This window comes from Opisthocomus hoazin, chromosome 8 (genome assembly GCF_030867145.1).
Source record: "Opisthocomus hoazin isolate bOpiHoa1 chromosome 8, bOpiHoa1.hap1, whole genome shotgun sequence".
Classification (NCBI taxonomy): domain Eukaryota; kingdom Metazoa; phylum Chordata; class Aves; order Opisthocomiformes; family Opisthocomidae; genus Opisthocomus; species Opisthocomus hoazin.
This window is the reverse complement of record NC_134421.1, coordinates 6,226,653-6,363,725: the sequence shown is the minus strand read 5'-3', so window position 1 is coordinate 6,363,725 and position 137,073 is coordinate 6,226,653.

Genomic DNA, 137,073 nt, shown 5'->3' with positions numbered 1-137,073 from the left:
AATGGTGGTGTCCCTGCCAGGCTCCTTTCGCAGCCCTGCGCCGAAAGTGCGAACGTCTGCAGATAGGTGGCAGGCAGAAGGTGCTAGCCTGGAAAGCTGTTGCTCAGCCTCATCTGCCCATGGCACTGCTCGCACAGAGGCACAGAGAATGGGGCTGCTTATTTGTCTTGCACCTCGAACTTCAAACGTAGCCTGGGAAGGGGGGTACCTTGCCAGGCTCCGTTTGCAGCCCTGCTCTGAAAGTGCGAAGGTCTGCAGATAGCTGGCAGCCAGAAGGGGCTAGCCTGGAAAGCTGTTTGTCAGCCTCATCTGCCCATGGCACTGCTCGCACAGAGGCACAGAGACTGGGGCTTCTTGCTTGTATTGCCACCTCAAACTTCAAACGTAGCCTTGGAAGGGGGTACCCTGCCAGGCTCCTTTCGCAGCCCTGCTCCGAAAGTGCGAACTTCTGCAGATAGCTGGCAGGCAGAAGGGGCTAGCCTGGAAAGCTGTTGCTCAGCCTCATCTGCCCATGGCAGTGCTCGCACAGAGGCACAGAGCCTGCGGCTGCTTGCTTGTCTTGCCACCTGAAACTTCTAACGTAGCCTGGGAATGGTAGTGTCCCTGCCAGGCTCCTTTCGCAGCCCTGCTCCGAAAGTGCGAACGTCTGCAGATAGCTGGCAGGCAGAAGGGGCTAGCCTGGAAAGCTGTTGCTCAGCCTCATCTGCCCATGGCACTGCTCGCACAGAGGCACAGAGACTGGGGCTGCTTACTTGTCTTGCACCTCGAACTTCAAACGTAGCCTGGGAAGGGGGGTACCTTGCCAGGCTCCGTTTGCAGCCCTGCTCTGAAAGTGCGAACGTCTGCAGATAGCTGGCAGCCAGAAGTGGCTAGCCTGGAAAGCTGTTGCTCAGCCTCATCTGCCCATGGCACTGCTCGCACAGAGGCACAGAGCCTGCGGCTGCTTGCTTGTCTTGCCACCTGAAACTTCTAACGTAGCCTGGGAATGGTAGTGTCCCTGCCAGGCTCCTTTCGCAGCCCTGCTCCGAAAGTGCGAACGTCTGCAGATAGCTGGCAGCCAGAAGGGGCTAGCCTGGAAAGCTGTTGCTCAGCCTCATCTGCCCATGGCACTGCTCGCACAGAGGCACAGAGCCTGCGGCTGCTTGCTTGTCTTGCCACGTCAAACTTCAAACGTAGCTTGGGAATGGTGGTGTCCCTTCCAGGCTCCTTTCGCAGCCCTGCTCTGAAAGTGCGAACGTCTGCAGATAGGTGGCAGGCAGAAGGTGCTAGCCTGGAAAGCTGTTGCTCAGCCTCATCTGCCCATGGCACTGCTCGCACAGAGGCACAGAGCCTGGGGCTGCCTGCTTGTCTTGCCACCTCAAACTTCTAACGTAGCCTGGGAATGGTGGTGCCACTGCCAGGCTCCTTTCGCAGCCCTGCTCCGAAAGTGCGAACGTCTGCAGATAGGTGGCAGCCAGAAGTGGCTAGCCTGGAAACTGTTGCGCAGCCTCATCTGCCCATGGCACTGCTCGCACAGAGGCACAGAGACTGGGGCTGCTTGCTTGTCTTGCCACCTCAAACTTCAAACGTAGCCTTGGAAGGGGGTACCCTGCCAGGCTCCTTTCGCAGCCCTGCTCCGAAAGTGCGAACTTCTGCAGATAGCTGGCAGGCAGAAGGGGCTAGCCTGGAAAGCTGTTGCTCAGCCTCATCTGCCCATGGCAGTGCTCGCACAGAGGCACAGAGCCTGCGGCTGCTTGCTTGTCTTGCCACCTGAAACTTCTAACGTAGCCTGGGAATGGTAGTGTCCCTGCCAGGCTCCTTTCGCAGCCCTGCTCCGAAAGTGCGAACGTCTGCAGATAGCTGACAGGAAGAAGGGTCTAGCCTGGAAAGCTGTTGCTCAGCCTCATCTGCCCATGGCAGTGCTCGCACAGAGGCACAGAGCCTGCGGCTGCTTGCTTGTCTTGCCACGTCAAACTTCAAACGTAGCTTGGGAATGGTGGTGTCCCTTCCAGGCTCCTTTCGCAGCCCTGCGCCGAAAGTGCGAACGTCTGCAGATAGCTGGCAGGCAGAAGGGGCTAGCCTGGAAAGCTGTTGCTCAGCCTCATCTGCCCATGGCACTGCTCGCACAGAGGCACAGAGACTGGGGCTGCTTACTTGTCTTGCACCTCGAACTTCAAACGTAGCCTGGGAAGGGGGGTACCTTGCCAGGCTCCGTTTGCAGCCCTGCTCTGAAAGTGCGAACGTCTGCAGATAGCTGGCAGCCAGAAGGGGCTAGCCTGGAAAGGTGTTTGTCAGCCTCATCTGCCCATGGCACTGCTCGCACAGGGGCACCGAGACTGGGGCTGCTTGCTTGTCTTGCCACCTCAAACTTCAAACGTAGCCTGGGAAGGGGGGACTTTGCCAGGCTCCTTTCGCAGCCCTGCTCCGAAAGTGCGAACGTCTGCAGATAGGTGGCAGGCAGAAGGGGCTAGCCTGGAAAGCTGTTGCTCAGCCTCATCTGCCCATGGCACTGCTTGCACAGAGGCACAGAGAGTGGGGCTGTTTGCTTGTCTTGCCACCTCAAACTTCAAACGTAGCCTGGGAAGGGGGGACCTTGCCAGGCTCCTTTCCCAGCCCTGCTCTGAAAGTGCGAACGTCTGCAGATAGCTGGCAGGCAGAAGGGGCTAGCCTGGAAAGCTGTTGCTCAGCCTCATCTGCCCATGGCACTGCTCGCACAGAGGCACAGAGCCTGGGGCTGCTTGCTTGTCTTGCCACCTCAAACTTCAAACGTAGCCTGGGAAAGTTGGAGTCCCTGCCTTGATCCTTTCGCAGCCCTGCTCTGAAAGTGCGAACGTCTGCAGATAGCTGGCAGCCAGAAGGGGCTAGCCTGGAAAGCTGTTGCTCAGCCTCATCTGCCCATGGCACTGCTCGCACAGAGGCACAGAGAGTGGGGCTGCTTGCTTGTCTTGCCACCTCAAACTTCAAACGTAGCTTGGGAATGGTGGTGTCCCTTCCAGGCTCCTTTCGCAGCCCTGCGCCGAAAGTGCGAACGTCTGCAGATAGCTGGCAGGCAGAAGGGGCTAGCCTGGAAAGCTGTTGCTCAGCCTCATCTGCCCATGGCACTGCTCGCACAGGGGCACCGAGACTGGGGCTGCTTGCTTGTCTTGCCACCTCAAACTTCAAACGTAGCCTGGGAAGGGGGGACTTTGCCAGGCTCCTTTCGCAGCCCTGCTCCGAAACTGCGAACGTCTGCAGATAGGTGGCAGGCAGAAGGGGCTAGCCTGGAAAGCGGTTGCTCAACCTCATCTGCCCATGGCAGTGCTCGCACAGAGGCACAGAGCCTGCGGCTGCTTGCTTGTCTTGCCACCTGAAACTTCTAACGTAGCCTGGGAATGGTAGTGTCCCTGCCAGGCTCCTTTCGCAGCCCTGCTCCGAAAGTGCGAACGTGTGCAGATAGCTGGCAGCCAGAAGGGGCTAGCCTGGAAAGCTGTTGCTCAGCCTCATCTGCCCATGGCACTGCTCGCACAGAGGCACAGAGCCTGCGGCTGCTTGCTTGTCTTGCCACGTCAAACTTCAAACGTAGCTTGGGAATGGTGGTGTCCCTTCCAGGCTCCTTTCGCAGCCCTGCTCTGAAAGTGCGAACGTCTGCAGATAGGTGGCAGGCAGAAGGTGCTAGCCTGGAAAGCTGTTGCTCAGCCTCATCTGCCCATGGCACTGCTCGCACAGAGGCACAGAGCCTGGGTCTGCCTGCTTGTCTTGCCACCTCAAACTTCTAACGTAGCCTGGGAATGGTGGTGCCACTGCCAGGCTCCTTTCGCAGCCCTGCTCCGAAAGTGCGAACGTCTGCAGATAGGTGGCAGCCAGAAGTGGCTAGCCTGGAAACTGTTGCTCAGCCTCATCTGCCCATGGCACTGCTCGCACAGAGGCACAGAGACTGGGGCTGCTTGCTTGTCTTGCCACCTCAAACTTCAAACGTAGCCTTGGAAGGGGGTACCCTGCCAGGCTCCTTTCGCAGCCCTGCTCCGAAAGTGCGAACTTCTGCAGATAGCTGGCAGGCAGAAGGGGCTAGCCTGGAAAGCTGTTGCTCAGCCTCATCTGCCCATGGCAGTGCTCGCACAGAGGCACAGAGCCTGCGGCTGCTTGCTTGTCTTGCCACCTGAAACTTCTAACGTAGCCTGGGAATGGTAGTGTCCCTGCCAGGCTCCTTTCGCAGCCCTGCTCCGAAAGTGCGAACGTCTGCAGATAGCTGGCAGGCAGAAGGGTCTAGCCTGGAAAGCTGTTGCTCAGCCTCATCTGCCCATGGCACTGCTCGCACAGAGGCACAGAGCCTGCGGCTGCTTGCTTGTCTTGCCACGTCAAACTTCAAACGTAGCTTGGGAATGGTGGTGTCCCTTCCAGGCTCCTTTCGCAGCCCTGCGCCGAAAGTGCGAACGTCTGCAGATAGCTGGCAGGCAGAAGGGGCTAGCCTGGAAAGGTGTTTGTCAGCCTCATCTGCCCATGGCACTGCTCGCACAGAGGCACCGAGACTGGGGCTGCTTGCTTGTCTTGCCACCTCAAACTTCAAACGTAGCCTGGGAAGGGGGGACTTTGCCAGGCTCCTTTCGCAGCCCTGCTCCGAAAGTGCGAACGTCTGCAGATAGCTGGCAGGCAGAAGGGGCTAGCCTGGAAAGCTGTTGCTCAGCCTCATCTGCCCATGGCACTGCTTGCACAGAGGCACAGAGAGTGGGGCTGTTTGCTTGTCTTGCCACCTCAAACTTCAAACGTAGCCTGGGAAGGGGGGACCTTGCCAGGCTCCTTTCCCAGCCCTGCTCTGAAAGTGCGAACGTCTGCAGATAGGTGGCAGGCAGAAGGGGCTAGCCTGGAAAGCTGTTGCTCAGCCTCATCTGCCCATGGCACTGCTCGCACAGAGGCACAGAGCCTGGGGCTGCTTGCTTGTCTTGCCACCTCAAACTTCAAACGTAGCCTGGGAAAGTTGGAGTCCCTGTCTTGATCCTTTCGCAGCCCTGCTCTGAAAGTGCGAACGTCTGCAGATAGCTGGCAGCCAGAAGGGGCTAGCCTGGAAAGCTGTTGCTCAGCCTCATCTGCCCATGGCACTGCTCGCACAGAGGCACAGAGAGTGGGGCTGCTTGCTTGTCTTGCCACCTCAAACTTCAAACGTAGCTTGGGAATGGTGGTGTCCCTTCCAGGCTCCTTTCGCAGCCCTGCGCCGAAAGTGCGAACGTCTGCAGATAGCTGGCAGGCAGAAGGGGCTAGCCTGGAAAGCTGTTGCTCAGCCTCATCTGCCCATGGCACTGCTCGCACAGGGGCACCGAGACTGGGGCTGCTTGCTTGTCTTGCCACCTCAAACTTCAAACGTAGCCTGGGAAGAGGGGACTTTGCCAGGCTCCTTTCGCAGCCCTGCTCCGAAACTGCGAACGTCTGCAGATAGGTGGCAGGCAGAAGGGGCTAGCCTGGAAAGCTGTTTGTCAGCCTCATCTGCCCATGGCAGTGCTCGCACAGAGGCACAGAGCCTGCGGCTGCTTGCTTGTCTTGCCACCTGAAACTTCTAACGTAGCCTGGGAATGGTAGTGTCCCTGCCAGGCTCCTTTCGCAGCCCTGCTCCGAAAGTGCGAACGTCTGCAGATAGCTGGCAGGCAGAAGGGGCTAGCCTGGAAAGCTGTTGCTCAGCCTCATCTGCCCATGGCACTGCTCGCACAGAGGCACAGAGCCTGCGGCTGCTTGCTTGTCTTGCCACGTCAAACTTCAAACGTAGCTTGGGAATGGTGGTGTCCCTTCCAGGCTCCTTTCGCAGCCCTGCTCTGAAAGTGCGAACGTCTGCAGATAGGTGGCAGGCAGAAGGTGCTAGCCTGGAAAGCTGTTGCTCAGCCTCATCTGCCCATGGCACTGCTCGCACAGAGGCACAGAGCCTGGGTCTGCCTGCTTGTCTTGCCACCTCAAACTTCTAACGTAGCCTGGGAATGGAGGTGCCACTGCCAGGCTCCTTTCGCAGCCCTGCTCCGAAAGTGCGAACGTCTGCAGATAGGTGGCAGCCAGAAGTGGCTAGCCTGGAAACTGTTGCTCAGCCTCATCTGCCCATGGCACTGCTCGCACAGAGGCACAGAGAGTGGGGCTGCTTGCTTGTCTTGCCACCTCAAACTTCAAACGTAGCCTTGGAAGGGGGTACCCTGCCAGGCTCCTTTCGCAGCCCTGCTCCGAAAGTGCGAACTTCTGCAGATAGCTGGCAGGCAGAAGGGGCTAGCCTGGAAAGCTGTTGCTCAGCCTCATCTGCCCATGGCACTGCTCGCACAGAGGCACAGAGCCTGCGGCTGCTTGCTTGTCTTGCCACCTCAAACTTCAAACGTAGCTTGGGAATGGTGGTGTCCCTTCCAGGCTCCTTTCGCAGCCCTGCGCCGAAAGTGCGAACGTCTGCAGATAGGTGGCAGGCAGAAGGGGCTAGCCTGGAAAGCTGTTGCTCAGCCTCATCTGCCCATGGCACTGCTTGCACAGAGGCACAGAGAGTGGGGCTGTTTGCTTGTCTTGCCACCTCAAACTTCAAACGTAGCCTGGGAAGGGGGGACCTTGCCAGGCTCCTTTCCCAGCCCTGCTCTGAAAGTGCGAACGTCTGCAGATAGGTGGCAGGCAGAAGGGGCTAGCCTGGAAAGCTGTTGCTCAGCCTCATCTGCCCATGGCACTGCTCGCACAGAGGCACAGAGCCTGGGGCTGAATGCTTGTCTTGCCACCTCAAACTTCAAACGTAGCCTGGGAATGGTGGTGTCCCTGCCAGGCTCCTTTCGCAGCCCTGCGCCGAAAGTGCGAACGTCTGCAGATAGCTGGCAGCCAGAAGGGGCTAGCCTGGAAAGCTGTTGCTCAGCCTCATCTGCCCATGGCACTGCTCGCACAGAGGCACAGAGAATGGGGCTGCTTACTTGTCTTGCACCTCGTACTTCAAACGTAGCCTGGGAAGGGGGGTACCTTGCCAGGCTCCGTTTGCAGCCCTGCTCTGAAAGTGCGAAGGTCTGCAGATAGCTGGCAGCCAGAAGGGGCTAGCCTGGAAAGCTGTTTGTCAGCCTCATCTGCCCATGGCACTGCTCGCACAGGGGCACCGAGACTGGGGCTGCTTGCTTGTCTTGCCACCTCAAACTTCAAACGTAGCCTGGGAAGGGGGGACTTTGCCAGGCTCCTTTCGCAGCCCTGCTCCGAAACTGCGAACGTCTGCAGATGTGGCAGGCAGAAGGGGCTCGCCTGGAAAGCTGTTGCTCAGCCTCATCTGCCCATGGCACTGCTTGCACAGAGGCACAGAGAGTGGGGCTGTTTGCTTGTCTTGCCACCTCAAACTTCAAACGTAGCCTGGGAAGGGGGGACCTTGCCAGGCTCCTTTCCCAGCCCTGCTCTGAAAGTGCGAACGTCTGCAGATAGGTGGCAGGCAGAAGGGGCTAGCCTGGAAAGCTGTTGCTCAGCCTCATCTGCCCATGGCACTGCTCGCACAGAGGCACAGAGCCTGGGGCTGAATGCTTGTCTTGCCACCTCAAACTTCTAACGTAGCCTGGGAATGGTGGTGCCCCTGCCAGGCTCCTTTCGCAGCCCTGCTCCGAAAGTGCGAACGTCTGCAGATAGCTGGCAGGCAGAAGGGGCTAGCCTGGAAAGCTGTTGCTCAGCCTCATCTGCACATGGCAGTGCTCGCACAGAGGCACAGAGCCTGCGGCTTCTTACTTGTCCTGCCACCTCAAACTTCAAACGTAGCCTGGGAAAGTTGGTGTCCCTGCCTTGCTCCTTTCGCAGCCCTGCTCTGAAAGTGCGAACGTCTGCAGATAGCTGGCAGCCAGAAGTGGCTAGCCTGGAAAGCTGTTGCTCAGCCTCATCTGCCCATGGCACTGCTCGCACAGAGGCACAGAGAGTGGGGCTGCTTGCTTGTCTTGCCACCTCAAACTTCAAACGTAGCCTGGGAATGGTGGTGTCCCTGCCAGGCTCCTTTCGCAGCCCTGCGCCGAAAGTGCGAACGTCTGCAGATAGCTGGCAGGCAGAAGGGGCTAGCCTGGAAAGCTGTTGCTCAGCCTCATCTGCCCATGGCACTGCTCGCACAGAGGCACAGAGAATGGGGCTGCTTACTTGTCTTGCACCTCGAACTTCAAACGTAGCCTGGGAAGGGGGGTACCTTGCCAGGCTCCGTTTGCAGCCCTGCTCTGAAAGTGCGAAGGTCTGCAGATAGCTGGCAGGCAGAAGGGGCTAGCCTGGAAAGCTGTTTGTCAGCCTCATCTGCCCATGGCACTGCTCGCACAGAGGCACAGAGACTGGGGCTGCTTGCTTGTCTTGCCACCTCAAACTTCAAACGTAGCCTTGGAAGGGGGTACCCTGCCAGGCTCCTTTCGCAGCCCTGCTCCGAAAGTGCGAACTTCTGCAGATAGCTGGCAGGCAGAAGGGGCTAGCCTGGAAAGCTGTTGCTCAGCCTCATCTGCCCATGGCAGTGCTCGCACAGAGGCACAGAGCCTGCGGCTGCTTGCTTGTCTTGCCACCTGAAACTTCTAACGTAGCCTGGGAATGGTAGTGTCCCTGCCAGGCTCCTTTCGCAGCCCTGCTCCGAAAGTGCGAACGTCTGCAGATAGCTGGCAGGCAGAAGGGTCTAGCCTGGAAAGCTGTTGCTCAGCCTCATCTGCCCATGGCAGTGCTCGCACAGAGGCACAGAGCCTGCGGCTGCTTGCTTGTCTTGCCACGTCAAACTTCAAACGTATTTTGGGAATGGTGGTGTCCCTTCCAGGCTCCTTTCGCAGCCCTGCGCCGAAAGTGCGAACGTCTGCAGATAGCTGGCAGGCAGAAGGGGCTAGCCTGGAAAGCTGTTGCTCAGCCTCATCTGCCCATGGCACTGCTCGCACAGAGGCACAGAGACTGGGGCTGCTTACTTGTCTTGCACCTCGAACTTCAAACGTAGCCTGGGAAGGGGGTTACCTTGCCAGGCTCCGTTTGCAGCCCTGCTCTGAAAGTGCGAACGTCTGCAGATAGCTGGCAGCCAGAAGGGGCTAGCCTGGAAAGGTGTTTGTCAGCCTCATCTGCCCATGGCACTGCTCGCACAGGGGCACCGAGACTGGGGCTGCTTGCTTGTCTTGCCACCTCAAACTTCAAACGTAGCCTGGGAAGGGGGGACTTTGCCAGGCTCCTTTCGCAGCCCTGCTCCGAAAGTGCGAACGTCTGCAGATAGCTGGCAGGCAGAAGGGGCTAGCCTGGAAAGCTGTTGCTCAGCCTCATCTGCCCATGGCACTGCTTGCACAGAGGCACAGAGACTGGGGCTGTTTGCTTGTCTTGCCACCTCAAACTTCAAACGTAGCCTGGGAAGGGGGGACCTTGCCAGGCTCCTTTCCCAGCCCTGCTCTGAAAGTGCGAACGTCTGCAGATAGGTGGCAGGCAGAAGGGGCTAGCCTGGAAAGCTGTTGCTCAGCCTCATCTGCCCATGGCACTGCTCGCACAGAGGCACAGAGCCTGGGGCTGAATGCTTGTCTTGCCACCTCAAACTTCTAACGTAGCCTGGGAATGGTGGTGCCCCTGCCAGGCTCCTTTCGCAGCCCTGCTCCGAAAGTGCGAACGTCTGCAGATAGCTGGCAGGCAGAAGGGGCTAGCCTGGAAAGCTGTTGCTCAGCCTCATCTGCACATGGCAGTGCTCGCACAGAGGCACAGAGCCTGGGGCTGCTTGCTTGTCTTCCCACCTCAAACTTTAAACGTAGCCTGGGAAAGTTGGTGTCCCTGCCTTGCTCCTTTCGCAGCCCTGCTCTGAAAGTGCGAACGTCTGCAGATAGCTGGCAGCCAGAAGTGGCTAGCCTGGAAAGCTGTTGCTCAGCCTCATCTGCCCATGGCACTGCTCGCACAGAGGCACAGAGAGTGGGGCTGCTTGCTTGTCTTGCCACCTCAAACTTCAAACGTAGCCTGGGAATGGTAGTGTCCCTGCCAGGCTCCTTTCGCAGCCCTGCGCCGAAAGTGCGAACGTCTGCAGATAGCTGGCAGGCAGAAGGGGCTAGCCTGGAAAGCTGTTGCTCAGCCTCATCTGCCCATGGCACTGCTCGCACAGAGGCACAGAGAATGGGGCTGCTTACTTGTCTTGCACCTCGAACTTCAAACGTAGCCTGGGAAGGGGGGTACCTTGCCAGGCTCCGTTTGCAGCCCTGCTCCGAAAGTGCGAAGGTCTGCAGATAGCTGGCAGCCAGAAGGGGCTAGCCTGGAAAGCTGTTTGTCAGCCTCATCTGCCCATGGCACTGCTCGCACAGAGGCACAGAGCCTGGGGCTGCCTGCTTGTCTTGCCACCTCAAACTTCTAACGTAGCCTGGGAATGGTGGTGCCACTGCCAGGCTCCTTTCGCAGCCCTGCTCCGAAAGTGCGAACGTCTGCAGATAGCTGGCAGGCAGAAGGGGCTAGCCTGGAAAGCTGTTGCTCAGCCTCATCTGCCCATGGCAGTGCTCGCACAGAGGCACAGAGCCTGCGGCTGCTTGCTTGTCTTGCCACCTCAAACTTCAAACGTAGCTTGGGAATGGTGGTGTCCCTTCCAGGCTCCTTTCGCAGCCCTGCGCCGAAAGTGCGAACGTCTGCAGATAGCTGGCAGGCAGAAGGGGCTAGCCTGGAAAGCTGTTGCTCAGCCTCATCTGCCCATGGCACTGCTCACACAGAGGCACAGAGACTGGGGCTGCTTACTTGTCTTGCACCTCGAACTTCAAACGTAGCCTGGGAAGGGGGGTACCTTGCCAGGCTCCTTTTGCAGCATTGCTCTGAAAGTGCGAACGTCTGCAGATAGCTGGCAGCCAGAAGGGGCTAGCCTGGAAAGGTGTTTGTCAGCCTCATCTGCCCATGGCACTGCTCGCACAGGGGCACCGAGACTGGGGCTGCTTGCTTGTCTTGCCACCTCAAACTTCAAACGTAGCCTGGGAAGGGGGGACTTTGCCAGGCTCCTTTCGCAGCCCTGCTCCGAAAGTGCGAACGTCTGCAGATAGCTGGCAGGCAGAAGGGGCTAGCCTGGAAAGCTGTTGCTCAGCCTCATCTGCCCATGGCACTGCTTGCACAGAGGCACAGAGAGTGGGGCTGTTTGCTTGTCTTGCCACCTCAAACTTCAAACGTAGCCTGGGAAGGGGGGACCTTGCCAGGCTCCTTTCCCAGCCCTGCTCTGAAAGTGCGAACGTCTGCAGATAGCTGGCAGGCAGAAGGGGCTAGCCTGGAAAGCTGTTGCTCAGCCTCATCTGCCCATGGCACTGCTCGCACAGAGGCACAGAGCCTGGGGCTGCTTGCTTGTCTTGCCACCTCAAACTTCAAACGTAGCCTGGGAAAGTTGGTGTCCCTGCCTTGATCCTTTCGCAGCCCTGCTCTGAAAGTGCGAACGTCTGCAGATAGGTGGCAGCCAGAAGGGGCTAGCCTGGAAAGCTGTTGCTCAGCCTCATCTGCCCATGGCACTGCTCGCACAGAGGCACAGAGAGTGGGGCTGCTTGCTTGTCTTGCCACCTCAAACTTCAAACGTAGCTTGGGAATGGTGGTGTCCCTTCCAGGCTCCTTTCGCAGCCCTGCGCCGAAAGTGCGAACGTCTGCAGATAGCTGGCAGGCAGAAGGGGCTAGCCTGGAAAGCTGTTGCTCAGCCTCATCTGCCCATGGCACTGCTCGCACAGAGGCACAGAGAATGGGGCTGCTTACTTGTCTTGCACCTCGAACTTCAAACGTAGCCTGGGAAGGGGGGACTTTGCCAGGCTCCTTTCGCAGCCCTGCTCCGAAACTGCGAACGTCTGCAGATAGGTGGCAGGCAGAAGGGGCTAGCCTGGAAAGCTGTTGCTCAGCCTCATCTGCCCATGGCAGTGCTCGCACAGAGGCACAGAGCCTGCGGCTGCTTGCTTGTCTTGCCACCTGAAACTTCTAACGTAGCCTGGGAATGGTAGTGTCCCTGCCAGGCTCCTTTCGCAGCCCTGCTCCGAAAGTGCGAACGTCTGCAGATAGGTGGCAGGCAGAAGGGGCTAGCCTGGAAAGCTGTTGCTCAGCCTCATCTGCCCATGGCACTGCTCGCACAGAGGCACAGAGCCTGCGGCTGCTTGCTTGTCTTGCCACCTGAAACTTCTAACGTAGCCTGGGAATGGTAGTGTCCCTGCCAGGCTCCTTTCGCAGCCCTGCTCCGAAAGTGCGAACGTCTGCAGATAGGTGGCAGGCAGAAGGGGCTAGCCTGGAAAGCTGTTGCTCAGCCTCATCTGCCCATGGCACTGCTCGCACAGAGGCACAGAGCCTGGGGCTGCCTGCTTGTCTTGCCACCTCAAACTTCTAACGTAGCCTGGGAATGGTGGTGCCACTGCCAGGCTCCTTTCGCAGCCCTGCTCCGAAAGTGCGAACGTCTGCAGATAGGTGGCAGCCAGAAGTGGCTAGCCTGGAAACTGTTGCTCAGCCTCATCTGCCCATGGCACTGCTCGCACAGAGGCACAGAGCCTGGGGCTGCTTGCTTGTCTTGCCACCTCAAACTTCAAACGTAGCCTTGGAAGGGGGTACCCTGCCAGGCTCCTTTCGCAGCCCTGCTCCGAAAGTGCGAACTTCTGCAGATAGCTGGCAGGCAGAAGGGGCTAGCCTGGAAAGCTGTTGCTCAGCCTCATCTGCCCATGGCAGTGCTCGCACAGAGGCACAGAGCCTGCGGCTGCTTGCTTGTCTTGCCACCTGAAACTTCTAACGTAGCCTGGGAATGGTAGTGTCCCTGCCAGGCTCCTTTCGCAGCCCTGCTCCGAAAGTGCGAACGTCTGCAGATAGCTGGCAGGCAGAAGGGTCTAGCCTGGAAAGCTGTTGCTCAGCCTCATCTGCCCATGGCACTGCTCGCACAGAGGCACAGAGCCTGCGGCTGCTTGCTTGTCTTGCCACGTCAAACTTCAAACGTAGCTTGGGAATGGTGGTGTCCCTTCCAGGCTCCTTTCGCAGCCCTGCGCTGAAAGTGCGAACGTCTGCAGATAGCTGGCAGGCAGAAGGGTCTAGCCTGGAAAGCTGTTGCTCAGCCTCATCTGCCCATGGCACTGCTCGCACAGAGGCACAGAGACTGGGGCTGCTTACTTGTCTTGCACCTCGAACTTCAAACGTAGCCTGGGAAGGGGGGTACCTTGCCAGGCTCCGTTTGCAGCCCTGCTCTGAAAGTGCGAACGTCTGCAGATAGCTGGCAGCCAGAAGGGGCTAGCCTGGAAAGGTGTTTGTCAGCCTCATCTGCCCATGGCACTGCTCGCACAGAGGCACCGAGACTGGGGCTGCTTGCTTGTCTTGCCACCTCAAACTTCAAACGTAGCCTGGGAAGGGGGGACTTTGCCAGGCTCCTCTCGCAGCCCTGCTCCGAAACTGCGAACGTCTGCAGATGTGGCAGGCAGAAGGGGCTAGCCTGGAAAGCTGTTGCTCAGCCTCATCTGCCCATGGCAGTGCTCGCACAGAGGCACAGAGCCTGCGGCTGCTTGCTTGTCTTGCCACCTGAAACTTCTAACGTAGCCTGGGAATGGTAGTGTCCCTGCCAGGCTCCTTTCGCAGCCCTGCTCCGAAAGTGCGAACGTCTGCAGATAGGTGGCAGGCAGAAGGGGCTAGCCTGGAAAGCTGTTTGTCAGCCTCATCTGCCCATGGCACTGCTCGCACAGAGGCACAGAGCCTGCGGCTGCTTGCTTGTCTTGCCACGTCAAACTTCAAACGTAGCTTGGGAATGGTGGTGTCCCTTCCAGGCTCCTTTCGCAGCCCTGCTCTGAAAGTGCGAACGTCTGCAGATAGCTGGCAGGCAGAAGGGGCTAGCCTGGAAAGCTGTTGCTCAGCCTCATCTGCCCATGGCACTGCTCGCACAGAGGCACAGAGACTGGGGCTGCTTACTTGTCTTGCACCTCGAACTTCAAACGTAGCCTGGGAAGGGGGTTACCTTGCCAGGCTCCGTTTGCAGCCCTGCTCTGAAAGTGCGAACGTCTGCAGATAGCTGGCAGCCAGAAGGGGCTAGCCTGGAAAGGTGTTTGTCAGCCTCATCTGCCCATGGCACTGCTCGCACAGGGGCACCGAGACTGGGGCTGCTTGCTTGTCTTGCCACCTCAAACTTCAAACGTAGCCTGGGAAGGGGGGACTTTGCCAGGCTCCTTTCGCAGCCCTGCTCCGAAAGTGCGAACGTCTGCAGATAGGTGGCAGGCAGAAGGGGCTAGCCTGGAAAGCTGTTGCTCAGCCTCATCTGCCCATGGCACTGCTTGCACAGAGGCACAGAGAGTGGGGCTGTTTGCTTGTCTTGCCACCTCAAACTTCAAACGTAGCCTGGGAAGGGGGGACCTTGCCAGGCTCCTTTCCCAGCCCTGCTCTGAAAGTGCGAACGTCTGCAGATAGGTGGCAGGCAGAAGGGGCTAGCCTGGAAAGCTGTTGCTCAGCCTCATCTGCCCATGGCACTGCTCGCACAGAGGCACAGAGCCTGGGGCTGAATGCTTGTCTTGCCACCTCAAACTTCTAACGTAGCCTGGGAATGGTGGTGCCCCTGCCAGGCTCCTTTCGCAGCCCTGCTCCGAAAGTGCGAACGTCTGCAGATAGCTGGCAGGCAGAAGGGGCTAGCCTGGAAAGCTGTTGCTCAGCCTCATCTGCACATGGCAGTGCTCGCACAGAGGCACAGAGCCTGGGGCTGCTTGCTTTTCTTGCCACCTCAAACTTCAAACGTAGCCTGGGAAAGTTGGTGTCCCTGCCTTGCTCCTTTCGCAGCCCTGCTCTGAAAGTGCGAACGTCTGCAGATAGCTGGCAGCCAGAAGTGGCTAGCCTGGAAAGCTGTTGCTCAGCCTAATCTTCCCATGGCACTGCTCGCACAGAGGCACAGAGAGTGGGGCTGCTTGCTTGTCTTGCCACCTCAAACTTCAAACGTAGCCTGGGAATGGTGGTGTCCCTGCCAGGCTCCTTTCGCAGCCCTGCGCCGAAAGTGCGAATGTCTGCAGATAGGTGGCAGGCAGAAGGGGCTAGCCTGGAAAGCTGTTGCTCAGCCTCATCTGCCCATGGCACTGCTCGCACAGAGGCACAGAGAATGGGGCTGCTTACTTGTCTTGCACCTCGAACTTCAAACGTAGCCTGGGAAGGGGGGTACCTTGCCAGGCTCCGTTTGCAGCCCTGCTCCGAAAGTGCGAAGGTCTGCAGATAGCTGGCAGCCAGAAGGGGCTAGCCTGGAAAGCTGTTTGTCAGCCTCATCTGCCCATGGCACTGCTCGCACAGAGGCACAGAGCCTGGGGCTGCCTGCTTGTCTTGCCACCTCAAACTTCTAACGTAGCCTGGGAATGGTGGTGCCACTGCCAGGCTCCTTTCGCAGCCCTGCTCCGAAAGTGCGAACGTCTGCAGATAGGTGGCAGCCAGAAGTGGCTAGCCTGGAAACTGTTGCTCAGCCTCATCTGCCCATGGCACTGCTCGCACAGAGGCACAGAGCCTGCGGCTGCTTGCTTGTCTTGCCACCTCAAACTTCAAACGTAGCCTTGGAAGGGGGTACCCTGCCAGGCTCCTTTCGCAGCCCTGCTCCGAAAGTGCGAACTTCTGCAGATAGCTGGCAGGCAGAAGGGGCTAGCCTGGAAAGCTGTTGCTCAGCCTCATCTGCCCATGGCAGTGCTCGCACAGAGGCACAGAGCCTGCGGCTGCTTGCTTGTCTTGCCACCTGAAACTTCTAACGTAGCCTGGGAATGGTAGTGTCCCTGCCAGGCTCCTTTCGCAGCCCTGCTCCGAAAGTGCGAACGTCTGCAGATAGCTGGCAGCCAGAAGGGTCTAGCCTGGAAAGCTGTTGCTCAGCCTCATCTGCCCATGGCAGTGCTCGCACAGAGGCACAGAGCCTGCGGCTGCTTGCTTGTCTTGCCACGTCAAACTTCAAACGTAGCTTGGGAATGGTGGTGTCCCTTCCAGGCTCCTTTCGCAGCCCTGCGCCGAAAGTGCGAACGTCTGCAGATAGCTGGCAGGCAGAAGGGGCTAGCCTGGAAAGCTGTTGCTCAGCCTCATCTGCCCATGGCACTGCTCACACAGAGGCACAGAGACTGGGGCTGCTTACTTGTCTTGCACCTCGAACTTCAAACGTAGCCTGGGAAGGGGGGTACCTTGCCAGGCTCCTTTTGCAGCATTGCTCTGAAAGTGCGAACGTCTGCAGATAGCTGACAGACAGAAGGGGCTAGCCTGGAAAGGTGTTTGTCAGCCTCATCTGCCCATGGCACTGCTCGCACAGGGGCACCGAGACTGGGGCTGCTTGCTTGTCTTGCCACCTCAAACTTCAAACGTAGCTTGGGAATGGTGGTGTCCCTTCCAGGCTCCTTTCGCAGCCCTGCGCCGAAAGTGCGAACGTCTGCAGATAGCTGGCAGGCAGAAGGGGCTAGCCTGGAAAGCTGTTGCTCAGCCTCATCTGCCCATGGCACTGCTCGCACAGAGGCACAGAGAATGGGGCTGCTTACTTGTCTTGCACCTCGAACTTCAAAAGTAGCCTGGGAAGGGGGGTACCTTGCCAGGCTCCGTTTGCAGCCCTGCTCTGAAAGTGCGAACGTCTGCAGATAGCTGGCAGGCAGAAGGGTCTAGCCTGGAAAGCTGTTGCTCAGCCTCATCTGCCCATGGCACTGCTCGCACAGGGGCACCGAGCCTGGGGCTGCTTGCTTGTCTTGCCACCTCAAACTTCAAACGTAGCCTGGGAAGGGGGGGACCTTGCCAGGCTCCTTTCGCAGCCCTGCTCCGAAACTGCGAACGTCTGCAGATAGGTGGCAGGCAGAAGGGGCTAGCCTGGAAAGCTGTTGCTCAGCCTCATCTGCCCATGGCAGTGCTCGCACAGAGGCACAGAGCCTGCGGCTGCTTGCTTGTCTTGCCACCTGAAACTTCTAACGTAGCCTGGGAATGGTAGTGTCCCTGCCAGGCTCCTTTCGCAGCCCTGCTCCGAAAGTGCGAACGTCTGCAGATAGCTGGCAGGCAGAAGGGGCTAGCCTGGAAAGCTGTTGCTCAGCCTCATCTGCCCATGGCACTGCTCGCACAGAGGCACAGAGCCTGCGGCTGCTTGCTTGTCTTGCCACCTGAAACTTCCAACGTAGCCTGGGAATGGTAGTGTCCCTGCCAGGCTCCTTTCGCAGCCCTGCTCTGAAAGTGCGAACGTCTGCAGATAGCTGGCAGGCAGAAGGGGCTAGCCTGGAAAGCTGTTGCTCAGCCTCATCTGCCCATGGCACTGCTCGCACAGAGGCACAGAGCCTGCGGCTGCTTGCTTGTCTTGCCACGTCAAACTTCTAACGTAGCCTGGGAATGGTGGTGTCCCTTCCAGGCTCCTTTCGCAGCCCTGCTCTGAAAGTGCGAACGTCTGCAGATAGGTGGCAGGCAGAAGGTGCTAGCCTGGAAAGCTGTTGCTCAGCCTCATCTGCCCATGGCACTGCTCGCACAGAGGCACAGAGACTGGGGCTGCTTACTTGTCTTGCACCTCGAACTTCAAACGTAGCCTGGGAAGGGGGGTACCTTGCCAGGCTCCGTTTGCAGCCCTGCTCTGAAAGTGCGAACGTCTGCAGATAGCTGGCAGCCAGAAGGGGCTAGCCTGGAAAGGTGTTTGTCAGCCTCATCTGCCCATGGCACTGCTCGCACAGGGGCACCGAGACTGGGGCTGCTTGCTTGTCTTGCCACCTCAAACTTCAAACGTAGCCTGGGAAGGGGGGACTTTGCCAGGTTCCTTTCCCAGCCCTGCTCTGAAAGTGCGAACGTCTGCAGATAGGTGGCAGGCAGAAGGGGCAAGCCTGGAAAGCTGTTGCTCAGCCTCATCTGCCCATGGCACTGCTCGCACAGAGGCACAGAGCCTGGGGCTGAATGCTTGTCTTGCCACCTCAAACTTCTAACGTAGCCTGGGAATGGTGGTGCCCCTGCCAGGCTCCTTTCGCAGCCCTGCGCCGAAAGTGCGAACGTCTGCAGATAGCTGGCAGGCAGAAGTGGCTAGCCTGGAAAGCTGTTGCTCAGCCTCATCTGCACATGGCAGTGCTCGCACAGAGGCACAGAGCCGGGGGCTGCTTGCTTGTCTTGCCACCTCAAACTTCAAACGTAGCCTGGGAATGGTGGTGTCCCTTCCAGGCTCCTTTCGCAGCCCTGCGCCGAAAGTGCGAACGTCTGCAGATAGCTGGCAGGCAGAAGGGGCTAGCCTGGAAAGCTGTTGCTAAGCCTCATCTGCCCATGGCACTGCTCGCACAGAGGCACAGAGAATGGGGCTGCTTACTTGTCTTGCACCTCGAACTTCAAACGTAGCCTGGGAAGGGGGGTACCTTGCCAGGCTCCGTTTGCAGCCCTGCTCTGAAAGTGCGAAGGTCTGCAGATAGCTGGCAGCCAGAAGGGGCTAGCCTGGAAAGCTGTTTGTCAGCCTCATCTGCCCATGGCACTGCTCGCACAGGGGCACCGAGACTGGGGCTGCTTGCTTGTCTTGCCACCTCAAACTTCAAACGTAGCCTGGGAAGGGGGGACTTTGCCAGGCTCCTTTCGCAGCCCTGCTCCGAAACTGCGAACGTCTGCAGATAGGTGGCAGGCAGAAGGGGCTAGCCTGGAAAGCTGTTGCTCAGCCTCATCTGCCCATGGCAGTGCTCGCACAGAGGCACAGAGCCTGCGGCTGCTTGCTTGTCTTGCCACCTGAAACTTCTAACGTAGCCTGGGAATGGTAGTGTCCCTGCCAGGCTCCTTTCGCAGCCCTGCTCCGAAAGTGCGAACGTCTGCAGATAGGTGGCAGGCAGAAGGGGCTAGCCTGGAAAGCTGTTTGTCAGCTTCATCTGCCCATGGCACTGCTCGCACAGAGGCACAGAGCCTGCGGCTGCTTGCTTGTCTTGCCACGTCAAACTTCAAACGTAACTTGGGAATGGTGGTGTCCCTTCCAGGCTCCTTTCGCAGCCCTGCTCTGAAAGTGCGAACGTCTGCAGATAGGTGGCAGGCAGAAGGTGCTAGCCTGGAAAGCTGTTGCTCAGCCTCATCTGCCCATGGCACTGCTCGCACAGAGGCACAGAGCCTGGGGCTGCCTGCTTGTCTTGCCACCTCAAACTTCTAACGTAGCCTGGGAATGGTGGTGCAACTGCCAGGCTCCTCTCGCAGTCCTGCTCCGAAAGTGCGAACGTCTGCAGACAGCTGGCAGGCAGAAGGGGCTAGCCTGGAAACTGTTGCTCAGCCTCATCTGCCCATGGCACAGCTCGCACAGAGGCACAGAGACTGGGGCTGCTTGCTTGTCTTGCCACCTCAAACTTCAAAAGTAGCCTTGGAAGGGGGTACCCTGGCAGGCTCCTTTCGCAGCCCTGCTCCGAAAGTGCGAACTTCTGCAGATAGGTGGCAGGCAGAAGGGGCTAGCCTGGAAAGCTGTTGCTCAGCCTCATCTGCCCATGGCAGTGCTCGCACAGAGGCACAGAGCCTGCGGCTGCTTGCTTGTCCTGCCACCTGAAACTTCTAACGTAGCCTGGGAATGGTAGTGTCCCTGCCAGGCTCCTTTCGCAGCCCTGCTCCGAAAGTGCGAACGTCTGCAGATAGGTGGCAGGCAGAAGGGTCTAGCCTGGAAAGCTGTTGCTCAGCCTCATCTGCCCATGGCACTGCTCGCACAGAGGCACAGAGCCTGCGGCTGCTTGCTTGTCTTGCCACGTCAAACTTCAAACGTAACTTGGGAATGGTGGTGTCCCTTCCAGGATCCTTTCGCAGCCCTGCTCTGAAAGTGCGAACGTCTGCAGATAGCTGGCAGGCAGAAGGGGCTAGCCTGGAAAGCTGTTGCTCAGCCTCATCTGCCCATGGCACTGCTCGCACAGAGGCACAGAGACTGGGGCTGCTTACTTGTCTTGCACCTCGAACTTCAAACGTAGCCTGGGAAGGGGGGTACCTTGCCAGGCTCCGTTTGCAGCCCTGCTCTGAAAGTGCGAACGTCTGCAGATAGCTGGCAGCCAGAAGGGGCTAGCCTGGAAAGGTGTTTGTCAGCCTCATCTGCCCATGGCACTGCTCGCACAGGGGCACCGAGACTGGGGCTGCTTGCTTGTCTTGCCACCTCAAACTTCAAACGTAGCCTGGGAAGGGGGGACTTTGCCAGGCTCCTTTCGCAGCCCTGCTCCGAAAGTGCGAACGTCTGCAGATAGGTGGCAGGCAGAAGGGGCTAGCCTGGAAAGCTGTTGCTCAGCCTCATCTGCCCATGGCACTGCTCGCACAGAGGCACAGAGCCTGGGGCTGAATGCTTGTCTTGCCACCTCAAACTTCAAACGTAGCCTGGGAAGGGGGGACTTTGCCAGGCTCCTTTCGCAGCCCTGCTCCGAAAGTGCGAACGTCTGCAGATAGGTAGCAGGCAGAAGGGGCTAGCCTGGAAAGCTGTTGCTCAGCCTCATCTGCCCATGGCACTGCTCGCACAGAGGCACAGAGCCTGGGGCTGAATGCTTGTCTTGCCACCTCAAACTTCTAACGTAGCCTGGGAATGGTGGTGCCCCTGCCAGGCTCCTTTCGCAGCCCTGCTCCGAAAGTGCGAACGTCTGCAGATAGCTGGCAGCCAGAAGGGGCTATCCTGGAAAGCTGTTTGTCAGCCTCATCTGCCCATGGCACTGCTCGCACAGAGGCACAGAGCCTGGGGCTGCCTGCTTGTCTTGCCACCTCAAACTTCTAACGTAGCCTGGGAATGGTGGTGCCACTGCCAGGCTCCTTTCGCAGCCCTGCTCCGAAAGTGCGAACGTCTGCAGATAGGTGGCAGCCAGAAGTGGCTAGCCTGGAAACTGTTGCTCAGCCTCATCTGCCCATGGCACTGCTCGCACAGAGGCACAGAGACTGGGGCTGCTTACTTGTCTTGCACCTCGAACTTCAAACGTAGCCTGGGAAGGGGGGTACCTTGCCAGGCTCCGTTTGCAGCCCTGCTCTGAAAGTGCGAACGTCTGCAGATAGCTGGCAGCCAGAAGGGGCTAGCCTGGAAAGGTGTTTGTCAGCCTCATCTGCCCATGGCACTGCTCGCACAGGGGCACCGAGACTGGGGCTGCTTGCTTGTCTTGCCACCTCAAACTTCAAACGTAGCCTGCGAAGGGGGGACTTTGCCAGGCTCCTTTCGCAGCCCTGCTCCGAAAGTGCGAACGTCTGCAGATAGGTGGCAGGCAGAAGGGGCTAGCCTGGAAAGCTGTTGCTCAGCCTCATCTGCCCATGGCACTGCTTGCACAGAGGCACAGAGAGTGGGGCTGTTTGCTTGTCTTGCCACCTCAAACTTCAAACGTATCCTGGGAAGGGGGGACCTTGCCAGGCTCCTTTCCCAGCCCTGCTCTGAAAGTGCGAACGTCTGCAGATAGGTGGCAGGCAGAAGGGGCTAGCCTGGAAAGCTGTTGCTCAGCCTCATCTGCCCATGGCACTGCTCGCACAGAGGCACAGAGCCTGGGGCTGAATGCTTGTCTTGCCACCTCAAACTTCTAACGTAGCCTGGGAATGGTGGTGCCCCTGCCAGGCTCCTTTCGCAGCCCTGCTCCGAAAGTGCGAACGTCTGCAGATAGCTGGCAGGCAGAAGGGGCTAGCCTGGAAAGCTGTTGCTCAGCCTCATCTGCCCATGGCACTGCTCGCACAGAGGCACAGAGCCTGGGGCTGCTTGCTTGTCTTGCCACCTCAAACTTCAAACGTAGCCCTGGGAATGGTGGTGTCCCTGCCAGGCTCCTTTCGCAGCCCTGCTCCGAAAGTGCGAACGTCTGCAGATAGCTGGCAGGCAGAAGGGGCTAGCCTGGAAAGCTGTTGCTCAGCCTCATCTGCCCATGGCACTGCTCGCACAGAGGCACAGAGAATGGGGCTGCTTACTTGTCTTGCACCTCGAACTTCAAACGTAGCCTGGGAAGGGGGGTACCTTGCCAGGCTCCGTTTGCAGCCCTGCTCTGAAAGTGCGAAGGTCTGCAGATAGCTGGCAGCCAGAAGGGGCTAGCCTGGAAAGCTGTTTGTCAGCCTCATCTGCCCATGGCACTGCTCGCACAGAGGCACAGAGCCTGGGGCTGCCTGCTTGTCTTGCCACCTCAAACTTCTAACGTAGCCTGGGAATGGTGGTGCCACTGCCAGGCTCCTTTCGCAGCCCTGCTCCGAAAGTGCGAACGTCTGCAGATAGGTGGCAGCCAGAAGTGGCTAGCCTGGAAACTGTTGCTCAGCCTCATCTGCCCATGGCACTGCTCGCACAGAGGCACAGAGACTGGGGCTGCTTACTTGTCTTGCACCTCGAACTTCAAACGTAGCCTGGGAAGGGGGGTACCTTGCCAGGCTCCTTTCGCAGCCCTGCTCTGAAAGTGCGAACGTCTGCAGATAGCTGGCAGCCAGAAGGGGCTAGCCTGGAAAGGTGTTTGTCAGCCTCATCTGCCCATGGCACTGCTCGCACAGGGGCACCGAGACTGGGGCTGCTTGCTTGTCTTGCCACCTCAAACTTCAAACGTAGCCTGGGAAGGGGGGACTTTGCCAGGCTCCTTTCGCAGCCCTGCTCCGAAAGTGCGAACGTCTGCAGATAGGTGGCAGGCAGAAGGGGCTAGCCTGGAAAGCTGTTGCTCAGCCTCATCTGCCCATGGCACTGCTTGCACAGAGGCACAGAGAGTGGGGCTGTTTGCTTGTCTTGCCACCTCAAACTTCAAACGTAGCCTGGGAAGGGGGGACCTTGCCAGGCTCCTTTCCCAGCCCTGCTCTGAAAGTGCGAACGTCTGCAGATAGCTGGCAGGCAGAAGGGGCTAGCCTGGAAAGCTGTTGCTCAGCCTCATCTGCCCATGGCACTGCTCGCACAGAGGCACAGAGCCTGGGGCTGAATGCTTGTCTTGCCACCTCAAACTTCTAACGTAGCCTGGGAATGGTGGTGCCCCTGCCAGGCTCCTTTCGCAGCCCTGCTCCGAAAGTGCGAACGTCTGCAGATAGCTGGCAGGCAGAAGGGGCTAGCCTGGAAAGCTGTTGCTCAGCCTCATCTGCACATGGCAGTGCTCGCACAGAGGCACAGAGCCTGGGGCTGCTTGCTTGTCTTGCCACCTCAAACTTTAAACGTAGCCTGGGAAAGTTGGTGTCCCTGCCTTGCTCCTTTCGCAGCCCTGCTCTGAAAGTGCGAACGTCTGCAGATAGCTGGCAGCCAGAAGTGGCTAGCCTGGAAAGCTGTTGCTCAGCCTCATCTGCCCATGGCACTGCTCGCACAGAGGCACAGAGCCTGCGGCTGCTTGCTTGTCTTGCCACGTCAAACTTCAAACGTAGCCTGGGAATGGTGGTGTCCCTGCCAGGCTCCTTTCGCAGCCCTGCTCCGAAAGTGCGAACGTCTGCAGATAGCTGGCAGGCAGAAGGGGCTAGCCTGGAAAGCTGTTGCTCAGCCTCATCTGCCCATGGCACTGCTTGCACAGAGGCACAGAGAGTGGGGCTGTTTGCTTGTCTTGCCACCTCAAACTTCAAACGTAGCCTGGGAAGGGGGGACCTTGCCAGGCTCCTTTCCCAGCCCTGCTCTGAAAGTGCGAACGTCTGCAGATAGCTGGCAGGCAGAAGGGGCTAGCCTGGAAAGCTGTTGCTCAGCCTCATCTGCCCATGGCACTGCTCGCACAGAGGCACAGAGCCTGGGGCTGCTTGCTTGTCTTGCCACCTCAAACTTCAAACGTAGCCTGGGAAAGTTGGAGTCCCTGCCTTGATCCTTTCGCAGCCCTGCTCTGAAAGTGCGAACGTCTGCAGATAGCTGGCAGGCAGAAGGGGCTAGCCTGGAAAGCTGTTGCTCAGCCTCATCTGCCCATGGCACTGCTCGCACAGAGGCACAGAGAGTGGGGCTGCTTGCTTGTCTTGCCACCTCAAACTTCAAACGTAGCTTGGGAATGGTGGTGTCCCTTCCAGGCTCCTTTCGCAGCCCTGCGCCGAAAGTGCGAACGTCTGCAGATAGCTGGCAGGCAGAAGGGGCTAGCCTGGAAAGCTGTTGCTCAGCCTCATCTGCCCATGGCACTGCTCGTTCAGAGGCACAGAGAATGGGGCTGCTTACTTGTCTTGCACCTCGAACTTCAAAAGTAGCCTGGGAAGGGGGGTACCTTGCCAGGCTCCGTTTGCAGCCCTGCTCTGAAAGTGCGAACGTCTGCAGATAGCTGGCAGGCAGAAGGGTCTAGCCTGGAAAGCTGTTTGTCAGCGTCATCTGCCCATGGCACTGCTCGCACAGGGGCACCGAGCCTGGGGCTGCTTGCTTGTCTTGCCACCTCAAACATCAAACGTAGCCTTGGAAGGGGGTACCCTGCCAGGCTCCTTTCGCAGCCCTGCTCCGAAAGTGCGAACTTCTGCAGATAGCTGGCAGGTAGAAGGGGCTAGCCTGGAAAGCTGTTGCTCAGCCTCATCTGCCCATGGCAGTGCTCGCACAGAGGCACAGAGCCTGGGGCTGAATGCTTGTCTTGCCACCTCAAACTTCTAACGTAGCCTGGGAATGGTGGTGCCCCTGCCAGGCTCCTTTCGCAGCCCTGCGCCGAAAGTGCGAACTTCTGCAGATAGCTGGCAGGCAGAAGGGTCTAGCCTGGAAAGCTGTTGCTCAGCCTCATCTGCCCATGGCACTGCTCGCACAGAGGCACAGAGCCTGCGGCTGCTTGCTTGTCTTGCCACGTTAAACTTCAAACGTAGCTTGGGAATGGTGGTGTCCCTTCCAGGCTCCTTTCGCAGCCCTGCTCTGAAAGTGCGAACGTCTGCAGATAGGTGGCAGGCAGAAGGGGCTAGCCTGGAAAGCTGTTGCTCAGCCTCATCTGCCCATGGCACTGCTCGCACAGAGGCACAGAGCCTGCGGCTGCTTACTTGTCTTGCACCTCGAACTTCAAACGTAGCCTGGGAAGGGGGGTACCTTGCCAGGCTCCGTTTCGCAGCCCTGCTCTGAAAGTGCGAACGTCTGCAGATAGCTGGCAGACAGAAGGGGCTAGCCTGGAAAGGTGTTTGTCAGCCTCATCTGCCCATGGCACTGCTCGCACAGGGGCACCGAGACTGGGGCTGCTTGCTTGTCTTGCCACCTCAAACTTCAAACGTAGCCTGGGAAGGGGGGACTTTGCCAGGCTCCTTTCCCAGCCCTGCTCTGAAAGTGCGAACGTCTGCAGATAGGTGGCAGGCAGAAGGGGCTAGCCTGGAAAGCTGTTGCTCAGCCTCATCTGCCCATGGCACTGCTCGCACAGAGACACAGAGCCTGGGGCTGAATGCTTGTCTTGCCACCTCAAACTTCTAACGTAGCCTGGGAATGGTGGTGCCCCTGCCAGGCTCCTTTCGCAGCCCTGCTCCGAAAGTGCGAACGTCTGCAGATAGCTGGCAGGCAGAAGGGGCTAGCCTGGAAAGCTGTTGCTCAGCCTCATCTGCACATGGCAGTGCTCGCACAGAGGCACAGAGCCTGGGGCTGCTTGCTTGTCTTGCCACCTCAAACTTCAAACGTAGCCTGGGAAAGTTGGTGTCCCTGCCTTGCTCCTTTCGCAGCCCTGCTCTGAAAGTGCGAACGTCTGCAGATAGCTGGCAGCCAGAAGTGGCTAGCCTGGAAAGCTGTTGCTCAGCCTCATCTGCCCATGGCACTGCTCGCACAGAGGCACAGAGAGTGGGGCTGCTTGCTTGTCTTGCCACCTCAAACTTCAAACGTAGCCTGGGAATGGTGGTGTCCCTGCCAGGCTCCTTTCGCAGCCCTGCGCCGAAAGTGCGAACGTCTGCAGATAGCTGGCAGGCAGAAGGGTCTAGCCTGGAAAGCTGTTGCTCAGCCTCATCTGCCCATGGCACTGCTCGCACAGAGGCACAGAGAATGGGGCTGCTTACTTGTCTTGCACCTCGAACTTCAAACGTAGCCTGGGAAGGGGGGTACCTTGCCAGGCTCCGTTTGCAGCCCTGCTCTGAAAGTGCGAAGGTCTGCAGATAGCTGGCAGCCAGAAGGGGCTAGCCTGGAAAGCTGTTTGTCAGCCTCATCTGCCCATGGCACTGCTCGCACAGGGGCACCGAGACTGGGGCTGCTTGCTTGTCTTGCCACCTCAAACTTCAAACGTAGCCTGGGAAGGGGGGACTTTGCCAGGCTCCTTTCGCAGCCCTGCTCCGAAACTGCGAACGTCTGCAGATAGGTGGCAGGCAGAAGGGGCTAGCCTGGAAAGCTGTTGCTCAGCCTCATCTGCCCATGGCAGTGCTCGCACAGAGGCACAGAGCCTGCGGCTGCTTGCTTGTCTTGCCACCTGAAACTTCTAACGTAGCCTGGGAATGGTAGTGTCCCTGCCAGGCTCCTTTCGCAGCCCTGCTCCGAAAGTGCGAACGTCTGCAGATAGCTGGCAGGCAGAAGGGGCTAGCCTGGAAAGCTGTTTGTCAGCCTCATCTGCCCATGGCACTGCTCGCACAGGGGCACAGAGACTGGGGCTGCTTGCTTGTCTTGCCACCTCAAACTTCAAACGTAGCCTGGGAAGGGGGGACTTTGCCAGGCTCCTTTCGCAGCCCTGCTCCGAAAGTGCGAACGTCTGCAGATAGCTGGCAGGCAGAAGGGGCTAGCCTGGAAAGCTGTTGCTCAGCCTCATCTGCCCATGGCACTGCTTGCACAGAGGCACAGAGAGTGGGGCTGTTTGCTTGTCTTGCCACCTCAAACTTCAAACGTAGCCTGGGAAGGGGGACCTTGCCAGGCTCCTTTCCCAGGCCTGCTCTGAAAGTGCAAACGTCTGCAGATAGGTGGCAGGCAGAAGGGTCTAGCCTGGAAAGCTGTTGCTCAGCCTCATCTGCCCATGGCACTGCTCGCACAGGGGCACCGAGACTGGGGCTGCCTGCTTGTCTTGCCACCTCAAACTTCTAACGTAGCCTGGGAATGGTGGTGCAACTGCCAGGCTCCTCTCGCAGTCGTGCTCCGAAAGTGCGAACGTCTGCAGATAGGTGGCAGCCAGAAGTGGCTAGCCTGGAAACTGTTGCTCAGCCTCATCTGCCCATGGCAGTGCTCGCACAGAGGCACAGAGCCTGCGGCTGCTTGCTTGTCTTGCCACCTGAAACTTCTAACGTAGCCTGGGAATGGTAGTGTCCCTGCCAGGCTCCTTTCGCAGCCCTGCTCCGAAAGTGCGAACGTCTGCAGATAGCTGGCAGGCAGAAGGGTCTAGCCTGGAAAGCTGTTGCTCAGCCTCATCTGCCCATGGCACTGCTCGCACAGAGGCACAGAGCCTGAGGCTGCTTGCTTGTCTTGCCACGTCAAACTTCAAACGTACCTTGGGAATGGTGGTGTCCCTTCCAGGCTCCTTTCGCAGCCCTGCTCTGAAAGTGCGAACGTCTGCAGATAGGTGGCAGGCAGAAGGGGCTAGCCTGGAAAGCTGTTGCTCAGCCTCATCTGCCCATGGCACTGCTTGCACAGAGGCACAGAGAGTGGGGCTGTTTGCTTGTCTTGCCACCTCAAACTTCAAACGTAGCCTGGGAAGGGGGGTACCTTGCCAGGCTCCGTTTGCAGCCCTGCTCTGAAAGTGCGAAGGTCTGCAGATAGCTGGCAGCCAGAAGGGGCTAGCCTGGAAAGCTGTTTGTCAGCCTCATCTGCCCATGGCACTGCTCGCACAGAGGCACAGAGAATGGGGCTGCTTACTTGTCTTGCACCTCGAACTTCAAACGTAGCCTGGGAAGGGGGGTACCTTGCCAGGCTCCGTTTGCAGCCCTGCTCTGAAAGTGCGAAGGTCTGCAGATAGCTGGCAGCCAGAAGGGGCTAGCCTGGAAAGCTGTTGCTCAGCCTCATCTGCCCATGGCAGTGCTCGCACAGAGGCACAGAGCCTGCGGCTGCTTGCTTGTCTTGCCACCTGAAACTTCTAACGTAGCCTGGGAATGGTAGTGTCCCTGCCAGGCTCCTTTCGCAGCCCTGCTCCGAAAGTGCGAACGTCTGCAGATAGCTGGCAGGCAGAAGGGGCTAGCCTGGAAAGCTGTTGCTCAGCCTCATCTGCCCATGGCACTGCTCGCACAGAGGCACAGAGCCTGCGGCTGCTTGCTTGTCTTGCCACCTGAAACTTCCAACGTAGCCTGGGAATGGTAGTGTCCCTGCCAGGCTCCTTTCGCAGCCCTGCTCCGAAAGTGCGAACGTCTGCAGATAGCTGGCAGGCAGAAGGGGCTAGCCTGGAAAGCTGTTGCTCAGCCTCATCTGCCCATGGCACTGCTCGCACAGAGGCACAGAGCCTGCGGCTGCTTGCTTGTCTTGCCACGTCAAACTTCAAACGTAGCTTGGGAATGGTGGTGTCCCTTCCAGGCTCCTTTCGCAGCCCTGCTCTGAAAGTGCGAACGTCTGCAGATAGGTGGCAGGCAGAAGGTGCTAGCCTGGAAAGCTGTTGCTCAGCCTCATCTGCCCATGGCACTGCTCGCACAGAGGCACAGAGACTGGGGCTGCTTACTTGTCTTGCACCTCGAACTTCAAACGTAGCCTAGGAAGGGGGGTACCTTGCCAGGCTCCGTTTGCAGCCCTGCTCTGAAAGTGCGAACGTCTGCAGATAGCTGGCAGCCAGAAGGGGCTAGCCTGGAAAGGTGTTTGTCAGCCTCATCTGCCCATGGCACTGCTCGCACAGGGGCACCGAGACTGGGGCTGCTTGCTTGTCTTGCCACCTCAAACTTCAAACGTAGCCTGGGAAGGGGGGACTTTGCCAGGCTCCTTTCCCAGCCCTGCTCTGAAAGTGCGAACGTCTGCAGATAGGTGGCAGGCAGAAGGGGCAAGCCTGGAAAGCTGTTGCTCAGCCTCATCTGCCCATGGCACTGCTCGCACAGAGGCACAGAGCCTGGGGCTGAATGCTTGTCTTGCCACCTCAAACTTCTAACGTAGCCTGGGAATGGTGGTGCCCCTGCCAGGCTCCTTTCGCAGCCCTGCGCCGAAAGTGCGAACGTCTGCAGATAGCTGGCAGGCAGAAGTGGCTAGCCTGGAAAGCTGTTGCTCAGCCTCATCTGCACATGGCAGTGCTCGCACAGAGGCACAGAGCCTGGGGCTGCTTGCTTGTCTTGCCACCTCAAACTTCAAACGTAGCCTGGGAATGGTGGTGTCCCTGCCAGGCTCCTTTCGCAGCCCTGCGCCGAAAGTGCGAACGTCTGCAGATAGCTGGCAGGCAGAAGGGGCTAGCCTGGAAAGCTGTTGCTAAGCCTCATCTGCCCATGGCACTGCTCGCACAGAGGCACAGAGAATGGGGCTGCTTACTTGTCTTGCACCTCGAACTTCAAACGTAGCCTGGGAAGGGGGGTACCTTGCCAGGCTCCGTTTGCAGCCCTGCTCTGAAAGTGCGAAGGTCTGCAGATAGCTGGCAGCCAGAAGGGGCTAGCCTGGAAAGCTGTTTGTCAGCCTCATCTGCCCATGGCACTGCTCGCACAGGGGCACCGAGACTGGGGCTGCTTGCTTGTCTTGCCACCTCAAACTTCAAACGTAGCCTGGGAAGGGGGGACTTTGCCAGGCTCCTTTCGCAGCCCTGCTCCGAAACTGCGAACGTCTGCAGATAGGTGGCAGGCAGAAGGGGCTAGCCTGGAAAGCTGTTGCTCAGCCTCATCTGCCCATGGCAGTGCTCGCACAGAGGCACAGAGCCTGCGGCTGCTTGCTTGTCTTGCCACCTGAAACTTCTAACGTAGCCTGGGAATGGTAGTGTCCCTGCCAGGCTCCTTTCGCAGCCCTGCTCCGAAAGTGCGAACGTCTGCAGATAGGTGGCAGGCAGAAGGGGCTAGCCTGGAAAGCTGTTTGTCAGCCTCATCTGCCCATGGCACTGCTCGCACAGAGGCACAGAGCCTGCGGCTGCTTGCTTGTCTTGCCACGTCAAACTTCAAACGTAACTTGGGAATGGTGGTGTCCCTTCCAGGCTCCTTTCGCAGCCCTGCTCTGAAAGTGCGAACGTCTGCAGATAGGTGGCAGGCAGAAGGTGCTAGCCTGGAAAGCTGTTGCTCAGCCTCATCTGCCCATGGCACTGCTCGCACAGAGGCACAGAGCCTGGGGCTGCCTGCTTGTCTTGCCACCTCAAACTTCTAACGTAGCCTGGGAATGGTGGTGCAACTGCCAGGCTCCTCTCGCAGTCCTGCTCCGAAAGTGCGAACGTCTGCAGACAGCTGGCAGGCAGAAGGGGCTAGCCTGGAAACTGTTGCTCAGCCTCATCTGCCCATGGCACAGCTCGCACAGAGGCACAGAGACTGGGGCTGCTTGCTTGTCTTGCCACCTCAAACTTCAAACGTAGCCTTGGAAGGGGGTACCCTGGCAGGCTCCTTTCGCAGCCCTGCTCCGAAAGTGCGAACTTCTGCAGATAGGTGGCAGGCAGAAGGGGCTAGCCTGGAAAGCTGTTGCTCAGCCTCATCTGCCCATGGCAGTGCTCGCACAGAGGCACAGAGCCTGCGGCTGCTTGCTTGTCCTGCCACCTGAAACTTCTAACGTAGCCTGGGAATGGTAGTGTCCCTGCCAGGCTCCTTTCGCAGCCCTGCTCCGAAAGTGCGAACGTCTGCAGATAGCTGGCAGGCAGAAGGGTCTAGCCTGGAAAGCTGTTGCTCAGCCTCATCTGCCCATGGCACTGCTCGCACAGAGGCACAGAGCCTGCGGCTGCTTGCTTGTCTTGCCACGTCAAACTTCAAACGTAACTTGGGAATGGTGGTGTCCCTTCCAGGATCCTTTCGCAGCCCTGCTCTGAAAGTGCGAACGTCTGCAGATAGCTGGCAGGCAGAAGGGGCTAGCCTGGAAAGCTGTTGCTCAGCCTCATCTGCCCATGGCACTGCTCGCACAGAGGCACAGAGACTGGGGCTGCTTACTTGTCTTGCACCTCGAACTTCAAACGTAGCCTGGGAAGGGGGGTACCTTGCCAGGCTCCGTTTGCAGCCCTGCTCTGAAAGTGCGAACGTCTGCAGATAGCTGGCAGCCAGAAGGGGCTAGCCTGGAAAGCTGTTGCTCAGCCTCATCTGCCCATGGCACTGCTCGCACAGGGGCACCGAGACTGGGGCTGCTTGCTTGTCTTGCCACCTCAAACTTCAAACGTAGCCTGGGAAGGGGGGACTTTGCCAGGCTCCTTTCGCAGCCCTGCTCCGAAAGTGCGAACGTCTGCAGATAGGTAGCAGGCAGAAGGGGCTAGCCTGGAAAGCTGTTGCTCAGCCTCATCTGCCCATGGCACTGCTCGCACAGAGGCACAGAGCCTGGGGCTGAATGCTTGTCTTGCCACCTCAAACTTCTAACGTAGCCTGGGAATGGTGGTGCCCCTGCCAGGCTCCTTTCGCAGCCCTGCTCCGAAAGTGCGAACGTCTGCAGATAGCTGGCAGCCAGAAGGGGCTATCCTGGAAAGCTGTTTGTCAGCCTCATCTGCGCATGGCACTGCTCGCACAGAGGCACAGAGCCTGGGGCTGCCTGCTTGTCTTGCCACCTCAAACTTCTAACGTAGCCTGGGAATGGTGGTGCCACTGCCAGGCTCCTTTCGCAGCCCTGCTCCGAAAGTGCGAACGTCTGCAGATAGGTGGCAGCCAGAAGTGGCTAGCCTGGAAACTGTTGCTCAGCCTCATCTGCCCATGGCACTGCTCGCACAGAGGCACAGAGACTGGGGCTGCTTACTTGTCTTGCACCTCGAACTTCAAACGTAGCCTGGGAAGGGGGGTACCTTGCCAGGCTCCGTTTGCAGCCCTGCTCTGAAAGTGCGAACGTCTGCAGATAGCTGGCAGCCAGAAGGGGCTAGCCTGGAAAGGTGTTTGTCAGCCTCATCTGCCCATGGCACTGCTCGCACAGGGGCACCGAGACTGGGGCTGCTTGCTTGTCTTGCCACCTCAAACTTCAAACGTAGCCTGCGAAGGGGGGACTTTGCCAGGCTCCTTTCGCAGCCCTGCTCCGAAAGTGCGAACGTCTGCAGATAGGTGGCAGGCAGAAGGGGCTAGCCTGGAAAGCTGTTGCTCAGCCTCATCTGCCCATGGCACTGCTTGCACAGAGGCACAGAGAGTGGGGCTGTTTGCTTGTCTTGCCACCTCAAACTTCAAACGTAGCCTGGGAAGGGGGGACCTTGCCAGGCTCCTTTCCCAGCCCTGCTCTGAAAGTGCGAACGTCTGCAGATAGGTGGCAGGCAGAAGGGGCTAGCCTGGAAAGCTGTTGCTCAGCCTCATCTGCCCATGGCACTGCTCGCACAGAGGCACACAGCCTGGGGCTGAATGCTTGTCTTGCCACCTCAAACTTCTAACGTAGCCTGGGAATGGTGGTGCCCCTGCCAGGCTCCTTTCGCAGCCCTGCTCCGAAAGTGCGAACGTCTGCAGATAGCTGGCAGGCAGAAGGGGCTAGCCTGGAAAGCTGTTGCTCAGCCTCATCTGCACATGGCAGTGCTCGCACAGAGGCACAGAGCCTGGGGCTGCTTGCTTGTCTTGCCACCTCAAACTTCAAACGTAGCCCTGGGAATGGTGGTGTCCCTGCCAGGCTCCTTTCGCAGCCCTGCTCCGAAAGTGCGAACGTCTGCAGATAGCTGGCAGGCAGAAGGGGCTAGCCTGGAAAGCTGTTGCTCAGCCTCATCTGCCCATGGCACTGCTCGCACAGAGGCACAGAGAATGGGGCTGCTTACTTGTCTTGCACCTCGAACTTCAAACGTAGCCTGGGAAGGGGGGTACCTTGCCAGGCTCCGTTTGCAGCCCTGCTCTGAAAGTGCGAAGGTCTGCAGATAGCTGGCAGCCAGAAGGGGCTAGCCTGGAAAGCTGTTTGTCAGCCTCATCTGCCCATGGCACTGCTCGCACAGAGGCACAGAGCCTGGGGCTGCCTGCTTGTCTTGCCACCTCAAACTTCTAACGTAGCCTGGGAATGGTGGTGCCACTGCCAGGCTCCTTTCGCAGCCCTGCTCCGAAAGTGCGAACGTCTGCAGATAGGTGGCAGCCATAAGTGGCTAGCCTGGAAACTGTTGCTCAGCCTCATCTGCCCATGGCACTGCTCGCACAGAGGCACAGAGACTGGGGCTGCTTACTTGTCTTGCACCTCGAACTTCAAACGTAGCCTGGGAAGGGGGGTACCTTGCCAGGCTCCTTTCGCAGCCCTGCTCTGAAAGTGCGAACGTCTGCAGATAGCTGGCAGCCAGAAGGGGCTAGCCTGGAAAGGTGTTTGTCAGCCTCATCTGCCCATGGCACTGCTCGCACAGGGGCACCGAGACTGGGGCTGCTTGCTTGTCTTGCCACCTCAAACTTCAAACGTAGCCTGGGAAGGGGGGACTTTGCCAGGCTCCTTTCGCAGCCCTGCTCCGAAAGTGCGAACGTCTGCAGATAGGTGGCAGGCAGAAGGGGCTAGCCTGGAAAGCTGTTGCTCAGCCTCATCTGCCCATGGCACTGCTTGCACAGAGGCACAGAGAGTGGGGCTGTTTGCTTGTCTTGCCACCTCAAACTTCAAACGTAGCCTGGGAAGGGGGGACCTTGCCAGGCTCCTTTCCCAGCCCTGCTCTGAAAGTGCGAATGTCTGCAGATAGCTGGCAGGCAGAAGGGGCTAGCCTGGAAAGCTGTTGCTCAGCCTCATCTGCCCATGGCACTGCTCGCACAGAGGCACAGAGCCTGGGGCTGAATGCTTGTCTTGCCACCTCAAACTTCTAACGTAGCCTGGGAATGGTGGTGCCCCTGCCAGGCTCCTTTCGCAGCCCTGCTCCGAAAGTGCGAACGTCTGCAGATAGCTGGCAGGCAGAAGGGGCTAGCCTGGAAAGCTGTTGCTCAGCCTCATCTGCACATGGCAGTGCTCGCACAGAGGCACAGAGCCTGGGGCTGCTTGCTTGTCTTGCCACCTCAAACTTCAAACGTAGCTTGGGAATGGTGGTGTCCCTTCCAGGCTCCTTTCGCAGCCCTGCGCCGAAAGTGCGAACGTCTGCAGATAGCTGGCAGGCAGAAGGGGCTAGCCTGGAAAGCTGTTGCTCAGCCTCATCTGCCCATGGCACTGCTCGTTCAGAGGCACAGAGAATGGGGCTGCTTACTTGTCTTGCACCTCGAACTTCAAAAGTAGCCTGGGAAGGGGGGTACCTTGCCAGGCTCCGTTTGCAGCCCTGCTCTGAAAGTGCGAACGTCTGCAGATAGCTGGCAGGCAGAAGGGTCTAGCCTGGAAAGCTGTTTGTCAGCGTCATCTGCCCATGGCACTGCTCGCACAGGGGCACCGAGCCTGGGGCTGCTTGCTTGTCTTGCCACCTCAAACATCAAACGTAGCCTTGGAAGGGGGTACCCTGCCAGGCTCCTTTCGCAGCCCTGCTCCGAAAGTGCGAACTTCTGCAGATAGCTGGCAGGTAGAAGGGGCTAGCCTGGAAAGCTGTTGCTCAGCCTCATCTGCCCATGGCAGTGCTCGCACAGAGGCACAGAGCCTGGGGCTGAATGCTTGTCTTGCCACCTCAAACTTCTAACGTAGCCTGGGAATGGTGGTGCCCCTGCCAGGCTCCTTCGCAGCCCTGCGCCGAAAGTGCGAACGTCTGCAGATAGCTGGCAGGCAGAAGTGGCTAGCCTGGAAAGCTGTTGCTCAGCCTCATCTGCACATGGCAGTGCTCGCACAGAGGCACAGAGCCTGGGGCTGCTTGCTTGTCTTGCCACCTCAAACTTCTAACGTAGCCTGGGAATGGTGGTGCAACTGCCAGGCTCCTCTCGCAGTCCTGCTCCGAAAGTGCGAACGTCTGCAGACAGCTGGCAGGCAGAAGGGGCTAGCCTGGAAACTGTTGCTAAGCCTCATCTGCCCATGGCACAGCTCCACAGAGGCACAGAGACTGGGGCTGCTTGCTTGTCCTGTCACCTGAAACTTCAAACGTAGCCTTGGAAGGGGGTACCCTGGCAGGCTCCTTTCGCAGCCCTGCTCCGAAAGTGCGAACTTCTGCAGATAGCTGGCAGGCAGAAGGGTCTAGCCTGGAAAGCTGTTGCTCAGCCTCATCTGCCCATGGCACTGCTCGCACAGAGGCACAGAGCCTGCGGCTGCTTGCTTGTCTTGCCACGTTAAACTTCAAACGTAGCTTGGGAATGGTGGTGTCCCTTCCAGGCTCCTTTCGCAGCCCTGCTCTGAAAGTGCGAACGTCTGCAGATAGGTGGCAGGCAGAAGGGGCTAGCCTGGAAAGCTGTTGCTCAGCCTCATCTGCCCATGGCACTGCTCGCACAGAGGCACAGAGCCTGCGGCTGCTTACTTGTCTTGCACCTCGAACTTCAAACGTAGCCTGGGAAGGGGGGTACCTTGCCAGGCTCCGTTTCGCAGCCCTGCTCTGAAAGTGCGAACGTCTGCAGATAGCTGGCAGACAGAAGGGGCTAGCCTGGAAAGGTGTTTGTCAGCCTCATCTGCCCATGGCACTGCTCGCACAGGGGCACCGAGACTGGGGCTGCTTGCTTGTCTTGCCACCTCAAACTTCAAACGTAGCCTGGGAAGGGGGGACTTTGCCAGGCTCCTTTCCCAGCCCTGCTCTGAAAGTGCGAACGTCTGCAGATAGGTGGCAGGCAGAAGGGGCTAGCCTGGAAAGCTGTTGCTCAGCCTCATCTGCCCATGGCACTGCTCGCACAGAGACACAGAGCCTGGGGCTGAATGCTTGTCTTGCCACCTCAAACTTCTAACGTAGCCTGGGAATGGTGGTGCCCCTGCCAGGCTCCTTTCGCAGCCCTGCTCCGAAAGTGCGAACGTCTGCAGATAGCTGGCAGGCAGAAGGGGCTAGCCTGGAAAGCTGTTGCTCAGCCTCATCTGCACATGGCAGTGCTCGCACAGAGGCACAGAGCCTGGGGCTGCTTGCTTGTCTTGCCACCTCAAACTTCAAACGTAGCCTGGGAAAGTTGGTGTCCCTGCCTTGCTCCTTTCGCAGCCCTGCTCTGAAAGTGCGAACGTCTGCAGATAGCTGGCAGCCAGAAGTGGCTAGCCTGGAAAGCTGTTGCTCAGCCTCATCTACCCATGGCACTGCTCGCACAGAGGCACAGAGAGTGGGGCTGCTTGCTTGTCTTGCCACCTCAAACTTCAAACGTAGCCTGGGAATGGTGGTGTCCCTGCCAGGCTCCTTTCGCAGCCCTGCGCCGAAAGTGCGAACGTCTGCAGATAGCTGGCAGCCAGAAGGGGCTAGCCTGGAAAGCTGTTGCTCAGCCTCATCTGCCCATGGCACTGCTCGCACAGAGGCACAGAGAATGGGGCTGCTTACTTGTCTTGCACCTCGAACTTCAAACGTAGCCTGGGAAGGGGGGTACCTTGCCAGGCTCCGTTTGCAGCCCTGCTCTGAAAGTGCGAAGGTCTGCAGATAGCTGGCAGCCAGAAGGGGCTAGCCTGGAAAGCTGTTTGTCAGCCTCATCTGCCCATGGCACTGCTCGCACAGGGGCACCGAGACTGGGGCTGCTTGCTTGTCTTGCCACCTCAAACTTCAAACGTAGCCTGGGAAGGGGGGACTTTGCCAGGCTCCTTTCGCAGCCCTGCTCCGAAACTGCGAACGTCTGCAGATAGGTGGCAGGCAGAAGGGGCTAGCCTGGAAAGCTGTTGCTCAGCCTCATCTGCCCATGGCAGTGCTCGCACAGAGGCACAGAGCCTGCGGCTGCTTGCTTGTCTTGCCACCTGAAACTTCTAACGTAGCCTGGGAATGGTAGTGTCCCTGCCAGGCTCCTTTCGCAGCCCTGCTCCGAAAGTGCGAACGTCTGCAGATAGCTGGCAGGCAGAAGGGGCTAGCCTGGAAAGCTGTTTGTCAGCCTCATCTGCCCATGGCACTGCTCGCACAGAGGCACAGAGCCTGCGGCTGCTTGCTTGTCTTGCCACGTCAAACTTCAAACGTAGCTTGGGAATGGTGGTGTCCCTTCCAGGCTCCTTTCGCAGCCCTGCTCTGAAAGTGCGAACGTCTGCAGATAGGTGGCAGGCAGAAGGGGCTAGCCTGGAAAGCTGTTGCTCATCCTCATCTGCCCATGGCACTGCTCGCACAGAGGCACAGAGAGTGGGGCTGCCTGCTTGTCTTGCCACCTCAAACTTCTAACGTAGCCTGGGAATGGTGGTGCAACTGCCAGGCTCCTCTCGCAGTCGTGCTCCGAAAGTGCGAACGTCTGCAGATAGGTGGCAGCCAGAAGTGGCTAGCCTGGAAACTGTTGCTCAGCCTCATCTGCCCATGGCAGTGCTCGCACAGAGGCACAGAGCCTGCGGCTGCTTGCTTGTCTTGCCACCTGAAACTTCTAACGTAGCCTGGGAATGGTAGTGTCCCTGCCAGGCTCCTTTCGCAGCCCTGCTCCGAAAGTGCGAACGTCTGCAGATAGCTGGCAGGCAGAAGGGTCTAGCCTGGAAAGCTGTTGCTCAGCCTCATCTGCCCATGGCACTGCTCGCACAGAGGCACAGAGCCTGAGGCTGCTTGCTTGTCTTGCCACGTCAAACTTCAAACGTAGCTTGGGAATGGTGGTGTCCCTTCCAGGCTCCTTTCGCAGCCCTGCTCTGAAAGTGCGAACGTCTGCAGATAGGTGGCAGGCAGAAGGGGCTAGCCTGGAAAGCTGTTGCTCAGCCTCATCTGCCCATGGCACTGCTCGCACAGAGGCACAGAGCCTGCGGCTTCTTACTTGTCTTGCACCTCGAACTTCAAACGTAGCCTGGGAATGGTGGTGTCCCTGCCAGGCTCCTTTCGCAGCCCTGCTCCGAAAGTGCGAACGTCTGCAGATAGGTGGCAGCCAGAAGGGGCTAGCCTGGAAAGGTGTTTGTCAGCCTCATCTGCCCATGGCACTGCTCGCACAGGGGCACAGAGACTGGGGCTGCTTGCTTGTCTTGCCACCTCAAACTTCAAACGTAGCCTGGGAAGGGGGGACTTTGCCAGGCTCCTTTCGCAGCCCTGCTCCGAAAGTGCGAACGTCTGCAGATAGCTGGCAGCCAGAAGGGGCTAGCCTGGAAAGCTGTTGCTCAGCCTCATCTGCCCATGGCACTGCTTGCACAGAGGCACAGAGAGTGGGGCTGTTTGCTTGTCTTGCCACCTCAAACTTCAAACGTAGCCTGGGAAGGGGGACCTTGCCAGGCTCCTTTCCCAGGCCTGCTCTGAAAGTGCAAACGTCTGCAGATAGGTGGCAGGCAGAAGGGTCTAGCCTGGAAAGCTGTTGCTCAGCCTCATCTGCCCATGGCACTGCTCGCACAGGGGCACCGAGACTGGGGCTGCCTGCTTGTCTTGCCACCTCAAACTTCTAACGTAGCCTGGGAATGGTGGTGCAACTGCCAGGCTCCTCTCGCAGTCGTGCTCCGAAAGTGCGAACGTCTGCAGATAGGTGGCAGCCAGAAGTGGCTAGCCTGGAAACTGTTGCTCAGCCTCATCTGCCCATGGCAGTGCTCGCACAGAGGCACAGAGCCTGCGGCTGCTTGCTTGTCTTGCCACCTGAAACTTCTAACGTAGCCTGGGAATGGTAGTGTCCCTGCCAGGCTCCTTTCGCAGCCCTGCTCCGAAAGTGCGAACGTCTGCAGATAGCTGGCAGGCAGAAGGGTCTAGCCTGGAAAGCTGTTGCTCAGCCTCATCTGCCCATGGCACTGCTCGCACAGAGGCACAGAGCCTGAGGCTGCTTGCTTGTCTTGCCACGTCAAACTTCAAACGTAGCTTGGGAATGGTGGTGTCCCTTCCAGGCTCCTTTCGCAGCCCTGCTCTGAAAGTGCGAACGTCTGCAGATAGGTGGCAGGCAGAAGGGGCTAGCCTGGAAAGCTGTTGCTCAGCCTCATCTGCCCATGGCACTGCTTGCACAGAGGCACAGAGAGTGGGGCTGTTTTCTTGTCTTGCCACCTCAAACTTCAAACGTAGCCTGGGAAGGGGGGACCTTGCCAGGCTCCTTTCCCAGCCCTGCTCTGAAAGTGCGAACGTCTGCAGATAGCTGGCAGGCAGAAGGGGCTAGCCTGGAAAGCTGTTGCTCAGCCTCATCTGCCCATGGCACTGCTCGCACAGAGGCACAGAGAATGGGACTGCTTACTTGTCTTGCACCTCGAACTTCAAACGTAGCCTGGGAAGGGGGGTACCTTGCCAGGCTCCGTTTGCAGCCCTGCTCTGAAAGTGCGAAGGTCTGCAGATAGCTGGCAGCCAGAAGGGGCTAGCCTGGAAAGCTGTTTGTCAGCCTCATCTGCCCATGGCACTGCTCGCACAGAGGCACAGAGAGTGGGGCTGCTTGCTTGTCTTGCCACCTCAAACTTCAAACGTAGCTTGGGAATGGTGGTGTCCCTTCCAGGCTCCTTTCGCAGCCCTGCGCCGAAAGTGCGAACGTCTGCAGATAGCTGGCAGGCAGAAGGGGCTAGCCTGGAAAGCTGTTGCTCAGCCTCATCTGCCCATGGCACTGCTCGCACAGAGGCACAGAGAATGGGGCTGCTTACTTGTCTTGCACCTCGTACTTCAAAAGTAGCCTGGGAAGGGGGGTACCTTGCCAGGCTCCGTTTGCAGCCCTGCTCTGAAAGTGCGAACGTCTGCAGATAGCTGGCAGGCAGAAGGGTCTAGCCTGGAAAGCTGTTTGTCAGCCTCATCTGCCCATGGCACTGCTCGCACAGGGGCACCGAGCCTGGGGCTGCTTGCTTGTCTTGCCACCTCAAACTTCAAACGTAGCCTGGGAAGGGGGGACTTTGCCAGGCTCCTTTCGCAGCCCTGCTCCGAAAGTGCGAACGTCTGCAGAGAGGTGGCAGGCAGAAGGGGCTAGCCTGGAAAGCTGTTGCTCAGCCTCATCTGCCCATGGCAGTGCTCGCACAGAGGCACAGAGCCTGCGGCTGCTTGCTTGTCTTGCCACCTGAAACTTCTAACGTAGCCTGGGAATGGTAGTGTCCCTGCCAGGCTCCTTTCGCAGCCCTGCTCCGAAAGTGCGAACGTCTGCAGATAGCTGGCAGGCAGAAGGGGCTAGCCTGGAAAGCTGTTGCTCAGCCTCATCTGCCCATGGCACTGCTCGCACAGAGGCACAGAGCCTGCGGCTGCTTGCTTGTCTTGCCACCTGAAACTTCTAACGTAGCCTGGGAATGGTAGTGTCCCTGCCAGGCTCCTTTCGCAGCCCTGCTCCGAAAGAGCGAACGTCTGCAGATAGCTGGCAGGCAGAAGGGGCTAGCCTGGAAAGCTGTTGCTCAGCCTCATCTGCCCATGGCACTGCTCGCACAGAGGCACAGAGCCTGCGGCTGCTTGCTTGTCTTGCCACGTCAAACTTCAAACGTAGCTTGGGAATGGTGGTGTCCCTTCCAGGCTCCTTTCGCAGCCCTGCTCTGAAAGTGCGAACGTCTGCAGATAGGTGGCAGGCAGAAGGTGCTAGCCTGGAAAGCTGTTGCTCAGCCTCATCTGCCCATGGCACTGCTCGCACAGAGGCACAGAGCCTGGGGCTGCCTGCTTGTCTTGCCACCTCAAACTTCTAACGTAGCCTGGGAATGGTGGTGCCCCTGCCAGGCTCCTTTCGCAGCCCTGCTCTGAAAGTGCGAACGTATGCAGATAGCTGGCAGCCAGAAGTGGCTAGCCTGGAAACTGTTGCTCAGCCTCATCTGCCCATGGCACTGCTCGCACAGAGGCACAGAGCCTGGGGCTGCTTGCTTGTCTTGCCACCTCAAACTTCAAACGTAGCCTGGGAAGGGGGGACTTTGCCAGGCTCCTTTCGCAGCCCTGCTCCGAAACTGCGAACGTCTGCAGATAGGTGGCAGGCAGAAGGGGCTAGCCTGGAAAGCTGTTGCTCAGCCTCATCTGCCCATGGCAGTGCTCGCACAGAGGCACAGAGCCTGCGGCTGCTTGCTTGTCTTGCCACCTGAAACTTCTAACGTAGCCTGGGAATGGTAGTGTCCCTGCCAGGCTCCTTTCGCAGCCCTGCTCCGAAAGTGCGAACGTCTGCAGATAGCTGGCAGGCAGAAGGGGCTAGCCTGGAAAGCTGTTTGTCAGCCTCATCTGCCCATGGCACTGCTCGCACAGAGGCACAGAGCCTGCGGCTGCTTGCTTGTCTTGCCACGTCAAACTTCAAACGTAGCTTGGGAATGGTGGTGTCCCTTCCAGGCTCCTTTCGCAGCCCTGCTCTGAAAGTGCGAACGTCTGCAGATAGGTGGCAGGCAGAAGGGGCTAGCCTGGAAAGCTGTTGCTCATCCTCATCTGCCCATGGCACTGCTCGCACAGAGGCACAGAGAGTGGGGCTGCCTGCTTGTCTTGCCACCTCGAACTTCAAACGTAGCCTGGGAATGGTGGTGTCCCTGCCAGGCTCCTTTCGCAGCCCTGCTCCGAAAGTGCGAACGTCTGCAGATAGGTGGCAGCCAGAAGGGGCTAGCCTGGAAAGGTGTTTGTCAGCCTCATCTGCCCATGGCACTGCTCGCACAGGGGCACAGAGACTGGGGCTGCTTGCTTGTCTTGCCACCTCAAACTTCAAACGTAGCCTGGGAAGGGGGGACTTTGCCAGGCTCCTTTCGCAGCCCTGCTCCGAAAGTGCGAACGTCTGCAGATAGCTGGCAGCCAGAAGGGGCTAGCCTGGAAAGCTGTTGCTCAGCCTCATCTGCCCATGGCACTGCTTGCACAGAGGCACAGAGAGTGGGGCTGTTTGCTTGTCTTGCCACCTCAAACTTCAAACGTAGCCTGGGAAGGGGGACCTTGCCAGGCTCCTTTCCCAGGCCTGCTCTGAAAGTGCAAACGTCTGCAGATAGGTGGCAGGCAGAAGGGTCTAGCCTGGAAAGCTGTTGCTCAGCCTCATCTGCCCATGGCACTGCTCGCACAGAGGCACAGAGCCTGGGGCTGAATGCTTGTCTTGCCACCTCAAACTTCTAACGTAGCCTGGGAATGGTGGTGCCCCTGCCAGGCTCCTTTCGCAGCCCTGCTCCGAAAGTGCGAACGTCTGCAGATAGCTGGCAGGCAGAAGGGGCTAGCCTGGAAAGCTGTTGCTCAGCCTCATCTGCCCATGGCACTGCTCGCACAGAGGCACAGAGAGTGGGGCTGCTTGCTTGTCTTGCCACCTCAAACTTCAAACGTATCTTGGGAATGGTGGTGTCCCTTCCAGGCTCCTTTCGCAGCCCTGCGCCGAAAGTGCGAACGTCTGCAGATAGCTGGCAGGCAGAAGGGGCTAGCCTGGAAAGCTGTTGCTCAGCCTCATCTGCCCATGGCACTGCTTGCACAGAGGCACAGAGAGTGGGGCTGTTTGCTTGTCTTGCCACCTCAAACTTCAAACGTAGCCTGGGAAGGGGGGACCTTGCCAGGCTCCTTTCCCAGCCCTGCTCTGAAAGTGCGAACGTCTGCAGATAGCTGGCAGGCAGAAGGGGCTAGCCTGGAAAGCTGTTGCTCAGCCTCATCTGCCCATGGCACTGCTCGCACAGAGGCACAGAGAATGGGGCTGCTTACTTGTCTTGCACCTCGAACTTCAAACGTAGCCTGGGAAGGGGGGTACCTTGCCAGGCTCCGTTTGCAGCCCTGCTCTGAAAGTGCGAAGGTCTGCAGATAGCTGGCAGCCAGAAGGGGCTAGCCTGGAAAGCTGTTTGTCAGCCTCATCTGCCCATGGCACTGCTCGCACAGAGGCACAGAGAGTGGGGCTGCTTGCTTGTCTTGCCACCTCAAACTTCAAACGTAGCTTGGGAATGGTGGTGTCCCTTCCAGGCTCCTTTCGCAGCCCTGCGCCGAAAGTGCGAACGTCTGCAGATAGCTGGCAGGCAGAAGGGGCTAGCCTGGAAAGCTGTTGCTCAGCCTCATCTGCCCATGGCACTGCTCGCACAGAGGCACAGAGAATGGGGCTGCTTACTTGTCTTGCACCTCGTACTTCAAAAGTAGCCTGGGAAGGGGGGTACCTTGCCAGGCTCCGTTTGCAGCCCTGCTCTGAAAGTGCGAACGTCTGCAGATAGCTGGCAGGCAGAAGGGTCTAGCCTGGAAAGCTGTTTGTCAGCCTCATCTGCCCATGGCACTGCTCGCACAGGGGCACCGAGCCTGGGGCTGCTTGCTTGTCTTGCCACCTCAAACTTCAAACGTAGCCTGGGAAGGGGGGACTTTGCCAGGCTCCTTTCGCAGCCCTGCTCCGAAACTGCGAACGTCTGCAGATAGCTGGCAGGCAGAAGGGGCTAGCCTGGAAAGCTGTTGCTCAGCCTCATCTGCCCATGGCAGTGCTCGCACAGAGGCACAGAGCCTGCGGCTGCTTGCTTGTCTTGCCACCTGAAACTTCTAACGTAGCCTGGGAATGGTAGTGTCCCTGCCAGGCTCCTTTCGCAGCCCTGCTCCGAAAGTGCGAACGTCTGCAGATAGCTGGCAGGCAGAAGGGGCTAGCCTGGAAAGCTGTTGCTCAGCCTCATCTGCCCATGGCACTGCTCGCACAGAGGCACAGAGCCTGCGGCTGCTTGCTTGTCTTGCCACCTGAAACTTCTAACGTAGCCTGGGAATGGTAGTGTCCCTGCCAGGCTCCTTTCGCAGCCCTGCTCCGAAAGAGCGAACGTCTGCAGATAGCTGGCAGGCAGAAGGGGCTAGCCTGGAAAGCTGTTGCTCAGCCTCATCTGCCCATGGCACTGCTCGCACAGAGGCACAGAGCCTGCGGCTGCTTGCTTGTCTTGCCACGTCAAACTTCAAACGTAGCTTGGGAATGGTGGTGTCCCTTCCAGGCTCCTTTCGCAGCCCTGCTCTGAAAGTGCGAACGTCTGCAGATAGGTGGCAGGCAGAAGGTGCTAGCCTGGAAAGCTGTTGCTCAGCCTCATCTGCCCATGGCACTGCTCGCACAGAGGCACAGAGCCTGGGGCTGCCTGCTTGTCTTGCCACCTCAAACTTCTAACGTAGCCTGGGAATGGTGGTGCCCCTGCCAGGCTCCTTTCGCAGCCCTGCTCTGAAAGTGCGAACGTCTGCAGATAGCTGGCAGCCAGAAGTGGCTAGCCTGGAAACTGTTGCTCAGCCTCATCTGCCCATGGCACTGCTCGCACAGAGGCACAGAGCCTGGGGCTGCTTGCTTGTCTTGCCACCTCAAACTTCAAACGTAGCCTGGGAAGGGGGGACTTTGCCAGGCTCCTTTCGCAGCCCTGCTCCGAAAGTGCGAACGTCTGCAGATAGGTGGCAGGCAGAAGGGGCTAGCCTGGAAAGCTGTTGCTCAGCCTCATCTGCCCATGGCAGTGCTCGCACAGAGGCACAGAGCCTGCGGCTGCTTGCTTGTCTTGCCACCTGAAACTTCTAACGTAGCCTGGGAATGGTAGTGTCCCTGTCAGGCTCCTTTCGCAGCCCTGCTCCGAAACTGCGAACGTCTGCAGATAGGTGGCAGGCAGAAGGGGCTAGCCTGGAAAGCTGTTTGTCAGCCTCATCTGCCCATGGCACTGCTCGCACAGAGGCACAGAGCCTGCGGCTGCTTGCTTGTCTTGCCACGTCAAACTTCAAACGTAGCTTGGGAATGGTGGTGTCCCTTCCAGGCTCCTTTCGCAGCCCTGCTCTGAAAGTGCGAACGTCTGCAGATAGGTGGCAGGCAGAAGGTGCTAGCCTGGAAAGCTGTTGCTCATCCTCATCTGCCCATGGCACTGCTCGCACAGAGGCACAGAGAGTGGGGCTGCCTGCTTGTCTTGCCACCTCGAACTTCAAACGTAGCCTGGGAATGGTGGTGTCCCTGCCAGGCTCCTTTCGCAGCCCTGCTCCGAAAGTGCGAACGTCTGCAGATAGGTGGCAGCCAGAAGGGGCTAGCCTGGAAAGGTGTTTGTCAGCCTCATCTGCCCATGGCACTGCTCGCACAGGGGCACAGAGACTGGGGCTGCTTGCTTGTCTTGCCACCTCAAACTTCAAACGTAGCCTGGGAAGGGGGGACTTTGCCAGGCTCCTTTCGCAGCCCTGCTCCGAAAGTGCGAACGTCTGCAGATAGCTGGCAGCCAGAAGGGGCTAGCCTGGAAAGCTGTTGCTCAGCCTCATCTGCCCATGGCACTGCTTGCACAGAGGCACAGAGAGTGGGGCTGTTTGCTTGTCTTGCCACCTCAAACTTCAAACGTAGCCTGGGAAGGGGGACCTTGCCAGGCTCCTTTCCCAGGCCTGCTCTGAAAGTGCAAACGTCTGCAGATAGGTGGCAGGCAGAAGGGTCTAGCCTGGAAAGCTGTTGCTCAGCCTCATCTGCCCATGGCACTGCTCGCACAGAGGCACAGAGCCTGGGGCTGAATGCTTGTCTTGCCACCTCAAACTTCTAACGTAGCCTGGGAATGGTGGTGCCCCTGCCAGGCTCCTTTCGCAGCCCTGCTCCGAAAGTGCGAACGTCTGCAGATAGCTGGCAGGCAGAAGGGGCTAGCCTGGAAAGCTGTTGCTCAGCCTCATCTGCCCATGGCACTGCTCGCACAGAGGCACAGAGAGTGGGGCTGCTTGCTTGTCTTGCCACCTCAAACTTCAAACGTATCTTGGGAATGGTGGTGTCCCTTCCAGGCTCCTTTCGCAGCCCTGCGCCGAAAGTGCGAACGTCTGCAGATAGCTGGCAGGCAGAAGGGGCTAGCCTGGAAAGCTGTTGCTCAGCCTCATCTGCCCATGGCACTGCTTGCACAGAGGCACAGAGAGTGGGGCTGTTTGCTTGTCTTGCCACCTCAAACTTCAAACGTAGCCTGGGAAGGGGGGACCTTGCCAGGCTCCTTTCCCAGCCCTGCTCTGAAAGTGCGAACGTCTGCAGATAGCTGGCAGGCAGAAGGGGCTAGCCTGGAAAGCTGTTGCTCAGCCTCATCTGCCCATGGCACTGCTCGCACAGAGGCACAGAGAATGGGGCTGCTTACTTGTCTTGCACCTCGAAATTCAAACGTGGCCTGGGAAGGGGGGTACCTTGCCAGGCTCCGTTTGCAGCCCTGCTCTGAAAGTGCGAAGGTCTGCAGATAGCTGGCAGCCAGAAGGGGCTAGCCTGGAAAGCTGTTTGTCAGCCTCATCTGCCCATGGCACTGCTCGCACAGAGGCACAGAGAGTGGGGCTGCTTGCTTGTCTTGCCACCTCAAACTTCAAACGTAGCTTGGGAATGGTGGTGTCCCTTCCAGGCTCCTTTCGCAGCCCTGCGCCGAAAGTGCGAACGTCTGCAGATAGCTGGCAGGCAGAAGGGGCTAGCCTGGAAAGCTGTTGCTCAGCCTCATCTGCCCATGGCACTGCTCGCACAGAGGCACAGAGAATGGGGCTGCTTACTTGTCTTGCACCTCGTACTTCAAAAGTAGCCTGGGAAGGGGGGTACCTTGCCAGGCTCCGTTTGCAGCCCTGCTCTGAAAGTGCGAACGTCTGCAGATAGCTGGCAGGCAGAAGGGTCTAGCCTGGAAAGCTGTTTGTCAGCCTCATCTGCCCATGGCACTGCTCGCACAGGGGCACCGAGCCTGGGGCTGCTTGCTTGTCTTGCCACCTCAAACTTCAAACGTAGCCTGGGAAGGGGGGACTTTGCCAGGCTCCTTTCGCAGCCCTGCTCCGAAACTGCGAACGTCTGCAGATAGCTGGCAGGCAGAAGGGGCTAGCCTGGAAAGCTGTTGCTCAGCCTCATCTGCCCATGGCAGTGCTCGCACAGAGGCACAGAGCCTGCGGCTGCTTGCTTGTCTTGCCACCTGAAACTTCTAACGTAGCCTGGGAATGGTAGTGTCCCTGCCAGGCTCCTTTCGCAGCCCTGCTCCGAAAGTGCGAACGTCTGCAGATAGGTGGCAGGCAGAAGGGGCTAGCCTGGAAAGCTGTTGCTCAGCCTCATCTGCCCATGGCACTGCTCGCACAGAGGCACAGAGCCTGCGGCTGCTTGCTTGTCTTGCCACCTGAAACTTCTAACGTAGCCTGGGAATGGTAGTGTCCCTGCCAGGCTCCTTTCGCAGCCCTGCTCCGAAAGAGCGAACGTCTGCAGATAGCTGGCAGGCAGAAGGGGCTAGCCTGGAAAGCTGTTGCTCAGCCTCATCTGCCCATGGCACTGCTCGCACAGAGGCACAGAGCCTGCGGCTGCTTGCTTGTCTTGCCACGTCAAACTTCAAACGTAGCTTGGGAATGGTGGTGTCCCTTCCAGGCTCCTTTCGCAGCCCTGCTCTGAAAGTGCGAACGTCTGCAGATAGGTGGCAGGCAGAAGGTGCTAGCCTGGAAAGCTGTTGCTCAGCCTCATCTGCCCATGGCACTGCTCGCACAGAGGCACAGAGCCTGGGGCTGCCTGCTTGTCTTGCCACCTCAAACTTCTAACGTAGCCTGGGAATGGTGGTGCCCCTGCCAGGCTCCTTTCGCAGCCCTGCTCTGAAAGTGCGAACGTATGCAGATAGCTGGCAGCCAGAAGTGGCTAGCCTGGAAACTGTTGCTCAGCCTCATCTGCCCATGGCACTGCTCGCACAGAGGCACAGAGCCTGGGGCTGCTTGCTTGTCTTGCCACCTCAAACTTCAAACGTAGCCTGGGAAGGGGGGACTTTGCCAGGCTCCTTTCGCAGCCCTGCTCCGAAACTGCGAACGTCTGCAGATAGGTGGCAGGCAGAAGGGGCTAGCCTGGAAAGCTGTTGCTCAGCCTCATCTGCCCATGGCAGTGCTCGCACAGAGGCACAGAGCCTGCGGCTGCTTGCTTGTCTTGCCACCTGAAACTTCTAACGTAGCCTGGGAATGGTAGTGTCCCTGCCAGGCTCCTTTCGCAGCCCTGCTCCGAAAGTGCGAACGTCTGCAGATAGCTGGCAGGCAGAAGGGGCTAGCCTGGAAAGCTGTTTGTCAGCCTCATCTGCCCATGGCACTGCTCGCACAGAGGCACAGAGCCTGCGGCTGCTTGCTTGTCTTGCCACGTCAAACTTCAAACGTAGCTTGGGAATGGTGGTGTCCCTTCCAGGCTCCTTTCGCAGCCCTGCTCTGAAAGTGCGAACGTCTGCAGATAGGTGGCAGGCAGAAGGTGCTAGCCTGGAAAGCTGTTGCTCATCCTCATCTGCCCATGGCACTGCTCGCACAGAGGCACAGAGAGTGGGGCTGCCTGCTTGTCTTGCCACCTCAAACTTCTAACGTAGCCTGGGAATGGTGGTGCAACTGCCAGGCTCCTCTCGCAGTCGTGCTCCGAAAGTGCGAACGTCTGCAGATAGCTGGCAGGCAGAAGGGGCTAGCCTGGAAAGGTGTTTGTCAGCCTCATCTGCCCATGGCACTGCTCGCACAGGGGCACAGAGACTGGGGCTGCTTGCTTGTCTTGCCACCTCAAACTTCAAACGTAGCCTGGGAAGGGGGGACTTTGCCAGGCTCCTTTCGCAGCCCTGCTCCGAAAGTGCGAACGTCTGCAGATAGCTGGCAGCCAGAAGGGGCTAGCCTGGAAAGCTGTTGCTCAGCCTCATCTGCCCATGGCACTGCTTGCACAGAGGCACAGAGAGTGGGGCTGTTTGCTTGTCTTGCCACCTCAAACTTCAAACGTAGCCTGGGAAGGGGGACCTTGCCAGGCTCCTTTCCCAGGCCTGCTCTGAAAGTGCAAACGTCTGCAGATAGGTGGCAGGCAGAAGGGTCTAGCCTGGAAAGCTGTTGCTCAGCCTCATCTGCCCATGGCACTGCTCGCACAGAGGCACAGAGCCTGGGGCTGAATGCTTGTCTTGCCACCTCAAACTTCTAACGTAGCCTGGGAATGGTGGTGCCCCTGCCAGGCTCCTTTCGCAGCCCTGCTCCGAAAGTGCGAACGTCTGCAGATAGCTGGCAGGCAGAAGGGGCTAGCCTGGAAAGCTGTTGCTCAGCCTCATCTGCCCATGGCACTGCTCGCACAGAGGCACAGAGAGTGGGGCTGCTTGCTTGTCTTGCCACCTCAAACTTCAAACGTAGCTTGGGAATGGTGGTGTCCCTTCCAGGCTCCTTTCGCAGCCCTGCGCCGAAAGTGCGAACGTCTGCAGATAGCTGGCAGGCAGAAGGGGCTAGCCTGGAAAGCTGTTGCTCAGCCTCATCTGCCCATGGCACTGCTCGCACAGAGGCACAGAGAATGGGGCTGCTTACTTGTCTTGCACCTCGAACTTCAAACGTAGCCTGGGAAGGGGGGTACCTTGCCAGGCTCCGTTTGCAGCTCTGCTCTGAAAGTGCGAAGGTCTGCAGATAGCTGGCAGCCAGAAGGGGCTAGCCTGGAAAGCTGTTGGTCAGCCTCATCTGCCCATGGCACTGCTCGCACAGGGGCACCGAGACTGGGGCTGCTTGCTTGTCTTGCCACCTCAAACTTCAAACGTAGCCTGGGAAGGGGGGACTTTGCCAGGCTCCGTTTGCAGCCCTGCTCCGAAACTGCGAACGTCTGCAGATAGGTGGCAGGCAGAAGGGGCTAGCCTGGAAAGCTGTTGCTCAGCCTCATCTGCCCATGGCAGTGCTCGCACAGAGGCACAGAGCCTGCGGCTGCTTGCTTGTCTTGCCACCTGAAACTTCTAACGTAGCCTGGGAATGGTAGTGTCCCTGCCAGGCTCCTTTCGCAGCCCTGCTCCGAAAGTGCGAACGTCTGCAGATAGCTGGCAGGCAGAAGGGGCTAGCCTGGAAAGCTGTTGCTCAGCCTCATCTGCCCATGGCACTGCTCGCACAGAGGCACAGAGAGTGGGGCTGCTTGCTTGTCTTGCCACCTGAAACTTCTAACGTAGCCTGGGAATGGTAGTGTCCCTGCCAGGCTCCTTTCGCAGCCCTGCTCCGAAAGTGCGAACGTCTGCAGATAGCTGGCAGCCAGAAGGGGCTAGCCTGGAAAGGTGTTTGTCAGCCTCATCTGCCCATGGCACTGCTCGCACAGGGGCACCGAGACTGGGGCTGCTTGCTTGTCTTGCCACCTCAAACTTCTAACGTAGCCTGGGAAGGGGGGACTTTGCCAGGCTCCTTTCGCAGCCCTGCTCCGAAAGTGCGAACGTCTGCAGATAGCTGGCAGGCAGAAGGGGCTAGCCTGGAAAGCTGTTGCTCAGCCTCATCTGCCCATGGCACTGCTTGCACAGAGGCACAGAGAGTGGGGCTGTTTGCTTGTCTTGCCACCTCAAACTTCAAACGTAGCCTGGGAAGGGGGGACCTTGCCAGGCTCCTTTCCCAGCCCTGCTCTGAAAGTGCGAACGTCTGCAGATAGCTGGCAGGCAGAAGGGGCTAGCCTGGAAAGCTGTTGCTCAGCCTCATCTGCCCATGGCACTGCTCGCACAGAGGCACAGAGAATGGGGATGCTTACTTGTCTTGCACCTCGAACTTCAAACGTAGCCTGGGAAGGGGGGTACCTTGCCAGGCTCCGTTTGCAGCCCTGCTCTGAAAGTGCGAAGGTCTGCAGATAGCTGGCAGCCAGAAGGGGCTAGCCTGGAAAGCTGTTTGTCAGCCTCATCTGCCCATGGCACTGCTCGCACAGAGGCACAGAGAGTGGGGCTGCTTGCTTGTCTTGCCACCTCAAACTTCAAACGTAGCTTGGGAATGGTGGTGTCCCTTCCAGGCTCCTTTCGCAGCCCTGCGCCGAAAGTGCGAACGTCTGCAGATAGCTGGCAGGCAGAAGGGGCTAGCCTGGAAAGCTGTTGCTCAGCCTCATCTGCCCATGGCACTGCTCGCACAGAGGCACAGAGAATGGGGCTGCTTACTTGTCTTGCACCTCGTACTTCAAAAGTAGCCTGGGAAGGGGGGTACCTTGCCAGGCTCCGTTTGCAGCCCTGCTCTGAAAGTGCGAACGTCTGCAGATAGCTGGCAGGCAGAAGGGTCTAGCCTGGAAAGCTGTTTGTCAGCCTCATCTGCCCATGGCACTGCTCGCACAGGGGCACCGAGCCTGGGGCTGCTTGCTTGTCTTGCCACCTCAAACTTCAAACGTAGCCTGGGAAGGGGGGACTTTGCCAGGCTCCTTTCGCAGCCCTGCTCCGAAACTGCGAACGTCTGCAGAGAGGTGGCAGGCAGAAGGGGCTAGCCTGGAAAGCTGTTGCTCAGCCTCATCTGCCCATGGCAGTGCTCGCACAGAGGCACAGAGCCTGCGGCTGCTTGCTTGTCTTGCCACCTCAAACTTCTAACGTAGCCTGGGAATGGTAGTGTCCCTGCCAGGCTCCTTTCGCAGCCCTGCTCCGAAAGTGCGAACGTCTGCAGATAGCTGGCAGCCAGAAGGGGCTAGCCTGGAAAGCTGTTGCTCAGCCTCATCTGCCCATGGCACTGCTCGCACAGAGGCACAGAGCCTGCGGCTGCTTGCTTGTCTTGCCACCTGAAACTTCTAACGTAGCCTGGGAATGGTAGTGTCCCTGCCAGGCTCCTTTCGCAGCCCTGCTCCGAAAGAGCGAACGTCTGCAGATAGCTGGCAGGCAGAAGGGGCTAGCCTGGAAAGCTGTTGCTCAGCCTCATCTGCCCATGGCACTGCTCGCACAGAGGCACAGAGCCTGCGGCTGCTTGCTTGTCTTGCCACGTCAAACTTCAAACGTAGCTTGGGAATGGTGGTGTCCCTTCCAGGCTCCTTTCGCAGCCCTGCTCTGAAAGTGCGAACGTCTGCAGATAGGTGGCAGGCAGAAGGTGCTAGCCTGGAAAGCTGTTGCTCAGCCTCATCTGCCCATGGCACTGCTCGCACAGAGGCACAGAGCCTGGGGCTGCCTGCTTGTCTTGCCACCTTAAACTTCTAACGTAGCCTGGGAATGGTGGTGCCCCTGCCAGGCTCCTTTCGCAGCCCTGCTCTGAAAGTGCGAACGTATGCAGATAGCTGGCAGCCAGAAGTGGCTAGCCTGGAAACTGTTGCTCAGCCTCATCTGCCCATGGCACTGCTCGCACAGAGGCACAGAGCCTGGGGCTGCTTGCTTGTCTTGCCACCTCAAACTTCAAACGTAGCCTTGGAAGGGGGTACCCTGCCAGGCTCCTTTCGCAGCCCTGCTCCGAAAGTGCGAACTTCTGCAGATAGCTGGCAGGCAGAAGGGGCTAGCCTGGAAAGCTGTTGCTCAGCCTCATCTGCCCATGGCAGTGCTCGCACAGAGGCACAGAGCCTGCGGCTGCTTGCTTGTCTTGCCACCTGAAACTTCTAACGTAGCCTGGGAATGGTGGTGTCCCTGCCAGGCTCCTTTCGCAGCCCTGCGCCGAAAGTGCGAACGTCTGCAGATAGCTGGCAGGCAGAAGGGTCTAGCCTGGAAAGCTGTTGCTCAGCCTCATCTGCCCATGGCACTGCTCGCACAGAGGCACAGAGACTGGGGCTGCTTACTTGTCTTGCACCTCGAACTTCAAACGTAGCCTGGGAAGGGGGGTACCTTGCCAGGCTCCGTTTGCAGCCCTGCTCTGAAAGTGCGAACGTCTGCAGATAGCTGGCAGCCAGAAGGGGCTAGCCTGGAAAGGTATTTGTCAGCCTCATCTGCCCATGGCACTGCTCGCACAGGGGCACCGAGACTGGGGCTGCTTGCTTGTCTTGCCACCTCAAACTTCAAACGTAGCCTGGGAAGGGGGGACTTTGCCAGGTTCCTTTCCCAGCCCTGCTCTGAAAGTGCGAACGTCTGCAGATAGGTGGCAGGCAGAAGGGGCAAGCCTGGAAAGCTGTTGCTCAGCCTCATCTGCCCATGGCACTGCTCGCACAGAGGCACAAAGCCTGGGGCTGAATGCTTGTCTTGCCACCTCAAACTTCTAACGTAGCCTGGGAATGGTGGTGCCCCTGCCAGGCTCCTTTCGCAGCCCTGCGCCGAAAGTGCGAACGTCTGCAGATAGCTGGCAGGCAGAAGTGGCTAGCCTGGAAAGCTGTTGCTCAGCCTCATCTGCACATGGCAGTGCTCGCACAGAGGCACAGAGCCTGGGGCTGCTTGCTTGTCTTGCCACCTCAAACTTCAAACGTAGCCTGGGAAAGTTGGTGTCCCTGCCTTGCTCCTTTCGCAGCCCTGCTCTGAAAGTGCGAACGTCTGCAGATAGCTGGTAGCCAGAAGTGGCTAGCCTGGAAAGCTGTTGCTCAGCCTCATCTGCCCATGGCACTGCTCGCACAGAGGCACAGAGAGTGGGGCTGCTTGCTTGTCTTGCCACCTCAAACTTCAAACGTAGCCTGGGAATGGTGGTGTCCCTGCCAGGCTCCTTTCGCAGCCCTGCGCCGAAAGTGCGAACGTCTGCAGATAGCTGGCAGGCAGAAGGGGCTAGCCTGGAAAGCTGTTGCTCAGCCTCATCTGCCCATGGCACTGCTCGCACAGAGGCACAGAGAATGGGGCTGCTTACTTGTCTTGCACCTCGAACTTCAAACGTAGCCTGGGAAGGGGGGACTTTGCCAGGCTCCTTTCGCAGCCCTGCTCCGAAACTGCGAACGTCTGCAGATAGGTGGCAGGCAGAAGGGGCTAGCCTGGAAAGCTGTTGCTCAGCCTCATCTGCCCATGGCACTGCTCGCACAGAGGCACAGAGCCTGGGGCTGCCTGCTTGTCTTGCCACCTCAAACTTCTAACGTAGCCTGGGAATGGTGGTGCAACTGCCAGGCTCCTCTCGCAGTCCTGCTCCGAAAGTGCGAACGTCTGCAGACAGCTGGCAGGCAGAAGGGGCTAGCCTGGAAAGCTGTTGCTCAGCCTCATCTGCCCATGGCACTGCTCGCACAGAGGCACAGAGAATGGGGCTGCTTACTTGTCTTGCACCTCGAACTTCAAACGTAGCCTGGGAAGGGGGGTACCTTGCCAGGCTCCGTTTGCAGCCCTGCTCCGAAAGTGCGAAGGTCTGCAGATAGCTGGCAGCCAGAAGGGGCTAGCCTGGAAAGCTGTTTGTCAGCCTCATCTGCCCATGGCACTGCTCGCACAGAGGCACAGAGCCTGGGGCTGCCTGCTTGTCTTGCCACCTCAAACTTCTAACGTAGCCTGGGAATGGTGGTGCCACTGCCAGGCTCCTTTCGCAGCCCTGCTCCGAAAGTGCGAACGTCTGCAGATAGGTGGCAGCCAGAAGTGGCTAGCCTGGAAACTGTTGCTCAGCCTCATCTCCCCATGGCACTGCTCGCACAGAGGCACAGAGACTGGGGCTGCTTGCTTGTCTTGCCACCTCAAACTTCAAACGTAGCCTTGGAAGGGGGTACCCTGCCAGGCTCCTTTCGCAGCCCTGCTCCGAAAGTGCGAACTTCTGCAGATAGCTGGCAGGCAGAAGGGGCTAGCCTGGAAAGCTGTTGCTCAGCCTCATCTGCCCATGGCACTGCTCGCACAGAGGCACAGAGCCTGCGGCTGCTTGCTTGTCTTGCCACCTGAAACTTCTAACGTAGCCTGGGAATGGTAGTGTCCCTGCCAGGCTCCTTTCGCAGCCCTGCTCCGAAAGTGCGAACGTCTGCAGATAGCTGGCAGCCAGAAGGGTCTAGCCTGGAAAGCTGTTGCTGAGCCTCATCTGCCCATGGCAGTGCTCGCACAGAGGCACAGAGCCTGCGGCTGCTTGCTTGTCTTGCCACGTCAAACTTCAAACGTAGCTTGGGAATGGTGGTGTCCCTTCCAGGCTCCTTTCGCAGCCCTGCGCCGAAAGTGCGAACGTCTGCAGATAGCTGGCAGGCAGAAGGGGCTAGCCTGGAAAGCTGTTGCTCAGCCTCATCTGCCCATGGCACTGCTCACACAGAGGCACAGAGACTGGGGCTGCTTACTTGTCTTGCACCTCGAACTTCAAACGTAGCCTGGGAAGGGGGGTACCTTGCCAGGCTCCTTTTGCAGCATTGCTCTGAAAGTGCGAACGTCTGCAGATAGCTGGCAGCCAGAAGGGGCTAGCCTGGAAAGGTGTTTGTCAGCCTCATCTGCCCATGGCACTGCTCGCACAGGGGCACCGAGACTGGGGCTGCTTGCTTGTCTTGCCACCTCAAACTTCAAACGTAGCCTGGGAAAGTTGGAGTCCCTGCCTTGATCCTTTCGCAGCCCTGTTCTGAAAGTGCGAACGTCTGCAGATAGCTGGCAGCCAGAAGGGGCTAGCCTGGAAAGCTGTTGCTCAGCCTCATCTGCCCATGGCACTGCTCGCACAGAGGCACAGAGAGTGGGGCTGCTTGCTTGTCTTGCCACCTCAAACTTCAAACGTAGCTTGGGAATGGTGGTGTCCCTTCCAGGCTCCTTTCGCAGCCCTGCGCCGAAAGTGCGAACGTCTGCAGATAGCTGGCAGGCAGAAGGGGCTAGCCTGGAAAGCTGTTGCTCAGCCTCATCTGCCCATGGCACTGCTCGCACAGGGGCACCGAGACTGGGGCTGCTTGCTGGTCTTGCCACCTCAAACTTCAAACGTAGCCTGGGAAGGGGGGACTTTGCCAGGTTCCTTTCCCAGCCCTGCTCTGAAAGTGCGAACGTCTGCAGATAGGTGGCAGGCAGAAGGGGCAAGCCTGGAAAGCTGTTGCTCAGCCTCATCTGCCCATGGCACTGCTCGCACAGAGGCACAGAGCCTGGGGCTGAATGCTTGTCTTGCCACCTCAAACTTCTAACGTAGCCTGGGAATGGTGGTGCCCCTGCCAGGCTCCTTTCGCAGCCCTGCTCCGAAAGTGCGAACGTCTGCAGATAGCTGGCAGGCAGAAGTGGCTAGCCTGGAAAGCTGTTGCTCAGCCTCATCTGCACATGGCAGTGCTCGCACAGAGGCACAGAGCCTGGGGCTGCTTGCTTGTCTTGCCACCTCAAACTTCAAACGTAGCCTGGGAAAGTTGGTGTCCCTGCCTTGCTCCTTTCGCAGCCCTGCTCTGAAAGTGCGAACGTCTGCAGATAGCTGGCAGCCAGAAGGGGCTAGCCTGGAAAGCTGTTTGTCAGCCTCATCTGCCCATGGCACTGCTCGCACAGGGGCACCGAGACTGGGGCTGCTTACTTGTCTTGCCACCTCAAACTTCAAACGTAGCCTGGGAAGGGGGGACTTTGCCAGGCTCCTTTCGCAGCCCTGCTCCGAAAGTGCGAACGTCTGCAGATAGGTGGCAGGCAGAAGGGGCTAGCCTGGAAAGCTGTTGCTCAGCCTCATCTGCCCATGGCAGTGCTCGCACAGAGGCACAGAGCCTGCGGCTGCTTGCTTGTCTTGCCACCTGAAACTTCTAACGTAGCCTGGGAATGGTAGTGTCCCTGCCAGGCTCCTTTCGCAGCCCTGCTCCGAAAGTGCGAACGTCTGCAGATAGGTGGCAGGCAGAAGGGGCTAGCCTGGAAAGCTGTTTGTCAGCCTCATCTGCCCATGGCACTGCTCGCACAGAGGCACAGAGCCTGCGGCTGCTTGCTTGTCTTGCCACGTCAAACTTCAAACGTAGCTTGGGAATGGTGGTGTCCCTTCCAGGCTCCTTTCGCAGCCCTGCTCTGAAAGTGCGAACGTCTGCAGATAGGTGGCAGGCAGAAGGTGCTAGCCTGGAAAGCTGTTGCTCAGCCTCATCTGCCCATGGCACTGCTCGCACAGAGGCACAGAGCCTGGGGCTGCCTGCTTGTCTTGCCACCTCAAACTTCTAACGTAGCCTGGGAATGGTGGTGCAACTGCCAGGCTCCTCTCGCAGTCCTGCTCCGAAAGTGCGAACGTCTGCAGACAGCTGGCAGGCAGAAGGGGCTAGCCTGGAAACTGTTGCTCAGCCTCATCTGCCCATGGCACAGCTCGCACAGAGGCACAGAGACTGGGGCTGCTTGCTTGTCTTGCCACCTCAAACTTCAAACGTAGCCTTGGAAGGGGGTACCCTGGCAGGCTCCTTTCGCAGCCCTGCTCCGAAAGTGCGAACTTCTGCAGATAGGTGGCAGGCAGAAGGGGCTAGCCTGGAAAGCTGTTGCTCAGCCTCATCTGCCCATGGCAGTGCTCGCACAGAGGCACAGAGCCTGCGGCTGCTGGCTTGTCCTGCCGCCTGAAACTTCTAACGTAGCCTGGGAATGGTAGTGTCCCTGCCAGGCTCCTTTCGCAGCCCTGCTCCGAAAGTGCGAACGTCTGCAGATAGCTGGCAGGCAGAAGAGTCTAGCCTGGAAAGCTGTTGCTCAGCCTCATCTGCCCATGGCACTGCTCGCACAGAGGCACAGAGCCTGCGGCTGCTTGCTTGTCTTGCCACGTCAAACTTCAAACGTAACTTGGGAATGGTGGTGTCCCTTCCAGGCTCCTTTCGCAGCCCTGCTCTGAAAGTGCGAACGTCTGCAGATAGCTGGCAGGCAGAAGGGGCTAGCCTGGAAAGCTGTTCCTCAGCCTCATCTGCCCATGGCACTGCTCGCACAGAGGCACAGAGACTGGGGCTGCTTACTTGTCTTGCACCTCGAACTTCAAACGTAGCCTGGGAAGGGGGGTACCTTGCCAGGCTCCGTTTGCAGCCCTGCTCTGAAAGTGCGAACGTCTGCAGATAGCTGGCAGCCAGAAGGGGCTAGCCTGGAAAGGTGTTTGTCAGCCTCATCTGCCCATGGCACTGCTCGCACAGAGGCACCGAGACTGGGGCTGCTTGCTTGTCTTGCCACCTCAAACTTCAAACGTAGCCTGGGAAGGGGGGACTTTGCCAGGCTCCTTTCGCAGCCCTGCTCCGAAAGTGCGAACGTCTGCAGATAGGTGGCAGGCAGAAGGGGCTAGCCTGGAAAGCTGTTGCTCAGCCTCATCTGCCCATGGCACTGCTCGCACAGAGGCACAGAGCCTGGGGCTGAATGCTTGTCTTGCCACCTCAAACTTCAAACGTAGCCTGGGAAGGGGGGACTTTGCCAGGCTCCTTTCGCAGCCCTGCTCCGAAAGTGCGAACGTCTGCAGATAGGTGGCAGGCAGAAGGGGCTAGCCTGGAAAGCTGTTGCTCAGCCTCATCTGCCCATGGCAGTGCTCGCACAGAGGCACAGAGCCTGCGGCTGCTTGCTTGTCTTGCCACGTCAAACTTCAAACGTAGCTTGGGAATGGTGGTGTCCCTTCCAGGCTCCTTTCGCAGCCCTGCGCCGAAAGTGCGAACGTCTGCAGATAGGTGGCAGGCAGAAGGGGCTAGCCTGGAAAGCTGTTGCTCAGCCTCATCTGCCCATGGCACTGCTCACACAGAGGCACAGAGACTGGGGCTGCTTACTTGTCTTGCACCTCGAACTTCAAACGTAGCCTGGGAAGGGGGGTACCTTGCCAGGCTCCTTTTGCAGCATTGCTCTGAAAGTGCGAACGTCTGCAGATAGCTGGCAGCCAGAAGGGGCTAGCCTGGAAAGGTGTTTGTCAGCCTCATCTGCCCATGGCACTGCTCGCACAGGGGCACCGAGACTGGGGCTGCTTGCTTGTCTTGCCACCTCAAACTTCAAACGTAGCCTGGGAAAGTTGGAGTCCCTGCCTTGATCCTTTCGCAGCCCTGTTCTGAAAGTGCGAACGTCTGCAGATAGCTGGCAGCCAGAAGGGGCTAGCCTGGAAAGCTGTTGCTCAGCCTCATCTGCCCATGGCACTGCTCGCACAGAAGCACAGAGAGTGGGGCTGCTTGCTTGTCTTGCCACCTCAAACTTCAAACGTAGCTTGGGAATGGTGGTGTCCCTTCCAGGCTCCTTTCGCAGCCCTGCGCCGAAAGTGCGAACGTCTGCAGATAGCTGGCAGGCAGAAGGGGCTAGCCTGGAAAGCTGTTGCTCAGCCTCATCTGCCCATGGCACTGCTCGCACAGGGGCACCGAGACTGGGGCTGCTTGCTTGTCTTGCCACCTCAAACTTCAAACGTAGCCTGGGAAGGGGGGACTTTGCCAGGTTCCTTTCCCAGCCCTGCTCTGAAAGTGCGAACGTCTGCAGATAGGTGGCAGGCAGAAGGGGCAAGCCTGGAAAGCTGTTGCTCAGCCTCATCTGCCCATGGCACTGCTCGCACAGAGGCACAGAGCCTGCGGCTGAATGCTTGTCTTGCCACCTCAAACTTCTAACGTAGCCTGGGAATGGTGGTGCCCCTGCCAGGTTCCTTTCCCAGCCCTGCTCTGAAAGTGCGAACGTCTGCAGATAGGTGGCAGGCAGAAGGGGCAAGCCTGGAAAGCTGTTGCTCAGCCTCATCTGCCCATGGCACTGCTCGCACAGAGGCACAGAGCCTGGGGCTGAATGCTTGTCTTGCCACCTCAAACTTCTAACGTAGCCTGGGAATGGTGGTGCCCCTGCCAGGCTCCTTTCGCAGCCCTGCTCCGAAAGTGCGAACGTCTGCAGATAGCTGGCAGGCAGAAGTGGCTAGCCTGGAAAGCTGTTGCTCAGCCTCATCTGCACATGGCAGTGCTCGCACAGAGGCACAGAGCCTGGGGCTGCTTGCTTGTCTTGCCACCTCAAACTTCAAACGTAGCCTGGGAAAGTTGGTGTCCCTGCCTTGCTCCTTTCGCAGCCCTGCTCTGAAAGTGCGAACGTCTGCAGATAGCTGGCAGCCAGAAGGGGCTAGCCTGGAAAGCTGTTTGTCAGCCTCATCTGCCCATGGCACTGCTCGCACAGGGGCACCGAGACTGGGGCTGCTTACTTGTCTTGCCACCTCAAACTTCAAACGTAGCCTGGGAAGGGGGGACTTTGCCAGGCTCCTTTCGCAGCCCTGCTCCGAAACTGCGAACGTCTGCAGATAGGTGGCAGGCAGAAGGGGCTAGCCTGGAAAGCTGTTGCTCAGCCTCATCTGCCCATGGCAGTGCTCGCACAGAGGCACAGAGCCTGCGGCTGCTTGCTTGTCTTGCCACCTCAAACTTCTAACGTAGCCTGGGAATGGTAGTGTCCCTGCCAGGCTCCTTTCGCAGCCCTGCTCCGAAAGTGCGAACGTCTGCAGATAGGTGGCAGGCAGAAGGGGCTAGCCTGGAAAGCTGTTTGTCAGCCTCATCTGCCCATGGCACTGCTCGCACAGAGGCACAGAGCCTGCGGCTGCTTGCTTGTCTTGCCACGTCAAACTTCAAACGTAGCTTGGGAATGGTGGTGTCCCTTCCAGGCTCCTTTCGCAGCCCTGCTCTGAAAGTGCGAACGTCTGCAGATAGGTGGCAGGCAGAAGGTGCTAGCCTGGAAAGCTGTTGCTCAGCCTCATCTGCCCATGGCACTGCTCGCACAGAGGCACAGAGCCTGGGGCTGCCTGCTTGTCTTGCCACCTCAAACTTCTAACGTAGCCTGGGAATGGTGGTGCAACTGCCAGGCTCCTCTCGCAGTCCTGCTCCGAAAGTGCGAACGTCTGCAGACAGCTGGCAGGCAGAAGGGGCTAGCCTGGAAACTGTTGCTCAGCCTCATCTGCCCATGGCACAGCTCGCACAGAGGCACAGAGACTGGGGCTGCTTGCTTGTCTTGCCACCTCAAACTTCAAACGTAGCCTTGGAAGGGGGTACCCTGGCAGGCTCCTTTCGCAGCCCTGCTCCGAAAGTGCGAACTTCTGCAGATAGGTGGCAGGCAGAAGGGGCTAGCCTGGAAAGCTGTTGCTCAGCCTCATCTGCCCATGGCAGTGCTCGCACAGAGGCACAGAGCCTGCGGCTGCTTGCTTGTCCTGCCGCCTGAAACTTCTAACGTAGCCTGGGAATGGTAGTGTCCCTGCCAGGCTCCTTTCGCAGCCCTGCTCCGAAAGTGCGAACGTCTGCAGATAGCTGGCAGGCAGAAGGGTCTAGCCTGGAAAGCTGTTGCTCAGCCTCATCTGCCCATGGCACTGCTCGCACAGAGGCACAGAGCCTGCGGCTGCTTGCTTGTCTTGCCACGTCAAACTTCAAACGTAACTTGGGAATGGTGGTGTCCCTTCCAGGCTCCTTTCGCAGCCCTGCTCTGAAAGTGCGAACGTCTGCAGATAGGTGGCAGGCAGAAGGTGCTAGCCTGGAAAGCTGTTGCTCAGCCTCATCTGCCCATGGCACTGCTCGCACAGAGGCACAGAGACTGGGGCTGCTTACTTGTCTTGCACCTCGAACTTCAAACGTAGCCTGGGAAGGGGGGTACCTTGCCAGGCTCCGTTTGCAGCCCTGCTCTGAAAGTGCGAACGTCTGCAGATAGCTGGCAGCCAGAAGGGGCTAGCCTGGAAAGGTGTTTGTCAGCCTCATCTGCCCATGGCACTGCTCGCACAGAGGCACCGAGACTGGGGCTGCTTGCTTGTCTTGCCACCTCAAACTTCAAACGTAGCCTGGGAAGGGGGGACTTTGCCAGGCTCCTTTCGCAGCCCTGCTCCGAAAGTGCGAACGTCTGCAGATAGGTGGCAGGCAGAAGGGGCTAGCCTGGAAAGCTGTTGCTCAGCCTCATCTGCCCATGGCACTGCTCGCACAGAGGCACAGAGCCTGGGGCTGAATGCTTGTCTTGCCACCTCAAACTTCAAACGTAGCCTGGGAAGGGGGGACTTTGCCAGGCTCCTTTCGCAGCCCTGCTCCGAAAGTGCGAACGTCTGCAGATAGGTGGCAGGCAGAAGGGGCTAGCCTGGAAAGCTGTTGCTCAGCCTCATCTGCCCATGGCAGTGCTCGCACAGAGGCACAGAGCCTGCGGCTGCTTGCTTGTCTTGCCACGTCAAACTTCAAACGTAGCTTCGGAATGGTGGTGTCCCTTCCAGGCTCCTTTCGCAGCCCTGCGCCGAAAGTGCGAACGTCTGCAGATAGCTGGCAGGCAGAAGGGGCTAGCCTGGAAAGCTGTTGCTCAGCCTCATCTGCCCATGGCACTGCTCACACAGAGGCACAGAGACTGGGGCTGCTTACTTGTCTTGCACCTCGAACTTCAAACGTAGCCTGGGAAGGGGGGTACCTTGCCAGGCTCCTTTTGCAGCATTGCTCTGAAAGTGCGAACGTCTGCAGATAGCTGGCAGCCAGAAGGGGCTAGCCTGGAAAGGTGTTTGTCAGCCTCATCTGCCCATGGCACTGCTCGCACAGGGGCACCGAGACTGGGGCTGCTTGCTTGTCTTGCCACCTCAAACTTCAAACGTAGCCTGGGAAAGTTGGAGTCCCTGCCTTGATCCTTTCGCAGCCCTGTTCTGAAAGTGCGAACGTCTGCAGATAGCTGGCAGCCAGAAGGGGCTAGCCTGGAAAGCTGTTGCTCAGCCTCATCTGCCCATGGCACTGCTCGCACAGAGGCACAGAGAGTGGGGCTGCTTGCTTGTCTTGCCACCTCAAACTTCAAACGTAGCTTGGGAATGGTGGTGTCCCTTCCAGGCTCCTTTCGCAGCCCTGCGCCGAAAGTGCGAACGTCTGCAGATAGCTGGCAGGCAGAAGGGGCTAGCCTGGAAAGCTGTTGCTCAGCCTCATCTGCCCATGGCACTGCTCGCACAGGGGCACCGAGACTGGGGCTGCTTGCTTGTCTTGCCACCTCAAACTTCAAACGTAGCCTGGGAAGGGGGGACTTTGCCAGGTTCCTTTCCCAGCCCTGCTCTGAAAGTGCGAACGTCTGCAGATAGGTGGCAGGCAGAAGGGGCAAGCCTGGAAAGCTGTTGCTCAGCCTCATCTGCCCATGGCACTGCTCGCACAGAGGCACAGAGCCTGCGGCTGAATGCTTGTCTTGCCACCTCAAACTTCTAACGTAGCCTGGGAATGGTGGTGCCCCTGCCAGGCTCCTTTCGCAGCCCTGCGCCGAAAGTGCGAACGTCTGCAGATAGCTGGCAGGCAGAAGTGGCTAGCCTGGAAAGCTGTTGCTCAGCCTCATCTGCACATGGCAGTGCTCGCACAGAGGCACAGAGCCTGGGGCTGCTTGCTTGTCTTGCCACCTCAAACTTCAAACGTAGCCTGGGAAAGTTGGTGTCCCTGCCTTGCTCCTTTCGCAGCCCTGCTCTGAAAGTGCGAACGTCTGCAGATAGCTGGCAGCCAGAAGGGGCTAGCCTGGAAAGCTGTTTGTCAGCCTCATCTGCCCATGGCACTGCTCGCACAGGGGCACCGAGACTGGGGCTGCTTGCTTGTCTTGCCACCTCAAACTTCAAACGTAGCCTGGGAAGGGGGGACTTTGCCAGGCTCCTTTCGCAGCCCTGCTCCGAAACTGCGAACGTCTGCAGATAGGTGGCAGGCAGAAGGGGCTAGCCTGGAAAGCTGTTGCTCAGCCTCATCTGCCCATGGCAGTGCTCGCACAGAGGCACAGAGCCTGCGGCTGCTTGCTTGTCTTGCCACCTGAAACTTCTAACGTAGCCTGGGAATGGTAGTGTCCCTGCCAGGCTCCTTTCGCAGCCCTGCTCCGAAAGTGCGAACGTCTGCAGATAGGTGGCAGGCAGAAGGGGCTAGCCTGGAAAGCTGTTTGTCAGCCTCATCTGCCCATGGCACTGCTCGCACAGAGGCACAGAGCCTGCGGCTGCTTGCTTGTCTTGCCACGTCAAACTTCAAACGTAGCTTGGGAATGGTGGTGTCCCTTCCAGGCTCCTTTCGCAGCCCTGCTCTGAAAGTGCGAACGTCTGCAGATAGGTGGCAGGCAGAAGGTGCTAGCCTGGAAAGCTGTTGCTCAGCCTCATCTGCCCATGGCACTGCTCGCACAGAGGCACAGAGCCTGGGGCTGCCTGCTTGTCTTGCCACCTCAAACTTCTAACGTAGCCTGGGAATGGTGGTGCAACTGCCAGGCTCCTCTCGCAGTCCTGCTCCGAAAGTGCGAACGTCTGCAGACAGCTGGCAGGCAGAAGGGGCTAGCCTGGAAACTGTTGCTCAGCCTCATCTGCCCATGGCACAGCTCGCACAGAGGCACAGAGACTGGGGCTGCTTGCTTGTCTTGCCACCTCAAACTTCAAACGTAGCCTTGGAAGGGGGTACCCTGCCAGGCTCCTTTCGCAGCCCTGCTCCGAAAGTGCGAACTTCTGCAGATAGGTGGCAGGCAGAAGGGGCTAGCCTGGAAAGCTGTTGCTCAGCCTCATCTGCCCATGGCAGTGCTCGCACAGAGGCACAGAGCCTGCGGCTGCTTGCTTGTCCTGCCGCCTGAAACTTCTAACGTAGCCTGGGAATGGTAGTGTCCCTGCCAGGCTCCTTTCGCAGCCCTGCTCCGAAAGTGCGAACGTCTGCAGATAGCTGGCAGGCAGAAGGGTCTAGCCTGGAAAGCTGTTGCTCAGCCTCATCTGCCCATGGCACTGCTCGCACAGAGGCACAGAGCCTGCGGCTGCTTGCTTGTCTTGCCACGTCAAACTTCAAACGTAGCCTGGGAATGGTGGTGTCCCTTCCAGGCTCCTTTCGCAGCCCTGCTCTGAAAGTGCGAACGTCTGCAGATAGCTGGCAGGCAGAAGGGGCTAGCCTGGAAAGCTGTTGCTCAGCCTCATCTGCCCATGGCACTGCTCGCACAGAGGCACAGAGACTGGGGCTGCTTACTTGTCTTGCACCTCGAACTTCAAACGTAGCCTGGGAAGGGGGGTACCTTGCCAGGCTCCGTTTGCAGCCCTGCTCTGAAAGTGCGAACGTCTGCAGATAGCTGGCAGCCAGAAGGGGCTAGCCTGGAAAGGTGTTTGTCAGCCTCATCTGCCCATGGCACTGCTCGCACAGAGGCACCGAGACTGGGGCTGCTTGCTTGTCTTGCCACCTCAAACTTCAAACGTAGCCTGGGAAGGGGGGACTTTGCCAGGCTCCTTTCGCAGCCCTGCTCCGAAAGTGCGAACGTCTGCAGATAGGTGGCAGGCAGAAGGGGCTAGCCTGGAAAGCTGTTGCTCAGCCTCATCTGCCCATGGCACTGCTCGCACAGAGGCACAGAGAGTGGGGCTGAATGCTTGTCTTGCCACCTCAAACTTCAAACGTAGCCTGGGAAGGGGGGACTTTGCCAGGCTCCTTTCGCAGCCCTGCTCCGAAAGTGCGAACGTCTGCAGATAGGTGGCAGGCAGAAGGGGCTAGCCTGGAAAGCTGTTGCTCAGCCTCATCTGCCCATGGCACTGCTCGCACAGAGGCACAGAGCCTGGGGCTGAATGCTTGTCTTGCCACGTCAAACTTCTAACGTAGCCTGGGAATGGTGGTGCCCCTGCCAGGCTCCTTTCGCAGCCCTGCTCCGAAAGTGCGAACGTCTGCAGATAGCTGGCAGCCAGAAGGGGCTAGCCTGGAAAGCTGTTTGTCAGCCTCATCTGCCCATGGCACTGCTCGCACAGAGGCACAGAGCCTGGGGCTGCCTGCTTGTCTTGCCACCTCAAACTTCTAACGTAGCCTGGGAATGGTGGTGCCACTGCCAGGCTACTTTCGCAGCCCTGCTCCGAAAGTGCGAACGTCTGCAGATAGGTGGCAGCCAGAAGTGGCTAGCCTGGAAACTGTTGCTCAGCCTCATCTGCCCATGGCACTGCTCGCACAGAGGCACAGAGACTGGGGCTGCTTACTTGTCTTGCACCTCGAACTTCAAACGTAGCCTGGGAAGGGGGGTACCTTGCCAGGCTCCGTTTGCAGCCCTGCTCTGAAAGTGCGAACGTCTGCAGATAGCTGGCAGCCAGAAGGGGCTAGCCTGGAAAGGTGTTTGTCAGCCTCATCTGCCCATGGCACTGCTCGCACAGGGGCACCGAGACTGGGGCTGCTTGCTTGTCTTGCCACCTCAAACTTCAAACGTAGCCTGGGAAGGGGGGACTTTGCCAGGCTCCTTTCGCAGCCCTGCTCCGAAAGTGCGAACGTCTGCAGATAGGTGGCAGGCAGAAGGGGCTAGCCTGGAAAGCTGTTGCTCAGCCTCATCTGCCCATGGCACTGCTTGCACAGAGGCACAGAGAGTGGGGCTGTTTGCTTGTCTTGCCACCTCAAACTTCAAACGTAGCCTGGGAAGGGGGGACCTTGCCAGGCTCCTTTCCCAGCCCTGCTCTGAAAGTGCGAACGTCTGCAGATAGGTGGCAGGCAGAAGGGGCTAGCCTGGAAAGCTGTTGCTCAGCCTCATCTGCCCATGGCACTGCTCGCACAGAGGCACAGAGCCTGGGGCTGAATGCTTGTCTTGCCACCTCAAACTTCAAACGTAGCCTGGGAATGGTGGTGCCCCTGCCAGGCTCCTTTCGCAGCCCTGCTCCGAAAGTGCGAACGTCTGCAGATAGCTGGCAGGCAGAAGGGGCTAGCCTGGAAAGCTGTTGCTCAGCCTCATCTGCACATGGCAGTGCTCGCACAGAGGCACAGAGCCTGGGGCTGCTTGCTTGTCTTGCCACCTCAAACTTCAAACGTAGCCCTGGGAATGGTGGTGTCCCTGCCAGGCTCCTTTCGCAGCCCTGCGCCGAAAGTGCGAACGTCTGCAGATAGCTGGCAGGCAGAAGGGGCTAGCCTGGAAAGCTGTTGCTCAGCCTCATCTGCCCATGGCACTGCTCGCACAGAGGCACAGAGAATGGGGCTGCTTACTTGTCTTGCACCTCGAACTTCAAACGTAGCCTGGGAAGGGGGGTACCTTGCCAGGCTCCGTTTGCAGCCCTGCTCTGAAAGTGCGAAGGTCTGCAGATAGCTGGCAGCCAGAAGGGGCTAGCCTGGAAAGCTGTTTGTCAGCCTCATCTGCCCATGGCACTGCTCGCACAGAGGCACAGAGCCTGGGGCTGCCTGCTTGTCTTGCCACCTCAAACTTCTAACGTAGCCTGGGAATGGTGGTGCCACTGCCAGGCTCCTTTCGCAGCCCTGCTCCGAAAGTGCGAACGTCTGCAGATAGGTGGCAGCCAGAAGTGGCTAGCCTGGAAACTGTTGCTCAGCCTCATCTCCCCATGGCACTGCTCGCACAGAGGCACAGAGACTGGGGCTGCTTACTTGTCTTGCACCTCGAACTTCAAACGTAGCCTGGGAAGGGGGGTACCTTGCCAGGCTCCGTTTTCAGCCCTGCTCTGAAAGTGCGAACGTCTGCAGATAGCTGGCAGCCAGAAGGGGCTAGCCTGGAAAGGTGTTTGTCAGCCTCATCTGCCCATGGCACTGCTCGCACAGGGGCACCGAGACTGGGGCTGCTTGCTTGTCTTGCCACCTCAAACTTCAAACGTAGCCTGGGAAGGGGGGACTTTGCCAGGCTCCTTTCGCAGCCCTGCTCCGAAAGTGCGAACGTCTGCAGATAGGTGGCAGGCAGAAGGGGCTAGCCTGGAAAGCTGTTGCTCAGCCTCATCTGCCCATGGCACTGCTTGCACAGAGGCACAGAGAGTGGGGCTGTTTGCTTGTCTTGCCACCTCAAACTTCAAACGTAGCCTGGGAAGGGGGGACCTTGCCAGGCTCCTTTCCCAGCCCTGCTCCGAAAGTGCGAACGTCTGCAGATAGCTGGCAGGCAGAAGGGGCTAGCCTGGAAAGCTGTTGCTCAGCCTCATCTGCACATGGCAGTGCTCGCACAGAGGCACAGAGCCTGGGGCTGCTTGCTTGTCTTGCCACCTCAAACTTCAAACGTAGCCTGGGAAAGTTGGTGTCCCCGCCTTGCTCCTTTCACAGCCCTGCTCCGAAAGTGCGAACGTCTGCAGATAGCTGGCAGCCAGAAGTGGCTAGCCTGGAAAGCTGTTGCTCAGCCTCATCTGCCCATGGCACTGCTCGCACAGAGGCACAGAGAGTGGGGCTGCTTGCTTGTCTTGCCACGTCAAACTTCTAACGTAGCCTGGGAATGGTGGTGTCCCTGCCAGGCTCCTTTCGCAGCCCTGCTCCGAAAGTGCGAACGTCTGCAGATAGCTGGCAGGCAGAAGGGGCTAGCCTGGAAAGCTGTTGCTCAGCCTCATCTGCCCATGGCACTGCTTGCACAGAGGCACAGAGAGTGGGGCTGTTTGCTTGTCTTGCCACCTCAAACTTCAAACGTAGCCTGGGAAGGGGGGACCTTGCCAGGCTCCTTTCCCAGCCCTGCTCTGAAAGTGCGAACGTCTGCAGATAGCTGGCAGGCAGAAGGGGCTAGCCTGGAAAGCTGTTGCTCAGCCTCATCTGCCCATGGCACTGCTCGCACAGAGGCACCGAGACTGGGGCTGCTTGCTTGTCTTGCCACCTCAAACTTCAAACGTAGCCTGGGAAAGTTGGAGTCCCTGCCTTGATCCTTTCGCAGCCCTGCTCTGAAAGTGCGAACGTCTGCAGATAGCTGGCAGCCAGAAGGGGCTAGCCTGGAAAGCTGTTGCTCAGCCTCATCTGCCCATGGCACTGCTCGCACAGAGGCACAGAGAGTGGGGCTGCTTGCTTGTCTTGCCACCTCAAACTTCAAACGTAGCTTGGGAATGGTGGTGTCCCTTCCAGGCTCCTTTCGCAGCCCTGCGCCGAAAGTGCGAACGTCTGCAGATAGCTGGCAGGCAGAAGGGGCTAGCCTGGAAAGCTGTTGCTCAGCCTCATCTGCCCATGGCACTGCTCGTTCAGAGGCACAGAGAATGGGACTGCTTACTTGTCTTGCACCTCGAACTTCAAAAGTAGCCTGGGAAGGGGGGTACCTTGCCAGGCTCCGTTTGCAGCCCTGCTCTGAAAGTGCGAACGTCTGCAGATAGCTGGCAGGCAGAAGGGTCTAGCCTGGAAAGCTGTTTGTCAGCGTCATCTGCCCATGGCACTGCTCGCACAGGGGCACCGAGCCTGGGGCTGCTTGCTTGTCTTGCCACCTCAAACATCAAACGTAGCCTTGGAAGGGGGTACCCTGCCAGGCTCCTTTCGCAGCCCTGCTCCGAAAGTGCGAACTTCTGCAGATAGCTGGCAGGCAGAAGGGGCTAGCCTGGAAAGCTGTTGCTCAGCCTCATCTGCCCATGGCAGTGCTCGCACAGAGGCACAGAGCCTGGGGCTGAATGCTTGTCTTGCCACCTCAAACTTCTAACGTAGCCTGGGAATGGTGGTGCCCCTGCCAGGCTCCTTTCGCAGCCCTGCGCCGAAAGTGCGAACGTCTGCAGATAGCTGGCAGGCAGAAGTGGCTAGCCTGGAAAGCTGTTGCTCAGCCTCATCTGCACATGGCAGTGCTCGCACAGAGGCACAGAGCCTGGGGCTGCTTGCTTGTCTTGCCACCTCAAACTTCAAACGTAGCCTGGGAATGGTGGTGTTCCTGCCAGGCTCCTTTCGCAGCCCTGCTCCGAAAGTGCGAACGTCTGCAGATAGCTGGCAGGCAGAAGGGGCTAGCCTGGAAAGCTGTTTGTCAGCCTCATCTGCCCATGGCACTGCTCGCACAGAGGCACAGAGAATGGGGCTGCTTACTTGTCTTGCACCTCGAACTTCAAACGTAGCCTGGGAAGGGGGGTACCTTGCCAGGCTCCGTTTGCAGCCCTGCTCTGAAAGTGCAAAGGTCTGCAGATAGCTGGCAGCCAGAAGGGGCTAGCCTGGAAAGCTGTTGGTCAGCCTCATCTGCCCATGGCACTGCTCGCACAGGGGCACCGAGACTGGGGCTGCTTGCTTGTCTTGCCACCTCAAACTTCAAACGTAGCCTGGGAAGGGGGGACTTTGCCAGGCTCCTTTCGCAGCCCTGCTCCGAAACTGCGAACGTCTGCAGATAGGTGGCAGGCAGAAGGGGCTAGCCTGGAAAGCTGTTGCTCAGCCTCATCTGCCCATGGCAGTGCTCGCACAGAGGCACAGAGCCTGCGGCTGCTTGCTTGTCTTGCCACCTGAAACTTCTAACGTAGCCTGGGAATGGTAGTGTCCCTGCCAGGCTCCTTTCGCAGCCCTGCTCCGGAAGTGCGAACGTCTGCAGATAGGTGGCAGGCAGAAGGGGCTAGCCTGGAAAGCTGTTTGTCAGCCTCATCTGCCCATGGCACTGCTCGCACAGAGGCACAGAGCCTGCGGCTGCTTGCTTGTCTTGCCACGTCAAACTTCAAACGTAGCTTGGGAATGGTGGTGTCCCTTCCAGGCTCCTTTCGCAGCCCTGCTCTGAAAGTGCGAACGTCTGCAGATAGGTGGCAGGCAGAAGGTGCTAGCCTGGAAAGCTGTTGCTCAGCCTCATTCTGCCCATGGCACTGCTCGCACAGAGGCACAGAGCCTGGGGCTGCTTGCTTCTCTTGCCACCTCAAACTTCAAACGTAGCCTGGGAAAGTTGGTGTCCCTGCCTTGCTCCTTTCGCAGCCCTGCTCTGAAAGTGCGAACTTCTGCAGATAGCTGGCAGCCAGAAGTGGCTAGCCTGGAAAGCTGTTGCTCAGCCTCATCTGCCCATGGCACTGCTCGCACAGAGGCACAGAGAGTGGGGCTGCTTGCTTGTCTTGCCACCTCAAACTTCAAACGTAGCCTGGGAATGGTGGTGTCCCTGCCAGGCTCCTTTCGCAGCCCTGCGCCGAAAGTGCGAACGTCTGCAGATAGCTGGCAGGCAGAAGGGGCTAGCCTGGAAAGCTGTTGCTCAGCCTCATCTGCCCATGGCACTGCTCGCACAGAGGCACAGAGAATGGGGCTGCTTACTTGTCTTGCACCTCGAACTTCAAACGTAGCCTGGGAAGGGGGGTACCTTGCCAGGCTCCGTTTGCAGCCCTGCTCTGAAAGTGCGAAGGTCTGCAGATAGCTGGCAGCCAGAAGGGGCTAGCCTGGAAAGCTGTTTGTCAGCCTCATCTGCCCATGGCACTGCTCGCACAGGGGCACCGAGACTGGGGCTGCTTGCTTGTCTTGCCACCTCAAACTTCAAACGTAGCCTGGGAAGGGGGGACTTTGCCAGGCTCCTTTCGCAGCCCTGCTCCGAAACTGCGAACGTCTGCAGATAGCTGGCAGGCAGAAGGGGCTAGCCTGGAAAGCTGTTGCTCAGCCTCATCTGCCCATGGCAGTGCTCGCACAGAGGCACAGAGCCTGCGGCTGCTTGCTTGTCTTGCCACCTGAAACTTCTAACGTAGCCTGGGAATGGTAGTGTCCCTGCCAGGCTCCTTTCGCAGCCCTGCTCCGAAAGTGCGAACGTCTGCAGATAGGTGGCAGGCAGAAGGGGCTAGCCTGGAAAGCTGTTTGTCAGCCTCATCTGCCCATGGCACTGCTCGCACAGAGGCACAGAGCCTGCGGCTGCTTGCTTGTCTTGCCACGTCAAACTTCAAACGTAGCTTGGGAATGGTGGTGTCCCTTCCAGGCTCCTTTCGCAGCCCTGCTCTGAAAGTGCGAACGTCTGCAGATAGCTGGCAGGCAGAAGGTGCTAGCCTGGAAAGCTGTTGCTCATCCTCATCTGCCCATGGCACTGCTCGCACAGAGGCACAGAGAGTGGGGCTGCCTGCTTGTCTTGCCACCTCAAACTTCTAACGTAGCCTGGGAATGGTGGTGCAACTGCCAGGCTCCTCTCGCAGTCGTGCTCCGAAAGTGCGAACGTCTGCAGATAGGTGGCAGCCAGAAGTGGCTAGCCTGGAAACTGTTGCTCAGCCTCATCTGCCCATGGCAGTGCTCGCACAGAGGCACAGAGCCTGCGGCTGCTTGCTTGTCTTGCCACCTGAAACTTCTAACGTAGCCTGGGAATGGTAGTGTCCCTGCCAGGCTCCTTTCGCAGCCCTGCTCCGAAAGTGCGAACGTCTGCAGATAGCTGGCAGGCAGAAGGGTCTAGCCTGGAAAGCTGTTGCTCAGCCTCATCTGCCCATGGCACTGCTCGCACAGAGGCACAGAGCCTGAGGCTGCTTGCTTGTCTTGCCACGTCAAACTTCAAACGTAGCTTGGGAATGGTGGTGTCCCTTCCAGGCTCCTTTCGCAGCCCTGCTCTGAAAGTGAGAACGTCTGCAGATAGGTGGCAGGCAGAAGGGGCTAGCCTGGAAAGCTGTTGCTCAGCCTCATCTGCCCATGGCACTGCTCGCACAGAGGCACAGAGCCTGCGGCTTCTTACTTGTCTTGCACCTCGAACTTCAAACGTAGCCTGGGAATGGTGGTGTCCCTGCCAGGCTCCTTTCGCAGCCCTGCTCCGAAAGTGCGAACGTCTGCAGATAGGTGGCAGCCAGAAGGGGCTAGCCTGGAAAGGTGTTTGTCAGCCTCATCTGCCCATGGCACTGCTCGCACAGGGGCACAGAGACTGGGGCTGCTTGCTTGTCTTGCCACCTCAAACTTCAAACGTAGCCTGGGAAGGGGGGACTTTGCCAGGCTCCTTTCGCAGCCCTGATCCGAAAGTGCGAACGTCTGCAGATAGCTGGCAGCCAGAAGGGGCTAGCCTGGAAAGCTGTTGCTCAGCCTCATCTGCCCATGGCACTGCTTGCACAGAGGCACAGAGACTGGGGCTGTTTGCTTGTCTTGCCACCTCAAACTTCAAACGTAGCCTGGGAAGGGGGACCTTGCCAGGCTCCTTTCCCAGGCCTGCTCTGAAAGTGCAAACGTCTGCAGATAGGTGGCAGGCAGAAGGGGCTAGCCTGGAAAGCTGTTGCTCAGCCTCATCTGCCCATGGCACTGCTCGCACAGAGGCACAGAGCCTGGGGCTGAATGCTTGTCTTGCCACCTCAAACTTCTAACGTAGCCTGGGAATGGTGGTGCCCCTGCCAGGCTCCTTTCGCAGCCCTGCGCCGAAAGTGCGAACGTCTGCAGATAGCTGGCAGGCAGAAGTGGCTAGCCTGGAAAGCTGTTGCTCAGCCTCATCTGCACATGGCAGTGCTCGCACAGAGGCACAGAGCCTGCGGCTGCTTGCTTGTCTTGCCACCTGAAACTTCTAACGTAGCCTGGGAAAGTTGGTGTCCCTGCCTTGCTCCTTTCGCAGCCCTGCTCTGAAAGTGCGAACGTCTGCAGATAGCTGGCAGCCAGAAGTGGCTAGCCTGGAAAGCTGTTGCTCAGCCTCATCTGCCCATGGCAGTGCTCGCACAGAGGCACAGAGAGTGGGGCTGCTTGCTTGTCTTGCCACCTCAAACTTCAAACGTATCCTGGGAATGGTGGTGTTCCTGCCAGGCTCCTTTCGCAGCCCTGCTCTGAAAGTGCGAACGTCTGCAGATAGCTGGCAGGCAGAAGGGGCTAGCCTGGAAAGCTGTTGCTCAGCCTCATCTGCCCATGGCACTGCTCGCACAGAGGCACAGAGAATGGGGCTGCTTACTTGTCTTGCACCTCGAACTTCAAACGTAGCCTGGGAAGGGGGGTACCTTGCCAGGCTCCGTTTGCAGCCCTGCTCTGAAAGTGCAAAGGTCTGCAGATAGCTGGCAGCCAGAAGGGGCTAGCCTGGAAAGCTGTTGGTCAGCCTCATCTGCCCATGGCACTGCTCGCACAGGGGCACCGAGACTGGGGCTGCTTGCTTGTCTTGCCACCTCAAACTTCAAACGTAGCCTGGGAAGGGGGGACTTTGCCAGGCTCCTTTCGCAGCCCTGCTCCGAAACTGCGAACGTCTGCAGATAGGTGGCAGGCAGAAGGGGCTAGCCTGGAAAGCTGTTGCTCAGCCTCATCTGCCCATGGCAGTGCTCGCACAGAGGCACAGAGCCTGCGGCTGCTTGCTTGTCTTGCCACCTGAAACTTCTAACGTAGCCTGGGAATGGTAGTGTCCCTGCCAGGCTCCTTTCGCAGCCCTGCTCCGGAAGTGCGAACGTCTGCAGATAGGTGGCAGGCAGAAGGGGCTAGCCTGGAAAGCTGTTTGTCAGCCTCATCTGCCCATGGCACTGCTCGCACAGAGGCACAGAGCCTGCGGCTGCTTGCTTGTCTTGCCACGTCAAACTTCAAACGTAGCTTGGGAATGGTGGTGTCCCTTCCAGGCTCCTTTCGCAGCCCTGCTCTGAAAGTGCGAACGTCTGCAGATAGGTGGCAGGCAGAAGGTGCTAGCCTGGAAAGCTGTTGCTCAGCCTCATTCTGCCCATGGCACTGCTCGCACAGAGGCACAGAGCCTGGGGCTGCCTGCTTGTCTTGCCACCTCAAACTTCTAACGTAGCCTGGGAATGGTGGTGCAACTGCCAGGCTCCTCTCGCAGTCCTGCTCCGAAAGTGCGAACGTCTGCAGACAGCTGGCAGGCAGAAGGGGCTAGCCTGTAAACTGTTGCTCAGCCTCATCTGCCCATGGCACAGCTCGCACAGAGGCACAGAGACTGGGGCTGCTTGCTAGTCCTGCCACCTGAAACTTCAAACGTAGCCTTGGAAGGGGGTACCCTGGCAGGCTCCTTTCGCAGCCCTGCTCCGAAAGTGCGAACGTCTGCAGATAGCTGGCAGGCAGAAGGGTCTAGCCTGGAAAGCTGTTGCTCAGCCTCATCTGCCCATGGCACTGCTCGCACAGAGGCACAGAGCCTGCGGCTGCTTGCTTGTCTTGCCACGTCAAACTTCAAACGTAGCTTGGGAATGGTGGTGTCCCTTCCAGGCTCCTTTCGCAGCCCTGCTCTGAAAGTGCGAACGTCTGCAGATAGGTGGCAGGCAGAAGGGGCTAGCCTGGAAAGCTGTTGCTCAGCCTCATCTGCCCATGGCACTGCTCGCACAGAGGCACAGAGCCTGCGGCTGCTTACTTGTCTTGCACCTCGAACTTCAAACGTAGCCTGGGAAGGGGGGTACCTTGCCAGGCTCCGTTTCGCAGCCCTGCTCTGAAAGTGCGAACGTCTGCAGATAGCTGGCAGACAGAAGGGGCTAGCCTGGAAAGGTGTTTGTCAGCCTCATCTGCCCATGGCACTGCTCGCACAGGGGCACCGAGACTGGGGCTGCTTGCTTGTCTTGCCACCTCAAACTTCAAACGTAGCCTGGGAAGGGGGGACTTTGCCAGGCTCCTTTCGCAGCCCTGCTCCGAAAGTGCGAACGTCTGCAGATAGGTGGCAGGCAGAAGGGGCTAGCCTGGAAAGCTGTTGCTCAGCCTCATCTGCCCATGGCACTGCTTGCACAGAAGCACCGAGACTGGGGCTGTTTGCTTGTCTTGCCACCTCAAACTTCAAACGTAGCCTGGGAAGGGGGGACCTTGCCAGGCTCCTTTCCCAGCCCTGCTCTGAAAGTGCGAACGTCTGCAGATAGGTGGCAGGCAGAAGGGGCTAGCCTGGAAAGCTGTTGCTCAGCCTCATCTGCCCATGGCACTGCTCGCACAGAGGCACAGAGCCTGGGGCTGAATGCTTGTCTTGCCACCTCAAACTTCTAACGTAGCCTGGGAATGGTGGTGCCCCTGCCAGGCTCCTTTCGCAGCCCTGCTCCGAAAGTGCGAACGTCTGCAGATAGCTGGCAGGCAGAAGGGGCTAGCCTGGAAAGCTGTTGCTCAGCCTCATCTGCACATGGCAGTGCTCGCACAGAGGCACAGAGCCTGGGGCTGCTTGCTTGTCTTGCCACCTCAAACTTCAAACGTAGCCTGGGAAAGTTGGTGTCCCTGCCTTGCTCCTTTCGCAGCCCTGCTCTGAAAGTGCGAACGTCTGCAGATAGCTGGCAGCCAGAAGTGGCTAGCCTGGAAAGCTGTTGCTCAGCCTCATCTGCCCATGGCACTGCTCGCACAGAGGCACAGAGAGTGGGGCTGCTTGCTTGTCTTGCCACCTCAAACTTCAAACGTAGCCTGGGAATGGTGGTGTCCCTGCCAGGCTCCTTTCGCAGCCCTGCGCCGAAAGTGCGAACGTCTGCAGATAGCTGGCAGGCAGAAGGGGCTAGCCTGGAAAGCTGTTGCTCAGCCTCATCTGCCCATGGCACTGCTCGCACAGAGGCACAGAGAATGGGGCTGCTTACTTGTCTTGCACCTCGAACTTCAAACATAGCCTGGGAAGGGGGGTACCTTGCCAGGCTCCGTTTGCAGCCCTGCTCTGAAAGTGCGAAGGTCTGCAGATAGCTGGCAGCCAGAAGGGGCTAGCCTGGAAAGCTGTTTGTCAGCCTCATCTGCCCATGGCACTGCTCGCACAGGGGCACCGAGACTGGGGCTGCTTGCTTGTCTTGCCACCTCAAACTTCAAACGTAGCCTGGGAAGGGGGGACTTTGCCAGGCTCCTTTCGCAGCCCTGCTCCGAAACTGCGAACGTCTGCAGATAGGTGGCAGGCAGAAGGGGCTAGCCTGGAAAGCTGTTGCTCAGCCTCATCTGCCCATGGCAGTGCTCGCACAGAGGCACAGAGCCTGCGGCTGCTTGCTTGTCCTGCCACCTGAAACTTCTAACGTAGCCTGGGAATGGTAGTGTCCCTGCCAGGCTCCTTTCGCAGCCCTGCTCCGAAAGTGCGAACGTCTGCAGATAGCTGGCAGGCAGAAGGGTCTAGCCTGGAAAGCTGTTGCTCAGCCTCATCTGCCCATGGCACTGCTCGCACAGAGGCACAGAGCCTGAGGCTGCTTGCTTGTCTTGCCACGTCAAACTTCAAACGTAGCTTGGGAATGGTGGTGTCCCTTCCAGGCTCCTTTCGCAGCCCTGCTCTGAAAGTGAGAACGTCTGCAGATAGGTGGCAGGCAGAAGGGGCTAGCCTGGAAAGCTGTTGCTCAGCCTCATCTGCCCATGGCACTGCTCGCACAGAGGCACAGAGCCTGCGGCTTCTTACTTGTCTTGCACCTCGAACTTCAAACGTAGCCTGGGAATGGTGGTGTCCCTGCCAGGCTCCTTTCGCAGCCCTGCTCCGAAAGTGCGAACGTCTGCAGATAGGTGGCAGCCAGAAGGGGCTAGCCTGGAAAGGTGTTTGTCAGCCTCATCTGCCCATGGCACTGCTCGCACAGGGGCACAGAGACTGGGGCTGCTTGCTTGTCTTGCCACCTCAAACTTCAAACGTAGCCTGGGAAGGGGGGACTTTGCCAGGCTCCTTTCGCAGCCCTGCTCCGAAAGTGCGAACGTCTGCAGATAGCTGGCAGCCAGAAGTGGCTAGCCTGGAAAGCTGTTGCTCAGCCTCATCTGCCCATGGCACTGCTTGCACAGAGGCACAGAGACTGGGGCTGTTTGCTTGTCTTGCCACCTCAAACTTCAAACGTAGCCTGGGAAGGGGGACCTTGCCAGGCTCCTTTCCCAGGCCTGCTCTGAAAGTGCAAACGTCTGCAGATAGGTGGCAGGCAGAAGGGGCTAGCCTGGAAAGCTGTTGCTCAGCCTCATCTGCCCATGGCACTGCTCGCACAGAGGCACAGAGCCTGGGGCTGAATGCTTGTCTTGCCACCTCAAACTTCTAACGTAGCCTGGGAATGGTGGTGCCCCTGCCAGGCTCCTTTCGCAGCCCTGCTCCGAAAGTGCGAACGTCTGCAGATAGCTGGCAGGCAGAAGGGGCTAGCCTGGAAAGCTGTTGCTCAGCCTCATCTGCCCATGGCACTGCTCGCACAGAGGCACAGAGAGTGGGGCTGCTTGCTTGTCTTGCCACCTCAAACTTCAAACGTATCTTGGGAATGGTGGTGTCCCTTCCAGGCTCCTTTCGCAGCCCTGCTCCGAAAGTGCGAACGTCTGCAGATAGGTGGCAGGCAGAAGGGGCTAGCCTGGAAAGCTGTTGCTCAGCCTCATCTGCCCATGGCACTGCTCGCACAGAGGCACAGAGAATGGGGCTGCTTACTTGTCTTGCACCTCGAACTTCAAACGTAGCCTGGGAAGGGGGGTACCTTGCCAGGCTCCGTTTGCAGCCCTGCTCTGAAAGTGCGAAGGTCTGCAGATAGCTGGCAGGCAGAAGGGTCTAGCCTGGAAAGCTGTTTGTCAGCCTCATCTGCCCATGGCACTGCTCGCACAGGGGCACCGAGACTGGGGCTGCTTGCTTGTCTTGCCACCTCAAACTTCAAACGTAGCCTGGGAAGGGGGGACTTTGCCAGGCTCCGTTTGCAGCCCTGCTCCGAAACTGCGAACGTCTGCAGATAGGTGGCAGGCAGAAGGGGCTAGCCTGGAAAGCTGTTGCTCAGCCTCATCTGCCCATGGCAGTGCTCGCACAGAGGCACAGAGCCTGCGGCTGCTTGCTTGTCTTGCCACCTCAAACTTCAAACGTAGCCTGGGAATGGTAGTGTCCCTGCCAGGCTCCTTTCGCAGCCCTGCTCCGAAAGTGCGAACGTCTGCAGATAGCTGGCAGGCAGAAGGGGCTAGCCTGGAAAGCTGTTGCTCAGCCTCATCTGCCCATGGCACTGCTCGCACAGAGGCACAGAGAGTGGGGCTGCTTGCTTGTCTTGCCACCTGAAACTTCTAACGTAGCCTGGGAATGGTAGTGTCCCTGCCAGGCTCCTTTCGCAGCCCTGCTCCGAAAGTGCGAACGTCTGCAGATAGCTGGCAGCCAGAAGGGGCTAGCCTGGAAAGGTGTTTGTCAGCCTCATCTGCCCATGGCACTGCTCGCACAGGGGCACCGAGACTGGGGCTGCTTGCTTGTCTTGCCACCTCAAACTTCTAACGTAGCCTGGGAAGGGGGGACTTTGCCAGGCTCCTTTCGCAGCCCTGCTCCGAAAGTGCGAACGTCTGCAGATAGCTGGCAGGCAGAAGGGGCTAGCCTGGAAAGCTGTTGCTCAGCCTCATCTGCCCATGGCACTGCTTGCACAGAGGCACAGAGAGTGGGGCTGTTTGCTTGTCTTGCCACCTCAAACTTCAAACGTAGCCTGGGAAGGGGGGACCTTGCCAGGCTCCTTTCCCAGCCCTGCTCTGAAAGTGCGAACGTCTGCAGATAGCTGGCAGGCAGAAGGGGCTAGCCTGGAAAGCTGTTGCTCAGCCTCATCTGCCCATGGCACTGCTCGCACAGAGGCACAGAGAATGGGGCTGCTTACTTGTCTTGCACCTCGAACTTCAAACGTAGCCTGGGAAGGGGGGTACCTTGCCAGGCTCCGTTTGCAGCCCTGCTCTGAAAGTGCGAAGGTCTGCAGATAGCTGGCAGCCAGAAGGGGCTAGCCTGGAAAGCTGTTTGTCAGCCTCATCTGCCCATGGCACTGCTCGCACAGAGGCACAGAGAGTGGGGCTGCTTGCTTGTCTTGCCACCTCAAACTTCAAACGTAGCTTGGGAATGGTGGTGTCCCTTCCAGGCTCCTTTCGCAGCCCTGCGCCGAAAGTGCGAACGTCTGCAGATAGCTGGCAGGCAGAAGGGGCTAGCCTGGAAAGCTGTTGCTCAGCCTCATCTGCCCATGGCACTGCTCGCACAGAGGCACAGAGAATGGGGCTGCTTACTTGTCTTGCACCTCGTACTTCAAAAGTAGCCTGGGAAGGGGGGTACCTTGCCAGGCTCCGTTTGCAGCCCTGCTCTGAAAGTGCGAACGTCTGCAGATAGCTGGCAGGCAGAAGGGTCTAGCCTGGAAAGCTGTTTGTCAGCCTCATCTGCCCATGGCACTGCTCGCACAGGGGCACCGAGCCTGGGGCTGCTTGCTTGTCTTGCCACCTCAAACTTCAAACGTAGCCTGGGAAGGGGGGACTTTGCCAGGCTCCTTTCGCAGCCCTGCTCTGAAAGTGCGAACGTCTGCAGAGAGGTGGCAGGCAGAAGGGGCTAGCCTGGAAAGCTGTTGCTCAGCCTCATCTGCCCATGGCAGTGCTCGCACAGAGGCACAGAGCCTGCGGCTGCTTGCTTGTCTTGCCACCTGAAACTTCTAACGTAGCCTGGGAATGGTAGTGTCCCTGCCAGGCTCCTTTCACAGCCCTGCTCCGAAAGTGCGAACGTCTGCAGATAGCTGGCAGGCAGAAGGGGCTAGCCTGGAAAGCTGTTGCTCAGCCTCATCTGCCCATGGCACTGCTCGCACAGAGGCACAGAGCCTGCGGCTGCTTGCTTGTCTTGCCACCTGAAACTTCTAACGTAGCCTGGGAATGGTAGTGTCCCTGCCAGGCTCCTTTCGCAGCCCTGCTCCGAAAGAGCGAACGTCTGCAGATAGCTGGCAGGCAGAAGGGGCTAGCCTGGAAAGCTGTTGCTCAGCCTCATCTGCCCATGGCACTGCTCGCACAGAGGCACAGAGCCTGCGGCTGCTTGCTTGTCTTGCCACGTCAAACTTCAAACGTAGCTTGGGAATGGTGGTGTCCCTTCCAGGCTCCTTTCGCAGCCCTGCTCTGAAAGTGCGAACGTCTGCAGATAGGTGGCAGGCAGAAGGTGCTAGCCTGGAAAGCTGTTGCTCAGCCTCATCTGCCCATGGCACTGCTCGCACAGAGGCACAGAGCCTGGGGCTGCCTGCTTGTCTTGCCACCTCAAACTTCTAACGTAGCCTGGGAATGGTGGTGCCACTGCCAGGCTCCTTTCGCAGCCCTGCTCCGAAAGTGCGAACGTCTGCAGATAGCTGGCAGCCAGAAGTGGCTAGCCTGGAAACTGTTGCTCAGCCTCATCTGCCCATGGCACTGCTCGCACAGAGGCACAGAGCCTGGGGCTGAATGCTTGTCTTGCCACCTCAAACTTCAAACGTAGCCTGGGAATGTTGGTGCCCCTGCCAGGCTCCTTTCGCAGCCCTGCGCCGAAAGTGCGAACGTCTGCAGATAGCTGGCAGGCAGAAGTGGCTAGCCTGGAAAGCTGTTGCTCAGCCTCATCTGCACATGGCAGTGCTCGCACAGAGGCACAGAGCCTGGGGCTGCTTGCTTGTCTTGCCACCTCAAACTTCAAACGTAGCCTGGGAAAGTTGGTGTCCCTGCCTTGCTCCTTTCGCAGCCCTGCTCTGAAAGTGCGAACGTCTGCAGATAGCTGGCAGCCAGAAGTGGCTAGCCTGGAAAGCTGTTGCTCAGCCTCATCTGCCCATGGCACTGCTCGCACAGAGGCACAGAGAGTGGGGCTGCTTGCTTGTCTTGCCACCTCAAACTTCAAACGTAGCCTGGGAATGGTGGTGTCCCTGCCAGGCTCCTTTCGCAGCCCTGCGCCGAAAGTGCGAACGTCTGCAGATAGCTGGCAGGCAGAAGGGGCTAGCCTGGAAAGCTGTTGCTCAGCCTCATCTGCCCATGGCACTGCTCGCACAGAGGCACAGAGAATGGGGCTGCTTACTTGTCTTGCACCTCGAACTTCAAACGTAGCCTGGGAAGGCGGGACTTTGCCAGGCTCCTTTCGCAGCCCTGCTCCGAAACTGCGAACGTCTGCAGATAGGTGGCAGGCAGAAGGGGCTAGCCTGGAAAGCTGTTGCTCAGCCTCATCTGCCCATGGCACTGCTCGCACAGAGGCACAGAGCCTGCGGCTGCTTGCTTGTCTTGCCACCTGAAACTTCTAACGTAGCCTGGGAATGGTAGTGTCCCTGCCAGGCTCCTTTCGCAGCCCTGCTCTGAAAGTGCGAACGTCTGCAGATAGGTGGCAGGCAGAAGGTGCTAGCCTGGAAAGCTGTTGCTCAGCCTCATCTGCCCATGGCACTGCTCGCACAGAGGCACAGAGAGTGGGGCTGCCTGCTTGTCTTGCCACCTCAAACTTCTAACGTAGCCTGGGAATGGTGGTGCAACTGCCAGGCTCCTCTCGCAGTCCTGCTCCGAAAGTGCGAACGTCTGCAGACAGCTGGCAGGCAGAAGGGGCTAGCCTGGAAACTGTTGCTCAGCCTCATCTGCCCATGGCACAGCTCGCACAGAGGCACAGAGACTGGGGCTGCTTGCTTGTCTTGCCACCTCAAACTTCAAACGTAGCCTTGGAAGGGGGTACCCTGGCAGGCTCCTTTCGCAGCCCTGCTCCGAAAGTGCGAACTTCTGCAGATAGGTGGCAGGCAGAAGGGGCTAGCCTGGAAAGCTGTTGCTCAGCCTCATCTGCCCATGGCAGTGCTCGCACAGAGGCACAGAGCCTGCGGCTGCTTGCTTGTCCTGCCACCTGAAACTTCAAACGTAGCCTGGGAATGGTAGTGTCCCTGCCAGGCTCCTTTCGCAGCCCTGCTCCGAAAGTGCGAACGTCTGCAGATAGCTGGCAGGCAGAAGGGTCTAGCCTGGAAAGCTGTTGCTCAGCCTCATCTGCCCATGGCACTGCTCGCACAGAGGCACAGAGCCTGCGGCTGCTTGCTTGTCTTGCCACGTCAAACTTCAAACGTAGCTTGGGAATGGTGGTGTCCCTTCCAGGCTCCTTTCGCAGCCCTGCTCTGAAAGTGCGAACGTCTGCAGATAGGTGGCAGGCAGAAGGGGCTAGCCTGGAAAGCTGTTGCTCAGCCTCATCTGCCCATGGCACTGCTCGCACAGAGGCACAGAGACTGGGGCTGCTTACTTGTCTTGCACCTCGAACTTCAAACGTAGCCTGGGAAGGGGGGTACCTTGCCAGGCTCCGTTTGCAGCCCTGCTCTGAAAGTGCGAACGTCTGCAGATAGCTGGCAGCCAGAAGGGGCTAGCCTGGAAAGGTGTTTGTCAGCCTCATCTGCCCATGGCACTGCTCGCACAGGGGCACCGAGACTGGGGCTGCTTGCTTGTCTTGCCACCTCAAACTTCAAACGTAGCCTGGGAAGGGGGGACTTTGCCAGGCTCCTTTCGCAGCCCTGCTCCGAAAGTGCGAACGTCTGCAGATAGGTGGCAGGCAGAAGGGGCTAGCCTGGAAAGCTGTTGCTCAGCCTCATCTGCCCATGGCACTGCTCGCACAGGGGCACAGAGAGTGGGGCTGTTTGCTTGTCTTGCCACCTCAAACTTCAAACGTAGCCTGGGAAGGGGGGACCTTGCCAGGCTCCTTTCCCAGCCCTGCTCTGAAAGTGCGAACGTCTGCAGATAGCTGGCAGCCAGAAGGGGCTAGCCTGGAAAGCTGTTGCTCAGCCTCATCTGCCCATGGCACTGCTCGCACAGAGGCACAGAGCCTGGGGCTGAATGCTTGTCTTGCCACCTCAAACTTCTAACGTAGCCTGGGAATGGTGGTGCCCCTTCCAGGCTCCTTTCGCAGCCCTGCTCCGAAAGTGCGAACGTCTGCAGATAGCTGGCAGGCAGAAGGGGCTAGCCTGGAAAGCTGTTGCTCAGCCTCATCTGCACATGGCAGTGCTCGCACAGAGGCACAGAGCCTGGGGCTGCTTGCTTGTCTTGCCACCTCAAACTTCAAACGTAGCCTGGGAAAGTTGGTGTCCCTGCCTTGCTCCTTTCGCAGCCCTGCTCTGAAAGTGCGAACGTCTGCAGATAGCTGGCAGGCAGAAGGGGCTAGCCTGGAAAGCTGTTTGTCAGCCTCATCTGCCCATGGCACTGCTCGCACAGAGGCACAGAGAATGGGGCTGCTTACTTGTCTTGCACCTCGAACTTCAAACGTAGCCTGGGAAGGCGGGACTTTGCCAGGCTCCTTTCGCAGCCCTGCTCCGAAACTGCGAACGTCTGCAGATAGGTGGCAGGCAGAAGGGGCTAGCCTGGAAAGCTGTTGCTCAGCCTCATCTGGCCATGGCAGTGCTCGCACAGAGGCACAGAGCCTGCGGCTGCTTGCTTGTCTTGCCACCTGAAACTTCTAACGTAGCCTGGGAATGGTAGTGTCCCTGCCAGGCTCCTTTCGCAGCCCTGCTCTGAAAGTGCGAACGTCTGCAGATAGGTGGCAGCCAGAAGGTGCTAGCCTGGAAAGCTGTTGCTCAGCCTCATCTGCCCATGGCACTGCTCGCACAGAGGCACAGAGCCTGGGGCTGCCTGCTTGTCTTGCCACCTCAAACTTCTAACGTAGCCTGGGAATGGTGGTGCAACTGCCAGGCTCCTCTCGCAGTCCTGCTCCGAAAGTGCGAACGTCTGCAGACAGCTGGCAGGCAGAAGGGGCTAGCCTGGAAACTGTTGCTCAGCCTCATCTGCCCATGGCACAGCTCGCACAGAGGCACAGAGACTGGGGCTGCTTGCTTGTCTTGCCACCTCAAACTTCAAACGTAGCCTTGGAAGGGGGTACCCTGGCAGGCTCCTTTCGCAGCCCTGCTCCGAAAGTGCGAACTTCTGCAGATAGGTGGCAGGCAGAAGGGGCTAGCCTGGAAAGCTGTTGCTCAGCCTCATCTGCCCATGGCGGTGCTCGCACAGAGGCACAGAGCCTGCGGCTGCTTGCTTGTCCTGCCACCTGAAACTTCAAACGTAGCCTGGGAATGGTAGTGTCCCTGCCAGGCTCCTTTCGCAGCCCTGCTCCGAAAGTGCGAACGTCTGCAGATAGCTGGCAGGCAGAAGGGTCTAGCCTGGAAAGCTGTTGCTCAGCCTCATCTGCCCATGGCACTGCTCGCACAGAGGCACAGAGCCTGCGGCTGCTTGCTTGTCTTGCCACGTCAAACTTCAAACGTAGCTTGGGAATGGTGGTGTCCCTTCCAGGCTCCTTTCGCAGCCCTGCTCTGAAAGTGCGAACGTCTGCAGATAGGTGGCAGGCAGAAGGGGCTAGCCTGGAAAGCTGTTGCTCAGCCTCATCTGCCCATGGCACTGCTCGCACAGAGGCACAGAGACTGGGGCTGCTTACTTGTCTTGCACCTCGAACTTCAAACGTAGCCTGGGAAGGGGGGTACCTTGCCAGGCTCCGTTTGCAGCCCTGCTCTGAAAGTGCGAACGTCTGCAGATAGCTGGCAGCCAGAAGGGGCTAGCCTGGAAAGGTGTTTGTCAGCCTCATCTGCCCATGGCACTGCTCGCACAGGGGCACCGAGACTGGGGCTGCTTGCTTGTCTTGCCACCTCAAACTTCAAACGTAGCCTGGGAAGGGGGGACTTTGCCAGGCTCCTTTCGCAGCCCTGCTCCGAAAGTGCGAACGTCTGCAGATAGGTGGCAGGCAGAAGGGGCTAGCCTGGAAAGCTGTTGCTCAGCCTCATCTGCCCATGGCACTGCTCGCACAGGGGCACAGAGAGTGGGGCTGTTTGCTTGTCTTGCCACCTCAAACTTCAAACGTAGCCTGGGAAGGGGGGACCTTGCCAGGCTCCTTTCCCAGCCCTGCTCTGAAAGTGCGAACGTCTGCAGATAGCTGGCAGCCAGAAGGGGCTAGCCTGGAAAGCTGTTGCTCAGCCTCATCTGCCCATGGCACTGCTCGCACAGAGGCACAGAGCCTGGGGCTGAATGCTTGTCTTGCCACCTCAAACTTCTAACGTAGCCTGGGAATGGTGGTGCCCCTTCCAGGCTCCTTTCGCAGCCCTGCTCCGAAAGTGCGAACGTCTGCAGATAGCTGGCAGGCAGAAGGGGCTAGCCTGGAAAGCTGTTGCTCAGCCTCATCTGCACATGGCAGTGCTCGCACAGAGGCACAGAGCCTGGGGCTGCTTGCTTGTCTTGCCACCTCAAACTTCAAACGTAGCCTGGGAAAGTTGGTGTCCCTGCCTTGCTCCTTTCGCAGCCCTGCTCTGAAAGTGCGAACGTCTGCAGATAGCTGGCAGGCAGAAGGGGCTAGCCTGGAAAGCTGTTGCTCAGCCTCATCTGCCCATGGCACTGCTCGCACAGAGGCACAGAGAATGGGGCTGCTTACTTGTCTTGCACCTCGAACTTCAAACGTAGCCTGGGAAGGGGGGTACCTTGCCAGGCTCCGTTTGCAGCCCTGCTCTGAAAGTGCGAAGGTCTGCAGATAGCTGGCAGCCAGAAGGGGCTAGCCTGGAAAGCTGTTTGTCAGCCTCATCTGCCCATGGCACTGCTCGCACAGGGGCACCGAGACTGGGGCTGCTTGCTTGTCTTGCCACCTCAAACTTCAAACGTAGACTGGGAAGGGGGGACTTTGCCAGGCTCCTTTCGCAGCCCTGCTCCGAAACTGCGAACGTCTGCAGATAGGTGGCAGGCAGAAGGGGCTAGCCTGGAAAGCTGTTGCTCAGCCTCATCTGCCCATGGCACTGCTCGCACAGAGGCACAGAGCCTGCGGCTGCTTGCTTGTCCTGCCACCTGAAACTTCTAACGTAGCCTGGGAATGGTAGTGTCCCTGCCAGGCTCCTTTCGCAGCCCTGCTCCGAAAGTGCGAACGTCTGCAGATAGCTGGCAGGCAGAAGGGTCTAGCCTGGAAAGCTGTTGCTCAGCCTCATCTGCCCATGGCACTGCTCGCACAGAGGCACAGAGCCTGCGGCTGCTTGCTTGTCTTGCCACGTCAAACTTCAAACGTAGCTTGGGAATGGTGGTGTCCCTTCCAGGCTCCTTTCGCAGCCCTGCTCTGAAAGTGCGAACGTCTGCAGATAGGTGGCAGGCAGAAGGGGCTAGCCTGGAAAGCTGTAGCTCAGCCTCATCTGCCCATGGCACTGCTCGCACAGAGGCACAGAGAATGGGGCTGCTTACTTGTCTTGCACCTCGAACTTCAAACGTAGCCTGGGAAGGGGGGTACCTTGCCAGGCTCCGTTTGCAGCCCTGCTCTGAAAGTGCGAACGTCTGCAGATAGCTGGCAGCCAGAAGGGGCTAGCCTGGAAAGGTGTTTGTCAGCCTCATCTGCCCATGGCACTGCTCGCACAGGGGCACCGAGACTGGGGCTGCTTGCTTGTCTTGCCACCTCAAACTTCAAACGTAGCCTGGGAATGGGGGACTTTGCCAGGCTCCTTTCGCAGCCCTGCTCCGAAAGTGCGAACGTCTGCAGATAGGTGGCAGGCAGAAGGGGCTAGCCTGGAAAGCTGTTGCTCAGCCTCATCTGCCCATGGCACTGCTTGCACAGAGGCACAGAGAGTGGGGCTGTTTGCTTGTCTTGCCACCTCAAACTTCAAACGTAGCCTGGGAAGGGGGGACCTTGCCAGGCTCCTTTCCCAGCCCTGCTCTGAAAGTGCGAACGTCTGCAGATAGGTGGCAGGCAGAAGGGGCTAGCCTGGAAAGCTGTTGCTCAGCCTCATCTGCCCATGGCACTGCTCGCACAGAGGCACAGAGCCTGGGGCTGAATGCTTGTCTTGCCACCTCAAACTTCAAACGTAGCCTGGGAATGGTGGTGCCCCTGCCAGGCTCCTTTCGCAGCCCTGCTCCGAAAGTGCGAACGTCTGCAGATAGCTGGCAGGCAGAAGGGGCTAGCCTGGAAAGCTGTTGCTCAGCCTCATCTGCACATGGCAGTGCTCGCACAGAGGCACAGAGCCTGGGGCTGCTTGCTTGTCTTGCCACCTCAAACTTCAAACGTAGCCTGGGAAAGTTGGTGTCCCTGCCTTGCTCCTTTCGCAGCCCTGCTCTGAAAGTGCGAACGTCTGCAGATAGCTGGCAGCCAGAAGTGGCTAGCCTGGAAAGCTGTTGCTCAGCCTCATCTGCCCATGGCACTGCTCGCACAGAGGCACAGAGAGTGGGGCTGCTTGCTTGTCTTGCCACCTCAAACTTCTAATGTAGCCTGGGAATGGTGGTGCCCCTGCCAGGCTCCTTTCGCAGCCCTGCGCCGAAAGTGCGAACGTCTGCAGATAGCTGGCAGGCAGAAGGGGCTAGCCTGGAAAGCTGTTGCTCAGCCTCATCTGCCCATGGCACTGCTCGCACAGAGGCACAGAGAATGGGGCTGCTTACTTGTCTTGCACCTCGAACTTCAAACGTAGCCTGGGAAGGGGGGTACCTTGCCAGGCTCCGTTTGCAGCCCTGCTCTGAAAGTGCGAAGGTCTGCAGATAGCTGGCAGCCAGAAGGGGCTAGCCTGGAAAGCGGTTTGTCAGCCTCATCTGCCCATGGCACTGCTCGCACAGAGGCACAGAGCCTGGGGCTGCCTGCTTGTCTTGCCACCTCAAACTTCTAACGTAGCCTGGGAATGGTGGTGCCACTGCCAGGCTCCTTTCGCAGCCCTGCTCCGAAAGTGCGAACGTCTGCAGATAGCTGGCAGGCAGAAGGGGCTAGCCTGGAAAGCTGTTGCTCAGCCTCATCTGCCCATGGCACTGCTTGCACAGAGGCACAGAGCCTGGGGCTGCTTGCTTGTCTTGCCACCTCAAACTTCAAACGTAGCCTGGGAAGGGGGGACCTTGCCAGGCTCCTTTCCCAGCCCTGCTCTGAAAGTGCGAACGTCTGCAGATAGCTGGCAGCCAGAAGGGGCTAGCCTGGAAAGCTGTTGCTCAGCCTCATCTGCCCATGGCACTGCTCGCACAGAGGCACAGAGCCTGGGGCTGCTTGCTTGTCTTGCCACCTCAAACTTCAAACGTAGCCTGGGTAAGTTGGAGTCCCTGCCTTGATCCTTTCGCAGCCCTGCTCTGAAAGTGCGAACGTCTGCAGATAGCTGGCAGGCAGAAGGGGCTAGCCTGGAAAGCTGTTGCTCAGCCTCATCTGCCCATGGCACTGCTCGCACAGAGGCACAGAGAGTGGGGCTGCTTGCTTGTCTTGCCACCTCAAACTTCAAACGTAGCTTGGGAATGGTGGTGTCCCTTCCAGGCTCCTTTCGCAGCCCTGCGCCGAAAGTGCGAACGTCTGCAGATAGCTGGCAGGCAGAAGGGGCTAGCCTGGAAAGCTGTTTGTCAGCCTCATCTGCCCATGGCACTGCTCGCACAGAGGCACAGAGAATGGGGCTGCTTACTTGTCTTGCACCTCGAACTTCAAAAGTAGCCTGGGAAGGGGGGTACCTTGCCAGGCTCCGTTTGCAGCCCTTCTCCGAAAGTGCGAACGTCTGCAGATAGCTGGCAGGCAGAAGGGTCTAGCCTGGAAAGCTGTTTGTCAGCCTCATCTGCCCATGGCACTGCTCGCACAGGGGCACCGAGCCTGGGGCTGCTTGCTTGTCTTGCCACCTCAAACATCAAACGTAGCCTTGGAAGGGGGTACCCTGCCAGGCTCCTTTCGCAGCCCTGCTCCGAAAGTGCGAACTTCTGCAGATAGCTGGCAGGCAGAAGGGTCTAGCCTGGAAAGCTGTTGCTCAGCCTCATCTGCCCATGGCAGTGCTCGCACAGAGGCACAGAGCCTGCGGCTGCTTGCTTGTCTTGCCACCTGAAACTTCTAACGTAGCCTGGGAATGGTAGTGTCCCTGCCAGGCTCCTTTCGCAGCCCTGCTCCGAAAGTGCGAACGTCTGCAGATAGCTGGCAGGCAGAAGGGTCTAGCCTGGAAAGCTGTTGCTCAGCCTCATCTGCCCATGGCACTGCTCGCACAGAGGCACAGAGCCTGAGGCTGCTTGCTTGTCTTGCCACGTCAAACTTCAAACGTAGCTTGGGAATGGTGGTGTCCCTTCCAGGCTCCTTTCGCAGCCCTGCGCCGAAAGTGCGAACGTCTGCAGATAGCTGGCAGGCAGAAGGGGCTAGCCTGGAAAGCTGTTGCTCATCCTCATCTGCCCATGGCACTGCTCGCACAGAGGCACAGAGACTGGGGCTGTTTGCTTGTCTTGCCACCTCAAACTTCAAACGTAGCCTGGGAAGGGGGGACCTTGCCAGGCTCCTTTCCCAGCCCTGCTCTGAAAGTGCGAACGTCTGCAGATAGCTGGCAGGCAGAAGGGGCTAGCCTGGAAAGCTGTTGCTCAGCCTCATCTGCCCATGGCACTGCTCGCACAGAGGCACAGAGCCTGGGGCTGAATGCTTGTCTTGCCACCTCAAACTTCTAACGTAGCCTGGGAATGGTGGTGCCCCTTCCAGGCTCCTTTCGCAGCCCTGCTCCGAAAGTGCGAACGTCTGCAGATAGCTGGCAGGCAGAAGGGGCTAGCCTGGAAAGCTGTTGCTCAGCCTCATCTGCACATGGCAGTGCTCGCACAGAGGCACAGAGCCTGGGGCTGCTTGCTTGTCTTGCCACCTCAAACTTCAAACGTAGCCTGGGAAAGTTGGTGTCCCTGCCTTGCTCCTTTCGCAGCCCTGCTCTGAAAGTGCGAACGTCTGCAGATAGGTGGCAGCCAGAAGTGGCTAGCCTGGAAAGCTGTTGCTCAGCCTCATCTGCCCATGGCACTGCTCGCACAGAGGCACAGAGAGTGGGGCTGCTTGCTTGTCTTGCCACCTCAAACTTCTAATGTAGCCTGGGAATGGTGGTGTCCCTGCCAGGCTCCTTTCGCAGCCCTGCGCCGAAAGTGCGAACGTCTGCAGATAGCTGGCAGGCAGAAGGGGCTAGCCTGGAAAGCTGTTGCTCAGCCTCATCTGCCCATGGCACTGCTCGCACAGAGGCACAGAGAATGGGGCTGCTTACTTGTCTTGCACCTCGAACTTCAAACGTAGCCTGGGAAGGGGGGTACCTTGCCAGGCTCCGTTTGCAGCCCTGCTCTGAAAGTGCGAACGTCTGCAGATAGCTGGCAGCCAGAAGGGGCTAGCCTGGAAAGCTGTTGGTCAGCCTCATCTGCCCATGGCACTGCTCGCACAGGGGCACCGAGACTGGGGCTGCTTGCTTGTCTTGCCACCTCAAACTTCAAACGTAGACTGGGAAGGGGGGACTTTGCCAGGCTCCTTTCGCAGCCCTGCTCCGAAACTGCGAACGTCTGCAGATAGGTGGCAGGCAGAAGGGGCTAGCCTGGAAAGCTGTTGCTCAGCCTCATCTGCCCATGGCACTGCTCGCACAGAGGCACAGAGCCTGCGGCTGCTTGCTTGTCCTGCCACCTGAAACTTCTAACGTAGCCTGGGAATGGTAGTGTCCCTGCCAGGCTCCTTTCGCAGCCCTGCTCCGAAAGTGCGAACGTCTGCAGATAGCTGGCAGGCAGAAGGGTCTAGCCTGGAAAGCTGTTGCTCAGCCTCATCTGCCCATGGCACTGCTCGCACAGAGGCACAGAGCCTGCGGCTGCTTGCTTGTCTTGCCACGTCAAACTTCAAACGTAGCTTGGGAATGGTGGTGTCCCTTCCAGGCTCCTTTCGCAGCCCTGCTCTGAAAGTGCGAACGTCTGCAGATAGGTGGCAGGCAGAAGGGGCTAGCCTGGAAAGCTGTAGCTCAGCCTCATCTGCCCATGGCACTGCTCGCACAGAGGCACAGAGACTGGGGCTGCTTACTTGTCTTGCACCTCGAACTTCAAACGTAGCCTGGGAAGGGGGGTACCTTGCCAGGCTCCGTTTGCAGCCCTGCTCTGAAAGTGCGAACGTCTGCAGATAGCTGGCAGCCAGAAGGGGCTAGCCTGGAAAGGTGTTTGTCAGCCTCATCTGCCCATGGCACTGCTCGCACAGGGGCACCGAGACTGGGGCTGCTTGCTTGTCTTGCCACCTCAAACTTCAAACGTAGCCTGGGAATGGGGGACTTTGCCAGGCTCCTTTCGCAGCCCTGCTCCGAAAGTGCGAACGTCTGCAGATAGGTGGCAGGCAGAAGGGGCTAGCCTGGGAAGCTGTTGCTCAGCCTCATCTGCCCATGGCACTGCTTGCACAGAGGCACAGAGAGTGGGGCTGTTTGCTTGTCTTGCCACCTCAAACTTCAAACGTAGCCTGGGAAGGGGGGACCTTGCCAGGCTCCTTTCCCAGCCCTGCTCTGAAAGTGCGAACATCTGCAGATAGCTGGCAGCCAGAAGGGGCTAGCCTGGAAAGCTGTTTGTCAGCCTCATCTGCCCATGGCACTGCTCGCACAGGGGCACCGAGACTGGGGCTGCTTGCTTGTCTTGCCACCTCAAACTTCAAACGTAGCCTGGGAATGGTGGTGCCCCTGCCAGGCTCCTTTCGCAGCCCTGCTCCGAAAGTGCGAACGTCTGCAGATAGCTGGCAGGCAGAAGGGGCTAGCCTGGAAAGCTGTTGCTCAGCCTCATCTGCACATGGCAGTGCTCGCACAGAGGCACAGAGCCTGGGGCTGCTTGCTTGTCTTGCCACCTCAAACTTCAAACGTAGCCTGGGAAAGTTGGTGTCCCTGCCTTGCTCCTTTCGCAGCCCTGCTCTGAAAGTGCGAACGTCTGCAGATAGCTGGCAGCCAGAAGTGGCTAGCCTGGAAAGCTGTTGCTCAGCCTCATCTGCCCATGGCACTGCTCGCACAGAGGCACAGAGAGTGGGGCTGCTTGCTTGTCTTGCCACCTCAAACTTCTAATGTAGCCTGGGAATGGTGGTGCAACTGCCAGGCTCCTTTCGCAGCCCTGCGCCGAAAGTGCGAACGTCTGCAGATAGCTGGCAGGCAGAAGGGGCTAGCCTGGAAAGCTGTTGCTCAGCCTCATCTGCCCATGGCACTGCTCGCACAGAGGCACAGAGAATGCGGCTGCTTACTTGTCTTGCACCTCGAACTTCAAACGTAGCCTGGGAAGGGGGGTACCTTGCCAGGCTCCGTTTGCAGCCCTGCTCTGAAAGTGCGAACGTCTGCAGATAGCTGGCAGCCAGAAGGGGCTAGCCTGGAAAGCGGTTTGTCAGCCTCATCTGCCCATGGCACTGCTCGCACAGAGGCACAGAGCCTGGGGCTGCCTGCTTGTCTTGCCACCTCAAACTTCTAACGTAGCCTGGGAATGGTGGTGCCACTGCCAGGCTCCTTTCGCAGCCCTGCTCCGAAAGTGCGAACGTCTGCAGATAGCTGGCAGGCAGAAGGGGCTAGCCTGGAAAGCTGTTGCTCAGCCTCATCTGCCCATGGCACTGCTTGCACAGAGGCACAGAGCCTGGGGCTGCTTGCTTGTCTTGCCACCTCAAACTTCAAACGTAGCCTGGGAAGGGGGGACCTTGCCAGGCTCCTTTCCCAGCCCTGCTCTGAAAGTGCGAACGTCTGCAGATAGCTGGCAGCCAGAAGGGGCTAGCCTGGAAAGCTGTTGCTCAGCCTCATCTGCCCATGGCAGTGCTCGCACAGAGGCACAGAGCCTGCGGCTGCTTGCTTGTCTTGCCACCTCAAACTTCAAACGTAGCCTGGGTAAGTTGGAGTCCCTGCCTTGATCCTTTCGCAGCCCTGCTCCGAAAGTGCGAACGTCTGCAGATAGCTGGCAGGCAGAAGGGGCTAGCCTGGAAAGCTGTTGCTCAGCCTCATCTGCCCATGGCACTGCTCGCACAGAGGCACCGAGACTGGGGCTGCTTGCTTGTCTTGCCACGTCAAACTTCAAACGTAGCTTGGGAATGGTGGTGTCCCTTCCAGGCTCCTTTCGCAGCCCTGCGCCGAAAGTGCGAACGTCTGCAGATAGCTGGCAGGCAGAAGGGGCTAGCCTGGAAAGCTGTTGCTCATCCTCATCTGCCCATGGCACTGCTCGCACAGAGGCACAGAGAATGGGGCTGCTTACTTGTCTTGCACCTCGAACTTCAAACGTAGCCTGGGAAGGGGGGTACCTTGCCAGGCTCCGTTTGCAGCCCTGCTCTGAAAGTGCGAACGTCTGCAGATAGCTGGCAGCCAGAAGGGGCTAGCCTGGAAAGGTGTTTGTCAGCCTCATCTGCCCATGGCACTGCTCGCACAGGGGCACCGAGACTGGGGCTGCTTGCTTGTCTTGCCACCTCAAACTTCAAACGTAGCCTGGGAAGGGGGGACTTTGCCAGGCTCCTTTCGCAGCCCTGCTCCGAAAGTGCGTACGTCTGCAGATAGGTGGCAGGCAGAAGGGGCTAGCCTGGAAAGCTGTTGCTCAGCCTCATCTGCCCATGGCACTGCTCGCACAGGGGCACAGAGAGTGGGGCTGTTTGCTTGTCTTGCCACCTCAAACTTCAAACGTAGCCTGGGAAGGGGGGACCTTGCCAGGCTCCTTTCCCAGCCCTGCTCTGAAAGTGCGAACGTCTGCAGATAGCTGGCAGGCAGAAGGGGCTAGCCTGGAAAGCTGTTGCTCAGCCTCATCTGCCCATGGCACTGCTCGCACAGAGGCACAGAGCCTGGGGCTGAATGCTTGTCTTGCCACCTCAAACTTCTAACGTAGCCTGGGAATGGTGGTGCCCCTTCCAGGCTCCTTTCGCAGCCCTGCTCCGAAAGTGCGAACGTCTGCAGATAGCTGGCAGGCAGAAGGGGCTAGCCTGGAAAGCTGTTGCTCAGCCTCATCTGCACATGGCAGTGCTCGCACAGAGGCACAGAGCCTGGGGCTGCTTGCTTGTCTTGCCACCTCAAACTTCAAACGTAGCCTGGGAAAGTTGGTGTCCCTGCCTTGCTCCTTTCGCAGCCCTGCTCTGAAAGTGCGAACGTCTGCAGATAGCTGGCAGCCAGAAGTGGCTAGCCTGGAAAGCTGTTGCTCAGCCTCATCTGCCCATGGCACTGCTCGCACAGAGGCACAGAGAGTGGGGCTGCTTGCTTGTCTTGCCACCTCAAACTTCTAATGTAGCCTGGGAATGGTGGTGTCCCTGCCAGGCTCCTTTCGCAGCCCTGCGCCGAAAGTGCGAACGTCTGCAGATAGCTGGCAGGCAGAAGGGGCTAGCCTGGAAAGCTGTTGCTCAGCCTCATCTGCCCATGGCACTGCTCGCACAGAGGCACAGAGAATGGGGCTGCTTACTTGTCTTGCACCTCGAACTTCAAACGTAGCCTGGGAAGGGGGGTACCTTGCCAGGCTCCGTTTGCAGCCCTGCTCTGAAAGTGCGAACGTCTGCAGATAGCTGGCAGCCAGAAGGGGCTAGCCTGGAAAGCTGTTGCTCAGCCTCATCTGCCCATGGCAGTGCTCGCACAGAGGCACAGAGCCTGCGGCTGCTTGCTTGTCTTGCCACCTGAAACTTCTAACGTAGCCTGGGAATGGTAGTGTCCCTGCCAGGCTCCTTTCGCAGCCCTGCTCCAAAAGTGCGAACGTCTGCAGATAGCTGGCAGGCAGAAGGGTCTAGCCTGGAAAGCTGTTGCTCAGCCTCATCTGCCCATGGCACTGCTCGCACAGAGGCACAGAGCCTGCGGCTGCTTGCTTGTCTTGCCACGTCAAACTTCAAACGTAGCTTGGGAATGGTGGTGTCCCTTCCAGGCTCCTTTCGCAGCCCTGCGCCGAAAGTGCGAACGTCTGCAGATAGCTGGCAGGCAGAAGGGGCTAGCCTGGAAAGCTGTTGCTCAGCCTCATCTGCCCATGGCACTGCTCGCACAGAGGCACAGAGACTGGGGCTGCTTACTTGTCTTGCACCTCGAACTTCAAACGTAGCCTGGGAAGGGGGGTACCTTGCCAGGCTCCGTTTGCAGCCCTGCTCTGAAATTGCGAACGTCTGCAGATAGCTGGCAGCCAGAAGGGGCTAGCCTGGAAAGGTGTTTGTCAGCCTCATCTGCCCATGGCACTGCTCGCACAGGGGCACCGAGACTGGGGCTGCTTGCTTGTCTTGCCACCTCAAACTTCAAACGTAGCCTGGGAAGGGGGGACTTTGCCAGGCTCCTTTCGCAGCCCTGCTCCGAAAGTGCGAACGTCTGCAGATAGGTGGCAGGCAGAAGGGGCTAGCCTGGAAAGCTGTTGCTCAGCCTCATCTGCCCATGGCACTGCTTGCACAGAGGCACAGAGAGTGGGGCTGTTTGCTTGTCTTGCCACCTCAAACTTCAAACGTAGCCTGGGAAGGGGGGACCTTGCCAGGCTCCTTTCCCAGCCCTGCTCTGAAAGTGCGAACGTCTGCAGATAGGTGGCAGGCAGAAGGGGCAAGCCTGGAAAGCTGTTGCTCAGCCTCATCTGCCCATGGCACTGCTCGCACAGAGGCACAGAGCCTGGGGCTGAATGCTTGTCTTGCCACCTCAAACTTCTAACGTAGCCTGGGAATGGTGGTGCCCCTGCCAGGCTCCTTTCGCAGCCCTGCTCCGAAAGTGCGAACGTCTGCAGATAGCTGGCAGGCAGAAGTGGCTAGCCTGGAAAGCTGTTGCTCAGCCTCATCTGCCCATGGCAGTGCTCGCACAGAGGCACAGAGCCTGGGGCTGCTTGCTTGTCTTGCCACCTCAAACTTCAAACGTAGCCTGGGAAAGTTGGTGTCCCTGCCTTGCTCCTTTCGCAGCCCTGCTCTGAAAGTGCGAACGTCTGCAGATAGCTGGCAGCCAGAAGTGGCTAGCCTGGAAAGCTGTTGCTCAGCCTCATCTGCCCATGGCACTGCTCGCACAGAGGCACAGAGAGTGGGGCTGCTTGCTTGTCTTGCCACCTCAAACTTCAAACGTAGCCTGGGAATGGTGGTGTTCCTGCCAGGCTCCTTTCGCAGCCCTGCGCCGAAAGTGCGAACGTCTGCAGATAGCTGGCAGGCAGAAGGGGCTAGCCTGGAAAGCTGTTGCTCAGCCTCATCTGCCCATGGCACTGCTCGCACAGAGGCACAGAGAATGGGGCTGCTTACTTGTCTTGCACCTCGAACTTCAAACGTAGCCTGGGAAGGGGGGTACCTTGCCAGGCTCCGTTTGCAGCCCTGCTCTGAAAGTGCGAAGGTCTGCAGATAGCTGGCAGCCAGAAGGGGCTAGCCTGGAAAGCTGTTGGTCAGCCTCATCTGCCCATGGCACTGCTCGCACAGGGGCACCGAGACTGGGGCTGCTTGCTTGTCTTGCCACCTCAAACTTCAAATGTAGCCTGGGAAGGGGGGACTTTGCCAGGCTCCTTTCGCAGCCCTGCTCCGAAAGTGCGAACGTCTGCAGATAGGTGGCAGGCAGAAGGGGCTAGCCTGGAAAGCTGTTTGTCAGCCTCATCTGCCCATGGCACTGCTCGCACAGAGGCACAGAGCCTGCGGCTGCTTGCTTGTCTTGCCACGTCAAACTTCAAACGTAGCTTGGGAATGGTGGTGTCCCTTCCAGGCTCCTTTCGCAGCCCTGCTCTGAAAGTGCGAACGTCTGCAGATAGGTGGCAGGCAGAAGGTGCTAGCCTGGAAAGCTGTTGCTCAGCCTCATTCTGCCCATGGCACTGCTCGCACAGAGGCACAGAGCCTGGGGCTGCCTGCTTGTCTTGCCACCTCAATCTTCTAACGTAGCCTGGGAATGGTGGTGCAACTGCCAGGCTCCTCTCGCAGTCCTGCTCCGAAAGTGCGAACGTCTGCAGACAGCTGGCAGGCAGAAGGGGCTAGCCTGGAAACTGTTGCTCAGCCTCATCTGCCCATGGCACAGCTCGCACAGAGGCACAGAGACTGGGGCTGCTTGCTTGTCTTGCCACCTCAAACTTCAAACGTAGCCTTGGAAGGGGGTACCCTGGCAGGCTCCTTTCGCAGCCCTGCTCCGAAAGTGCGAACTTCTGCAGATAGGTGGCAGGCAGAAGGGGCTAGCCTGGAAAGCTGTTGCTCAGCCTCATCTGCCCATGGCAGTGCTCGCACAGAGGCACAGAGCCTGCGGCTGCTTGCTTGTCCTACCACCTGAAACTTCTAACGTAGCCTGGGAATGGTAGTGTCCCTGCCAGGCTCCTTTCGCAGCCCTGCTCTGAAAGTGCGAACGTCTGCAGATAGCTGGCAGGCAGAAGGGGCTAGCCTGGAAAGCTGTTGCTCAGCCTCATCTGCCCATGGCACTGCTCGCACAGAGGCACAGAGACGGGGGCTGCTTGCTTCTCTTGCCACGTCAAACTTCAAACGTAGCTTGGGAATGGTGGTGTCCCTTCCAGGCTCCTTTCGCAGCCCTGCTCTGAAAGTGCGAACGTCTGCAGATAGGTGGCAGGCAGAAGGGGCTAGCCTGGAAAGCTGTTGCTCAGCCTCATCTGCCCATGGCACTGCTCGCACAGAGGCACACAGCCTGCGGCTGCTTACTTGTCTTCCACCTCGAACTTCAAACGTAGCCTGGGAAGGGGGGGTACCTTGCCAGGCTCCGTTTCGCAGCCCTGCTCTGAAAGTGCGAACGTCTGCAGATAGCTGGCAGACAGAAGGGGCTAGCCTGGAAAGGTGTTTGTCAGCCTCATCTGCCCATGGCACTGCTCGCACAGGGGCACCGAGACTGGGGCTGCTTGCTTGTCTTGCCACCTCAAACTTCAAACGTAGCCTGGGAAGGGGGGACTTTGCCAGGCTCCTTTCGCAGCCCTGCTCCGAAAGTGCGAACGTCTGCAGATAGGTGGCAGGCAGAAGGGGCTAGCCTGGAAAGCTGTTGCTCAGCCTCATCTGCCCATGGCACTGCTTGCACAGAAGCACAGAGAGTGGGGCTGTTTGCTTGTCTTGCCACCTCAAACTTCAAACGTAGCCTGGGAAGGGGGGACCTTGCCAGGCTCCTTTCCCAGCCCTGCTCTGAAAGTGCGAACGTCTGCAGATAGGTGGCAGGCAGAAGGGGCTAGCCTGGAAAGCTGTTGCTCAGCCTCATCTGCCCATGGCACTGCTCGCACAGAGGCACAGAGCCTGGGGCTGAATGCTTGTCTTGCCACCTCAAACTTCTAACGTAGCCTGGGAATGGTGGTGCCCCTGCCAGGCTCCTTTCGCAGCCCTGCTCCGAAAGTGCGAACGTCTGCAGATAGCTGGCAGGCAGAAGGGGCTAGCCTGGAAAGCTGTTGCTCAGCCTCATCTGCACATGGCAGTGCTCGCACAGAGGCACAGAGCCTGGGGCTGCTTGCTTGTCTTGCCACCTCAAACTTCAAACGTAGCCTGGGAAAGTTGGTGTCCCTGCCTTGCTCCTTTCGCAGACCTGCTCTGAAAGTGCGAACGTCTGCAGATAGCTGGCAGGCAGAAGGGGCTAGCCTGGAAAGCTGTTGCTCAGCCTCATCTGCCCATGGCAGTGCTCGCACAGAGGCACAGAGAGTGGGGCTGCTTGCTTGTCTTGCCACCTCAAACTTCAAACGTAGCCTGGGAATGGTGGTGTCCCTGCCAGGCTCCTTTCACAGCCCTGCGCCGAAAGTGCGAACGTCTGCAGATAGCTGGCAGGCAGAAGGGGCTAGCCTGGAAAGCTGTTGCTCAGCCTCATCTGCCCATGGCACTGCTCGCACAGAGGCACAGAGAATGGGGCTGCTTACTTGTCTTGCACCTCGAACTTCAAACGTAGCCTGGGAAGGGGGGTACCTTGCCAGGCTCCGTTTGCAGCCCTGCTCTGAAAGTGCGAAGGTCTGCAGATAGCTGGCAGCCAGAAGGGGCTAGCCTGGAAAGCTGTTTGTCAGCCTCATCTGCCCATGGCACTGCTCGCACAGGGGCACCGAGACTGGGGCTGCTTGCTTGTCTTGCCACCTCAAACTTCAAACGTAGCCTGGGAAGGGGGGACTTTGCCAGGCTCCTTTCGCAGCCCTGCTCCGAAACTGCGAACGTCTGCAGATAGGTGGCAGGCAGAAGGGGCTAGCCTGGAAAGCTGTTGCTCAGCCTCATCTGCCCATGCCAGTGCTCGCACAGAGGCACAGAGCCTGCGGCTGCTTGCTTGTCTTGCCACCTGAAACTTCTAACGTAGCCTGGGAATGGAAGTGTCCCTGCCAGGCTCCTTTCGCAGCCCTGCTCCGAAAGTGCGAACGTCTGCAGATAGCTGGCAGGCAGAAGGGGCTAGCCTGGAAAGCTGTTTGTCAGCCTCATCTGCCCATGGCACTGCTCGCACAGAGGCACAGAGCCTGCGGCTGCTTGCTTGTCTTGCCACGTCAAACTTCAAACGTAGCTTGGGAATGGTGGTGTCCCTTCCAGGCTCCTTTCGCAGCCCTGCTCTGAAAGTGCGAACGTCTGCAGATAGGTGGCAGGCAGAAGGTGCTAGCCTGGAAAGCTGTTGCTCAGCCTCATCTGCCCATGGCACTGCTCGCACAGAGGCACAGAGCCTGGGGCTGCCTGCTTGTCTTGCCACCTCAAACTTCTAACGTAGCCTGGGAATGGTGGTGCAACTGCCAGGCTCCTCTCGCAGTCGTGCTCCGAAAGTGCGAACGTCTGCAGATAGGTGGCAGCCAGAAGTGGCTAGCCTGGAAACTGTTGCTCAGCCTCATCTGCCCATGGCAGTGCTCGCACAGAGGCACAGAGCCTGCGGCTGCTTGCTTGTCTTGCCACCTGAAACTTCTAACGTAGCCTGGGAATGGTAGTGTCCCTGCCAGGCTCCTTTCGCAGCCCTGCTCCGAAAGTGCGAACGTCTGCAGATAGCTGGCAGGCAGAAGGGTCTAGCCTGGAAAGCTGTTGCTCAGCCTCATCTGCCCATGGCACTGCTCGCACAGAGGCACAGAGCCTGCGGCTGCTTACTTATCTTGCACCTCGAACTTCAAACGTAGCCTGGGAAGGGGGGTACCTTGCCAGGCTCCGTTTCGCAGCCCTGCTCTGAAAGTGCGAACGTCTGCAGATAGCTGGCAGGCAGAAGGGGCTAGCCTGGAAAGCTGTTGGTCAGCCTCATCTGCCCATGGCACTGCTCGCACAGAGGCACAGAGACTGGGGCTGCTTGCTTGTCTTGCCACCTCAAACTTCAAACGTAGCCTGGGAATGGTGGTGTCCCTGCCAGGCTCCTTTCGCAGCCCTGCTCCGAAAGTGCGAACGTCTGCAGATAGGTGGCAGCCAGAAGGGGCTAGCCTGGAAAGGTGTTTGTCAGCCTCATCTGCCCATGGCAGTGCTCGCACAGAGGCACAGAGCCTGCGGCTGCTTGCTTGTCCTGCCACCTGAAACTTCTAACGTAGCCTGGGAATGGTAGTGTCACTGCCAGGCTCCTTTCGCAGCCCTGCTCCGAAAGTGCGAACGTCTGCAGATAGCTGGCAGGCAGAAGGGTCTAGCCTGGAAAGCTGTTGCTCAGCCTCATCTGCCCATGGCACTGCTCGAACAGGGGCACCGAGACTGGGGCTGCTTGCTTGTCTTGCCACGTCAAACTTCAAACGTAGCTTGGGAATGGTGGTGTCCCTTCCAGGCTCCTTTCGCAGCCCTGCTCTGAAAGTGCGAACGTCTGCAGATAGGTGGCAGGCAGAAGGGGCTAGCCTGGAAAGCTGTTGCTCAGCCTCATCTGCCCATGGCACTGCTCGCACAGAGGCACAGAGCCTGCGGCTGCTTACTTGTCTTGCACCTCGAACTTCAAACGTAGCCTGGGAAGGGGGGTACCTTGCCAGGCTCCGTTTCGCAGCCCTGCTCTGAAAGTGCGAACGTCTGCAGATAGCTGGCAGACAGAAGGGGCTAGCCTGGAAAGGTGTTTGTCAGCCTCATCTGCCCATGGCACTGCTCGCACAGGGGCACCGAGACTGGGGCTGCTTGCTTGTCTTGCCACCTCAAACTTCAAACGTATCCTGGGAAGGGGGGACTTTGCCAGGCTCCTTTCGCAGCCCTGCTCCGAAAGTGCGAACGTCTGCAGATAGGTGGCAGGCAGAAGGGGCTAGCCTGGAAAGCTGTTGCTCAGCCTCATCTGCCCATGGCACTGCTTGCACAGAAGCACAGAGAGTGGGGCTGTTTGCTTGTCTTGCCACCTCAAACTTCAAACGTAGCCTGGGAAGGGGGGACCTTGCCAGGCTCCTTTCCCAGCCCTGCTCTGAAAGTGCGAACGTCTGCAGATAGGTGGCAGGCAGAAGGGGCTAGCCTGGAAAGCTGTTGCTCAGCCTCATCTGCCCATGGCACTGCTCGCACAGAGGCACAGAGCCTGGGGCTGAATGCTTGTCTTGCCACCTCAAACTTCTAACGTAGCCTGGGAATGGTGGTGCCCCTGCCAGGCTCCTTTCGCAGCCCTGCTCCGAAAGTGCGAACGTCTGCAGATAGCTGGCAGGCAGAAGGGGCTAGCCTGGAAAGCTGTTGCTCAGCCTCATCTGCACATGGCAGTGCTCGCACAGAGGCACAGAGCCTGGGGCTGCTTGCTTGTCTTGCCACCTCAAACTTCAAACGTAGCCTGGGAAAGTTGGTGTCCCTGCCTTGCTCCTTTCGCAGCCCTGCTCTGAAAGTGCGAACGTCTGCAGATAGCTGGCAGCCAGAAGTTGCTAGCCTGGAAAGCTGTTGCTCAGCCTCATCTGCCCATGGCACTGCTCGCACAGAGGCACAGACAGTGGGGCTGCTTGCTTGTCTTGCCACCTCAAACTTCAAACGTAGCCTGGGAATGGTGGTGTCCCTGCCAGGCTCCTTTCGCAGCCCTGCGCCGAAAGTGCGAACGTCTGCAGATAGCTGGCAGGCAGAAGGGGCTAGCCTGGAAAGCTGTTGCTCAGCCTCATCTGCCCATGGCACTGCTCGCACAGAGGCACAGAGAATGGGGCTGCTTACTTGTCTTGCACCTCGAACTTCAAACGTAGCCTGGGAAGGGGGGTACCTTGCCAGGCTCCGTTTGCAGCCCTGCTCTGAAAGTGCGAAGGTCTGCAGATAGCTGGCAGCCAGAAGGGGCTAGCCTGGAAACTGTTGCTCAGCCTCATCTGCCCATGGCACAGCTCGCACAGAGGCACAGAGACTGGGGCTGCTTGCTTGTCTTGCCACCTCAAACTTCAAACGTAGCCTTGGAAGGGGGTACCCTGGCAGGCTCCTTTCGCAGCCCTGCTCCGAAAGTGCGAACTTCTGCAGATAGGTGGCAGGCAGAAGGGGCTAGCCTGGAAAGCTGTTGCTCAGCCTCATCTGCCCATGGCAGTGCTCGCACAGAGGCACAGAGCCTGCGGCTGCTTGCTTGTCCTGCCACCTGAAACTTCTAACGTAGCCTGGGAATGGTAGTGTCCCTGCCAGGCTCCTTTCGCAGCCCTGCTCCGAAAGTGCGAACGTCTGCAGATAGCTGGCAGGCAGAAGGGTCTAGCCTGGAAAGCTGTTGCTCAGCCTCATCTGCCCATGGCACTGCTCGCACAGAGGCACAGAGCCTGCGGCTGCTTGCTTGTCTTGCCACGTCAAACTTCAAACGTAGCTTGGGAATGGTGGTGTCCCTTCCAGGCTCCTTTCGCAGCCCTGCTCTGAAAGTGCGAACGTCTGCAGATAGGTGGCAGGCAGAAGGGGCTAGCCTGGAAAGCTGTTGCTCAGCCTCATCTGCCCATGGCACTGCTCGCACAGAGGCACAGAGCCTGCGGCTGCTTACTTGTCTTCCACCTCGAACTTCAAACGTAGCCTGGGAAGGGGGGTACCTTGCCAGGCTCCGTTTCGCAGCCCTGCTCTGAAAGTGCGAACGTCTGCAGATAGCTGGCAGACAGAAGGGGCTAGCCTGGAAAGGTGTTTGTCAGCCTCATCTGCCCATGGCACTGCTCGCACAGGGGCACCGAGACTGGGGCTGCTTGCTTGTCTTGCCACCTCAAACTTCAAACGTAGCCTGGGAAGGGGGGACTTTGCCAGGCTCCTTTCGCAGCCCTGCTCCGAAAGTGCGAACGTCTGCAGATAGGTGGCAGGCAGAAGGGGCTAGCCTGGAAAGCTGTTGCTCAGCCTCATCTGCCCATGGCACTGCTTGCACAGAAGCACAGAGAGTGGGGCTGTTTGCTTGTCTTGCCACCTCAAACTTCAAACGTAGCCTGGGAAGGGGGGACCTTGCCAGGCTCCTTTCCCAGCCCTGCTCTGAAAGTGCGAACGTCTGCAGATAGGTGGCAGGCAGAAGGGGCTAGCCTGGAAAGCTGTTGCTCAGCCTCATCTGCCCATGGCACTGCTCGCACAGAGGCACAGAGAGTGGGGCTGCTTGCTTGTCTTGCCACCTCAAACTTCAAACGTAGCCTGGGAATGGTGGTGTCCCTGCCAGGCTCCTTTCGCAGCCCTGCTCCGAAAGTGCGAACGTCTGCAGATAGCTGGCAGGCAGAAGGGGCTAGCCTGGAAAGCTGTTGCTCAGCCTCATCTGCCCATGGCACTGCTCGCACAGAGGCACAGAGAATGGGGCTGCTTACTTGTCTTGCACCTCGAACTTCATACGTAGCCTGGGAAGGGGGGTACCTTGCCAGGCTCCGTTTGCAGCCCTGCTCTGAAAGTGCGAAGGTCTGCAGATAGCTGGCAGCCAGAAGGGGCTAGCCTGGAAAGCTGTTTGTCAGCCTCATCTGCCCATGGCACTGCTCGCACAGGGGCACCGAGACTGGGGCTGCTTGCTTGTCTTGCCACCTCAAACTTCAAACGTAGCCTTGGAAGGGGGTGCCCTGCCAGGCTCCTTTCGCAGCCCTGCTCCGAAACTGCGAACGTCTGCAGATAGCTGGCAGGCAGAAGGGGCTAGCCTGGAAAGCTGTTGCTCAGCCTCATCTGCCCATGGCACTGCTCGCACAGAGGCACAGAGCCTGCGGCTGCTTGCTTGTCTTGCCACCTGAAACTTCTAACGTAGCCTGGGAATGGTAGTGTCCCTGCCAGGCTCCTTTCGCAGCCCTGCTCCGAAAGTGCGAACGTCTGCAGATAGGTGGCAGGCAGAAGGGGCTAGCCTGGAAAGCTGTTTGTCAGCCTCATCTGCCCATGGCACTGCTCGCACAGAGGCACAGAGCCTGCGGCTGCTTGCTTGTCTTGCCACGTCAAACTTCAAACGTAGCTTGGGAATGGTGGTGTCCCTTCCAGGCTCCTTTCGCAGCCCTGCTCTGAAAGTGCGAACGTCTGCAGATAGGTGGCAGGCAGAAGGTGCTAGCCTGGAAAGCTGTTGCTCAGCCTCATCTGCCCATGGCACTGCTCGCACAGAGGCACAGAGCCTGGGGCTGCCTGCTTGTCTTGCCACCTCAAACTTCTAACGTAGCCTGGGAATGGTGGTGCAACTGCCAGGCTCCTCTCGCAGTCGTGCTCCGAAAGTGCGAACGTCTGCAGATAGGTGGCAGCCAGAAGTGGCTAGCCTGGAAACGGTTGCTCAGCCTCATCTGCCCATGGCAGTCCTCGCACAGAGGCACAGAGCCTGCGGCTGCTTGCTTGTCTTGCCACCTGAAACTTCTAACGTAGCCTGTGAATGGTAGTGTCACTGCCAGGCTCCTTTCGCAGCCCTGCTCCGAAAGTGCGAACGTCTGCAGATAGCTGGCAGGCAGAAGGGTCTAGCCTGGAAAGCTGTTGCTCAGCCTCATCTGCCCATGGCACTGCTCGCACAGAGGCACAGAGCCTGAGGCTGCTTGCTTGTCTTGCCACGTCAAACTTCAAACGTAGCTTGGGAATGGTGGTGTCCCTTCCAGGCTCCTTTCGCAGCCCTGCTCTGAAAGTGCGAACGTCTGCAGATAGGTGGCAGGCAGAAGGGGCTAGCCTGGAAAGCTGTTGCTCAGCCTCATCTGCCCATGGCACTGCTCGCACAGAGGCACAGAGCCTACGGCTGCTTACTTGTCTTGCACCTCGAACTTCAAACGTAGCCTGGGAAGGGGGGTACCTTGCCAGGCTCCGTTTCGCAGCCCTGCTCTGAAAGTGCGAACGTCTGCAGATAGGTGGCAGGCAGAAGGGGCTAGCCTGGAAAGCTGTTTGTCAGCCTCATCTGCCCATGGCACTGCTCGCACAGGGGCACCGAGACTGGGGCTGCTTGCTTGTCTTGCCACCTCAAACTTCAAACGTAGCCTGGGAATGGTGGTGTCCCTGCCAGGCTCCTTTCGCAGCCCTGCTCCGAAAGTGCGAACGTCTGCAGATAGGTGGCAGCCAGAAGGGGCTAGCCTGGAAAGGTGTTTGTCAGCCTCATCTGCCCATGGCAGTGCTCGCACAGAGGCACAGAGCCTGCGGCTGCTTGCTTGTCCTGCCACCTGAAACTTCTAACGTAGCCTGGGAATGGTAGTGTCCCTGCCAGGCTCCTTTCGCAGCCCTGCTCCGAAAGTGCGAACGTCTGCAGATAGCTGGCAGGCAGAAGGGGCTAGCCTGGAAAGCTGTTGCTCAGCCTCATCTGCCCATGGCACTGCTCGCACAGAGGCACAGAGCCGGCGGCTGCTTGCTTGTCTTGCCACGTCAAACTTCAAACGTAGCTTGGGAATGGTGGTGTCCCTTCCAGGCTCCTTTCGCAGCCCTGCTCTGAAAGTGCGAACGTCTGCAGATAGGTGGCAGGCAGAAGGGGCTAGCCTGGAAAGCTGTTGCTCAGCCTCATCTGCCCATGGCACTGCTCGCACAGAGGCACAGAGCCTGCGGCTGCTTACTTGTCTTGCACCTCGAACTTCAAACGTAGCCTGTGAAGGGGGGTACCTTGCCAGGCTCCGTTTCGCAGCCCTGCTCTGAAAGTGCGAACGTCTGCAGATAGCTGGCAGACAGAAGGGGCTAGCCTGGAAAGCTGTTGCTCAGCCTCATCTGCCCATGGCACTGCTCGCACAGAGGCACAGAGAGTGGGGCTGCTTGCTTGTCTTGCCACCTCAAACTTCAAACGTAGCCTGGGAATGGTGGTGTCCCTGCCAGGCTCCTTTCGCAGCCCTGCTCCGAAAGTGCGAACGTCTGCAGATAGCTGGCAGGCAGAAGGGGCTAGCCTGGAAAGCTGTTGCTCAGCCTCATCTGCCCATGGCACTGCTCGCACAGAGGCACAGAGAATGGGGCTGCTTACTTGTCTTGCACCTCGAACTTCAAACGTAGCCTGGGAAGGGGGGTACCTTGCCAGGCTCCGTTTGCAGCCCTGCTCTGAAAGTGCGAAGGTCTGCAGATAGCTGGCAGCCAGAAGGGGCTAGCCTGGAAAGCTGTTTGTCAGCCTCATCTGCCCATGGCACTGCTCGCACAGGGGCACCGAGACTGGGGCTGCTTGCTTGTCTTGCCACCTCAAACTTCAAACGTAGCCTTGGAAGGGGGTGCCCTGCCAGGCTCCTTTCGCAGCCCTGCTCCGAAACTGCGAACGTCTGCAGATAGCTGGCAGGCAGAAGGGGCTAGCCTGGAAAGCTGTTGCTCAGCCTCATCTGCCCATGGCAGTGCTCGCACAGAGGCACAGAGCCTGCGGCTGCTTGCTTGTCTTGCCACCTGAAACTTCTAACGTAGCCTGGGAATGGTAGTGTCCCTGCCAGGCTCCTTTCGCAGCCCTGCTCCGAAAGTGCGAACGTCTGCAGATAGGTGGCAGGCAGAAGGGGCTAGCCTGGAAAGCTGTTTGTCAGCCTCATCTGCCCATGGCACTGCTCGCACAGAGGCACAGAGCCTGCGGCTGCTTGCTTGTCTTGCCACGTCAAACTTCAAACGTAGCTTGGGAATGGTGGTGTCCCTTCCAGGCTCCTTTCGCAGCCCTGCTCTGAAAGTGCGAACGTCTGCAGATAGGTGGCAGGCAGAAGGTGCTAGCCTGGAAAGCTGTTGCTCAGCCTCATCTGCCCATGGCACTGCTCGCACAGAGGCACAGAGCCTGGGGCTGCCTGCTTGTCTTGCCACCTCAAACTTCTAACGTAGCCTGGGAATGGTGGTGCAACTGCCAGGCTCCTCTCGCAGTCGTGCTCCGAAAGTGCGAACGTCTGCAGATAGGTGGCAGCCAGAAGTGGCTAGCCTGGAAACGGTTGCTCAGCCTCATCTGCCCATGGCAGTCCTCGCACAGAGGCACAGAGCCTGCGGCTGCTTGCTTGTCTTGCCACCTGAAACTTCTAACGTAGCCTGTGAATGGTAGTGTCACTGCCAGGCTCCTTTCGCAGCCCTGCTCCGAAAGTGCGAACGTCTGCAGATAGCTGGCAGGCAGAAGGGTCTAGCCTGGAAAGCTGTTGCTCAGCCTCATCTGCCCATGGCACTGCTCGCACAGAGGCACAGAGCCTGAGGCTGCTTGCTTGTCTTGCCACGTCAAACTTCAAACGTAGCTTGGGAATGGTGGTGTCCCTTCCAGGCTCCTTTCGCAGCCCTGCGCCGAAAGTGCGAACGTCTGCAGATAGGTGGCAGGCAGAAGGGGCTAGCCTGGAAAGCTGTTGCTCAGCCTCATCTGCCCATGGCACTGCTCGCACAGAGGCACAGAGCCTACGGCTGCTTACTTGTCTTGCACCTCGAACTTCAAACGTAGCCTGGGAAGGGGGGTACCTTGCCAGGCTTCGTTTCGCAGCCCTGCTCTGAAAGTGCGAACGTCTGCAGATAGGTGGCAGGCAGAAGGGGCTAGCCTGGAAAGCTGTTTGTCAGCCTCATCTGCCCATGGCACTGCTCGCACAGGGGCACCGAGACTGGGGCTGCTTGCTTGTCTTGCCACCTCAAACTTCAAACGTAGCCTGGGAATGGTGGTGTCCCTGCCAGGCTCCTTTCGCAGCCCTGCTCCGAAAGTGCGAACGTCTGCAGATAGGTGGCAGCCAGAAGGGGCTAGCCTGGAAAGGTGTTTGTCAGCCTCATCTGCCCATGGCAGTGCTCGCACAGAGGCACAGAGCCTGCGGCTGCTTGCTTGTCCTGCCACCTGAAACTTCTAACGTAGCCTGGGAATGGTAGTGTCCCTGCCAGGCTCCTTTCGCAGCCCTGCTCCGAAAGTGCGAACGTCTGCAGATAGCTGGCAGGCAGAAGGGGCTAGCCTGGAAAGCTGTTGCTCAGCCTCATCTGCCCATGGCACTGCTCGCACAGAGGCACAGAGCCTGCGGCTGCTTGCTTGTCTTGCCACGTCAAACTTCAAACGTAGCTTGGGAATGGTGGTGTCCCTTCCAGGCTCCTTTCGCAGCCCTGCTCTGAAAGTGCGAACGTCTGCAGATAGGTGGCAGGCAGAAGGGGCTAGCCTGGAAAGCTGTTGCTCAGCCTCATCTGCCCATGGCACTGCTCGCACAGAGGCACAGAGCCTGCGGCTGCTTACTTGTCTTGCACCTCGAACTTCAAACGTAGCCTGGGAAGGGGGGTACCTTGCCAGGCTCCGTTTCGCAGCCCTGCTCTGAAAGTGCGAACGTCTGCAGAGAGCTGGCAGACAGAAGGGGCTAGCCTGGAAAGGTGTTTGTCAGCCTCATCTGCCCATGGCACTGCTCGCACAGGGGCACCGAGACTGGGGCTGCTTGCTTGTCTTGCCACCTCAAACTTCAAACGTAGCCTGGGAAGGGGGGACTTTGCCAGGCTCCTTTCGCAGCCCTGCTCCGAAAGTGCGAACGTCTGCAGATAGGTGGCAGGCAGAAGGGGCTAGCCTGGAAAGCTGTTGCTCAGCCTCATCTGCCCATGGCACTGCTCGCACAGAGGCACAGAGCCTGGGGCTGAATGCTTGTCTTGCCACCTCAAACTTCAAACGTAGCCTGGGAATGGTGGTGCCCCTGCCAGGCTCCTTTCGCAGCCCTGCTCCGAAAGTGCGAACGTCTGCAGATAGCTGGCAGGCAGAAGGGGCTAGCCTGGAAAGCTGTTGCTCAGCCTCATCTGCCCATGGCACTGCTCGCACAGAGGCACAGAGAGTGGGGCTGCTTGCTTGTCTTGCCACCTCAAACTTCAAACGTAGCCTGGGAATGGTGGTGTCCCTGCCAGGCTCCTTTCGCAGCCCTGCGCCGAAAGTGCGAACGTCTGCAGATAGCTGGCAGGCAGAAGGGGCTAGCCTGGAAAGCTGTTGCTCAGCCTCATCTGCCCATGGCACTGCTCGCACAGAGGCACAGAGAATGGGGCTGCTTACTTGTCTTGCACCTCGAACTTCAAACGTAGCCTGGGAAGGGGGGTACCTTGCCAGGCTCCGTTTGCAGCCCTGCTCTGAAAGTGCGAAGGTCTGCAGATAGCTGGCAGCCAGAAGGGGCTAGCCTGCAAAGCTGTTTGTCAGCCTCATCTGCCCATGGCACTGCTCGCACAGGGGCCCCGAGACTGGGGCTGCTTGCTTGTCTTGCCACCTCAAACTTCAAACGTAGCCTGGGAATGGTGGTGTCCCTGCCAGGCTCCTTTCGCAGCCCTGCTCCGAAAGTGCGAACGTCTGCAGATAGGTGGCAGCCAGAAGGGGCTAGCCTGGAAAGGTGTTTGTCAGCCTCATCTGCCCATGGCAGTGCTCGCACAGAGGCACAGAGCCTGCGGCTGCTTGCTTGTCCTGCCACCTGAAACTTCTAACGTAGCCTGGGAATGGTAGTGTCCCTGCCAGGCTCCTTTCGCAGCCCTGCTCCGAAAGTGCGAACGTCTGCAGATAGCTGGCAGGCAGAAGGGGCTAGCCTGGAAAGGTGTTTGTCAGCCTCATCTGCCCATGGCACTGCTCGCACAGGGGCACCGAGACTGGGGCTGCTTGCTTGTCTTGCCACCTCAAACTTCAAACGTAGCCTGGGAAGGGGGGACTTTGCCAGGCTCCTTTCGCAGCCCTGCTCCGAAAGTGCGAACGTCTGCAGATAGGTGGCAGGCAGAAGGGGCTAGCCTGGAAAGCTGTTGCTCAGCCTCATCTGCCCATGGCACTGCTTGCACAGAAGCACAGAGAGTGGGGCTGTTTGCTTGTCTTGCCACCTGAAACTTCAAACGTAGCCTGGGAAGGGGGGACCTTGCCAGGCTCCTTTCCCAGCCCTGCTCTGAAAGTGCGAACGTCTGCAGATAGGTGGCAGGCAGAAGGGGCTAGCCTGGAAAGCTGTTGCTCAGCCTCATCTGCCCATGGCACTGCTCGCACAGAGGCACAGAGCCTGGGGCTGAATGCTTGTCTTGCCACCTCAAACTTCAAACGTAGCCTGGGAATGGTGGTGCCCCTGCCAGGCTCCTTTCGCAGCCCTGCTCCGAAAGTGCGAACGTCTGCAGATAGCTGGCAGGCAGAAGGGGCTAGCCTGGAAAGCTGTTGCTCAGCCTCATCTGCACATGGCAGTGCTCGCACAGAGGCACAGAGCCTGGGGCTGCTTGCTTGTCTTGCCACCTCAAACTTCAAACGTAGCCTGGGAAAGTTGGTGTCCCTGCCTTGCTCCTTTCGCAGCCCTGCTCTGAAAGTGCGAACGTCTGCAGATAGCTGGCAGCCAGAAGTGGCTAGCCTGGAAAGCTGTTGCTCAGCCTCATCTGCCCATGGCACTGCTCGCACAGAGGCACAGAGAGTGGGGCTGCTTGCTTGTCTTGCCACCTCAAACTTCAAACGTAGCCTGGGAATGGTGGTGTCCCTGCCAGGCTCCTTTCGCAGCCCTGCGCCGAAAGTGCGAACGTCTGCAGATAGCTGGCAGGCAGAAGGGGCTAGCCTGGAAAGCTGTTGCTCAGCCTCATCTGCCCATGGCACTGCTCGCACAGAGGCACAGAGAATGGGGCTGCTTACTTGTCTTGCACCTCGAACTTCAAACGTAGCCTGGGAAGGGGGGTACCTTGCCAGGCTCCGTTTGCAGCCCTGCTCTGAAAGTGCGAAGGTCTGCAGATAGCTGGCAGCCAGAAGGGGCTAGCCTGGAAAGTTGTTTGTCAGCCTCATCTGCCCATGGCACTGTTCGCACAGGGGCACCGAGACTGGGGCTGCTTGCTTGTCTTGCCACCTCAAACTTCAAACGTAGCCTGGGAAGGGGGGACTTTGCCAGGCTCCTTTCGCAGCCCTGCTCCGAAACTGCGAACGTCTGCAGATAGGTGGCAGGCAGAAGGGGCTAGCCTGGAAAGCTGTTGCTCAGCCTCATCTGCCCATGGCACTGCTCGCACAGAGGCACAGAGCCTGCGGCTGCTTGCTTGTCTTGCCACCTGAAACTTCTAACGTAGCCTGGGAATGGTAGTGTCCCTGCCAGGCTCCTTTCGCAGCCCTGCTCCGAAAGTGCGAACGTCTGCAGATAGCTGGCAGGCAGAAGGGGCTAGCCTGGAAAGCTGTTTGTCAGCCTCATCTGCCCATGGCACTGCTCGCACAGAGGCACAGAGCCTGCGGCTGCTTGCTTGTCTTGCCACGTCAAACTTCAAACGTAGCTTGGGAATGGTGGTGTCCCTTCCAGGCTCCTCTCGCAGTCGTGCTCCGAAAGTGCGAACGTCTGCAGATAGGTGGCAGCCAGAAGTGGCTAGCCTGGAAACTTTTGCTCAGCCTCATCTGCCCATGGCAGTGCTCGCACAGAGGCACAGAGCCTGCGGCTGCTTGCTTGTCTTGCCACCTGAAACTTCTAACGTAGCCTGGGAATGGTAGTGTCCCTGCCAGGCTCCTTTCGCAGCCCTGCTCCGAAAGTGCGAACGTCTGCAGATAGGTGGCAGGCAGAAGGGGCTAGCCTGGAAAGCTGTTGCTCAGCCTCATCTGCCCATGGCACTGCTCGCACAGAGGCACAGAGCCTGAGGCTGCTTGCTTGTCTTGCCACGTCAAACTTCAAACGTAGCTTGGGAATGGTGGTGTCCCTTCCAGGCTCCTTTCGCAGCCCTGCTCTGAAAGTGCGAACGTCTGCAGATAGGTGGCAGGCAGAAGGTGCTAGCCTGGAAAGCTGTTGCTCAGCCTCATCTGCCCATGGCACTGCTCGCACAGAGGCACAGAGCCTGAGGCTGCTTACTTGTCTTGCACCTCGAACTTCAAACGTAGCCTGGGAAGGGGGGTACCTTGCCAGGCTCCGTTTCGCAGCCCTGCTCTGAAAGTGCGAACGTCTGCAGATAGCTGGCAGCCAGAAGGGGCTAGCCTGGAAAGCTGTTTGTCAGCCTCATCTGCCCATGGCAGTGCTCGCACAGGGGCACCGAGACTGGGGCTGCTTGCTTGTCTTGCCACCTCAAACTTCAAACGTAGCCTGGGAATGGTGGTGTCCCTGCCAGGCTCCTTTCGCAGCCCTGCTCCGAAAGTGCGAACGTCTGCAGATAGGTGACAGCCAGAAGGGGCTAGCCTGGAAAGGTGTTTGTCAGCCTCATCTGCCCATGGCACTGCTCGCACAGGGGCACAGAGACTGGGGCTGCTTGCTTGTCTTGCCACCTCAAACTTCAAGCGTAGCCTGGGAAGGGGGGACTTTGCCAGGCTCCTTTCGCAGCCCTGCTCCGAAAGTGCGAACGTCTGCAGATAGGTGGCAGGCAGAAGGGGCTAGCCTGGAAAGCTGTTGCTCAGCCTCATCTGCCCATGGCACTGCTTGCACAGAGGCACAGAGAGTGGGGCTGTTTGCTTGTCTTGCCACCTCAAACTTCAAACGTAGCCTGGGAAGGGGGACCTTGCCAGGCTCCTTTCCCAGGCCTGCTCTGAAAGTGCAAACGTCTGCAGATAGGTGGCAGGCAGAAGGGGCTAGCCTGGAAAGCTGTTGCTCAGCCTCATCTGCCCATGGCACTGCTCGCACAGAGGCACAGAGCCTGGGGCTGAATGCTTGTCTTGCCACCTCAAACTTCTAACGTAGCCTGGGAATGGTGGTGCCCCTGCCAGGCTCCTTTCGCAGCCCTGCTCCGAAAGTGCGAACGTCTGCAGATAGCTGGCAGGCAGAAGGGGCTAGCCTGGAAAGCTGTTGCTCAGCCTCATCTGCCCATGGCACTGCTCGCACAGAGGCACAGAGAGTGGGGCTGCTTGCTTGTCTTGCCACCTCAAACTTCAAAGGTATCTTGGGAATGGTGGTGTCCCTTCCAGGCTCCTTTCGCAGCCCTGCGCCGAAAGTGCGAACGTCTGCACATCGCTGGCAGGCAGAAGGGGCTAGCCTGGAAAGCTGTTGCTCAGCCTCATCTGCCCATGGCACTGCTCGCACAGAGGCACAGAGAATGGGGCTGCTTACTTGTCTTGCACCTCGAACTTCAAACGTAGCCTGGGAAGGGGGGACTTTGCCAGGCTCCTTTCGCAGCCCTGCTCCGAAACTGCGAACGTCTGCAGATAGGTGGCAGGCAGAAGGGGCTAGCCTGGAAAGCTGTTGCTCAGCCTCATCTGCCCATGGCAGTGCTCGCACAGAGGCACAGAGCCTGCGGCTGCTTGCTTGTCTTGCCACCTGAAACTTCTAACGTAGCCTGGGAATGGTAGTGTCCCTGTCAGGCTCCTTTCGCAGCCCTGCTCCGAAAGTGCGAACGTCTGCAGATAGCTGGCAGGCAGAAGGGGCTAGCCTGGAAAGCTGTTGCTCAGCCTCATCTGCCCATGGCACTGCTCGCACAGAGGCACAGAGAGTGGGGCTGCTTGCTTGTCTTGCCACCTGAAACTTCTAACGTAGCCTGGGAATGGTAGTGTCCCTGCCAGGCTCCTTTCGCAGCCCTGCTCCGAAAGTGCGAACGTCTGCAGATAGCTGGCAGCCAGAAGGGGCTAGCCTGGAAAGCTGTTGCTCAGCCTCATCTGCCCATGGCACTGCTCGCACAGAGGCACAGAGCCTGCGGCTGCTTGCTTGTCTTGCCACTTCAAACTTCAAACGTAGCTTGGGAATGGTGGTGTCCCTTCCAGGCTCCTTTCGCAGGCCTGCTCTGAAAGTGAGAACGTCTGCAGATAGGTGGCAGGCAGAAGGTGCTAGCCTGGAAAGCTGTTGCTCAGCCTCATCTGCCCATGGCACTGCTCGCACAGAGGCACAGAGCCTGGGGCTGCCTGCTTGTCTTGCCACCTCAAACTTCTAACGTAGCCTGGGAATGGTGGTGCCACTGCCAGGCTCCTTTCGCAGCCCTGCTCCGAAAGTGCGAACGTCTGCAGATAGGTGGCAGCCAGAAGTGGCTAGCCTGGAAACTGTTGCTCAGCCTCATCTGCCCATGGCACTGCTCGCACAGAGGCACAGAGACTGGGGCTGCTTGCTTGTCTTGCCACCTCAAACTTCAAACGTAGCCTTGGAAGGGGGTACCCTGCCAGGCTCCTTTCGCAGCCCTGCTCCGAAAGTGCGAACGTCTGCAGATAGCTGGCAGGCAGAAGTGGCTAGCCTGGAAAGCTGTTGCTCAGCCTCATCTGCCCATGGCACTGCTTGCACAGAGGCACAGAGAGTGGGGCTGTTTCCTTGTCTTGCCACCTCAAACTTCAAACGTAGCCTGGGAAGGAGGGACCTTGCCAGGCTCCTTTCCCAGCCCTGCTCTGAAAGTGCGAACGTCTGCAGATAGCTGGCAGGCAGAAGGGGCTAGCCTGGAAAGCTGTTGCTCAGCCTCATCTGCCCATGGCACTGCTCGCACAGAGGCACAGAGCCTGGAGCTGAATGCTTGTCTTGCCACCTCAAACTTCTAACGTAGCCTGGGAATGGTGGTGCCACTGCCAGGCTCCTTTCGCAGCCCTGCTCCGAAAGTGCGAACGTCTGCAGATAGCTGGCAGGCAGAAGGGGCTAGCCTGGAAAGCTGTTGCTCAGCCTCATCTGCACATGGCAGTGCTCGCACAGAGGCACAGAGCCTGGGGCTGCTTGCTTGTCTTGCCACCTCAAACTTCAAACGTAGCCTGGGAAAGTTGGAGTCCCTGCCTTGATCCTTTCGCAGCCCTGCTCTGAAAGTGCGAACGTCTGCAGATAGCTGGCAGGCAGAAGTGGCTAGCCTGGAAAGCTGTTGCTCAGCCTCATCTGCCCATGGCACTGCTCGCACAGAGGCACAGAGAGTGGGGCTGCTTGCTTGTCTTGCCACCTCAAACTTCAAACGTAGCTTGGGAATGGTGGTGTCCCTTCCAGGCTCCTTTCGCAGCCCTGCTCTGAAAGTGCGAACGTCTGCAGATAGCTGGCAGGCAGAAGGGTCTAGCCTGGAAAGCTGTTTGTCAGCCTCATCTGCCCATGGCACTGCTCGCACAGGGGCACCGAGACTGGGGCTGCTTGCTTGTCTTGCCACCTCAAACTTCAAACGTAGCCTGGGAAGGGGGGACTTTGCCAGACTCCTTTCGCAGCCCTGCTCCGAAACTGCGAACGTCTGCAGATAGGTGGCAGGCAGAAGGGGCTAGCCTGGAAAGCTGTTGCTCAGCCTCATCTGCCCATGGCAGTGCTCGCACAGAGGCACAGAGCCTGCGGCTGCTTGCTTGTCTTGCCACCTGAAACTTCTAACGTAGCCTGGGAATGGTAGTGTCCCTGCCAGGCTCCTTTCGCAGCCCTGCTCCGAAAGTGCGAACGTCTGCAGATAGCTGGCAGGCAGAAGGGGCTAGCCTGGAAAGCTGTTGCTCAGCCTCATCTGCCCATGGCACTGCTCGCACAGAGGCACAGAGCCTGCGGCTGCTTGCTTGTCTTGCCACCTGAAACTTCTAACGTAGCCTGGGAATGGTAGTGTCCCTGCCAGGCTCCTTTCGCAGCCCTGCTCCGAAAGTGCGAACGTCTGCAGATAGCTGGCAGCCAGAAGGGGCTAGCCTGGAAAGCTGTTGCTCAGCCTCATCTGCCCATGGCACTGCTCGCACAGAGGCACAGAGCCTGCGGCTGCTTGCTTGTCTTGCCACCTCAAACTTCAAACGTAGCTTGGGAATGGTGGTGTCCCTTCCAGGCTCCTTTCGCAGCTCTGCTCTGAAAGTGCGAACGTCTGCAGATAGGTGGCAGGCAGAAGGTGCTAGCCTGGAAAGCTGTTGCTCAGCCTCATCTGCCCATGGCACTGCTCGCACAGAGGCACAGAGCCTGGGGCTGCCTGCTTGTCTTGCCACCTCAAACTTCAAACGTAGCCTTGGAAGGGGGTACCCTGCCAGGCTCCTTTCGCAGCCCTGCTCCGAAAGTGCGAACTTCTGCAGATAGCTGGCAGGCAGAAGGGGCTAGCCTGGAAAGCTGTTGCTCAGCCTCATCTGCCCATGGCAGTGCTCGCACAGAGGCACAGAGCCTGAGGCTGCTTGCTTGTCTTGCCACCTGAAACTTCTAACGTAGCCTGGGAATGGTAGTGTCCCTGCCAGGCTCCTTTCGCAGCCCTGCTCCGAAAGTGCGAACGTCTGCACATAGCTGGCAGGCAGAAGGGTCTAGCCTGGAAAGCTGTTGCTTAGCCTCATCTGCCCATGGCACTGCTCGCACAGAGGCACAGAGCCTGCGGCTGCTTGCTTGTCTTGCCACGTCAAACTTCAAACGTAGCTTAGGAATGGTGGTGTCCCTTCCAGGCTCCTTTCGCAGCCCTGCGCCGAAAGTGCGAACGTCTGCAGATAGCTGGCAGGCAGAAGGGGCTAGCCTGGAAAGCTGTTGCTCAGCCTCATCTGCCCATGGCACTGCTCGCACAGAGGCACAGAGACTGGGGCTGCTTACTTGTCTTGCACCTCGAACTTCAAACGTAGCCTGGGAAGGGGGGTACCTTGCCAGGCTCCTTTCGCAGCCCTGCGCCGAAAGTGCGAACGTCTGCAGATAGGTGGCAGCCAGAAGGGGCTAGCCTGGAAACTGTTGCTCAGCCTCATCTGCCCATGGCACTGCTCGCACAGAGGCACAGAGACTGGGGCTGCTTGCTTGTCTTGCCACCTCAAACTTCAAACGTAGCCTGGGAAGGGGGGTACCTTGCCAGGCTCCGTTTGCAGCCCTGCTCTGAAAGTGCGAACGTCTGCAGATAGCTGGCAGGCAGAAGGGGCTAGCCTGGAAAGCTGTTGCTCAGCCTCATCTGCCCATGGCACTGCTTGCACAGAGGCACAGAGAGTGGGGCTGTTTGCTTGTCTTGCCACCTCAAACTTCAAACGTAGCCTGGGAAGGGGGGACCTTGCCAGGCTCCTTTCCCAGCCCTGCTCTGAAAGTGCGAACGTCTGCAGATAGGTGGCAGGCAGAAGGGGCTAGCCTGGAAAGCTGTTGCTCAGCCTCATCTGCCCATGGCACTGCTCGCACAGAGGCACAGAGCCTGGGGCTGAATGCTTGTCTTGCCACCTCAAACTTCTAACGTAGCCTGGGAATGGTGGTGCCCCTGCCAGGCTCCTTTCGCAGCCCTGCTCCGAAAGTGCGAACGTCTGCAGATAGCTGGCAGGCAGAAGGGGCTAGCCTGGAAAGCTGTTGCTCAGCCTCATCTGCACATGGCAGTGCTCGCACAGAGGCACAGAGCCTGGGGCTGCTTGCTTGTCTTGCCACCTCAAACTTCAAACGTAGCCTGGGAAAGTTGGTGTCCCTGCCTTGCTCCTTTCGCAGCCCTGCTCCGAAAGTGCGAACGTCTGCAGATAGCTGGCAGCCAGAAGTGGCTAGCCTGGAAAGCTGTTGCTCAGCCTCATCTGCCCATGGCACTGCTCGCACAGAGGCACAGAGACTGGGGCTGCTTGCTTGTCTTGCCACCTCAAACTTCAAACGTAGCCTGGGAATGGTGGTGTCCCTGCCAGGCTCCTTTCGCAGCCCTGCGCCGAAAGTGCGAACGTCTGCAGATAGGTGGCAGGCAGAAGGGGCTAGCCTGGAAAGCTGTTGCTCAGCCTCATCTGCCCATGGCACTGCTCGCACAGAGGCACAGAGACTGGGGCTGCTTACTTGTCTTGCACCTCGAACTTCAAACGTAGCCTGGGAAGGGGGGTACCTTGCCAGGCTCCTTTCGCAGCCCTGCGCCGAAAGTGCGAACGTCTGCAGATAGGTGGCAGCCAGAAGGGGCTAGCCTGGAAACTGTTGCTCAGCCTCATCTGCCCATGGCACTGCTCGCACAGAGGCACAGAGACTGGGGCTGCTTGCTTGTCTTGCCACCTCAAACTTCAAACGTAGCCTGGGAAGGGGGGTACCTTGCCAGGCTCCGTTTGCAGCCCTGCTCTGAAAGTGCGAACGTCTGCAGATAGCTGGCAGCCAGAAGGGGCTAGCCTGGAAAGCTGTTGCTCAGCCTCATCTGCCCATGGCACTGCTCGCACAGAGGCACAGAGCCTGGGGCTGAATGCTTGTCTTGCCACCTCAAACTTCTAACGTAGCCTGGGAATGGTGGTGCCCCTGCCAGGCTCCTTTCGCAGCCCTGCTCCGAAAGTGCGAACGTCTGCAGATAGCTGGCAGGCAGAAGGGGCTAGCCTGGAAAGCTGTTGCTCAGCCTCATCTGCACATTGCAGTGCTCGCACAGAGGCACAGAGCCTGGGGCTGCTTGCTTGTCTTGCCACCTCAAACTTCAAACGTAGCCTGGGAAAGTTGGTGTCCCTGCCTTGCTCCTTTCGCAGCCCTGCTCTGAAAGTGCGAACGTCTGCAGATAGCTGGCAGCCAGAAGTGGCTAGCCTGGAAAGCTGTTGCTCAGCCTCATCTGCCCATGGCACTGCTCGCACAGAGGCACAGACAGTGGGGCTGCTTGCTTGTCTTGCCACCTTAAACTTCAAACGTAGCCTGGGAATGGTGGTGTCCCTGCCAGGCTCCTTTCGCAGCCCTGCGCCGAAAGTGCGAACGTCTGCAGATAGCTGGCAGCCAGAAGGGGCTAGCCTGGAAAGCTGTTTGTCAGCCTCATCTGCCCATGGCACTGCTCGCACAGGGGCACCGAGACTGGGGCTGCTTGCTTGTCTTGCCACCTCAAACTTCAAACGTAGCCTGGGAAGGGGGGACTTTGCCAGGCTCCTTTCGCAGCCCTGCTCCGAAACTGCGAACGTCTGCAGATAGGTGGCAGGCAGAAGGGGCTACCCTGGAAAGCTGTTGCTCAGCCTCATCTGCCCATGGCAGTGCTCGCACAGAGGCACAGAGCCTGCGGCTGCTTGCTTGTCTTGCCACCTGAAACTTCTAACGTAGCCTGGGAATGGTAGTGTCCCTGCCAGGCTCCTTTCGCAGCCCTGCTCCGAAAGTGCGAACGTCTGCAGATAGCTGGCAGGCAGAAGGGGCTAGCCTGGAAAGCTGTTTGTCAGCCTCATCTGCCCATGGCACTGCTCGCACAGAGGCACAGAGCCTGCGGCTGCTTGCTTGTCTTGCCACGTCAAACTTCAAACGTAGCTTGGGAATGGTGGTGTCCCTTCCAGGCTCCTCTCGCAGTCGTGCTCCGAAAGTGCGAACGTCTGCAGATAGGTGGCAGCCAGAAGTGGCTAGCCTGGAAACTGTTGCTCAGCCTCATCTGCCCATGGCAGTGCTCGCACAGAGGCACAGAGCCTGCGGCTGCTTGCTTGTCTTGCCACCTGAAACTTCTAACGTAGCCTGGGAATGGTAGTGTCCCTGCCAGGCTCCTTTCGCAGCCCTGCTCTGAAAGTGCGAACGTCTGCAGATAGCTGGCAGGCAGAAGGGTCTAGCCTGGAAAGCTGTTGCTCAGCCTCATCTGCCCATGGCACTGCTCGCACAGAGGCACAGAGCCTGAGGCTGCTTGCTTGTCTTGCCACGTCAAACTTCAAACGTAGCTTGGGAATGGTGGTGTCCCTTCCAGGCTCCTTTCGCAGCCCTGCTCTGAAAGTGCGAACGTCTGCAGATAGGTGGCAGGCAGAAGGGGCTAGCCTGGAAAGCTGTTGCTCAGCCTCATCTGCCCATGGCACTGCTCGCACAGAGGCACAGAGCCTGCAGCTGCTTACTTGTCTTGCACCTCGAACTTCAAACGTAGCCTGGGAAGGGGGGTACCTTGCCAGGCTCCGTTTCGCAGCCCTGCTCTGAAAGTGCGAACGTCTGCAGATAGCTGGCAGCCAGAAGGGGCTAGCCTGGAAAGCTGTTTGTCAGCCTCATCTGCCCATGGCACTACTCGCACAGGGGCACCGAGACTGGGGCTGCTTGCTTGTCTTGCCACCTCAAACTTCAAACGTAGCCTGGGAATGGTGGTGTCCCTGCCACGCTCCTTTCGCAGCCCTGCTCCGAAAGTGCGAACGTCTGCAGATAGGTGGCAGCCAGAAGGGGCTAGCCTGGAAAGGTGTTTGTCAGCCTCATCTGCCCATGGCACTGCTCGCACAGGGGCACAGAGACTGGGGCTGCTTGCTTGTCTTGCCACCTCAAACTTCAAGCGTAGCCTGGGAAGGGGGGACTTTGCCAGGCTCCTTTCGCAGCCCTGCTCCGAAAGTGCGAACGTCTGCAGATAGCTGGCAGGCAGAAGGGGCTAGCCTGGAAAGCTGTTGCTAAGCCTCATCTGCCCATGGCACTGCTTGCACAGAGGCACAGAGAGTGGGGCTGTTTGCTTGTCTTGCCACCTCAAACTTCAAACGTAGCCTGGGAAGGGGGACCTTGCCAGCCTCCTTTCGCAGCCCTGCTCTGAAAGTGCAAACGTCTACAGATAGGTGGCAGGCAGAAGGGTCTAGCCTGGAAAGCTGTTGCTCAGCCTCATCTGCCCATGGCACTGCTCGCACAGAGGCACAGAGCCTGGGGCTGAATGCTTGTCTTGCCACCTCAAACTTCTAACGTAGCCTGGGAATGGTGGTGCCCCTGCCAGGCTCCTTTCGCAGCCCTGCTCCGAAAGTGCGAACGTCTGCAGATAGCTGGCAGGCAGAAGGGGCTAGCCTGGAAAGCTGTTGCTCAGCCTCATCTGCCCATGGCACTGCTCGCACAGAGGCACAGAGAGTGGGGCTGCTTGCTTGTCTTGCCACCTCAAACTTCAAACGTAGCTTGGGAATGGTGGTGTCCCTTCCAGGCTCCTTTCGCAGCCCTGCTCTGAAAGTGCGAACGTCTGCAGATAGGTGGCAGGCAGAAGGGGCTAGCCTGGAAAGCTGTTGCTCAGCCTCATCTGCCCATGGCACTGCTCGCACAGAGGCACAGAGAATGGGGCTGCTTACTTGTCTTGCACCTCGAACTTCAAACGTAGCCTGGGAAGGGGGGTACCTTGCCAGGCTCCGTTTGCAGCCCTGCTCTGAAAGTGCGAACGTCTGCAGATAGCTGGCAGGCAGAAGGGTCTAGCCTGGAAAGCTGTTTGTCAGCCTCATCTGCCCATGGCACTGCTCGCACAGGGGCACCGAGACTGGGGCTGCTTGCTTGTCTTGCCACCTCAAACTTCAAACGTAGCCTGGGAAGGGGGGACTTTGCCAGGCTCCTTTCGCAGCCGTGCTCCGAAACTGCGAACGTCTGCAGATAGGTGGCAGGCAGAAGGGGCTAGCCTGGAAAGCTGTTGCTCAGCCTCATCTGCCCATGGCAGTGCTCGCACAGAGGCACAGAGCCTGCGGCTGCTTGCTTGTCTTGCCACCTGAAACTTCTAACGTAGCCTGGGAATGGTAGTGTCCCTGCCAGGCTCCTTTCGCAGCCCTGCTCCGAAAGTGCGAACGTCTGCAGATAGCTGGCAGGCAGAAGGGGCTAGCCTGGAAAGCTGTTGCTCAGCCTCATCTGCCCATGGCACTGCTCGCACAGAGGCACAGAGAGTGGGGCTGCTTGCTTGTCTTGCCACCTGAAACTTCTAACGTAGCCTGGGAATGGTAGTGTCCCTTCCAGGCTCCTTTCGCAGCCCTGCTCCGAAAGTGCGAACGTCTGCAGATAGCTGGCAGCCAGAAGTGGCTAGCCTGGAAAGCTGTTGCTCAGCCTCATCTGCCCATGGCACTGCTCGCACAGAGGCACAGAGCCTGCGGCTGCTTGCTTGTCTTGCCACTTCAAACTTCAAACGTAGCTTGGGAATGGTGGTGTCCCTTCCAGGCTCCTTTCGCAGCCCTGCTCTGAAAGTGAGAACGTCTGCAGATAGCTGGCAGGCAGAAGGTGCTAGCCTGGAAAGCTGTTGCTCAGCCTCATCTGCCCATGGCACTGCTCGCACAGAGGCACAGAGCCTGGGGCTGCCTGCTTGTCTTGCCACCTCAAACTTCTAACGTAGCCTGGGAATGGTGGTGCCACTGCCAGGCTCCTTTCGCAGCCCTGCTCCGAAAGTGCGAACGTCTGCAGATAGGTGGCAGCCAGAAGTGGCTAGCCTGGAAAGCTGTTGCTCAGCCTCATCTGCCCATGGCAGTGCTCGCACAGAGGCACAGAGCCTGGGGCTGCTTGCTTGTCTTGCCACTTCAAACTTCAAACGTAGCTTGGGAATGGTGGTGTCCCTTCCAGGCTCCTTTCCCAGCCCTGCTCTGAAAGTGCGAACGTCTGCAGATAGCTGGCAGGCAGAAGGGGCTAGCCTGGAAAGCTGTTGCTCAGCCTCATCTGCCCATGGCACTGCTCGCACAGAGGCACAGAGAGTGGGGCTGCTTGCTTGTCTTGCCACCTCAAACTTCAAACGTATCTTGGGAATGGTGGTGTCCCTTCCAGGCTCCTTTCGCAGCCCTGCTCTGAAAGTGCGAACGTCTGCAGATAGCTGGCAGGCAGAAGGGTCTAGCCTGGAAAGCTGTTTGTCAGCCTCATCTGCCCATGGCACTGCTCGCACAGGGGCACCGAGACTGGGGCTGCTTGCTTGTCTTGCCACCTCAAACTTCAAACGTAGCCTGGGAAGGGGGGACTTTGCCAGGCTCCTTTCGCAGCCCTGCTCCGAAACTGCGAACGTCTGCAGATAGGTGGCAGGCAGAAGGGGCTAGCCTGGAAAGCTGTTGCTCAGCCTCATCTGCCCATGGCAGTGCTCGCACAGAGGCACAGAGCCTGCGGCTGCTTGCTTGTCTTGCCACCTGAAACTTCTAACGTAGCCTGGGAATGGTAGTGTCCCTGCCAGGCTCCTTTCGCAGCCCTGCTCCGAAAGTGCGAACGTCTGCAGATAGCTGGCAGGCAGAAGGGGCTAGCCTGGAAAGCTGTTGCTCAGCCTCATCTGCCCATGGCACTGCTCGCACAGAGGCACAGAGCCTGCGGCTGCTTGCTTGTCTTGCCACCTCAAACTTCTAACGTAGCCTGGGAATGGTGGTGCCACTGCCAGGCTCCTTTCGCAGCCCTGCTCCGAAAGTGCGAACGTCTGCAGATAGGTGGCAGCCAGAAGTGGCTAGCCTGGAAACTGTTGCTCAGCCTCATCTGCCCATGGCACTGCTCGCACAGAGGCACAGAGACTGGGGCTGCTTGCTTGTCTTGCCACCTCAAACTTCAAACGTAGCCTTGGAAGGGGGTACCCTGCCAGGCTCCTTTCGCAGCCCTGCTCCGAAAGTGCGAACTTCTGCAGATAGCTGGCAGGCAGAAGGGGCTTGCCTGGAAAGCTGTTGCTCAGCCTCATCTGCCCATGGCAGTGCTCGCACAGAGGCACAGAGCCTGAGGCTGCTTGCTTGTCTTGCCACCTGAAACTTCTAACGTAGCCTGGGAATGGTAGTGTCCCTGCCAGGCTCCTTTCGCAGCCCTGCTCCGAAAGTGCGAACGTCTGCACATAGCTGGCAGGCAGAAGGGTCTAGCCTGGAAAGCTGTTGCTCAGCCTCATCTGCCCATGGCACTGCTCGCACAGAGGCACAGAGCCTGCGGCTGCTTGCTTGTCTTGCCACGTCAAACTTCAAACGTAGCTTGGGAATGGTGCTGTCCCTTCCAGGCTCCTTTCGCAGCCCTGCGCCGAAAGTGCGAACGTCTGCAGATAGCTGGCAGCCAGAAGGGGCTAGCCTGGAAAGGTGTTTGTCAGCCTCATCTGCCCATGGCACTGCTCGCACAGGGGCACCGAGACTGGGGCTGCTTGCTTGTCTTGCCACCTCAAACTTCAAACGTAGCCTGGGAAGGGGGGACTTTGCCAGGCTCCTTTCGCAGCCCTGCTCCGAAAGTGCGAACGTCTGCAGATAGGTGGCAGGCAGAAGGGGCTAGCCTGGAAAGCTGTTGCTCAGCCTCATCTGCCCATGGCACTGCTTGCACAGAGGCACAGAGAGTGGGGCTGTTTGCTTGTCTTGCCACCTCAAACTTCAAACGTAGCCTGGGAAGGGGGGACCTTGCCAGGCTCCTTTCCCAGCCCTGCTCTGAAAGTGCGAACGTCTGCAGATAGGTGGCAGGCAGAAGGGGCTAGCCTGGAAAGCTGTTGCTCAGCCTCATCTGCCCATGGCAGTGCTCGCACAGAGGCACAGAGCCTGGGGCTGAATGCTTGTCTTGCCACCTCAAACTTCTAACGTAGCCTGGGAATGGTGGTGCCCCTGCCAGGCTCCTTTCGCAGCCCTGCTCCGAAAGTGCGAACGTCTGCAGATAGCTGGCAGGCAGAAGGGGCTAGCCTGGAAAGCTGTTGCTCAGCCTCATCTGCACATGGCAGTGCTCGCACAGAGGCACAGAGACTGGGGCTGCTTGCTTGTCTTGCCACCTCAAACTTCAAACGTAGCCTGGGAAAGTTGGTGTCCCTGCCTTGCTCCTTTCGCAGCCCTGCTCTGAAAGTGCGAACGTCTGCAGATAGCTGGCAGCCAGAAGTGGCTAGCCTGGAAAGCTGTTGCTCAGCCTCATCTGCCCATGGCACTGCTCGCACAGAGGCACAGAGACTGGGGCTGCTTTCTTGTCTTGCCACCTCAAACTTCAAACGTACCCTGGGAATGGTGGTGTCCCTGCCAGGCTCCTTTCGCAGCCCTGCGCCGAAAGTGCGAACGTCTGCAGATAGCTGGCAGGCAGAAGGGGCTAGCCTGGAAAGCTGTTGCTCAGCCTCATCTGCCCATGGCACTGCTCGCACAGAGGCACAGAGACTGGGGCTGCTTGCTTGTCTTGCCACCTCAAACTTCAAACGTAGCCTGGGAAGGGGGGTACCTTGCCAGGCTCCGTTTGCAGCCCTGCTCCGAAAGTGCGAACGTCTGCAGATAGGTGGCAGGCAGAAGGGGCTAGCCTGGAAAGCTGTTGCTCAGCCTCATCTGCCCATGGCACTGCTTGCACAGAGGCACAGAGAGTGGGGCTGTTTGCTTGTCTTGCCACCTCAAACTTCAAACGTAGCCTGGGAAGGGGGGACCTTGCCAGGCTCCTTTCCCAGCCCTGCTCTGAAAGTGCGAACGTCTGCAGATAGGTGGCAGGCAGAAGGGGCTAGCCTGGAAAGCTGTTGCTCAGCCTCATCTGCCCATGGCACTGCTCGCACAGAGGCACAGAGCCTGGGGCTGAATGCTTGTCTTGCCACCTCAAACTTCTAAAGTAGCCTGGGAATGGTGGTGCCCCTGCCAGGCTCCTTTCGCAGCCCTGCTCCGAAAGTGCGAACGTCTGCAGATAGCTGGCAGGCAGAAGGGGCTAGCCTGGAAAGCTGTTGCTCAGCCTCATCTGCACATGGCAGTGCTCGCACAGAGGCACAGAGCCTGGGGCTGCTTGCTTGTCTTGCCACCTCAAACTTCAAACGTAGCCTGGGAAAGTTGGTGTCCCTGCCTTGCTCCTTTCGCAGCCCTGCTCTGAAAGTGCGAACGTCTGCAGATAGCTGGCAGCCAGAAGTGGCTAGCCTGGAAAGCTGTTGCTCAGCCTCATCTGCCCATGGCACTGCTCGCACAGAGGCACAGAGACTGGGGCTGCTTGCTTGTCTTGCCACCTCAAACTTCAAACGTAGCCTTGGAAGGGGGTACCCTGCCAGGCTCCTTTCGCAGCCCTGCTCTGAAAGTGCGAACTTCTGCAGATAGCTGGCAGGCAGAAGGGGCTAGCCTGGAAAGCTGTTGCTCAGCCTCATCTGCCCATGGCAGTGCTCGCACAGAGGCACAGAGCCTGAGGCTGCTTGCTTGTCTTGCCACCTGAAACTTCTAACGTAGCCTGGGAATGGTAGTGTCCCTGCCAGGCTCCTTTCGCAGCCCTGCTCCGAAAGTGCGAACGTCTGCAGATAGGTGGCAGGCAGAAGGGGCTAGCCTGGAAAGCTGTTGCTCAGCCTCATCTGCCCATGGCACTGCTCGCACAGAGGCACAGAGCCTGCGGCTGCTTGCTTGTCTTGCCACGTCAAACTTCAAACGTAGCTTGGGAATGGTGGTGTCCCTTCCAGGCTCCTTTCGCAGCCCTGCGCCGAAAGTGCGAACGTCTGCAGATAGCTGGCAGGCAGAAGGGGCTAGCCTGGAAAGGTGTTTGTCAGCCTCATCTGCCCATGGCACTGCTCGCACAGGGGCACAGAGACTGGGGCTGCTTACTTGTCTTGCACCTCGAACTTCAAACGTAGCCTGGGAAGGGGGGTACCTTGCCAGGCTCCTTTCGCAGCCCTGCGCCGAAAGTGCGAACGTCTGCAGATAGGTGGCAGCCAGAAGGGGCTAGCCTGGAAACTGTTGCTCAGCCTCATCTGCCCATGGCACTGCTCGCACAGAGGCACAGAGACTGGGGCTGCTTGCTTGTCTTGCCACCTCAAACTTCAAACGTAGCCTGGGAAGGGGGGTACCTTGCCAGGCTCCGTTTGCAGCCCTGCTCTGAAAGTGCGAACGTCTGCAGATAGCTGGCAGCCAGAAGGGGCTAGCCTGGAAAGGTGTTTGTCAGCCTCATCTGCCCATGGCACTGCTCGCACAGGGGCACCGAGACTGGGGCTGCTTGCTTGTCTTGCCACCTCAAACTTCAAACGTAGCCTGGGAAGGGGGGACTTTGCCAGGCTCCTTTCGCAGCCCTGCTCCGAAAGTGCGAACGTCTGCAGATAGGTGGCAGGCAGAAGGGGCTAGCCTGGAAAGCTGTTGCTCAGCCTCATCTGCCCATGGCACTGCTTGCACAGAGGCACAGAGAGTGGGGCTGTTTGCTTGTCTTGCCACCTCAAACTTCAAACGTAGCCTGGGAAGGGGGGACCTTGCCAGGCTCCTTTCCCAGCCCTGCTCTGAAAGTGCGAACGTCTGCAGATAGGTGGCAGGCAGAAGGGGATAGCCTGGAAGGCTGTTGCTCAGCCTCATCTGCCCATGGCACTGCTCGCACAGAGGCACAGAGCCTGGGGCTGAATGCTTGTCTTGCCACCTCAAACTTCTAACGTAGCCTGGGAATGGTGGTGCCCCTGCCAGGCTCCTTTCGCAGCCCTGCTCCGAAAGTGCGAACGTCTGCAGATAGCTGGCAGGCAGAAGGGGCTAGCCTGGAAAGCTGTTGCTCAGCCTCATCTGCACATGGCAGTGCTCGCACAGAGGCACAGAGCCTGGGGCTGCTTGCTTGTCTTGCCACCTCAAACTTCAAACGTAGCCTGGGAAAGTTGGTGTCCCTGCCTTGCTCCTTTCGCAGCCCTGCTCTGAAAGTGCGAACGTCTGCAGATAGCTGGCAGCCAGAAGTGGCTAGCCTGGAAAGCTGTTGCTCAGCCTCATCTGCCCATGGCACTGCTCGCACAGAGGCACAGAGACTGGGGCTGCTTACTTGTCTTGCACCTCGAACTTCAAACGTAGCCTGGGAAGGGGGGTACCTTGCCAGGCTCCTTTCGCAGCCCTGCGCCGAAAGTGCGAACGTCTGCAGATAGGTGGCAGCCAGAAGGGGCTAGCCTGGAAACTGTTGCTCAGCCTCATCTGCCCATGGCACTGCTCGCACAGAGGCACAGAGACTGGGGCTGCTTGCTTGTCTTGCCACCTCAAACTTCAAACGTAGCCTGGGAAGGGGGGTACCTTGCCAGGCTCCTTTCGCAGCCCTGCGCCGAAAGTGCGAACGTCTGCAGATAGCTGGCAGCCAGAAGGGGCTAGCCTGGAAAGGTGTTTGTCAGCCTCATCTGCCCATGGCACTGCTCGCACAGGGGCACCGAGACTGGGGCTGCTTGCTTGTCTTGCCACCTCAAACTTCAAACGTAGCCTGGGAAGGGGGGACTTTGCCAGGCTCCTTTCGCAGCCCTGCTCCGAAAGTGCGAACGTCTGCAGATAGCTGGCAGGCAGAAGGGGCTAGCCTGGAAAGCTGTTGCTCAGCCTCATCTGCCCATGGCACTGCTCGCACAGCGGCACAGAGCCTGCGGCTGCTTGCTTGTCTTGCCACCTGAAACTTCTAACGTAGCCTGGGAATGGTAGTGTCCCTGCCAGGCTCCTTTCGCAGCCCTGCTCCGAAAGTGCGAACGTCTGCAGATAGCTGGCAGCCAGAAGGGGCTAGCCTGGAAAGCTGTTGCTCAGCCTCATCTGCCCATGGCACTGCTCGCACAGAGGCACAGAGCCTGCGGCTGCTTGCTTGTCTTGCCACGTCAAACTTCAAACGTAGCTTGGGAATGGTGGTGTCCCTTCCAGGCTCCTTTCGCAGCCCTGCTCTGAAAGTGCGAACGTCTGCAGATAGGTGGCAGGCAGAAGGTGCTAGCCTGGAAAGCTGTTGCTCAGCCTCATCTGCCCATGGCACTGCTCGCACAGAGGCACAGAGCCTGGGGCTGCCTGCTTGTCTTGCCACCTCAAACTTCTAACGTAGCCTGGGAATGGTGGTGCCACTGCCAGGCTCCTTTCGCAGCCCTGCTCCGAAAGTGCGAACGTCTGCAGATAGGTGGCAGCCAGAAGTGGCTAGCCTGGAAACTGTTGCTCAGCCTCATCTGCCCATGGCACTGCTCGCACAGAGGCACAGAGACTGGGGCTGCTTGCTTGTCTTGCCACCTCAAACTTCAAACGTAGCCTTGGAAGGGGGTACCCTGCCAGGCTCCTTTCGCAGCCCTGCTCCGAAAGTGCGAACTTCTGCAGATAGCTGGCAGGCAGAAGGGGCTAGCCTGGAAAGCTGTTGCTCAGCCTCATCTGCCCATGGCAGTGCTCGCACAGAGGCACAGAGCCTGAGGCTGCTTGCTTGTCTTGCCACCTGAAACTTCTAACGTAGCCTGGGAATGGTAGTGTCCCTGCCAGGCTCCTTTCGCAGCCCTGCTCCGAAAGTGCGAACGTCTGCACATAGCTGGCAGGCAGAAGGGTCTAGCCTGGAAAGCTGTTGCTCAGCCTCATCTGCCCATGGCACTGCTCGCACAGAGGCACAGAGCCTGCGGCTGCTTGCTTGTCTTGCCACGTCAAACTTCAAACGTAGCTTGGGAATGGTGGTGTCCCTTCCAGGCTCCTTTCGCAGCCCTGCGCTGAAAGTGCGAACGTCTGCAGATAGCTGGCAGTCAGAAGTGGCTAGCCTGGAAAGGTGTTTGTCAGCCTCATCTGCCCATGGCACTGCTCGCACAGGGGCACCGAGACTGGGGCTGCTTGCTTGTCTTGCCACCTCAAACTTCAAACGTAGCCTGGGAAGGGGGGACTTTGCCAGGCTCCTTTCGCAGCCCTGCTCCGAAAGTGCGAACGTCTGCAGATAGGTGGCAGGCAGAAGGGGCTAGCCTGGAAAGCTGTTGCTCAGCCTCATCTGCCCATGGCACTGCTTGCACAGAGGCACAGAGAGTGGGGCTGTTTGCTTGTCTTGCCACCTCAAACTTCAAACGTAGCCTGGGAAGGGGGGACCTTGCCAGGCTCCTTTCCCAGCCCTGCTCTGAAAGTGCGAACGTCTGCAGATAGGTGGCAGGCAGAAGGGGCTAGCCTGGAAAGCTGTTGCTCAGCCTCATCTGCCCATGGCACTGCTCGCACAGAGGCACAGAGCCTGGGGCTGAATGCTTGTCTTGCCACCTCAAACTTCTAACGTAGCCTGGGAATGGTGGTGCCCCTGCCAGGCTCCTTTCGCAGCCCTGCTCCGAAAGTGCGAACGTCTGCAGATAGCTGGCAGGCAGAAGGGGCTAGCCTGGAAAGCTGTTGCTCAGCCTCATCTGCACATGGCAGTGCTCGCACAGAGGCACAGAGCCTGGGGCTGCTTGCTTGTCTTGCCACCTCAAACTTCAAACGTAGCCTGGGAAAGTTGGTGTCCCTGCCTTGCTCCTTTCGCAGCCCTGCTCTGAAAGTGCGAACGTCTGCAGATAGCTGGCAGGCAGAAGGGGCTAGCCTGGAAAGCTGTTGCTCAGCCTCATCTGCCCATGGCACTGCTCGCACAGAGGCACAGAGACTGGGGCTGCTTGCTTGTCTTGCCACCTCAAACTTCAAACGTAGCCTGGGAAGGGGGGTACCTTGCCAGGCTCCGTTTGCAGCCCTGCTCTGAAAGTGCGAACGTCTGCAGATAGCTGGCAGCCAGAAGGGGCTAGCCTGGAAAGGTGTTTGTCAGCCTCATCTGCCCATGGCACTGCTCGCACAGGGGCACCGAGACTGGGGCTGCTTGCTTGTCTTGCCACCTCAAACTTCAAACGTAGCCTGGGAAGGGGGCACTTTGCCAGGCTCCTTTCGCAGCCCTGCTCTGAAAGTGCGAACGTCTGCAGATAGGTGGCAGGCAGAAGGGGCTAGCCTGGAAAGCTGTTGCTCAGCCTCATCTGCCCATGGCACTGCTTGCACAGAGGCACAGAGAGTGGGGCTGTTTGCTTGTCTTGCCACCTCAAACTTCAAACGTAGCCTGGGAAGGGGGGACCTTGCCAGGCTCCTTTCCCAGCCCTGCTCTGAAAGTGCGAACGTCTGCAGATAGGTGGCAGGCAGAAGGGGCTAGCCTGGAAAGCTGTTGCTCAGCCTCATCTGCCCATGGCACTGCTCGCACAGAGGCACAGAGCCTGGGGCTGAATGCTTGTCTTGCCACCTCAAACTTCTAAAGTAGCCTGGGAATGGTGGTGCCCCTGCCAGGCTCCTTTCGCAGCCCTGCTCCGAAAGTGCGAACGTCTGCAGATAGCTGGCAGGCAGAAGGGGCTAGCCTGGAAAGCTGTTGCTCAGCCTCATCTGCACATGGCAGTGCTCGCACAGAGGCACAGAGCCTGGGGCTGCTTGCTTGTCTTGCCACCTCAAACTTCAAACGTAGCCTGGGAAAGTTGGTGTCCCTGCCTTGCTCCTTTCGCAGCCCTGCTCTGAAAGTGCGAACGTCTGCAGATAGCTGGCAGCCAGAAGTGGCTAGCCTGGAAAGCTGTTGCTCAGCCTCATCTGCCCATGGCACTGCTCGCACAGAGGCACAGAGACTGGGGCTGCTTGCTTGTCTTGCCACCTCAAACTTCAAACGTAGCCTTGGAAGGGGGTACCCTGCCAGGCTCCTTTCGCAGCCCTGCTCCGAAAGTGCGAACTTCTGCAGATAGCTGGCAGGCAGAAGGGGCTAGCCTGGAAAGCTGTTGCTCAGCCTCATCTGCCCATGGCAGTGCTCGCACAGAGGCACAGAGCCTGAGGCTGCTTGCTTGTCTTGCCACCTGAAACTTCTAACGTAGCCTGGGAATGGTAGTGTCCCTGCCAGGCTCCTTTCGCAGCCCTGCTCCGAAAGTGCGAACGTCTGCAGATAGGTGGCAGGCAGAAGGGGCTAGCCTGGAAAGCTGTTGCTCAGCCTCATCTGCCCATGGCACTGCTCGCACAGAGGCACAGAGCCTGCGGCTGCTTGCTTGTCTTGCCACGTCAAACTTCAAACGTAGCTTGGGAATGGTGGTGTCCCTGCCAGGCTCCTTTCGCAGCCCTGCGCCGAAAGTGCGAACGTCTGCAGATAGCTGGCAGGCAGAAGGGGCTAGCCTGGAAAGGTGTTTGTCAGCCTCATCTGCCCATGGCACTGCTCGCACAGGGGCACAGAGACTGGGGCTGCTTACTTGTCTTGCACCTCGAACTTCAAACGTAGCCTGGGAAGGGGGGTACCTTGCCAGGCTCCTTTCGCAGCCCTGCGCCGAAAGTGCGAACGTCTGCAGATAGGTGGCAGCCAGAAGGGGCTAGCCTGGAAACTGTTGCTCAGCCTCATCTGCCCATGGCACTGCTCGCACAGAGGCACAGAGACTGGGGCTGCTTGCTTGTCTTGCCACCTCAAACTTCAAACGTAGCCTGGGAAGGGGGGTACCTTGCCAGGCTCCGTTTGCAGCCCTGCTCTGAAAGTGCGAACGTCTGCAGATAGCTGGCAGCCAGAAGGGGCTAGCCTGGAAAGGTGTTTGTCAGCCTCATCTGCCCATGGCACTGCTCGCACAGGGGCACCGAGACTGGGGCTGCTTGCTTGTCTTGCCACCTCAAACTTCAAACGTAGCCTGGGAAGGGGGGACTTTGCCAGGCTCCTTTCGCAGCCCTGCTCCGAAAGTGCGAACGTCTGCAGATAGGTGGCAGGCAGAAGGGGCTAGCCTGGAAAGCTGTTGCTCAGCCTCATCTGCCCATGGCAGTGCTCGCACAGAGGCACAGAGCCTGAGGCTGCTTGCTTGTCTTGCCACCTGAAACTTCTAACGTAGCCTGGGAAAGTTGGTGTCCCTGCCTTGCTCCTTTCGCAGCCCTGCTCTGAAAGTGCGAACGTCTGCAGATAGCTGGCAGCCAGAAGTGGCTAGCCTGGAAAGCTGTTGCTCAGCCTCATCTGCCCATGGCACTGCTCGCACAGAGGCACAGAGACTGGGGCTGAATGCTTGTCTTGCCACCTCAAACTTCAAACGTAGCCTTGGAAGGGGGTACCCTGCCAGGCTCCTTTCGCAGCCCTGCTCCGAAAGTGCGAACTTCTGCAGATAGCTGGCAGGCAGAAGGGGCTAGCCTGGAAAGCTGTTGCTCAGCCTCATCTGCCCATGGCAGTGCTCGCACAGAGGCACAGAGCCTGAGGCTGCTTGCTTGTCTTGCCACCTGAAACTTCTAACGTAGCCTGGGAATGGTAGTGTCCCTGCCAGGCTCCTTTCGCAGCCCTGCTCCGAAAGTGCGAACGTCTGCAGATAGGTGGCAGGCAGAAGGGGCTAGCCTGGAAAGCTGTTGCTCAGCCTCATCTGCCCATGGCACTGCTCGCACAGAGGCACAGAGCCCGCGGCTGCTTGCTTGTCTTGCCACGTCAAACTTCAAACGTAGCTTGGGAATGGTGGTGTCCCTTCCAGGCTCCTTTCGCAGCCCTGCGCCGAAAGTGCGAACGTCTGCAGATAGCTGGCAGGCAGAAGGGGCTAGCCTGGAAAGGTGTTTGTCAGCCTCATCTGCCCATGGCACTGCTCGCACAGGGGCACAGAGACTGGGGCTGCTTACTTGTCTTGCCACCTCAAACTTCAAACGTAGCCTGGGAAGGGGGGTACCTTGCCAGGCTCCTTTCGCAGCCCTGCGCCGAAAGTGCGAACGTCTGCAGATAGGTGGCAGCCAGAAGGGGCTAGCCTGGAAACTGTTGCTCAGCCTCATCTGCCCATGGCACTGCTCGCACAGAGGCACAGAGACTGGGGCTGCTTGCTTGTCTTGCCACCTCAAACTTCAAACGTAGCCTGGGAAGGGGGGTACCTTGCCAGGCTCCGTTTGCAGCCCTGCTCTGAAAGTGCGAACGTCTGCAGATAGCTGGCAGCCAGAAGGGGCTAGCCTGGAAAGGTGTTTGTCAGCCTCATCTGCCCATGGCACTGCTCGCACAGGGGCACCGAGACTGGGGCTGCTTGCTTGTCTTGCCACCTCAAACTTCAAACGTAGCCTGGGAAGGGGGGACTTTGCCAGGCTCCTTTCGCAGCCCTGCTCCGAAAGTGCGAACGTCTGCAGATAGGTGGCAGGCAGAAGGGGCTAGCCTGGAAAGCTGTTGCTCAGCCTCATCTGCCCATGGCACTGCTTGCACAGAGGCACAGAGAGTGGGGCTGTTTGCTTGTCTTGCCACCTCAAACTTCAAACGTAGCCTGGGAAGGGGGGACCTTGCCAGGCTCCTTTCCCAGCCCTGCTCTGAAAGTGCGAACGTCTGCAGATAGGTGGCAGGCAGAAGGGGCTAGCCTGGAAAGCTGTTGCTCAGCCTCATCTGCCCATGGCACTGCTCGCACAGAGGCACAGAGCCTGGGGCTGAATGCTTGTCTTGCCACCTCAAACTTCAAACGAAGCCTGGGAATGGTGGTGCCCCTGCCAGGCTCCTTTCGCAGCCCTGCTCCGAAAGTGCGAACGTCTGCAGATAGCTGGCAGGCAGAAGGGGCTAGCCTGGAAAGCTGTTGCTCAGCCTCATCTGCACATGGCAGTGCTCGCACAGAGGCACAGAGACTGGGGCTGCTTGCTTGTCTTGCCACCTCAAACTTCAAACGTAGCCTGGGAAAGTTGGTGTCCCTGCCTTGCTCCTTTCGCAGCCCTGCTCTGAAAGTGCGAACGTCTGCAGATAGCTGGCAGCCAGAAGTGGCTAGCCTGGAAAGCTGTTGCTCAGCCTCATCTGCCCATGGCACTGCTCGCACAGAGGCACAGAGACTGGGGCTGCTTGCTTGTCTTGCCACCTCAAACTTCAAACGTAGCCTGGGAATGGTGGTGTCCCTGCCAGGCTCCTTTCGCAGCCCTGCGCCGAAAGTGCGAACGTCTGCAGATAGGTGGCAGGCAGAAGGGGCTAGCCTGGAAAGCTGTTGCTCAGCCTCATCTGCCCATGGCACTGCTCGCACAGAGGCACAGAGAATGGGGCTGCTTACTTGTCTTGCACCTCGAACTTCAAACGTAGCCTGGGAAGGGGGGTACCTTGCCAGGCTCCGTTTGCAGCCCTGCTCTGAAAGTGCGAAGGTCTGCAGATAGCTGGCAGGCAGAAGGGGCTAGCCTGGAAAGCTGTTTGTCAGCCTCATCTGCCCATGGCACTGCTCGCACAGGGGCACCGAGACTGGGGCTGCTTGCTTGTCTTGCCACCTCAAACTTCAAACGTAGCCTGGGAAGGGGGGACTTTGCCAGGCTCCTTTCGCAGCCCTGCTCCGAAACTGCGAACGTCTGCAGATAGGTGGCAGGCAGAAGGGGCTAGCCTGGAAACTGTTGCTCAGCCTCATCTGCCCATGGCAGTGCTCGCACAGAGGCACAGAGCCTGCGGCTGCTTGCTTGTCTTGCCACCTGAAACTTCTAACGTAGCCTGGGAATGGTAGTGTCCCTGCCAGGCTCCTTTCGCAGCCCTGCTCCGAAAGTGCGAACGTCTGCAGATAGCTGGCAGGCAGAAGGGGCTAGCCTGGAAAGCTGTTTGTCAGCCTCATCTGCCCATGGCACTGCTCGCACAGAGGCACAGAGCCTGCGGCTGCTTGCTTGTCTTGCCACGTCAAACTTCAAACGTAGCTTGGGAATGGTGGTGTCCCTTCCAGGCTCCTTTCGCAGCCCTGCTCTGAAAGTGCGAACGTCTGCAGATAGGTGGCAGGCAGAAGGTGCTAGCCTGGAAAGCTGTTGCTCAGCCTCATCTGCCCATGGCACTGCTCGCACAGAGGCACAGAGCCTGGGGCTGCCTGCTTGTCTTGCCACCTCAAACTTCTAACGTAGCCTGGGAACGGTGGTGCAACTGCCAGGCTCCTCTCGCAGTCCTGCTCCGAAAGTGCGAACGTCTGCAGATAGGTGGCAGCCAGAAGTGGCTAGCCTGGAAACTGTTCCTCAGCCTCATCTGCCCATGGCACAGCTCGCACAGAGGCACAGAGACTGGGGCTGCTTGCTTGTCTTGCCACCTCAAACTTCAAACGTAGCCTTGGAAGGGGGTACCCTGGCAGGCTCCTTTCGCAGCCCTGCTCCGAAAGTGCGAACTTCTGCAGATAGGTGGCAGGCAGAAGGGGCTAGCCTGGAAAGCTGTTGCTCAGCCTCATCTGCCCATGGCAGTGCTCGCACAGAGGCACAGAGCCTGCGGCTGCTTGCTTGTCTTGCCACCTGAAACTTCTAACGTAGCCTGGGAATGGTAGTGTCCCTGCCAGGCTCCTTTCGCAGCCCTGCTCCGAAAGTGCGAACGTCTGCAGATAGCTGGCAGGCAGAAGGGTCTAGCCTGGAAAGCTGTTGCTCAGCCTCATCTGCCCATGGCAGTGCTCGCACAGAGGCACAGAGCCTGCGGCTGCTTGCTTGTCTTGCCACCTGAAACTTCTAACGTAGCCTGGGAATGGTAGTGTCCCTGCCAGGCTCCTTTCGCAGCCCTGCTCCGAAAGTGCGAACGTCTGCAGATAGCTGGCAGGCAGAAGGGGCTAGCCTGGAAAGCTGTTTGTCAGCCTCATCTGCCCATGGCACTGCTCGCACAGAGGCACAGAGCCTGCGGCTGCTTGCTTGTCTTGCCACGTCAAACTTCAAACGTAGCTTGGGAATGGTGGTGTCCCTTCCAGGCTCCTTTCGCAGCCCTGCTCTGAAAGTGCGAACGTCTGCAGATAGGTGGCAGGCAGAAGGGGCTAGCCTGGAAAGCTGTTGCTCAGCCTCATCTGCCCATGGCACTGCTCGCACAGAGGCACAGAGCCTGGGGCTGCCTGCTTGTCTTGCCACCTCAAACTTCTAACGTAGCCTGGGAATGGTGGTGCAACTGCCAGGCTCCTCTCGCAGTCGTGCTCCGAAAGTGCGAACGTCTGCAGATAGGTGGCAGCCAGAAGTGGCTAGCCTGGAAACTGTTGCTCAGCCTCATCTGCCCATGGCAGTGCTCGCACAGAGGCACAGAGCCTGCGGCTGCTTGCTTGTCTTGCCACCTGAAACTTCTAACGTAGCCTGGGAATGGTAGTGTCCCTGCCAGGCTCCTTTCGCAGCCCTGCTCCGAAAGTGCGAACGTCTGCAGATAGGTGGCAGGCAGAAGGGGCTAGCCTGGAAAGCTGTTGCTCAGCCTCATCTGCCCATGGCACTGCTCGCACAGAGGCACAGAGCCTGCGGCTGCTTACTTGTCTTGCACCTCGAACTTCAAACGTAGCCTGGGAAGGGGGGTACCTTGCCAGGCTCCGTTTCGCAGCCCTGCTCTGAAAGTGCGAACGTCTGCAGATAGCTGGCAGCCAGAAGGGGCTAGCCTGGAAAGCTGTTTGTCAGCCTCATCTGCCCATGGCACTGCTCGCACAGGGGCACCGAGACTGGGGGTGCTTGCTTGTCTTGCCACCTCAAACTTCAAACGTAGCCTGGGAATGGTGGTGTCCCTGCCAGGCTCCTTTCGCAGCCCTGCTCCGAAAGTGCGAACGTCTGCAGATAGGTGGCAGCCAGAAGGGGCTAGCCTGGCAAGGTGTTTGTCAGCCTCATCTGCCCATGGCACTGCTCGCACAGGGGCACAGAGACTGGGGCTGCTTGCTTGTCTTGCCACCTCAAACTTCAAACGTAGCCTGGGAAGGGGGGACTTTGCCAGGCTCCTTTCGCAGCCCTGCTCCGAAAGTGCGAACGTCTGCAGATAGGTGGCAGCCAGAAGGGGCTAGCCTGGAAAGCTGTTGCTCAGCCTCATCTGCCCATGGCACTGCTTGCACAGAGGCACAGAGAGTGGGGCTGTTTGCTTGTCTTGCCACCTCAAACTTCAAACGTAGCCTGGGAAGGGGGACCTTGCCAGGCTCCTTTCCCAGGCCTGCTCTGAAAGTGCAAACGTCTGCAGATAGGTGGCAGGCAGAAGTGTCTAGCCTGGAAAGCTGTTGCTCAGCCTCATCTGCCCATGGCACTGCTCGCACAGAGGCACAGAGCCTGGGGCTGAATGCTTGTCTTGCCACCTCAAACTTCTAACGTAGCCTGGGAATGGTGGTCCCCCTGCCAGGCTCCTTTCGCAGCCCTGCTCCGAAAGTGCGAACGTCTGCAGATAGCTGGCAGGCAGAAGGGGCTAGCCTGGAAAGCTGTTGCTCAGCCTCATCTGCCCATGGCACTGCTCGCACAGAGGCACAGAGAGTGGGGCTGCTTGCTTGTCTTGCCACCTCAAACTTCAAACGTATCTTGGGAATGGTGGTGTCCCTTCCAGGCTCCTTTCGCAGCCCTGCGCCGAAAGTGCGAACGTCTGCAGATAGCTGGCAGGCAGAAGGGGCTAGCCTGGAAAGCTGTTTGTCAGCCTCATCTGCCCATGGCAGTGCTCGCACAGAGGCACAGAGCCTGCGGCTGCTTGCTTGTCTTGCCACGTCAAACTTCAAACGTAGCTTGGGAATGGTGGTGTCCCTTCCAGGCTCCTTTCGCAGCCCTGCGCCGAAAGTGCGAACGTCTGCAGATAGCTGGCAGGCAGAAGGGGCTAGCCTGGAAAGCTGTTGCTCAGCCTCATCTGCCCATGGCACTGCTCGCACAGAGGCACAGAGACTGGGGCTGCTTACTTGTCTTGCACCTCGAACTTCAAACGTAGCCTGGGAAGGGGGGTACCTTGCCAGGCTCCTTTCGCAGCCCTGCTCTGAAAGTGCGAACGTCTGCAGATAGCTGGCAGCCAGAAGGGGCTAGCCTGGAAAGGTGTTTGTCAGCCTCATCTGCCCATGGCACTGCTCGCACAGGGGCACCGAGACTGGGGCTGCTTGCTTGTCTTGCCACCTCAAACTTCAAACGTAGCCTGGGAAGGGGGGACTTTGCCAGGCTCCTTTCGCAGCCCTGCTCCGAAAGTGCGAACGTCTGCAGATAGGTGGCAGGCAGAAGGGGCTAGCCTGGAAAGCTGTTGCTCAGCCTCATCTGCCCATGGCACTGCTTGCACAGAGGCACAGAGAGTGGGGCTGTTTGCTTGTCTTGCCACCTCAAACTTCAAACGTAGCCTGGGAAGGGGGGACCTTGCCAGGCTCCTTTCCCAGCCCTGCTCTGAAAGTGCGAACGTCTGCAGATAGGTGGCAGGCAGAAGGGGCTAGCCTGGAAAGCTGTTGCTCAGCCTCATCTGCCCATGGCACTGCTCGCACAGAGGCACAGAGCCTGGGGCTGAATGCTTGTCTTGCCACCTCAAACTTCTAACGTAGCCTGGGAATGGTGGTGCCCCTGCCAGGCTCCTTTCGCAGCCCTGCTCCGAAAGTGCGAACGTCTGCAGATAGCTGGCAGGCAGAAGGGGCTAGCCTGGAAAGCTGTTGCTCAGCCTCATCTGCACATGGCAGTGCTCGCACAGAGGCACAGAGCCTGGGGCTGCTTGCTTGTCTTGCCACCTCAAACTTCAAACGTAGCCTGGGAAAGTTGGTGTCCCTGCCTTGCTCCTTTCGCAGCCCTGCTCTGAAAGTGCGAACGTCTGCAGATAGCTGGCAGCCAGAAGTGGCTAGCCTGGAAAGCTGTTGCTCAGCCTCATCTGCCCATGGCACTGCTCGCACAGAGGCACAGAGACTGGGGCTGCTTACTTGTCTTGCACCTCGAACTTCAAACGTAGCCTGGGAAGGGGGGTACCTTGCCAGGCTCCTTTCGCAGCCCTGCGCCGAAAGTGCGAACGTCTGCAGATAGGTGGCAGCCAGAAGGGGCTAGCCTGGAAACTGTTGCTCAGCCTCATCTGCCCATGGCACTGCTCGCACAGAGGCACAGAGACTGGGGCTGCTTGCTTGTCTTGCCACCTCAAACTTCAAACGTAGCCTGGGAAGGGGGGTACCTTGCCAGGCTCCTTTCGCAGCCCTGCGCCGAAAGTGCGAACGTCTGCAGATAGCTGGCAGCCAGAAGGGGCTAGCCTGGAAAGGTGTTTGTCAGCCTCATCTGCCCATGGCACTGCTCGCACAGGGGCACCGAGACTGGGGCTGCTTGCTTGTCTTGCCACCTCAAACTTCAAACGTAGCCTGGGAAGGGGGGACTTTGCCAGGCTCCTTTCGCAGCCCTGCTCCGAAAGTGCGAACGTCTGCAGATAGGTGGCAGGCAGAAGGGGCTAGCCTGGAAAGCTGTTGCT